The following is a 119,975-nucleotide window of genomic DNA, read 5'->3' as shown; positions in this document are numbered from 1 at the left end:
ATCTGTGGTTGTGACCCACTGGTTAAGAACCTTCTGGCATTTCAACAAATACTACCTGGTTAAAGGGGAAATAGTGCAAACTGTTTTTACTGACGTACTGGCTATGTGCCTATCACCCCAAACCCAGAGGGTGAGGGATGATAGGCCCATAGACTGTACCGAGGGAAAACTAGTTGCGCTATTTCCCAGATATAAGCCATGTAGCACTGAACTTGTAATGTAGATAGGCAAAAGTAAATGAGAAATGACCAATAACGTGTCATGATTTGCTCATGAATATTTATGAGGTGTTATACACTGTACAGACAAATGATCAATCAAAATCATGCTGAACAATCTATGAAAATTCAGGGATTATATTGTAATCCGAACTTGTTAAACACTCAAATCAACATTAGGTTATACGGAGATAATTATTTTGTATCGGGGAAATTTCTTTTCACCCCAGTGTATTCCATTATTATGTTTATATTGTGATTTTTTTTGTAAATGTTATGTTACCTAATAATGCAAATTTATGCCAACTCAAATTTAACCAAATTTGCATGAATTGTATAAATTTGAATGTTATAACATGATATTAATTGGCATATTTGAATAATGTAATATGCTTCCAACAATGATTATTGTATGATTATTGAATATTATCATTATTATCATTATCATTATTATCATTATCATCATTATTATTATTTATATTATTATTTTATTATTATCATCATTATTAGTGTTATTATTATCATTTTTATTATTATTATTTTTTATTTTTATTATTAGTAATAGTAGTATTAGTATTTGTATTATCAGTATTATTAGTATAAGTTGTAGTATTATTATTATTATTATTATTATTATTATTATTATTATTATTATTATTATTATTATTATTATCCATGACAATCAGAGGTCTACCCGCATATATGGGATATGCCAAAAAGGTGAATTCAGAGAGTGCAGGTTTAGAATTATGGAAATTCCTTCATAGAAACATAACTGATTTTTGTAGCTGTAGTTGTATGTATGCTCTCATGAACACTATATCAACTGTTTGGAGCACACAAAATCTAACTACATATAATAGCTGCCTGGTGCACAAAAGTGTTAACTGCTAGTGTTAACCAAAGGCAGTTAATCATTTGTACTCCAAGCAGCTATTGTAGTTAGGCTTTGTGTGCTCCAAGTAGTTGATATGTATTTAAATTATTCTAAGCAATAGAACTAGATAGCATTTCTATGAAACTTTGTTACTTTTTCTTCCAAATCTGATCGCTGCCAATACTATAATAGCAAATACAGTAGGTAAAATTCAAAATGGTACATATGCTTTTACGTATGTTTGTGGGGGTGTATTTGTGTGTGTTAAGATGCCCAAACGAGGTGGGGTGTGTGCGTGTCTGTAAGCATGCCCAAATGAGAACATTTATATATTTGATTTACAACGTTCGAACGTTGGACACACACCAAACCATGGAAATTGACAGCTCCCTCATAGGTGCCAGAGGTCACAAATAATGTAAAAATGCTGAAATGTATTGCTTGGCTCATTTTTACGGGTATATGTGAAGTGGATGTCAAAAATATGGTGATAGACTTCAGGAATTTGTGTCCACACTTAATACCACACTACAGAAGTGGTATAGACAATGTGAGGCTGTCAAACATCCCCCGCTGTCATGATGGTTTAGATTTTTAGGTCTTTTTGACCCCCCCCTAAAAAAAAAAGAAGAAAGTCAATAGGCTTCTTCCCCTTGACTTCCGTCTGGAAAAATCCACTGCAGGATCAAATTGATGTTCTCCTTTGATGGCATTTAGTTGTAGGGGTTAGGGTGTGGGGTGTGCCTGGGGTGGTATGTGGGTGTGTGTACATAGTATGTGAGCTCAAGAAAGAAAAAGGAACTCACTTTGCTTCTTCCCCTTGACTTCCCTCTGGAAAATTCCACTGCAGGATCAAATTGATGTTCTTCTTTGATGGCATTTAGTTGTAGGGGTTAAGGTGTGGGGTGTGTATGGGGGTGTATGTGGGTGTGTGTACATAGTATGTGAGCTCAAGTACCTACCTCGTTATTTTTTGTACATCTTGTTTCAGGTGCTTGTATGTATTTTTTGTGCGTATGGGAGGTGTGTTGTGGTGGTACATGTATGTAAACTCTTCAAAAAAAAGTTTGGAAACGGCTGTATATCAGAATTTTTAAATCTATCTCCATATTGTATAATATCAGTGAAAACATTGTTCTTTCTTGTCAACAATGACACCTCATTTGTGGCAATAACTTATTCCATGGTTGAGTAACTGTCTTTGAAAGACAAGGAGGTCTCAGACAAAATGTGCCAAATCTGCCATTGTCTGCGCCATAAACATGAGTAAGGAACATCACACTCTTTCATTAACACAATTGCCACGTACCTAAAATCGGTATTGCAAACCACTTTAGCACTTTCCATTCAAAATGATATACTGCAAACAACTTTTCATTCATTCTTTTATGCATGCATTAACCCACTCATTCATTCATTCATTCATTCATTCAATGCAATGCGATGAGCGCATACAATGGTCAGTTTGGCACATTTTCTTTGAGACCTCTCCATCTTTCAAAGAAAGTTACTCAGCCGTGGAATAAGTTATCGTCACAAATGAGGTGTCATTGTTGACAGGAAAGAACAATGGTTTCACTGATATGAAACAATGTGGAGATAGATTTCAAATATTTCTGATATACAGCCATTTTTGGAAGTTTTCAAACTTTTTTGGAGGAGTTTAGTTTGTATGTACACTTTTTTACAATTCATGGAGTGCAGGGCAATGTACCTTTTCTTACCAACAAATAGATATTTCAAGATGTAGATGTTAAATTATGCATTTTGAAAAAAAATTATATTCTATAGTTCAGTTGTAATTAATATATTTTTATTTTATAATCTTAAATTCTGTTTTTCTGTTAAATGTGATAATAACCTTTAATGAAATTATTAGAAATCTATATTATGCAACTGTTTCTGTAAATAATATGCTATGAAACTTTATAATTTTATAATTTGTATATTATATTTCAAATTTATTCAAATAGCAAAAAAAAATTTAACAAATATATCCTTAACTGCATAAAGTTGATAGGTTGGGAACAGGGGCGATATACACAAGACGTGTACTAAGACGTGAAAAGGGGACTGAATGTGGTGGCATCATAAGGGAAAAAATTAGCTGTCCATTGATATGCAAAATACAGTATGAACATGTCACAAATAATCTGAGATGCTTGAAAAACTTTCAAAACTTTTTTGAGGAATTTATAACAAAGAGATAACACAAATAAGGGAAATAAATGCACTTTGTAGTGTGCAAAGCAGTGAGGTCAGTATGATCATTATTATTTGCAGTGCTGGAGCCTTTTTGTTGCAATATTTGCTGCTCAGGGTAGGTGCTGTGCATAAGTCAGTTCACATACCATAAACGAGTAGTTTGGTTCACCTCAAGTCGGGTAGTGATGTAGGTGCATTTTGCTTGTCACATCAAATCGTCCATGTAAAGTTAATCATGCAGAGCCTTTACGTACAAAGGCGGTTTGTTGGTACACTTGTGAGGCAACCACAAAAAGCATTTGATGTCACTACGGATATTGAGGTGAGCTAAACTATTGTAAAATGTTATCTTATGTGACAATAATGTTGCCCCGCATCACATATGTCTATACAATTATGCCTCACTGTCAAAATATGACAACAAAATGCAAATGCAACTTTTTGTAACCCCTTTTTCACTCAGGAATATTGTTATTATCAGTTCTTAATTAACCAATCAGTATTCCTTGTAATAATGGTCTATTAGTTGAAATACATACACCCCCTATGGAAGACATGACCTTAATCTTGCACACAGGGAGTGTGAATTTCAAACGGGGTTACCAGAATGGGTGACTCCATTCGAAATCTACACCCCCTGTGTAGGAGATTAAGGTTATTACTGCATCGAGGAAGGCGTAAGGACTATAGTCCTTACGCCTTCCTCGATGCAGTAATTTTTTGAAATAATGATGACGAGTATATAAAAGCACACATATTCATAAAGGAAATGATGCAAGGAATCCAATTAGCATAAGAGGTTTCTTCAAAAATCAGCAGCGTTTAAGAAAAGCCCTGAAGAAGGCATAAAGACTAGAGTATGGTGTACTCTATAGCCAATGTAGCCATGAAAACAAGCGATTTTTGAATGATAGGTGCTTTAGTTTGGAACTGCCATTAGCACATTCCTGATTCCATGTCGCTTCTAAAATTGAGTGCCCAGCACAAAACAATCTCTGCTACTACTATCAATTTCGTAAGTTTAGAGAGGTTAGTTAGTTACGAAAGGAGAAAAGTTGAAATTTAATAATGTTGTTTTATGTGTACTGGCACATTCCAATAAATTGAAAACATTTTAGTTTTACTTTTAAAGAGTGTATCAATTGTGTGTTCTTTATACTTGTGTATTTCAATAAACTGTTCTGTAAAGGGCATTGTCCAATCCCCCCCCCCCCCACACACACACACATTTGGGGCTTATGTTATCGCCCAGTTGTTCGATTTCACAACCATTCATACCTATCACCTGTTTTAATGAATTGCCCATGGAGGCTTCCTGGTGGACAGAATTTTATTTAAATGAGGATGAGTGACATAGTATTCGATAGGGTCTATACCAGCGTTAACGTCAAACTAGTGATAAACAGATTGCTAATTGGCTGAAATGAGCATTATGTACCAGTAACAGCAGATCAAAGGATATCTGCTGCCTGCTAGGGGCCCAGGGCCAGGGGTCTCCATATCTAATCGGCTGCACCAAGGGGGGGGGGGTCACTTAAATGTTGCACTTACTTAAAAGGAAACCACAGGCTTTTTGTGCATGTACGTTTTGGCACTATCAGTGATTGTAGAGAGTTGAATATGATAAGACGAAGGCTTAAAAGTAACAATTTAGTCAATGTTTTCCCATACAGACACTTGTAACTTCCCAGCACACACAAAACGTTTTAAACGGCTTATATTTTGGGTTTAAGATTTTGTAAAAATATTTTAATAACATTAAATGTTGGGTTATATAAAGGTCATGAAAACGTTTTTAAAACATTTTGTATGACTATAACAACACTTTTAAAATGTCAAAATGTTATTGTAAAATATGTTTTTGCCAAATATTTTGTCAACACTGAAATAACATTATGTAAGAATACTTTGCAAGTTTTCAAAAAATGTTTTTGAATGTTATGAAAACATTTTATACCCTTTATATAACCCGACATTTAAACGTTTTCTAGCAATCTTTTTTAGTCTTTTGCGAAAAATGTCGAAAATGATTTGTCTTTGCTATGTAAACACAACCGAATAAAGCTTCATATTTATCAACACTGCTGTTTTCCAATATTTGTCAAATAAAAAACACCTTTTACCAATTTTACTGACTTTTTCTTCACCTAAAAACATCCGAAAGCCATTCCTAAAAAAAACATTGGATATTTTCACTCCCTTGTGTGCGGGATCACAGTCATATCCCTTTAATTGAACGTGTTTGTTATAAATTTGACCAAAGATCACCTCTGTTTCACTTCTCTTATGAGTAGTCAATATTTGCATAATATTTGCTATCAAAAGTCATCATAGATTGTAAATATGATTCCATGCTATTCATAACTATGCATTGTGGCGCAAGAAGTGTTTAATTAGAGAAAACAATCCATTTACTTTATTTTACCAAACAATATAGGTGTAGGTTGATGTGATTCATATTTTAATCTTTAATATTTTGCATGAATGTTTTAATAACTGACATGTAAATTGGTTGAAATATTTATCCTTTTTTTTCACAAAAGTAAGCAAACAGAAAAACTAGTATTTTATAGAATTACTGCACTTAGTTTATTAACCTGTTAGTAGGCCTGTAGTTAACGCCCCAATTATAAAATAACACATAAGCCCAGTGCTAGGGCAACATGGCGGAAGCCAGTTCCCTGGCATCAACGATAGACAGACATTTTCTAGAGTGTGTGATCTGTTCAGAGCCTTTCAATGATCCAAGAATTTTGCCATGTCAGCATTCTTTTTGTTGTGAGTGTTTGGAAAATTGGGCCAAATCCTGCAGTGATGATAATAGTATTGTGAGTTGTCCTCTCTGCAAAGAGATCTACCAGATTCCAGAAGAGAAAGGAATAAAAGGTTTTCCTGTTCATTTTCTTGTGACTAATTTGCAAGACACTGTAGATAAAGTAAAACAGGTATGTTGTGTACTTTACTCATTGTAGGAATGTTATAAGCAGGTACGGATAAAGGGTTTTAAAAGGGGGTGGGGTTCATTCAAGACCTTTATAGAGGTGCTTTGCCCTGTTGGTCAACCCATATTTTTTACCATGGTGTCCATTCTAGGGAACCAGAGGGTCATCAAAGTTGGCAAAGAAGGGGTTGAAAATTTAGCTTGACGTTGAAAAGCACATTTTCCGTTGTCATTTTGATTCTCAATGATTAACTCATTTTGGGCTTTATTCTTCTTCAGATCTTCATTTTACTAGGGATAAGGAGCAGTGTGGGGCCTTTTAACATCTCCTTATATCAGCCCTTATTTCATTTTCGCTTTTGTTTGGGGCCCCTGCCCCCTTGGGCCACTGGACTTAGTCCACCATGTCCATCCGCTTGCTTTGTGGAAAACTTTTGCAAAAAAAAGGTGATTAAAACTATATATATTGTGTTTGGCAAATTTCTACTTTCTGCTGAATAAACGAAAATGATACTTGTTATTTTGTGAAAATGGAGAGGATTTTGAGGCCCAAAAGGTTGTGATTTTGATGCAAAAAGGGTGTGTTTATACAAAAACGCAGAGCTAGGTACGAGAGCTAGGTACATAACATAGAGAGAGGTGTAGTTTTTACACAATTTTACACAATAATAGTAACAGCGATTGGTAAAGTATTATTTTTCTAGGAATTATTGAGAGAAAAAGATTGATACTGGAGCCTGGTAATCGGTTTCATCACAAATTATTCATTTGGGACACAGAACAGGAGCTGGAACCTCGTCCCTACACAAGAATTGTAAAGATAGAGTTTTTAACATCGAAGCATAACAGGCCAAACACACAAAACCACTTCTTTAAGGGATCTGGAATGAGTTTTTCGACTGTATTTTTTGTGGGACATAAGAGTACATCAGACATATCGAATTGCATTCTGAATACGAAGAATGTCTTTCTGATATCAAATAATTTTCATTTTTTGAAATTCACGATACAATACCAATTTTATGACAAATTATTAAAATTTGATATTTTCACATTTTTGATATATAACAGTCCTCGAAGTAAATTTTATAAATCTAATGATATATTCTTAAAGTGTCTGTAGCTGGGAGGAAAAGCCGACGATTAATTGAAAATTTTGACCTTTTCAATTTTCAATTGATTGTCGGCTTTTCATCCTACCTACATACACTTTAAGTATAAATCGTCAGATTTATCAAAAATATCAATTTTAATCATTTGCCATAAAATGTGTATTACATTGCGAATTACAAAAAATCAAAATTATTTGATATCAGAAGGACATTCTTTGTATTCAGAATGCAATTTGATATGTCTGATGTGCTCTAATGTCCCACAATAAATACTGTCCAAACGTTCATACCCCTTCCCTTAAAAGATTCATTAAACACCATAATAACTGTATTCCCCCTTTTCTTCTTCTCCCTCATTAGTGTGATGATCATTGTTGCAATTGCCATCCTCATCAACATCCTTTTTCACCTCCTCACGCAACTTATTTTCTTTATGTTTATTCTACAGAAAAAATCTAGCGCTGACTACTGTGAAAATCATGAGGGTAAGAAACAGGAGTACTTCTGTGAGAATTGTGGTTGCGCTGTCTGCTCAGATTGTTGTATTTTGGATCCAAGTCATACCGGTCATTCATTCATCCGGTTGAAGGAAGCATCAAAGCGATTGAGTAGTTCCTTGGAAAAAATCACCAGAAGAGTAAGAAATATAGAAGATAAATATACGACTGCAATCCAACAAACCCAGCAGGTAAAGCAGAATCTTGATCAAGATACAGATGCAAAGATACAGGCCATAGATGAAGCAAGGAATGAACATGTGCAGAAAGTTGACAATCTAGTTAGAGCTTACAAAGAAGATGCCTACAGTAAGAAAGAGCAAAATGTGAGAACAATTGAACAGATTGAGGAAAAACTCCAGATTGATCTAGCCAGCCTACGAAGTTCAAATGAACTAGCAAGCAATGTGATCGAATCTGGCTCTGATTCCGATATCATCTCCCTCTATCCATCATTGTCATCATCACTACAACAACTTACTCAAGCACAACCCACTCCAGTAGATAGCAAACTTGGTGAGATAAAACTAGAGCCCCCTCAACCTTCCACGGATTTGCCCTCTTTGGAGCAGTTATTATGCGATAAATTGCATATCACTGTTGCACCTACCCGACATACTCAAGTCAGCCATCAAATCAGCTGGTCAGCGAAACCATCAGCAGCAAAACCCTTACCATCGGCAACAGCAAAACATTTGTCATCATCAGCAACAGCAAAATCCCCACTGCCAGGTTTTACAGCAAAATCACTACCATCATCAGCAATTAAACCTTTGCCAGCCTTTACAGCAAATGCTCAAGTTAATGCAGCAACAGCATCGAGACAAAATCCGAGTTTCAGCTTATTCCCAAAATCTGTGCCAAGTACACCTGCGCCAAGTTTACAGTTTAGCAATCGACCCAGCACTTACAAAAAGTGGAAAGAATGTGGACAAATCAAAACAGCCCCACAAGCCAGACATCCATTCGGCATTGCCATTCATCCTAATGGGGATATTGTTTTGACCAGTAGTGATGCACCTGTAACAGTGTTCTCTAGGAATGGTAATTTCAAACGTGTCATCAAAGGCTCTCCTTCTGATATTGATGACATTGCCATTACTCCCAGCAACCAATACATCATACCTGGCAAGTATGGTAAGAATGAATTGCACATCTATAACAGTCAAGATGTCCTAGTCAGTACTACTCGCACATATGATATCAACAATAAGTCATCCAGTCCTAGATCAGTTGCTGTAGATTCAACAGGTAGAATTATAGGAGGATTAGGTTCATATGGTGACAAGACTGTGTCCATTCATCAGCCTGATGGCACTCTGATATCCAAGTTTGAAACAACATCATCTCCACGCAAGCTAACCTGTGCACCAGATGATAAACTTATCATATCATTTGTTGACCATACCCTGCAAGTAATGGATCAATCAGGTCACAATGCTAGCATCATTCAGCCCCCTCCTGGTATTCAATCATGGGAGCCTGTGTATGTATGCTGCAGTAAACAAGGGGAACTGTTTGTTGGCAACTATGGTAATCCTGAGGCTGTGTATAGATATGTGTGCACAGACGGAGAATCCAAGTATCTAGACTGTATCACTACAATGGAATACAATCCATATGGTATTGCATTGTCTGCAGATGAACAGGAATTGTTTGTGGTTGATTGGCTGTCAAATATTGTCAAAATATTTCAATGAAAGTAAATCAATTGCAATATTGACAGTTTAAGTACAATGTGACTGTGTAATCTGAAACTCAAATACAAGAAAGTGTTTTAATACATTTAACTCTGAGTTTCCCGTCACCCACCTACATTACATTTAACTCTGAGTTTCCCGTCACTCACCTACATTTGAAATTCAAACACGTGTTTGAATTCATTATTGCAATTTTCAACAATTAAAATAAAGGAAATAAAAAGGTATGTTTTGCGTTAATAAATCCCCATGAATTCAAGTTTTCTTCAAGGATTCTGTAATCCTTCTATTATTCAATACGTAAGCTTGTCCCTAAAGACAGCGTTTAATTCCACATTTTGCTTGAAAATGAAACTTCGGATAATAATGAATAATGAAAACATTACCTCGTTTGTTTTCTGAACATATGTGATGGGTAACTCAGTATCAATTGTGAAGGGCCTAATGATAATTAAAACATTATGGTACACTGTAAAAATGGATAGCGCTCTTCAACATGTGTAGAGACAGCATGGCTCAGTGGTTAGAATCCCGGGGGGTTCTCAACTTTGGTTTTGGTAGGGATGTGCCGCTGAGATTTTGGAAGTGGACCCATAAATATACCAATTTTTCAAGAAATTTGGACCCATTGATATACCAAAAGTCAAAATTTTCGGCCGAATTTAACCAAAATTGTCTTAGTTTTCCCAAAATTTTGGGAAAATTTTGAAAATTTTGGCTATATTAAGGAAAAATTGGGCTGTTTTCCGAAAAAATTGAGAAAATTTTGAAAAAAGGACCCATTCATATACCAAAATAGGCTTTGAAAAAGGGGTCATTGATATACCAGAAGGCCGAAAATGCTACCCATGTTTGCGGCACGTCCCCGTATGGTCATTTGTACTGAGTACCCCCTCCCCCCGGGGTTAGAATTCTCGCTTCTTCTGGTGCGTGAAGTCCTGGGTTTGACTAATTCCTGGTAGTGAAACCTACAGTGATCCCATGCAGTGAAAATGTAAAAAACAATAAAAGTAAAGGATAAGTTATTAGAATTGTCAGGTATTTCCGAAATGAAAAATGGCAAGAAATAAGGAAAACACTGCAGTATTGACGAGGTTGAAGCCCCATTCAAATACTATTTTGATGATTTTTATGATTGTCAAAATGAGTAAATCGTACACTGCTCCATAGACAATACGTTGTAATTTCGTTCTGGTGCACCAGAACGAAATTCAAATTTCGCGATATATTTGCTAAACGAATTAATCTGCAAGAAATATTGTGTACATAAATATTATGTAGCCAGAGTATTCCAGTGATATAAAAATCTCAACTTTTTTTGAGAAAAGTGGGGGGATGAGGCTGTGGATCACGAAATGCCCTTTTAATTGGCAATATCTGTAAATTAAATTCAGACTCTCCCCATGTGGTATTTAGAATTGAGTAAATGAACCGTGAGAGAATTCCAACTTTCGGAGAGGACATTAAGACGTCAGTCCCGTGTACAGAAGAGTCATACATGTACATGTATACTAGCAGTCAGTCCCGAAAAGAGTAGGGTGTTAACCTCTGAGTATCCCATCCTGTCCTGATGTTTTAATGAACCCCAAATGGAAAAACATAACACAAACATCTCTATAAACATGCATAGAGAGTGTTAATCATTTGCCATGCCTCCTATACTTTCATGTGTTAAAGGCCTCTTCAGTGATTTGCTCAATCGGAAAACCGAAAAAATAATCAAAATTCAGTTTGTTGAACCTTTATTAGTAGCATAGATATGCTAACATAGCCTGCTAGTGCTTAAGCTGAAAGCCATGTATTTAAGACAAAATAGGAAATTTTATATGAAAATGTAATTTCTCTACTTAGGTAGAAGAATTACTACATGTATTTGAATGGGGATCTAACTTTGTCAATATGCCTAACTGATATTTTGCATTTCAAAAGTACCTAATGACAATTATAATGACTACACTTTCGCTGAGATCACTAAATTTTAGTAAATAAACAAGTGTTTAAAAAGTGTTATCATCAATTTTTGCAGTGTATATTCAAAATAATACATACTATAGATGTTACACTTTATTGGAGGTCATGTTCCAAAGGTTTATTTACAGTTATTGATAATGATAGTGTGATAATGATAACATTTTGACATTGTTGAGGCAAAAAAAAATAGTATGTCTCAAAGCTGCGTTTATTCTGTGGTGCGAATTTTCTGTTCTTGTCAAAAATCAGTGGCGTAGCGACCGGGCGTAGCGACTGGGGGGACACTTGCCCTGGGCGCCACCTTAGGGAGCGCCGAATTGACCGATTCAGCGTCCCTCTAAGCGATGAAAGTCATTTGAAGATCAATTTAAGACTGAAATTCAACTTCATTATAATAAATATTAATTAGTGGTATTTTATACACATTTTCGCGCGCTCGCAATTGTTTCAAGAATGGGGGGGGGGGGGTATGTATCCGTGGTCCAGAGAGCCACAACCCTAGCTACGCCAGTGACAAAAATACCCACAAATATCGGTAAAATATGTTATAAAGCATGCTGGTAGAATTAAAACATTTCATTTTGAATATAAGAATGTGAGTGTCGAAAGGCATCTTATAATACATTGATACGAGATTATTTGATCAAATTCTAAAAATATTCAAGTAACTTTACCTAATGCAATAAAACTCTTACTTGAAAAAGACATTTATTTTTAAATAACATTAACTCAAACTCCTGATATATCAAGTGTTGACCTTGTGTAATGGGTAAGTCCTAAGAATGCTGAGCAGATGCTACATTTCGATGTGTATTTGGGTTCCACAGTATACCATGTGCTTGTATTCACAGATCACAATCCCCTCACTTGTATACAACATCAAGGTTCTTACGATTAGAATTTGCAATCTAATAACCACTTTATGACATGGGTCTATACCAAACATAATAAAGACCCGGTAGGCAAATATTATTACCATTCAGCAGACAGCCTCCAAATTACTAATGGCTTCTAAAAGCGGTAAACGTTATATCATTTCATTTCATTTTATTTTTTTTGCCCAAACCAAATCCGTGTATGCTAAATTTGAATTTGTAATATTGGTCTAACCAAACATAAAAAAGACACGGTAGGCAAATATCTATAATAAATTACTGAGTTTGGCGACTTGGTAAGGCTAAAAACTTCTACGTTTTACATTATTTCGGAAAACGGATTTTTGCGTTGCGTAGAGTAAAGTTGTCCGCACCCCAATAAAACGTCCAATTTTGTTTTTGTTTACGTTAAGGGTGTCAAATTATGTTAATTAGTTTCAAAGGCACTAGCAGAGCACCTCCATGCTAAAACTTTTCATGCCAACACAATACACTAATGTTGACATAGCCTGAAATGGGCCTTCTCTACTGCCATTAGTGTGAAGATAATATGCCTGTAGTCTCAACTATTACAAGTACCTATGGCATGACACAGTAGAAACTCAACTATTGTTTATTCAACTAATTTGTCAACATTGTCATTGAATTACCTATTATACCTTAAGCAATCACACATCAATAATGTCAACATTTACTGAGGTCAAGATTGCCAACATGAACATCTCATACATAGGGGCTATTGGTGTATCCAGGGTATTGTAGTTATAAATTGTGCTAATTATAATATGATCCAATTGCCTATTTGCATGCCTTATCAAACCACTGAATTTTATTTACCATGGATAGGCCTACTCTGCTTTGTGGTAATGCTATGTTATCAGCACTGTATGATCATAACTTTATATGAAACAAGAGTGTAAGGAAATGTGAATAAAATTGTTTCATCTGCACAGTGGTGTAGCCAGGACTTTTTCAGAGAGAGAGAGAGAGAGAGAGAGAGAGAGAGAGGAGGGACATGGCAAGTATCATGGGGGGATTGTCACAAATGGGCTAAAAAGTAAAAGGTTCAACAAATTTATCCAAAATGACCTAACAAATAAAACGTACAACAAATACATACAAATCTTAAATATCAGGTCAGCCAGCATACCAAAGTGAATAAAATTGTGTTGATCTGTAGCCAGGACTTTCGCAGGGGGATGAGGGGGGGGCAGCAAGGTACATTTCAAGATGGGGGACAAACTTGGACGAAAATGGTGAAAAATGGGCTAAATACAACAAATTTGTCCAAAATGGGCTACAAATTACTGTATAAACAAATGCATAAAAATCTTAAATATCAGGGCGGCCAGCATTCCACAGGGTCAAGACTTCTCGCGGTGGATATGATATGGTGGCAAGAAGACTTACTTCGATCATGATCTAATTGCAATTTCAAGCCATTGATTTATATGGAAAAGATACTATTATATTTCTAAATGATAAGTAACAGATTTCATAAAAAATTAGCAGTCTTTGAGAAAAGCGCAAGATTTGATTAATATTTTACTGCCTCGAGTAAGGCATAAAGACTATAGCCATGACTGAACACTGGTAGCCATAAGAAAACTAGCCATTTTTGATCGAACGCTGCGATTGCTACTATGATATCGAGGGTTCAGAACCAGAAAGCCGTAACTCACCATGACCAACTCTCACAAAATAAGCATAAAGTTGGCTCCTTGCTTTGGTCATCAAAATTCAATATTTCCTCTACAATGTCTTTTGTCTTCTATTGAATTTTGTCATGATTGATGGACTGTATCTTCTATAGCGCCCTGAAGACTTTATGCTCATTTTGTGGGAACAGGTGATTGTGAGTTAAGGCTTTCTGGCTCTGAACACCCGATATGTGCTTTAGCTTTGAACTGCCATTAGCACATGCCTGATTCCCTGTCATTTCTAAAGTTGAGTGTCCAGCACAAAGCAATCTCTGCTACAACTATTAATTTTGTAAGTTTAGAGACATTAATTACGGAGTGAGAGAAGTTGAAATTTAATAATGTTGTTTTATGTGTACTGGCACATTCCAATAAATTGAAAACATTTTAGTTTTACTTTTAAAGAGTGTATCAATTGTGTGTTCTTTACACTTGTGTATTTCAATAAACTGTCTCTGAAGGGGCGTGGTCAAAATTTGGCCCCCATACATATGTGGGGCTTATGTTATCGCCCAGATGGATGGTTGGTCGATTTCACAACCATTCATACCCATCACCTGTTTTAATATAATTATCATGTAAATTCCCCATTGGAGGCCTCATGGTGGAAAATTTTATTTAAATGAGGATGAGCGCCCTATAATGGTCTATATACCAGCGTTAACACATAGATGAACTCCTGGATGGGGCAGCTTTAATTAGCATGAGGCCGCATTGATATGTAAATAGCGTATTGTTATTTAAATTTGTGCCCAGACGTATTGAGGGCGACAGTCATGTTATCCAGACGGAGAATGGCTGCATATGCCGGGCATGTCAATTTGCTTTTCTATACCTTTCTGTATAGGTAATAAGCTTGTATATTTCGTGTACCAGTTGGTTATAACAAAAAATTAGTATCATATTAAATATATTAAATGTATAAACTTTGAAAGTTACATGAATTTGAAGAGCAGAGCTTCGAAATCTAGCTAAGTCAGGTGATGTGAAATTCTGCTGCGTGACCCCTCTGCGTGGTAGAATTATATTCATAAAACATTGAATTTAACAGATATCATGGGCAGCCAACCACGATTTATCAGCATTTAAAATATATGTTAATTAACAAAGATAAATAATAAAGAGTACAAATGGCAATTAACTAGTAAACAAGCCTGAAATCTTAAAATGTTGCCACGTGTTTTCCCGAACACATGATATGTCACCATGTGACCACTATTCAGATTTACCGTAAATATTTGGAGTATGCTTGCACATCATGCACATACACTGTGCATTTCTTTACCTCCGTATAAAATCAATAATTCATGCTGGGAGCCAAGTAACATTGTCTGCTCAGTGCAGATTGGTATTTTATTTTACTGGAGAGCATAATAGAAATACATAAGACGAATCATGGCGCCATGATGGAAGGTCAGGTCGGGTATCAAAGGTTATTATAACTTAAATACTACTTGTATTCCCCACCTTGCCTCTGTAGTCCTAATTTTGACTTTGCTATTGCAAAATGTCATTTCATATCAAATTAGTAGATTTTTTTTGAAAAAACATATCACTGGTGCCTGATGGGAATACCCGTCCGCCATTTCATTAAACTGGATCGTTTTCGCCTGGTTTGTGCCCAGATGTATTGGGGGCGCGCTATACTATCATTGAACAGGCAAAGTTCGCAAAACTAACAACGTTGTTGTTTGCCAAACTCAATTCACATGATCCAAGGGGTCGAACATGAATTATTCATAACGAGCTATAACGGATCGATAACTGGCCTCACTTTCTAGCTAGTAAACCAGCTGAATTTTTCATAGATTTTGCGTTGCTAATAGAACAACCGTGAATTTAGTGTCACCCCCTTGGTTAACATCAAAGTGAAAACAGTCACCCTGATTGACAATCATGACAACAAGATGATTAACAAGATGGTTGACCCATAATATACCAATATGTATGCAGAAATGAGCATCATTATATCAGTAACAGCAGATCAAAGGATGCTGCCTGCCAGGGGCCCGGGCCAGGGGTCTCCATATCTAATCAGCTGCACCAAGAATATTGTAATTTTTTTTGGGAGGTGCACTTAAATGTTGCACTTAAAGCCATATTATAACATTTGCTGAGGAAGACGCCCTCACTGAATTTTTAAAAATTTCTTTTTTTACACGATTAAATTGTACTTTATTAAACCAATGTTAAAAAAAATCAAGACTCTAGTTGCTGTCGTTTTGTCAAAATCCGAGATCTTGAATAAAACGCCGGAACCGGCGCTTTATTATTATGATGGAATTATTAGTCGAACGCATACACGATGTTCATAACACACAGTACGCATACGGCGTGTGGGACGGTGATATACACAACAAAGGGTCGTACCACAACATGACCGAAGGAGTGGTACGTATTGGCGACATGTGCGCTGGTAAATTCCAATTTTCTTTTCTTTGCCGTAGTTGTTCGGCTCAAAAATAAAAGGGGATATATCTGACAGTAAAAGCTAACATTTTATGGCAAAGAAATGCTAATCTATTTTGAAAATGTTATAATATGGCTTTAATTAAAAGGAAACCATGTGCTTTTTGTGCATGTACGTTTTGGCACTATCAGTGATTGTACAGAGTTGAATATGATAAGACAACCTAATAAGGGTCAAAGGTCACAATTTAGTCAATGTTTTCCCATACAGACTCTTATAGCTTCCCAGCACACACAACACTTTTTAATCGACTTGTATTTTAGGTTTTAGCTCTCGTAAAAACATTAAATAACATTAAATGCCGGTTATAAAAAAAGTCATTAAAACGTTTTTACATTTTGTATGACTATAACAACATTTTTGAAATGTTGTCAAAATGTTATTGAAATATTTTGTCAACAATGAAATAACATTATGTAAGAATTCTTTGCAGTAAGTTTTCAAAAAATGGTGTTTTTTTTTAAACATTTAAACGTTTTCTGGCAATCTTTTTTTAATCTTTTGCTAAAAATGTAGAAAATGATTTGTATTTGCTGTGTACACACAACTGAATAAAGCTTCATATTTATCAATACTGCTGTTTTCCAATATTCTTCATATGAAAAACACATAAGGCCATGTCTTCATTTTTTGAAAATAAAATACAAATTGTGAAATGAAATTTTATTTTAAACATTTTCACCATCAGAAATCCAATATGTGCGGGGACATGAGACAAATTTATTTTATTTTTGCCTTAAAATTTGACTTACTCTTCACCTAAAAACATCCTTCACCTACTCCCCATTCCAGATAAATACAGCACTAATTTTTTGGGATTAAAAAAATATGATCAAGTTCTGCAAAATAAAACATAGCTAAATCCTAATCCTTTAGTTAGTCCTAACTGGCAATAAAAGTAAAATTTTAATATTTGGCCAATTTCTTGAAAAAAGAGCCAAAAACATGCATTTTTGTCATGTTTTCTGACAATCGAGTCACAAAAATCAAAGACTTGGAACAAGTCTAAGCATTCAAAATCTTGAGTAGATGCCGCAATTTTGCTATAATTCCCACTTTTTGTGTTACTATAATCAAATAATGGGTTATAAAAATGAAACATGTCTTTTCCAAAAACTAGCATGCATAAACTGAAATTAGTCTTAGTACAAGTCTTTGAGCTTGATTGTCACAGCATACGAAAAACACCCTAAACACGTATGTCAAATATTAAAATTTTACTTTTATTGCCAAATATTAAAATTTTACTTTTATTGCCAGTTGCTATTAAAGGATTAGGATTTAGCTATGTTTCATTTGGCAAAACAGGATAATATTTTTTATCCCAAAAAATTAGTGCTGTATGTATTTTTCTGGAATAAGGAATAAAGCCATTCCTATATGTGTACGGGATCACGGTCATATTTGAACGTGTTTGTCATATATAAATATGACCAAAGATCACTCCTGTTTCACATGTTTCACTTCTCTTATGGCCAGACAATATTTGCTTATTTGTTATCAAAAGTCATCATAGATTGCAAATATGATTCCATGCTATTAATACTCATAATTATGCATTGTGGCGCAAGAAGTGTTTTAATTAGAGAAAACAATCCAACAATGTTTATTTTACCAAACAATATGGCTAAAGGTTTAATTGATTCCTATTTTTCAATCTTTATAACATTTGCATGAATGTTTTTATAATTGAAATATAGATTTAATAACTCGATAGTGTTTTTTTCACAAAGGTGAACATGAAAAGAAAAACTTATAATGTTTTATAGAATTACTGCACTTAGTTTATTAACCTGTTAGTAGGCCTGTAGTTAACGCCCTAATTATAAGATAACACATAAGCCAAGTGCTGGGGCAACATGGCGGAAGCCAGTTCCCTGGCATCAACGATAGACAGACATTTTCTAGAGTGTGTGATCTGTTCAGAGCCTTTCAATGATCCAAGAATTTTGCCATGTCAGCATTCTTTTTGTTGTGAGTGTTTGGAAAATTGGGCCAAATCCTGCAGTGATGATAATAGCATTGTGAGTTGTCCGCTCTGCAAAGAGATCTACCAGATTCCAGAAGAGGAAGGAATAAAGGGTTTTCCTGTTCATTTTCTTGTGACTAATTTGCAAGACACTGTAGATAAAGTAAAACAGGTATGTTGTGCACTTTACTCATTGTTGGAATGTTGTAAACGGTGCGGATCCAGGGTTTGAGAACCAGGGAATTAGAGAGTCCTAAAATTGTGCAAATAAGGGGTTGAAAATCACAATTTACTCTCTCTCTCTCTCTCTTTTTGTTAATAATAATAATAATACAGATTTAGAGAGCGCTTTTTAAATGAAGAAACAAAGCGCTATGGAAAAGGAAAAATGCAAGAGGGAGGAAACACTAGGTGAATAGGTGTGTTTTCAGGTTCTTTATTAATGTTTGGACATTGGGAGAGTCACGAATGTTTGAAGGCAAGCCATTCCATAGAACAGGGGCAATTATGGAAAGTGTTCTGTCACCAGCCAACTTGTGAGATCTCTTTATTTATTATTTATCGTTCCTCTTTATTTTCGGGTGCCTCATGGCCCGAGGGCCCCTGGGCACTCCCTTGGATCCATCCCTGGTTATAAAGGCCTGTACAATGTATTATGTCCAAAGCAGTATAATAACAATAAATAATTTTAAACGTTTTCTGTAAATCGTTTTGTGTTTGCTTATGATCTTGCATTTCCTTTACAGAATGAACTTCATGTTTTGTTTAAAAAGGGATACATTAAAAATATTTGTTGTGATTTGTGATTAAAAAAGGGGTGTTTTTATGCACACAAGAACACAAAAAGGGGGTGTTTTCAATTCCTTCATGTGTGTCCGGTAGTTTGTAGAGTGAGAAGACCGAGTGCTATGTACATAAAGTAAAGAGAGGTTTAGTCCCGGGGGGGCACTCCAACTTTGGAGGTGACGCGTATGTAGGGCTGTTAAGACCCCTTTTTCAGCATCGCTGTCACCCAAAGACCCCATATTTTTTACAAACTACAAACACATGCTCTGTCACCCGAAGACCCCCTATTTTTTCATTTGATCTGTCACCCAAAGACCCTTACAAGTTCAATTTGAACAACAACTTTCATTTATCACTGATTTTGTTACTTATTTAAAAAAAACATAGAAATTTAAAGCCATTTAGAACTAGAAATGAGATTTTTGAGGTTTTTGTGGCGCTTTTTCGGCTCTCACCCAAAGATTCCATTTAAAAAAAGGTCATGTTCTCACCCAATGACCCCATATTTTTTACATTTTGCTCTCACCGAATGCCCCTTAGTGCGAAAGTGCCAGCCCTACACCCATATCCATTTCAAATTGGAGTGCCCCCGGGGGTTTAGTAAATTGGAAAACCATTATTTTAGTAGAAAGTAATAAGAGAAAAAGATTTATGTTGGAGATAAACAGTTTCATCATATATTATTCATTTGGGACACAAAACAGGCTGAAACCTCTACACAAGAATTGTCCCAATAGTTTTTATCATTGAAACATACCAGGCCAAAGACTCAAAACAAAACTACTTTTTTTTTAAATACGATAATATGCAAATGCTTAGTAACTGTTGTAAGTGCCAATTTTTGGTTTTTACCACTAACTTAAAAACTGTCCTAGCGCCCTCTTTTCGATTTTGATGTTTTGATAGTAACGTAGGCTATTCAATTTATCGATAATCAATCAGTTTTTTGTATCGATTGATCAGCCACTCGGCAACCTGGGACAGCTTATCAAGTTTTAACCTTACATCAACATCCTTTTGCACCTTCTTTCGCAATTCATTTTCTTTTATGTTTATTCTACAGAAGAAATCTGACGCTGACTATTGTGAAATTCATGAGGGTAAGAAACGTGAGTACTTTTGTGAGAATTGTGGCTGTGCTGCCTGCTCAGATTGCTGTGCTCTTGATCCCAGTCATAGAGGTCATTCATTCATCAGGTTAAAGGAAGCGTCAAAGCGATTGAGCAGTTCCTTGGAAAAAATCACCAGAAGAGTTAGAAATATAGAAGATAAATATACGACTGCAATCCAACAAACCCAGCAAGTAAAGCAGAATCTTGACCAAGATACAGATGCAAAGATACAGGCCATAGATGAAGCAAGGAATGAACATGTGCAGAAAGTTGACAATATAGTTAGAGCTTACAAGCATGATGCCTACAGTAAGAAAGAGCAAAATGTGAGAGCAATTGAACAGATTGAGGAAAAGCTCCAGGTTGATCTCGCCAGCCTAAGAAGTTCGAATGAAGTAGCAAGCAATGTGATCGAGTCTGGCTCTGATTCTGATATCATCTCCCTCTATCCATCATTGTCATCATCACTACAACAACTTACTCAAGTACAACCCACTCCAGTAGATAGCAAACTCGGTGAGATCAAACTAGAGTCCCCTCAACCTTCCACGGATTTGCCTTCTTTGGATCAGTTGTTATGCGATAAATTGCATATCACTGTTGCACCTACATGTAACCGCCAACATCAAGTAAGCCATCAAACCAGTAACTGGTCAGCGAAACCATCAGCAGCAGCAAAACCCTTACCATCAGCAACAGCAAAACATTTACCATCATCAGCAGCAGCAAAATCCGCACAGCCAGGTTTTACAGCAAAATCCAAACAATCATCAGCTATGAAACCCTTGTCAGCAAAGGCTCAAGTTAATGCAGCAACAGCATCGAGACAAAATCCGAGTTTCAACTTATACCCGAAATATGTGCCAAGTACACCTGCGTCAAGTATACAGTTTAGCAATCGGCCAAGCACTTGTAAAAAGTGGAAAGAATGTGGACAAATCAAAACAACCCCACAAGCCAAGTATCCAATGGGCATTGCCATTCATCCTAATAGGGACATTGTTTTGACCAGTGACTATGCACCTGTGGCAGTGTTCTCTAGGAATGGTAATTTCAAACGTGTCATCAAAGGCTCTCCTTCTAATATCGTTGACATTGCCATTACTCCCAGCAACCAATACATCATACCTGGCAAGTATGGTAACAATGAATTCCACATCTATAACAGTCAAGGTGTCCTAGTCAATACTATTCCCACATATGATATCAACAATAAGCCATCCAGCCCTAGATCAGTTGCCGTAGATTCAACAGGTAGAATCATAGTAGGATTAGGTAACGGTAAGCACAAGACTGTGTCCATTCATCAGCCTGATGGCACTCTGATATCCAAGTATGAAACAACATTATCTCCAGACAAGCTAACCTGTACACCAGATGATAAACTTATCATATCATTTGATGATGATACCCTGCAAGTAATGGATCAATCAGGTCACAATGCTAGCATCATTCAGCCCCCACCTGGTATTCAATCATGGCGGCCTGTGTATGTATGCTGCAGCAAACAAGGGGAACTGTTTGTTGGCAACATGGGTTATACTGATACAGGTGTGTATAGATATGTGTGCACAGACGGAGAATACAAGTATGTAGACTGCATCACTACAATGGAAAACATTCCAAGGGGTATTGCACTGTCTGCAGATGAACAGGAATTGTTTGTGATTGATGCCTGGTCAAGTGTTGTCAAAATATTTAGATGAAAATAAATCATTTACAATATTGACAGTTTAAGTACAATGTGACTGTGTAATCTGAAACTCAAACACAAGAAAGTGTAATAATAATAATAATAATAATAATAATAATAATAATAATAATAATAATAATAATAATAATAATAATAATAATAATAAAATTAATAATTGTAGTAGTAATAAATACGGAAGCAACAACAATACCAACAACAATAGTAGTAATACATTTAACTCTGAGTTTCCCGTCACCCACCTACATTACATTTAACTCTGAGTTTCCCGTCACCCACCTACATTACATTTAACTCTGAGTTTCCCGTCACCCACCTACATTTGAAATTCAAACACGTGTTTGAATTCATTAGTGCAATTTTAAACAATTAAAATAAAGGAAATAAAAAGGTATGTTTTGCGTTAATAAATCCCCATGAATTCAAGTTTTCTTCAAGGATTCTGTAATCCTTCTATTATTCAATACGTAAGCTTGTCCCTAAAGACAGCGTTTAATTCCACATTTTGCTTGAAAATGAAACTTCGGATAATAATGAATAGTGAAAACGTTACCTCGTTTGTTTTCTGAACATATGTGACGGGTAACTCAGTATCAATTGTGAAGGGCCTAATGATAATTAAAACATTATGGTACACTGTAAAAATGGATAGCGCTCTTCAACATGTGTAGAGACAGCATTGCTCAGTGGTTAGAATTCTCGCTTCTTCTGGTGCGTAAAGTCCTGGGTTTGACTAATTCCTGGTAGTGAAACCTACAGTGATCCCAGTGAAAATGTAAAAAACAATAAAAGTAAAGGATAATTTATTAGCATTGTCAGGTATTTCCGAAATGAAAAATGGCAATAAATAAGGAAAACACTGCAGTATTGACGAGGTTGAAGCCCCATTCAAATACTATTTTGATGATTTTTATGATTGTCCAAATGAGTAAATCGCTGAATAGGCCCTTTAATGGGATATGGAAATTCATATGGAAACAAAAATATGAATTTAATTGGCAATATCTGTAAATTAAATTCAGACTCTCCCCATGTGGTATTTAGAATTGAGTAAATGAACCGTGAGAGAATTCCAACCTTCGGAGAGGACATTAAGACGTCAGTCCCGTGTACAGAAGAGTCATACATGTACATGTATACTAGCAGTCAGTCCCGAAAAGAGTAGGGTGTGACCTCTGAGTATCCCATCCTGTCCTGATGTTTTAATGAACCCCAAATGGAAACACATAACACAAACATCTCTATAAACATGCATAGAGAGTGTTAATCATTTGCCATGCCTCCTATACTTTCATGTGTTAAAGGCCTCTTCAGTGATTTGCTCAATCGGAAAACCGAAAAATAATCAAAATTCAGTTTGTTGAACCTTTATTAGTAGCATAGATATGCTAACATAGCCTGCTAGTGCTTAAGCTGAAAGCCATGTATTTAAGACAAAATAGGAAATTTTATATGAAAATGTAATTTCTCTGCTTAGGTAGAAGAATTACTACATGTATTTGAATGGGGATCTAACTTTGTCAATATGCCTAACTGATATTTTGCATTTCAAAAATACCTAATGACAATTATAATGACTACACTTTCGCTGAGATCACTAAATTTTAGTAAATAAACAAGTGTTTAAAAAGTGTTATCATCAATTTTTGCAGTGTATATTCAAAATAATACATATTATAGATGTTACACTTTATTGGAGGTCATATTCCAAAGGTTTATTTACAGTTATAGATAATGATAGTGTGATAATGATAACATTTTGACATTGTTGAGGCCAAAAAAAATACAAGGTGTCCCAAAACAAAGAGGCCCCACATTGCGCCCTCTTTTTCTCCTATTTCTGAAACGTTGATCAAATATATTTTGGTATGTTTTAATAAACCAAAACAATTCTTTCAATCGACTCACAATTTTTGAAGATATGCCCTCTTTAAGAAATGTACCCGTTTTTCACTCTGTCCACGGATGAGGTTTGGCTGCATCAAAGATTTAAACGAAACACACGGTTAATGACATGGATAGATAATAGCATTAGTCTTGGGAAAGCATTCACTATAAGCGAGGATCACCAGCTAGCTTCAAACATCTTCGCAACCCCATATTACTGCTGCATTTGCAAGTATCCGGCGCAAAAGGCCTTAAGGATGGTACGCAACGCAATTAATGCAATGAGAACTAGGGCTGAAACCTGTATTCGTCACGGAGGCAACCAGGTAGAGGGCAGAGCAGCACAGTAAACTCACTTCAAAAGAACCAAAGACAAACTAAACAGCCCTTTTCAGGGCTACCTTTTATTCCAAAAAGAGAAATGACTTATGTTGTCAATAAAAAGAAAGCAAGAAACGAGAAAAACATAAGTAATTGCAAGTATAGCAAAAGAAGTCCCATCCCACATCAATTTCGCCCAAATTAATGACACTTAACAAAATCCATAACCCATAAGCCCACCAGTAAAGCCCATTCCCTTAAATAAAGTTGTTATTTTATAAAGTTATCATCGAGGAATGTTTTATATTCATGCATGGTATATGCACTTTCCAATCTTTGAAGTAGCCAAACCTCCTCCGTGGACAGAGTGAAAAACGGACACATTTCTTTAAAAGGACATATCTTCAAAAGTTATGAGCCGATAGAAATAATTGTTTTGGTTTATTAAAGCTAACGATTGAAGGTTATTTCAGAAATAGGAGAAAAAGAGGGCGCAATGTGGGGCCTCTTTTTTTTGGGACACCCTGTAGTATGTCTCAAAGCTGCGTTTATTCTGTGGTGCGCATTTTCTGTTCTTGACAAAAATCAGTGGCGTAGCGACCGGGCGTAGCGCTTGGGGGGACACGTGCCCTGGGCGCCACCTTAGGGAGCGCCGAATTGACCGATTCAGCGTCCCTCTAAGCGATGAAAGTCATTTGAAGATCAATTTAAGACTGAAATTCAACTTCATTATAATAAATATTAATTAGTGGTATTTTGTACAAATTTTCGCGCGCTCGCAATTGTTTCAAGAATGGAGGGGGGGTGTTATGTATCCGTGGTCCAGAGAGCCACAACCCTAGCTACGCCAGTGACAAAAATACCCACAAATATCGGTAAAATATGCTATAAAGTATGCTGGTAGAATTAAAACATTTCATTTTGAATATAAGAATGTGAGTGTCGAAAGTTCTGAGCTTTTACTCGGCGGAAAAAATAGAGGGGGAAACCATTCTGGAAAATATTAATAGGCATATTATAATACATTGATACGAGATTATTTGATCAAATTCTAAAAATATTCAAGTAACTTTACCTGATGCATAAAACTCTTACTTGAAAAAGACATTTATGTTTAAATAACATTAACTCAAACTCCTGATATATCAAGTGTTGACCTTGTGCATGTTGTGTAATGGGTAAGTCCTAAGAATGCTGAGCAGATGCTACATTTCGATGTGTTTTTGGGTTCCACAGTATACCCTGTGCTTGTATTCACAGATCACAATCCCCTCACTTGTATACAACATCAAGGTTCTTACGATTAGAATTTGCAATCTAATAACCACTTTATGACATGGGTCTATACCAAACATAATAAAGACATGGTATGCAAATATTATTACAATTCCGCAGACAGCCTCCAAATTACTAATGGCTTCTAAAAGCGGCAAACGTTATATCATTTCATTTCATTTTGCCCAAACCAAAACCGTGTATGCTAAATTTGAATTTGTAATATGGGTCTAAGTCTAACCAAACATAACATAACATAACATAACATAACATAACATAAAAAGGCACGGTAGGCAAATATAATTACAATTCAGCAGACAGCCTCCAATACTATATTGGGTACACGTTTGGCACTTCAAAGTGTTAAACCTGAGTTGACAGATTATTCAACGTGTTCTTAAAAGAACACGTTTGTCACTAACAGAATTGAGTTAACAGCAAGCCAACCTCATAATTCTGTTTTATATTGAACATTTAAAAACAACAAAAGGAATGTAGACAAAGGCAACATAAGCTGAGTCACGGATGTTGAATAAATGAAACTGCATATTAGCGACTAGCGCAATTGTTAGACAGGTTTGTACGCATATCTTTACAAAAGCACTTCGAAAAATGGTCGTTAAACGTGTGAAACCTCGGTAGCTATTAAGAGAATGTTTTACAAAAATAGCAGTATATTGTAGATTTTAAACATTGACTGGTTTTAGACCAAAACCGGGACAGGAATATTATGCTTTTATAACCTCTTTGATAAAGCCATTACCAATCAACTACATGTAGGCCCCGAACCACCAATTGCACCAATATTGCTTACTGGAGGCAACCTACAGGCTGTCTAAAAAAAGCGCCCTCTCTGTCAATTAGAAAATATCGTTGTGACATAATGCTTACATCAAAGTCAAGGGCGTAGTCTTAGCTCTTAAATGTTCTGTTCAATTTGCTTGTTTTATCTCGAGATATGTTTAGTTAAAGACGAAAGGGTAAAATCACAATTGTGCCACTTTTACTAGGGAAGAATGACAGTGATAGCATCAAGTTTATCAAGAGTTCCTTCGTGAAATCAAAAGAATGCATCTATTACACAATACAAACTTTTTGACTGTTTTATCATGATGCAGGAATGATGACTCCCTTTTTCCACTTAAAAGAGATTAAAAGATAAATAAATATTTCACATTCTGCTGTAAAAATTAAATATATGTGCATGTCAATGATTTTATCATGGTAAATGCTGTTCTCTTAGTTAAGACATGTTAAAAGACAAACAAATATTGTGCACTTCGTGTTATAGGTTAATGAACGCGTATTACTTGTTGGGAGAGATATTAGACAAAATATTACACGCGTGCTGATGTTGATGCGTCTAATGCATGCGGCCCGAAAGGAGGAGTGCATTAGACGCATCAACATCAGCAATCATTGATTTACATGTACAGCTCTCTTCCCCAGTAAAAGTGGCACAATTGTGATTTTACCCTTTCGTTGTTAAATAAACATATCTCAAAATTGGAACAAGCATATTGAACAGAACAAACGGCATTTGAGAGCTAAGACTGGGCCCGTGACGTTGATGTAAGCATTATGTCACAACGGTATTCTCTAATTGCCATAGAGGGCGCTTTTCACTTGCACAATTTTTTTTGAGACAGGCTGTAGATATGATTATTTTTAAAGTTAAGAAAAATGTTAATAATTGCATAAATTACGTAAATTGCTGACGCCCAGAAAAGACTTGGGTATAAATGTTGTAATAGCGCCAATTGCTTATTATAGCCTGTACGTTAAAGCCCTTAAAACCCTTGTCATGCGCATATACTCCAAGCTATTTGTGCAATTAATAAATGTAGCAAAATCCAAAATATCCCTGTACATTTGTATGGTAATATCTATCAAAACAACTAATCCTGCGCCTTTCGGCGTCAGTAAACTTACGCCCCTCCCTATTTATTTATTTATTTATTTATTTATTTATTTATTTATTTATTTATTTATTTATTTATTTATTTATTTATTTATTTATTTATTTATTTATTTATTTATTTATTTATTTATTTATTTATTTATTTATTTATTTATTTAACCTGGGGTGACCAATCAATGTACTGGCACTGTTCTCTCTTGGTTCCCAGGTGGCACAAAGGCCATACATATAATACACAATAAAAACGGCATATAAAACATTATATCATACGATTGCACACATTATAACAAATTACATCAAGAGTAATACAATAAAAAACATCATTTAAGAAGACATAGGTCATATGATTGCACATTACATCAAAGAATCATGGAAATATACATTATAACAAAAGAGAAAATGGATTTTTTTAATGACAAAACACAATGGATTAAGGTATCTGGGGCCAAAACTGGAGCAACGTCAGGTCTAACCCAGCATATCCAAGAACTAACCTGGCACCCCCCACACCCCGATACAGGCTAAAATTGTATTGAAATCAGTCTTTCTAAATGCCACTTGTCATTCTAAATATGTATACCTTTATATACTTAGCAAACAATTTAGCAATTATGAGGCCCAAAAGCTTCCATAATTCTAGGGTTAAGATATCCTTAAACACTATACATCTTCCATTCCGCATGAAAACATTTATCTTTTCTTCCCCACCACACACCATCACATCACAGATTTATTTAGCCAACATGAGCTCTACATAGATGTAAAGTCGGAGGTTGCTGTAACAATAATCATTTTCTAATCCCTGTGAAAACATTTTTCTGTCACTGGTATTTCGTATGTGTCTATCGGCATATCCTACCTAACCTGCACCATCACATGTAGCCAATCACTGAGCTACAAATGTAAAGTAATGCTATAACTGTAACAATAATCACTTCTACTTTCTGTGAAAATATTTTTTCTGTCACTGATTTTAAGGTATGTCCATTTCCATCACATTACACTCTCATAGAGCCAATCACCAAGCTACAAAATAATGTAAAATAGGCAGCCGGCAGGAATTATTATTGTGATCAATATTATGACTGTATGATTAAGCCAGAAATTAAAGCAAATTAAACTACAACTACAACACACAAAGGAGTAATGGTGATTACAGGAATCAACACCAAGTGCTTGTGATAGCTGGTTTTGTTTGTAATTAGGAATTATTTTCCCAATCTTCTAGAGTTTTACTCGTGTTGATATTCGAGCCACAGCAAAAGTACGAGTAGATGTGTTGAAAGTTTGTTTCTATTATTAACTGGTGATTAAATTCATGCCTTTGAAAATGGATATGTGCGGAATGGTATGACCAAGCGTCTTTTATAAACATCGATAAGCAGTACACTGTTCCTTTGTTCTGATCAGATTTGCTGACAATATATTCATAAAGTGGTGCCGCCATTTATTGGGAACTGCACCAGCAACGTGTAAATGTTGACTCTGCACACGATCAAGTATAAATGAGTGAAGGACTTCATGCATAAGTGCCTACATGAGAAAGTGGTACCCAATCAGATGTAACCAAAGGTGTGTTTGGGTGGTCACAAGCACACAAAACAGACCCAAACCTCCAGTGCACAGTTTGATGCCACCCACCTGCTTTTAGGCACTTCATTTAGATACACTAAAGTGCCCAATATCATTGAACCATAGATCTTAAGTGAATGAAAGTGCCAATTTTCATTGTTCTGAGTGAATTTCCTAATTCAAAAGCCTTCATGTGTTATAAGCAAAACATCCAGTAGGGTATTAATACACCTACTTTAATATCGAGTTACATAATTTTGCAGACTAGACTTTGATTTGTCCACCTTCATGACTATTGCTAGGCGTCAAATTCTGAGATGTCAGTTTTCTGTTAAAATAGGGTATGAAGTTTTGTGTGTTATGAAGTTGAAATTTGCTGCACAAGACTAGTACAGAAATCAGGTGCACCATTTGCTGATTGAATGGAATGGAGGCTTATTCTTTACACCAGGATTACTGTAACCGTGTGTGCTAACTTCAATGCCTAAAGGTAATTGATACCTAAAGGTGAATTGAAACGTACAGATTCTGCATTTCATATCCCCTTGGAAAAAGCATATTGGCATTATTAGTTTATGAACAAAGAATCTGCATTCAAACTTTAACTGTTTGCTGATATTAACTGTTTGCTGATGTTAAGTCCAAATCTCCTGCGTGAGACTGGCTTTTCTTGATGCTTCAAGAAAAAATTTATAATAGGGATGATTGCAGTGTAGTAATACTGATCAAATACTTACAAGAAAACATTTATTTATTTTAACTAATCTTGTAACAATGTGTAGTAGCTAGGAATATCAATATCACATTTTAAACATGGCAGTTTCAAGGATTTTGCATCTGATTCCAAAGTTGCTTGTTATCATCGCTGTCATATCAATAAATAATGATCCGGTATGGAATGGACTGATGGCATCAGCTCAGTTGCTGGTAAAACCACTATGGGAAGTCTCTACCAATGTGACATACCCATGCTTTGTCAATGTCAGTGAAGATGTGACACGCTTCAGGGGTAGTCCTGATCACTCATGTGGTTTTCGAGTAACAGCATCTCAAGGAACTCAAATCCGACTGAAGATATATGAAACAGTGAATGACTCTCTTGATCAGTCATTTCTGTACATTGAACGCATTGGAGACCTTGATAATTGTCCAAATAAGTATATAGTTTACAATGATCTATCTACGTGGTGCAATTCCGTTATAAGTCAAAGTAATATCACGATAATAGTGCAAGGTGATGTCAGTCTATCCATCAATGACAGGCCAGCAGAAGGTATAGTGTGTCAATGTCCAGAAAATGACCAAAATACCACATATATCAATGTAGAGCAAAGTTCTCTCTGTAGAAATGTACAGGGATACAGGGATAAGATAATGTGTGGGTCATATGATGGCAATAAATGTAGAATTAGGTTTCAGACTGTGATACAATACTGGGGTCTAGAGAAGTAATTTATCGATGTGTTGATCATGACGTATCTCGGAGTCATAGCAATTTAATTTTATATCCAATAGATCCAATTAATCTATATCTATCATTTAATAATATAGTAGAAATTAAGGACAGAAGTTTTCAACATTTACAGGGTATTCAGTCACTCAATCTAGCTTATAATCAGATAACCAAATTGAATGCAGGATTATTTCAAGCCTTGAGCAAGCTAACAAACCTGAGACTCTCTGGCAATATGTTGAGCACTTTGCCAGAGGGTATATTTCAGACTTTGACCAATTTGGACACTTTGGTGCTTTCTTCCAATCAGATAACCAAACTGAATGCAGGATTATTTCAAGGTTTAAAGAAGCTAACAGACCTGGGGCTCTCTCGCAATTTCTTGATTACTTTACCAGAGGTAATATTTCAGGATTTGACCAGTGTGTACAGTATAGACCTTAGTTCTAATCAGTTAACCAAATTGAATGCAGGGTTGTTTCAAGGTTTTAGTAAGCTAACAGATCTGTACCTCTTTGACAATATGTTAAATACTTTACCAGAAGGAATATTTCAGGATTTGACCAGTGTGTACAGTATATACCTTAATTCCAATCAGTTAACCAAATTGAATGCAAGGTTGTTTCAAGGTTTGAGTAACCTAACAGACCTGGGGCTCTCTGGCAATTTCTTGAATACATTACCAGAGAGAATATTTCAGGATTTGACCAATGTGTATACAGTATATACCTTAATTCCAATCAGTTAACCAAATTCAATGCAGGATTATTTCAAGGTTTGAGTAACCTAACAGACCTGGGAATCTCTCGCAATTTCTTGAGTACTTTACCAGAGGGAATATTTCTAAATATGACCAATATGTACAGTATAGACCATAGTTCTAATCAGTTAACCAAATTGAATGCAGGGTTGTTTCAAGGTTTTAGTAAGCTAACAGATCTGTACCTCTTTGACAATTATGTTAAATACTTTACCAGAAGGAATATTTCAGGATTTGACCAGTGTGTACAGTATAGACCTTAATTCCAATCAGTTAACCAAATTGAATGCAGGGTTGTTTCAAGGTTTTAGTAAGCTAACAGATCTGTACCTCTTTGACAATATGTTAAATACTTTACCAGAAGGAATATTTCAGGATTTGACCAGTGTGTACAGTATATACCTTAATTCCAATCAGTTAACCAAATTGAATGCAAGGTTGTTTCAAGGTTTGAGTAACCTAACAGACCTGGGGCTCTCTGGCAATTTCTTGAATACATTACCAGAGGGAATATTTCAGGATTTGACCAATGTGTATACAGTATATACCTTAATTCCAATCAGTTAACCAAATTCAATGCAGGATTATTTCAAGGTTTGAGTAACCTAACAGACCTGGGAATCTCTCGCAATTTCTTGAGTACTTTACCAGAGGGAATATTTCTAAATATGACCAATATGTACAGTATAGACCATAGTTCTAATCAGTTAACCAAATTGAATGCAGGGTTGTTTCAAGGTTTTAGTAAGCTAACAGATCTGTACCTCTTTGACAATTATGTTAAATACTTTACCAGAAGGAATATTTCAGGATTTGACCAGTGTGTACAGTATATACCTTAATTCCAATCAGTTAACCAAATTGAATGCAGGGTTGTTTCAAGGTTTTAGTAAGCTAACAGATCTGTACCTCTTTGACAATATGTTAAATACTTTACCAGAAGGAATATTTCAGGATTTGACCAATATGTACAGTATAGACCTTAATTCCAATCAGTTAACCAAATTGAATGCAAGGTTGTTTCAAGGTTTGAGTAAGTTAACATACCTGGACCTCGATTATAATGTGTTAAGTATTTTACCAGAGAGGATATTTCAGGATTTGACCAATTTGTACTGGTTGAACCTTGCGTCTAATCGGATAAACAAATTAAATGTAGGATTTCAAAATTTGAGTAAGCTGAAATGGTTGTTCCTTGATAGAAATAATAAACCTGGACCTCGCTTATAATGTGATTTACCAGCGAGGATATTTCAGGATTTGACCAATTTGTACAGGTTGAACCTTAAGTCCAATCGGATAAACAAATTAAATGTAGGATTGTTTCAAGATTTGAGTAAGCTGAAATGGTTGTTCCTTGATAGAAATATGTTGAGTACTTTATCAGAGGGGATATTTCTGGATTTGACCAATCTGTACACTTTGAGCCTTGGTTCCAATATGTTAAGTACTTTACCAGAGGGAACATTTCAGGATTTGACCAATTTGACCACTTTGTACCTCAGTTTCAATAAGATAACCAGATTGAATGCTGGATTATTTCATGGTTTGAGTAAGCTGGAATATTTGTACGTGCATGGTAATATGTTGAGTAATTTACCAGAGTTGACATTTCAGGATTTAACCAATTTGAACACTTTGAACCTTAACAACAATCAGTTAACCAAATTGAATGATGGACTGTTTCTTGATTCAAGATTACACAAGCTGTACCTCAGTGATAATATGCTGAGTACTTTAACAAAGGACATATTTCAGAATTTGACCAATTTGTACCTTTTAGACCTCAGTCATAACTTGATTGTTCAATTGGATTTGCGTATAATAGTAGGTTTAACTAGGCTCACCGATCTTTACCTGTTTAATACTATGATGAAAGAATTGTATGTTCCAGAACGTGTGTATGAGACTTTGGGAAATTTGAATGGGTTTTCTATTTATGTCAATCAGCTCCCTGGTGGAAACAGTACTCTGGTTTGGAACATGTTTGATCGATTGAACAATTTTAGAGATCTTGAGTTTGGAATTGGTGATGTAATAAATTTACTGCCAAATATTTTGAAACATGTTACTCACGATCTGAATTCCCTTGCCCTTACCCATATGAACAAGTTGGTCAGGTTAAAATCAGGCATGATTTTGTTGACTTGGAACATCTTAATATTTCAAAGAACAGTTTGATAGAATTGACCAATGGTGTCTTTGATGGCCTACTCAAGTTATCTAAGCTTGATGCAGGTCAAAACCAGTTGAAAACATTGGATAAGGATGTATTTCAAGGTTTAGTGGATTTAAAATGGTTGTATCTCCAAAATAATCATTTGACACATTTAGACACTGGTGTTTTCCATCATGCTGTAAAGCTTGTTCTAATTGATGTATCTAATAACAAATTGAAAACCTTGAGTGAGGATGTATTCCAAGGTGTAGTGAGTTTATCAAGGGTTAGCCTTGGAAATAATCAATTCAGACAATTAGACACCGACATCTTCCATCAGGCTGTCAAACTTATCTTGGTTAGTTTGACTAGTAATAGCATTAAAACAATATCAGGTAATAAGTTTCTTTCTCACCCTTTTGATTTAGAACTGTTCAACAATCCACTGACATTGATATCTCATAATAGTTTTTCATCCCTAGCAAGATATTCAAAAGTGACTGTCAGTCAACATGAGATTTGCGAGTGTTATGTTCCTAGTAATGTTACCTGTACAGCAAAAGATAAAAGATCCCCATACCTCACATGTGATCGGTTGCTTTCTGACAAGGCCTTAGTAGTTGTCATGTGGCTTATTGGTTTGAATGCTTTGGGTGGAAATATCTTTGTTCTGGTTTGGAGGAATAAAGGGACTCCAATAAGTAAAGTAAATACCATGTTATTGATCAATCTTGCCATATCTGACTTTATGATGGGTGTCTATATGTTAATCATTGCATCTGCTGATATCTACTTTGGGGACCATTTTCCAATGCAATCTGAATCCTGGAGATATAGCATTACTTGCAGATTGGCTGGGGCTTTGTCAATAATCTTTAGTGAAGCATCCGTGTTCTTTGTGACACTTATCAGCATAGACCGATTCATATGCATCAGATTTCCGTATTCAACTAGAAAGATAACAGGACACTCTGTAAGAATATTGGTAATTCTGATCTGGATTGTTTCATGTGCTTTAGGCACTGTGCCGTCTGTCTTATCTGGAAAAAATGTAAAATTTTATGATAACTCACATGTGTGTATTGGCCTTCCGCTTGCCTTGACTAAGAGATACACCACTGAATACCAGTCTGTATTTAAAGTCAATTCCATAATTGCTGGTATTCATCAAGAAATAGCAACATCAACGTTTGATTCTCTTGTTGATGGTCTGTACTTTTCTACAGCACTTTTCCTGGGCTTGAACTGCGTATGTTACTTGGTTATTCTTGGATGTTATATTGAGATAGTCAGAGCTGTTAGACAATCACCTAAAGGTGCAGGACCCTCTAGTGATAAGAAGGAACAGATTCGACTCACCATGAAGGTTTCAGCCATAGTAGGCACAGATTTCTGCTGTTGGTTTCCGATCATCCTTCTTGGGATCTTGGTGCAAACAAGGGTGATTACTTTGCCCCCTTCTGTTTACGCTTGGTCTGTGACTTTCATCCTGCCTATCAATTCTGCTATTAACCCATATATATACACCATAGTTGAGCTTATTTCTAAATATAGAAAGAATCGGCAGAGAACAATTGCCATCAATCTACAGCCATCTTCTTCTCATAACCAACCAGGTGATGTTCAATCAAATTTTAGAACCAGAATTGTTACTCTCAGTGCAGCAGAGGACCAAAATGTGATTACTGCACCTGTGTAGAACAAATTGAAGGGATGATTGGAAAACAAAGAAGTGCATAAAGTATAGATTATGGAGAGAGAGGGAAATGATAAAGGAGAGAAAATTCAGGAGCCATTAAATTTCCAAAGCTATAGAAAGATGCTCTTCATCAGTCACATCATGTGTAGAAAGAAATCATTGAATGGAGGAGAGGAAGACAAGAGGAGTAATAGAAGATATGTAGTACGGAGAGAAAGGGAAATGAAGTATGTAAAGGAGTAAGACATGGAAACGAAAGGGAAAAAAGAAGGAACTGTACATGTAGTCCGTTTGGGTTCTTTAAGGCAGTGACATCAGTACTGTGTTGCCGCACAGTGTCATCGCCCCGATATCTTCATGGCAGAAATCGCCATTGTAGGTTGAATCCACCGCCACGCATGGCCATTTTGTATCGACCTGTTTAATAGTTTTGAGTCACATAATGGGCCGAAGGACATCTGACTAAGGCTACTGACAATAGGCCCGATTAGGCTGGTGACTGACCTCGCTAGTGTGTGAGTCGAGCATGGTACGCCATAGGTCATATGCTTTTAGACTACCTCCACGATTGGCCTATACAGTGCGCTATATAATTCGGCACATATAAATCAGAATTATTATTGTCAGTTTTTGACTCAAGACGCAAGCTTCTTTGACAAGACGCAAGCTAACGACTATCATATCTGTTCAATATATATATTCAAGTGCAAGGAACCATATCTGGTTTCTTTATACAAAATCATTTACGGAAGATATTCATCATTTTCTACCCCGGTATCCAAAGATTTCCGTCTCATATCAAACTCGTGCATAGGACATTCACGTGTATCGATCCCGGGTATTGATTTTAGTATCTCTGCAGAGAAAGTAATTATTAGCCAGGCGATGTCGGTGTGTGCCGTCACTTTGAATGCGTATAGATGCATCCCTTTTCATGTAAACACGCCAGTTCTTTGTACGCAATTTAATACTGCACCCACTGGCGCCACACTGATGTCATTGCCTCAACATGCTCAAGGAAGCCAAATCGACTAAAGTTTAATTTGTCAAAGGTGTACAAAAATGCCATTCCTCTCTCATTCCTCTCTGTATTTTATGTCATATTTAGCAAGACTTTCTAGGAAATGTACCCTCTATTCTGTATTGTATTCATTCATATGTCTAAAATCAACCCATGAATAAAACAAAACATGTGTGTATCTTGTATTACTGTCAGGCAAAGAAAGGAAAGATAGAAGGAGAGATAGAAAATCTGATTGTATAATATGCACAATTTTATCTATCCCGATAGTATGTTGAGAAATGTAGAAAAAAAATTGAGTCAAAAAGTCATGGTTTGCCTTATTTGGTAAATATCTTAAAAAAATAAGGCCAATATAAAACAAATGGGGGAATGTCCATAGAATGGAGCCCCTAGATTAAAAAAAATACATAAAGACTAATTTAATTTCAACATGTAAAGGTTTTATGTAAATGATTTTCTACAAAACAGTTTTTTTACTTATATGTATTTGTATATGAAATATTGACAGTTGTTGTAATGAGTTTTTTAGGATTGGTTTTGGTTTCGGTCAGGTGGTTTCCTATTATCTTGCCTAAGCTCTTGATTGACATCATTATCGATAGCTTTGTCTGTACCTTTTGTAAGAAACTTAAAACTTGTAGCAAGCAGGTTTTTTTTTATTTCAATTTGTTACATAAACGTGTGAACGAATAATTGTTTGGTTTAAAGTTATCTGATCTAAGGATTCAAAAGAAAATTTTTAATTTCGCAGTGCAATATTCACGGGCAAAGAAAATCCAATAAACCTAGGTTTATTTCCCTGTGAAAAAGTATAGACCATCGAAATATTTGCTCTCGAGATTACAAAAGCATAGACACTAGAGTGATCTGTATATATCTATTTATATGCATTAAAGGATTTGCTCTATAGTTTTATAGTTAAAAATACCAAAGAGCATGAATCTGGTTGTATATCTATACTAATATTTAAATTCGACTTTTCCATAATCCATTTGATTACATTTTCCCATAGGATAAAGGTAATCGGGTACTCACAAAATAAATGGCTCGTTATCTTTCCAAAAGGTGTATAAATTTGAACTTTTTTCCTCATTCTCTTTAAAAATGAGTTCACTCTCAAAATTCTACGTGTCAAACGAAATATGAACCATCTTAATTTTGTATCAAGCTTACACTTGAATAGTATAAGGACACCCATAGTGGGTAGGAGAACATGAAAACTAATATGAGATACTGTATTAGGATCACATATTAAGTATCATGTGAGAGTATACTCTTGTACTCCAGAAGACAGGATCACATATTAAATATTTGACACCATAGAATATAAAAACTAGTAATTTGATAAGTTAAAATAAGATTTTTCACGGAATAAATCTAAATAATATGATTATGCAGTTTATTCCGTTAAATATTTACCCCATAATTTCCCTCATTCTTCAGGCCCTGCCCTCTATCGGGTGCTAATTTAAAGTTTAAGCTTGATTGCTATTGTTTCTTTGTAAGCCTGCGGCGCAACCTTGAACAATATTGTCTCTTTGTAAGCCTGCGGCGCAACCTTGAACAATATTGTCCTTGAGAGTCCTTTGAGAGTCAATTCAAAATCACTATGCCTGATGATGCGTCATGGATATGACGTGATACTTGCACTGTAGCCAGCAAAACATAAGTCCAGTTGAACAGATTTATGATTTAGTCCAACTATACTTCAGTTTTGAGCTGCCATCAGCACATCCCCGATTTCCTGTCACCTTTAAAGTTGAACGGCCAGTACAAAACAATCTCCGCTACAACTACCAAATTTGTAAGCTTAGAGGTTAGTTAGTCAGTTAGTTGAAAGAGTGAGAAAAGTTGAAATTGAATAAATTTTGTTATTATGTGTACTGGCACATTCCAATAAATTGAAAACATTTTAGTTTTACTTTTAAAGAGTGTATCAATTGTGTGTTCTTTACACTTGTGTATTTCAATAAACTGTTCTATAGAGTGTTCCTTTTGTAATGCTTATGGCCTATAAACAAGGCAAAAATCACTAACCCATGTTTGACAACTTTTGCCATATTGTACATGTTGTATGTAACCAATAAATTGCAAACACGACAAAATGTTCTCTACTAGTTTTCAAGACTAAGTTAATTTCCTAATTGTTATGTGCAGTGAGTATAGCATATACAACCGTGAACGTTGAAATGACAAACAATCACGCTGATTGGCTGATCAACAATCTAGTTGCTCTATGGTCACCATCACATACCAGAGTAAACAACTGAAGCACGGAGAAAGCAAGAGTCTTTTTTTTAAAATATTATTATTAGTGTGCCACTGATTTACAGATAATCAGGGGCAGGGAGTGGTTATATCTATCTAGAAGTCTCGAACAAATTCGCAAACTGTACAAAAAGTACACACCTTCATAGTCGTCCTGCCGAAAATGTATTGAAACTTGAAACCATATTTGTATCATTGGTACTTGTTGTAAAATTCTCTCCAGTGCAGTAGATAGTTACAACAACAAAAAGCCTTTCAGCGAATTTTTTCAAAACATCAATAACAGTGGCGTAGCGTCACAGGAGCACGTGGGGGCATGCAATCGATCTGAAATTTTAAAATTGTCGCAAAATGGCTTATTCCCCCATCTGATCCGGTGTCCCCAATCATGGTCGGTGTCCCCCATGTGATGACCCACGCTACGCCACTGATCAATAATTATGGTAATATTTAATAACAATATTATTATGATGGTAGTGTTTTATAATTATAATAAACGATAGAACACACTTTACAGAAATAAAAAATATAAAGAAATATATACAAATTCAAATATACGCAAGTAGATTATCATAATATGTATGCGCTGGGATCTACATGCTCGTCTGTCAGGACACAGTTCTTTAACCTCAATATGTTTGTACATTCACGGAATGACCTTTGAATGAGTTAGGTACAAAACCTCATACTCCACAACATTGAGGTCAAGTTTTGAGCTATGATTGTTAAATGGGATTATTTCATGAACGATGCCATGGGAAGTGAGACCATTAAATTGATGGTTTTTGATATCCTAACAATATTATTATGTTCTCCTTGGCTATTCTCATATTTACAAATGTCTATCAGTGCTTTACAAAATAAACCCATAGGTATAACAAGTTTTATGAGTAGTCCGTTTTACAATCCTGTACAAAAATAATCATAATTTCTATTGTCTTATTAAACTGCTATCTCTGAATTCCTGCTACATGTTCAGAGGTACAGTTTTTCTTGACCTGAATGAGGCCTTTGACACGGTTAATCATGTAAAATAGGTACGTAATCATTTTAGATTCAATATCCAGATACTAAAATGGTGCACTTCTGTTTTTGAGTTTCGGTATGTTTATTCAAACACTCTCCTAAGGTCGATTGCTCGGTAACTTAAATAATTATTTATGGTGGTTGCTTTTCAGTGGTTGACTTCATTGGGGGTTCGTTGTATCAACATCTTCATCGGCTAAACAGTCTGTTTGACACATTCCTTCCTCGCCTCGGTTAATAGAATACGTCACATATTGATTTAAGTAGATCACACAGCCATAATCATTTTACAAACAACAGATGCTGTTTTTCTGAGCCAAAAATGTAAGCCATCTTGGTCCAGTTATTCTCATGCAAGATCTGAAAAATATTAAGCAGTATAATCATAATGTATACATTATGTCTTTTGTGGTTTATTATGCTACGCTCACCCGTCTGTTCCAATAATGTTCTCACATACATAATATGTCCTATCCCTAATAATTTGATATACAAGACAGATATACAAATTAGATGTACGCTGTCTGTTTACCATCTCCAGCATTGGCATTTATGTCATTAGTGTGTCGACAGAGCTTCCTGCTTGCAATGGCTAGTAGTAGCACTTCCGATCTGGTGTAAATTGCCCAAATTTTGAAATCGGTCACAACGCATTATGCAATCGGAAGTGTTAGTAGCAGATCGATGAATCGTACGCAAAATTTGCCCACCCTCCACACCCAAAATAATATACGATTTAAGGGATGGGGTATGAACGTTTGGACAGTATTTATTGTGGGACATTAGAGCACGTCAGACATATCGAATTGCATTCTTAATACGAAGAATGTCCTTCTTATATCAAATAATTTTGATTTTTTGAAATTCGCAATGTAATACACATTTTATGGCAAATATGAAAGGTCAAAATATCGTCGGCTTTTCCTCCCAGCTACATACACTTTAAGAATATATCATTAGATTTATAAAATTTACTTCGAAGACTGTTATATATCAAAAATGTGAAAAATATCAAATTTTAATAATTTGTCATAAAATTTGTATTATATCGTGAATTTCAAAATATGAAAATTATTTGATATCAGAAAGACATTCTTGGTATTCAGAATGTAATTCGATATGTCTGATGTGCTCTCATGTCCCACAAAAAATACTGTCGAAACGCTCATTCATTTCCTTTAAATGTTTATGAATAAACTGTGTTAATATTATAATAGCTTTAGGGTGATACAGTTAATGTTTAAAATCAGGCAATAATAGTGCTAAATGTGGAGCCAACGGCCACACCTGCTTAGTAATATGAGGCCTAAACGTGTACTTACATGCAGGTCTATCTATTGAGGTGTCAGAGGTTGGTTCCGGAGATGGAGGCTGTGGATAAAAGAATTTTATTTGTTTATCGATGCACGGCAGTACTTTTAAGTTATAAAGAACGTCGGCCTTTTCCCTTTATTTAGGCCTAATAGTACATAAAATAGATCCTACGGTGTGTTGCAGAAGTGAAGTGCGTAGTGTCTTAATTACTAACGTTGGGCTAGACTATGCCATAGTCGAATTTTATTAAAAATATGTTATTATTAGTCATGATGAACCCATTTCGTTGAACTCAAAATTATACTGATGTTTATTAAAATTAAAGTATTCAATAGTAAAATGGTCATAGAGAGTTAAAAATATCAGATGATTAGTGACAATAAAAGTAATTGAATGCAACATTATCTTGCATAATTATAATGGCTCACATTAATACTGAATAATTCTGATTTTGGAATCTACCAGTTTATTGAGCGAACCCCGAAAATCCCACTTGGGAAGCTAACAAACAAAGGGAGTGCGGTGACTGAAAAGATCAGATACAGATGTGAAAATCTATCAGTTGCACACAAATCAATATAAATCAGAGTTTTATGCTTAAATGTAATAGCCAGAGTATGCAAAATGGGCAAGTGGACTACGGAGATGTCTAACGTTGGGCGCACCCTACGTTAAGATAAGGGTTATGGCTGCGTTAACTTGGCACTCGACCACAGGCGTTCTGCCAGAACCAACGATTGAGCGTGGTCACTATTACTCTGAACAATAGAACGCGGTTAAACTGCTTCTGCTAGTGCGTGATGGTTAGTTTTGAAGTCATAGCTTTAGCGACTGATAGGGTTAAGGTTCATTTGTTCGTTAGAGATAGGATTAACGTCACTACGGTCAGAAGTAGGGTAAAAGTGTGCCCCTCAAACTTACAATGTAGACGGCCTGCACTGCTGATAATTCAAAATCGGGATCATTCTGACAGATGACAGCTCGAACCTGAGAGAGAAAACAAATTAATCTTGCTTGTTACGGATTACATAACATCGTTGAATATATACCCCATAAGATATTTAAACTTAATGTTCTGTTACCATGGTTACTATATCTTATAACACTTACCTCAATATTGGCCATGCCGTGACAAATAAACATGAATATGCCCTGAAAAAATGCAACAAAAGAGTCTTTATAAGAATATGTTGGAGGAACGTTTGTGGATCCTTTTGAAGTTCCTAGAACTTTGTGCCGAACATTCAACGTTAAACGAATTAAAAGGTTTAAACTTTCGCATAAAGTTTGCATTGAATTTTTCCAACACCTATAAAACCATGTCGCAATTTTTGAACGTTGTGATAACGCTCTGTGAGCTTATGTTTTAGGCCTATTATACTAGTGCGGAAATGACACCGCTTTTGTTAAGTCATCGGATCGCCTTTATAGAACCCATACCATTCCTCTTGTGTGTCAGCTTTATTTGTCTCAATATTTAAGTGCCAACACCGCTAGGTAATGTTCCTCTCTGACCCGTGACAAATAGACCATTACCCGAAATTAATGGGCGTGTTGTTCAGGTCTGCTGAGATGTTTCATGTTTGCTTATATACATACAGCTAGCAAAATTACAATTTTTACAACAAAATATAATAGTCCAATAAGCAATATACTTACTAAGCATGCATTAAAGAATACAAACGCATAATATACATCAACCGGTCCTCCGTATATACCATAGCATCCCAATAGCCATGTGATGGCAAACATTAATGTCAGAAACGCTGTACCGCGAACACCAGATCTAAAGGGGAAAATAGTAGGAATTTGTTTTTTAAACATTTCCCTGTTTCATTATGGGCTCTGTAGCCTACTTTTGCATGGTATTTTTTGTGGGACCTGAGAGCACATCAGACACACCAAATTGCAATTTCTGAATACGGAGAATGTCCTTCCAAAATACTGTGCAAAGGCGGGTCGCTTAACTCATTATGTTCATCGCAAAACTTCTGTGCAGTTTTAATAATTACCGTATTGTTTTCCGATAGAGAGTAAAAGACAGTTTACTTCGCCTGTTTGATATGGCCTTGTCTTTTCATTTTATCCCCAAAAGACTTCCTAACATTTGCCACAAAATATTCATAGTTGGTTTATTTCATTATACATTGTAGTTAAATATTCCAGTTTTCAGGAGTAATATATTGTTTTCGTTTTTTAATTTCCTTCTGTAGTAGTAATGTTTATTTTATTTCATATCGCAGCCCTAAGGCTGAATTATATGGAAACTTACAATTTTAAAACACATCAAAAATATATGATATTATATACAACAATCAAAATTACAATATTGCACTTGTCACATTTCAAAACACAGTTTATCACACAGTAGTAAATAAGTCATGCAAATAAAAATTATAAAAGGGGCAAAATTTCATAAAAGTCAACACAATGGCATATAAAAACAATGATGGGGGCTGAATGAATTAAGTTAGCAGGACAGTCCTGGGCAGGTAATATGAAAAACCGCTAATTATTCAATAAACTAATAAAAAATGGGATGGGGCTACCCTGGAAGCGCGAAGTTCTGGCAAAAAGCTGGGACAATTTGTCAGCATTGCGTAGGTTGCGACCATGGGCTCTGCCCCTGACAAGGGGAAGTAAATCATTTGTTCTGGAATTATTGGAGAGCCCTTCGGCAAACCTCAGACAATGATCCACCCTCCTGTCACAGAGAGAGTCCAGATCACAATCACTCAGTGCTTCAGAATAAGATGTGAAATTCCTGCCCAGGACTATCCTGAGCTATCCTGCAAGCTCTTCTCTGCAGCTGTTCAAGTGATTTAGATTGGCCAGCAGTTAAAGATGAGTGCCATGCTATGTCACAATACTCTAAAAGAGGTCTGATGTACCCTCTGTATACCGTAATAAGCTCCTGATGGTTAAAACCAAACTTTTGTTAACATGCGCAGCATGTACAGCCTGCGGTTGGCTTTTTTGTAATTTCAAGGGTGTTTTTGTCCCATTTAAGATTGTTCTGAATCCATATGACAAGGATTTGTGTATCATTAACATAATCAAGAGGGGTGTTATTTATCTCCAAGGCAGTTGGAAGAGGCACATCTCTTTTAAAACACACATGGAGAGCCTGACACTTGCTGGGATTCAAACACAGTTTATTGTCACTGGTCCATTGCGAAAAATCATCTAAAACCTCTTGGAGCTTGCCAGACGTGAGTGCGATTCTCAGCAAGTGTCAGGTCATCGACATATTTCCAAAATCTACACATTCAGAATTACCTAAATCCAGTGGTCTTGTCCTGTAGGCGAACTTTCTCAGTAAGTCCTTTGACAATGAACGACATTAATATTAAGTTTATCTACAACGAAGAAAAAATACACAAGGCGTTACTTCTTATTTCGAATTGTGAATGTCAAAATGGGTTCAGTTCCTCCAGGAATTCAGGATTTAGTCATGTCTTTGCTTATATTAGTGTAAAATTTTCGTAAAATATTGAGATGTGACAGCGTTTTGTTGAGCCCTCTAAATAGCTACTGATATACAGTCAAGAATTGCACGTCCTACTCTTTTCGAAATCGACTACGAGAGTGGTGTACTCATGTATTGCATGATTTCTAAATTTTGATGCATACTGCAAAAATATGTTTCGTTAAATAGCTTATTCAACAAGTTTTAGGTTTGGTTAGATTTACGTTATGTGTGTTTATTGGGAAAACGTATCGCTGTATGCGTTACTGCTTCTAGGGCCTGCCCATAGCTCACACAAGTCAAGTTAGCACCGGGGGTTAGCAACAACTTCTAAAGATGAATGTCAATAATGTTACTAGTGCGTGGCACTTATAGCTTACATGTGGTGGTACCATGGGAGCATTTGCTTTTCCACCCACCCCTCCTATAGTGAAAATAAGAAATCGGGAAAATGTTCACTTTTTAGGTAAAAAATAATACCCACACCCCCCATAAAACCCGGTGCTGCCACTGTAACTTACACACATAGCAATTGAGCAGGGTCCTGCGAATGACCACAACAGACCATCGCTGTTTGTCAACCAGCACCTATAATATGTATAAACACAAAAACTGGTAAAACATCAAGGCGCTGTTGCGGAGCGCAATTTTAATATAAATAGAGCGACCGCAAGTTGTTATTTGCCGAAGAATAGTTACTTTAAGTATAAAACATATTACTTTCACGATTTCGTCAAGTTTGATCTGTTATCATGAATTTTACAAGTAAAAGATGTCGAAATATCTTATAATAGTGCATAAGTGTAGAAGCATAGTAAGAGGACAAAGCGTCACTAATGAGAATAGTGTGGCTCCGAAAAGAGCCGTGTGTTATTCAATGAAAAGTGAGCTGCTCTTTCTGTTCATTATATGGTGGTTATACGTTTTTGCGAATGTATTTGAAGCTGTAACCCTCGTCCTTTAATGTGACATACTAAGACGGTTGTATTTACACCCAAATGACTTTAAGCTAATCGTAGATCCATCCTTATGTTCATTTACGCTCCTCCTTTCGCAGTTCGTGTTACAAAATTTGACTCAGTTTGACGAAGGTTAAAACATAACGGGGTGCTCAGGTGGCCGATTCATCTATACTTACAAACCATATTCATGTTCGTAGTAGGGATCGTCAGACAATGCTAAACCAAGTGTCGCGGCAACACTAGCAACAGGAACTCCTAGAGATAATTAAAAACATAGATTGTATCGAAACTTGTCACGATGATGTGTTTTTTAAGAATGAGGATCTGTTCTTTTCTTGTTTGTCTGTATGTTCTTTTTCTTTCTTTCTTTCTTTCTCTCTTTAGCTCCTCCATGTTCCGTCTTATTTTGTAATTTTTGTTTAATCAAAATTATGTCTCTGTTTCTGTCTTTCTCTTTTTCTCTGCCTTCTATGTCACTCCATATCTCCGCATACGGTCTCTCAGGTCTCCTATCTTTGCCTCTGTCTGTTCCTCTTGCTCTCTTCTCTACCTCTTTTGAAAATAAGTGTTTGAGGGTAGTAGAGTGTGTGTGGGTCTGTTGGGTGTGGGTGTGAGGGTGGGGATGTGCATGGGGTGGGTTTGTCTTAGAGGTGTGGGTATGGGGGTAGGTTGGAGAGTGTGGGAAAGTCAATACTAAATACATATACATACCCCATGCCAATAGAGTATACCATCCCATTTTATGTCGGTATAAGGCAAACCCGATGGCAGCATCATTCTTATGTAAACCATACCAAATATCACGAATAAGTTGTATCATTTCAATAGACACCCAATAGATGTAGGCAAGGTAGAACAGGTGCATGCACGCACCACATATTAAACACGAAAGCTGTTGAGGTAATGTAAATAAAATATGAAGATGGTATGTCGATTATTTAAAAAAAAAAGCTAGTTAAAACATGAAATTAGAGTGTTTGGAAACACGTAATTGCTGGGTATATATTTTGTTAGGGGTAAGTATCTAAGGACCTCCTCTGTTTGTTCGACGCTCCACCTGTCCGACACGTCAAACCATAACCCTACCGCCAAAACCCTAACCTTATAATAATTAATCCGGGCTTCTGTTGTTGATTAGCTGTCGAACAAGCATGATGTCGAACAAGGGGAAGAAATGGTATCTAAGTCTAGTACTAAACATTCGAGTTTAACAAATACGATTTGCTTAGGTCGTACAAGTAACGCATTGCATATTGTTTTCTACTTATCATATTATGACTCTGTATAGAGCCGTTCATATTATATATACATAGTCCAGATAGAATTTCACTTCTCTTCTAGTGAGAAAATTTCTAAATTCTAACTGTATGAAAAAGACTATATACTGTCTGCAGAAATTGGTGACTTTGAAAAGAGCCGTTCGACGAATGTCTTGGACTAATTATACCACATGTAGTTTCAGTTACCTTATTTAGTCGAGCAAAGTCAGAGACAACGAACGCCAGTGTCGCAAAGAGTGCTGCAATGCATTGATGAAGATGGATGGTATGACGTAATGTTCTAAGGCGACTGCAGGAAAAATTTATATTCATTGAGGTTACATAATGGAAATTAAGATGAACATGTCGTACTTTTCCCTTCCATACTTTATCATGCTTATTTGTGATCCCTCGCAAGCAGTGGTGCACCATACTGTAGGGTACGAGCACCTGGCTAGTTACCAGAAGGTCCCGGGTTTAATTCACGGATATAGTGAAATTAAATTGTCTGTTTATGGTCACCATTACTTTAAGTCATATGTTTGGATACTAAAATACTATACGTATATTTTTAGAGATAATGTTTTGAATGCCGCAATTGCTTCTTGTGTACAAATGGTATAAATTTGGCCTAAAACACTCACTCTGTTGTAATGAAGTTGTATAGTAGCATGAGAAGAAACCAAGCTGAAAGAAGACCAAAAACACGTATAATCCATGCAGACTTCACCAGGTCCCAGTTACGTGCCTGTATAAGACAAGGAGAATCAAATGTTATTAATAGTAACAGACTTAAAAATTGTTTAAACCTTTTGGAAAAAATATATTCGATTGGACATTTTATGACTTTTTAAGCATCTTTCACCCGCCGTAACTGTCAGTTCTAAGTTATCGTGTTCTCATATGTAAAACTAATGGTCTTGGTTTCATTCTCGGTATATAGGAAATCAGCAGCATCATAAATCCTGTAGTAGTACATTATACAATTAGAGAATAAACGATAGGAATTTATATTTTGCCTATCCTCTACCGTGTGATAGACGACAGGCAGGTCCAATATTTTGAGTAGTGGATGCCGGCGCAGCCGGTATCCACTACGATAAAAATATTGGACCTGCCTGTCGTCTATCATAGGTAGAGGATAGGCAAAATAAAAATTCCTATCGTTTATTCTCATTCTTAGTCAGTTAAATATTATTTTAATAACTGTAAACAACTTTTTAAAGCAAAAACTAAGCCCCCACCGTCATAAAAACTCCCTCATTATAAAATGAACGAAACTTGTTTACAACTTCACGTATTCTGGTGCGCGTACTGCTAGCGCGTTCGCGTATTCCGCACTAGTCTACGCATCCAGCGCGATACATACGCGCACCTCTACACGTGCGTTACGCATTATCAAGACGCATGATGACGTGGGGTCATCTACGGCCTGATAGACGGCACCCGAAATCATGCGATTGTCCAATCAGAAATGTGTCTACGAACTAGACCACTCCCACTGACTAAGAATGTATAATATTAGTATCCATGCTGCTATAATATTAGTGTAATGTCTAAATGACCAATAAATAGCACATAATATTCTTACTGGAGCAACAATAGGTTCCATGACAATAACGAAGTGTGTCAGATGATAGCACTGACAGATTGTATGTGTGTTATTAGTTTTCACCGTCTCACAGCCTTCATTATCCCATGCACCGTTAGTGGTCTTTCTATGAAATAAAAAAGAAATAATTGAATCAAAAATTTAAAAGTGGCGTGTGTGGGGTAGGGGTGTGTGGGGGTGTGTTTATGACATGAACTTTAGTTCTGGTTGCGTTATTATATCTATAATACTGTCTGAGGACTCAATTCTGCTCAGCAATTCTGTACGCATGCTAGGATCGCAAACAGTCCCGTTTCTCCTTCCGGTGACAACACTCTTAAACCTTGGTATTCTCGTAATTTTTACCTATAACACCCACAACCAGTCCGATAATTTCATAAGCCAGAAGATTTTTCCTCACGATCTTTTGATGGATAGTATCAAAGGCTTTCTTAAAGACAATGAATGTGATTACTCGCAGTAGGTCAAGTGGTTTTCACTAAACACGGTGGCACTCTGCATCATCCTGTCCTGTATTGTAGTTCCCAGGTCGAATGCTTCCAGTCCAGTGTCCTGCTTGAACACTTCTACATATGTAATGGATTGTCTAGCAGGATTTCTTGCTCCATGCTTGTGTGTCTAAATTGATCAGTTTACTAGACAAGTGGGCAGTAAGTTATTTCCTTAATTCCTTCATACTGTTTGTCTAAGATTGTTCAACATACACAAAAATTCTAATTATATACTTACGGTACATCAAAATTCCAGTATCCACACGATGGTTTCTTAATGAATGATGAGTTCAATGTCTAACAAAGTGAGAAACAAGAAAGAAAAGCTAAACACGAGAGGACGTCACGGTAAATGATCTTTAAGTGTCTGTGACCTTGAATATTGGAGTGTATCAAAATGCTCTTATGGGATATACCTCAACTTGTTTCCTTATTTAGGAAAGCTGTTTCGGTGTTTAACAAGTAGCCTATAATGGGAATCAAACCCACATCTTTCAGAAGCAAAATCTAACACATAGCTGACACCTAATAGCCGACACCACACACCCAAGTCAAACACCAAATACTGGTAAGCTACACCAGCTTTTGCCGTGGAGTTAGTCTTTTAGATATTCTAACTTTCACTGTTTTCTTATTACTTTGTGAAAATGTGAATTGAGAGGTTACAGTTTCTTACGCCTTGTTACATGTACTTACGCCCGTCTCAGGAGAGTGATGAATATTCATACGGGCGTATGCGCCAAGACGTAATATATAGACCGTAACCGTAAATATGTTTAGACCATACATACCACCACATGTTTGAATTCAATGATAATTGGTTCAACTAAGGTCTGTTCCAGCCGTGGATAAACATCACACGATAAAACGTGGCTATTAAACCATGGTGTTTGATCCTTAACCTTGTTGAATCTAAAAGAGAAACATGTAATATCAAGAGCTATCTTAAGAACCGCTGAACCAATACTAGGCTTGTTTGTACTCATTTTAATGCATTTTTCATGCAGAATCCAAATATGGTCATGCAATTTATGATTCTGAAATTTGTTAATTTTTAAAACAAAATTTGAAATTTGTCGTCTGCAGTCGACACCCGATTTTTATAATTTGCACAGAAAATTTGACAGCAAAATTATACGCAATTTGTCAAATGAAGAGCTTATTTCTACAACCACATGTATCTCATTTTCTTGTGTGATAAAATCACAGTTACTTTGACAAATTTGATATTAGCAACAATGAGTTATACCATCAACAAGCCATTATTTACCACAACAAGGCTGCATAACAATATGCAGACTATTGTTATCATTTGGGAAACAAAGGCTTCACACAGTATTGTTACTGTGCATCCATCCATTGTTTGCTTTGTAATGGTGTATCCAACTGAAATTACTATATCTATAGCATAACAACCCATTGCAATATCGCACTAGGTAAATCAGAAACATGGGTTTGTGGACTTAACATGGTGTGGAAATAAGCTCTTCAAATTCTGGTCATAGTCAACGTAGTATACACTTACCCAGTCGTAGTTGTTGGTGCCATGTCCTGTAAGGTTGTGAAAACAGTAAAGACTAATATTCCTTCGTCTCTGTCACCTGTGATTGAGAACGAAATTTAGGAATAAAAACTATCATGTTAACAGTGGTCGGATTTTGAGGTGCATGTCCTGGTCTCAGGAAAAACTAAATCCCAAAAGTAAGCAAACTTTATGAAAGGATAACAATGTTTTTGACTCTTTATACCATTTTGACCCGGATGTGGCAGTGACGTTTTGAGTGTGCGTTTTCTTGTTATAATTCGAGACCGAATTAAAAACTAGTTTGCGTATGACATCCTGTCAACCAGACCGAAAATGCAGTACTGCGCAGGTCAGCAATCAATCACGCCGCGCCTTTGCTCTAACGTCAAACTAGTCTTTTTAATTCGGTCTTAGATTATACCCATTACGTTACTTCTTACTTGAACAATGTTCTCATTTTCACTTCACAAATTGAGTGCTCTCTGGTTGGTGTTTCCTATGCGACAATATGGCTGAGAGTTCAATTGGTGCTTGTTCATTATGTATTGATGCCAATGGTCTATTTAATGCGCCGAACAAGCCTGGCAAGCATAAGTCAGAGAATTTAGCCTCCCCAACCAAAAAAGGAAGGGGGTAGTAAATTGTTTTTGGAAACAATAAAATTTTATAAAACAATAAAATGATAGATAGGCCTACGCCCTATACGTTTATTACCTTCGACGTGATCAAGAAAATTTTCAGGTAGTTGTATCGAATCTTCAATCGTAAGCCAACTTTCATTGGCAATACGCCAGCGTCTCTCCGTCTTCTTTGGTAAAATAAACTTCTGGTGAAAGCTGGAACTGCTTACTTTGTCAATTGTTAAAACTGAAATGAAATGAATCATTAATTTTGCTTTCTTGGTTATTAATCAAGTCTAGTATATTTTACATAGAAGTAATACAGACTTTTTCGCAAAATTCCAAGACTGGTCTGTTAGAGGTATGCATAAACGGCACGGGCTAAATATTAATTGGGGTGTGTCGGGAGATGGTGTAAAATAATTGTTTGATAGAAAATGTGCTTTCCATTAGTTTACATTATGGCGCTCATAATGTAGTAAATTAGCCTAAAATGGCGGATTTAAGGAGACTGAATGTGAATTATTTTGTGGGGGTAAAATTTCTGAATTTGAGCAAAATTATTCTGATTTTATCAAATTAACTTACTGTACACAAAGAAACAGTCTGAGTTCATTGGACAACCAGGAATCCGCACAGTTGCTTTTGTACCGTAAGCTTAACATTTGACTCCCAGGGTCCATTCAAACTTTCTGAGTACGTACAGCTTTTTACCCTTTTTTAAAGCTCCTCCCCTGTTCAAAAACTTGGTACATTGTAAGTGTATTTCAGCTTTGATGAATGCCAGTTGCAGACGAAGTTTAAGATATATCACCTCAATCCCCTATGAATTTGATAATAACAGAGCCACGTTGCACAAAGTCCGTAATTGTGTTCCCACAAAGCTCAAATTCAGCCTTCCTAAATCCGCCATTTTAGGCAAATTCGCTACATTATGAGCACCAAAATGTAAACATATCGAACGCACATTTTCTATCAAACAATTATTTTACCCCATTTCCCGACACACCCCAATTAATATAGTCTGTACGGTCTATCTGGACTCCGTCCAGACCAGTCTTGGAACTTTGCGAAAAATATTCCATATTAAATGTCAAGTCTGTACATGTATCACTAATCAAACGATCTTATTTTCAAGAAATGTGATTTAAAAGTTATGGCTTAATAGGTCGACGCCTTCCAACAAATAATTTTAAGTATGGTCTAATGGTGACACTTTTAAGCTTGAAAAATGTCTTGCTCAAAAGAAAAACAAAGTAACTAAACATTCCCATTATAGTTAGGGGAAAAAGTTCAATTTGGTGACCACTCTCTGGCTAGTAAGGTTTGACGATTGATTCGACTTCTATGGACCATTTAGAAAAAAATAGCCACCATGTCCCTCGCGAAAATCCCGGCATTTTTTCGCTAGAGGCCAAAATCCAAAATGGCCGCCGCCACCATTTTGAAAATTTAAGTTTTGAACCAGAGCACCTATAATCATGCACAAAGACACTTTTTCGGATATGTCGAGTACAAGGATTCCGATTCTGACATTAGTTTGACATTACGGCATCATTTTCACCCAGAAATCCAAGATGGTGGCCGGCACCATCTTGAAAAATTTAGTTTTGAACAAGAGGACCTAAAATCGTGTACAAAGACACTTTTTTGGATAAGTCGACCACAAGGATTTCAAATTTGACATTACTTTGACATTACGAACTCATATTTACCCAGAAATCCAAGATGGTGGCCGCCGGCGCCATCTTGAAAAAAATAAGTTTTGAACCAGATTACCTAAAATCGTGTACAAAGACACTTTTTCCGGTAAGTCGACCCCAAGAAATCCGAATCTGACATTAATTTGACGTTAGAACATAATTTTTGCCCAGAAATCCAAGATGGCCCTATTTGGTAGAGCGTAAATGTGATTTTTGAATGAGAGCAGAAGCATAAATGTGTCATTTCCGCCTTATCTGGGGTTCATGTCTCTTATATGGGGTTTAAACTGCCTTATCTTGGGTTTACATCCCTTATCTAGGGATAAGGCGCCTTATCTGTGGTTTAGATGGCCTTATCCTGGGTTTACGTTCCTTACCTGTGGCTAAGATGCCTTAACCTTAGCATATCGCAGTCTAAACCCAGATAAGGCATCTAAACCCCAAATAATGCGCCGTAACCCCAGATAAGCGACGTAGACTCCAGATAAAGCAGTCTAAACCCCACATAAGGTGCCTTAACTCTAGATAAGGGTTGTTAACCCCAGATAAGGGTCGTAAACCTCAGATAAGGCATCTAAACCCAAGATAAGGCGCCTTAACCCCAGATAAGAGACGTAAACTCAGATATGGCAGTCTAAACCAGTCTAAGGCGCCGTCTGGGGTTTACTTCTCTTATCTTAGGTTTATGTTCCTTATTTAGGGTTAAGGCGCCTTATTTGGGGTTGGGACTGGTTTATCTGAGGTGTACGTCCCTTATCTGGGGTTACGGCGCCTTATCGGGGGTTTAGACTACCATATCTGAGTTTACGTCTCTTATCTGGGGTTAAGGCGCCTTATCTTGGGTTTAGATGTCTTATCTGAGGTTTACGACCCTTATCTGGGGTTAACGACCCTTATCTAGAGTTAAGATGCTTATCTTAGGTTTATGTTCCTCATTTAGGGTTAAAGCGCCTTATTTGGGGTTTGGACTGCTTTATCGGCGGTCTACGTCCCTTATCTGGGGTTACGGCGCATTATCTGGGGTTTAGATGCCTTATCTGGGTTTAGACTGCGATATGCTAAGGTTAAGGCATCTTAGCCACAGGTAAGGAACGTAAACCCAGGATAAGGTCTTCTAAACCACAGGTAAGGCGCCTTATCCCTAGATAAGGGATGTAAACCCAAGATAAGGCAGTTTAAACCCCATATATGGGACATGAACCCCAGATAAGGCGGAAATGACACACTTATGCTTCTGCTCTCATTCAAAAATCACATTTACGCTCTACCAAATAGGGGCCATCTTGGATTTCTGGGCAAAAAATTATGTTATAACGTCAAATTAATGTCAGATTCGGATTTCTTGGGGTCGACTTACCGGAAAAAGTGTCTTTGTACACAATTTTAGGTAATCTGGTTCAAAACTTTTTTTTTTTTTTTTTTCGCCGGCGGCCACCATCTTAGATTTCTGGGTAAATATGAGTTCGTAATGTCAAAGTAATGTCAAATTTGAAATCCTTGTGGTCCACTTATCCAAAAAAGTGTCTTTGTACATGATTTTAGGTCCTCTTGTTCAAAACTAAATTTTTCAAGATGGTGCCGGCCACCATCTTGGATTTCTGGGTGAAAATGATGCAGTAATGTCAAAGTAATGTCAGAATCGGAATCATTGTACTCGACATATCCGAAAAAGTGGCTTTGTGCATGATTATAGGTGCTCTGGTTCAAAACTTAAATTTTCAAAATGGTGGCGGCGGCCATTTTGGATTTTGGCCTCTAGCGAAAAATGCCGGTATGTTCGCGAGGGACATGGTGGCTATTTTTTTCTAAATGGTCCATAGAAGTCGAATCAATCGTCAAACCTTACTAGCCAGAGAGTGGTCACCAAATTGAACTTTTTCCCCTAACTATTACAAGAGTAGAAAAAGAAAAAAAAGCGGGTAAGGCGGTCCCGCCGGGAATCAAAATCCCCTTCCTTGCTGGAAATTTGACATAAATTGTGGGCTTTAGGCACACAGACGGGCCCTATTCCCTCGAAAAATGGTAAAATGATAGTTCTACTTTTTGATTCTCGGTAGGACCTCCTTACCCAAACCCATTTCATTTTAATAAAATAGATTCAGGTCAGCCTCCCATTCATCACCTTCCACCGCAACACTCTTAGAAAAAAGGTTCGATTTAGAACCTTTTTGTCTATATTTGGAACCCTCTCCCAGAATGTTTCTAGGAAGAACTAATTTCCTGACAAATGGTTCTAATATGCTTATTTTTGGCTTTGTAGAGATCCATTTTTATGGGTTTGAGAACATGTATAAATTCTGTAGAGAACCCTTTAACATTTTAAAGATTCTGTTAATAAAAATGGTTCTTTGTAGAACCAACAAAGCTAATAGAACTGTTTTGTTTCCCTTTAGTACCATTTTCAGGATTTTTTTTCCATAACCATTTTTGGGAGAGGGTTTCGTATACAGGACAAAATATGATGTAAGTCGAACCCTTTTTCTATTCTCACCTATATTTTCTGATTCTGCCAATAGTTTAGCATCCCTGGAGTGAATTCGCTGAGAGATGTTCATACCGTAATAATCTAGATTTCGCATGATGGATGTTGTTCCAGCTTTCCTTTGCTAGAATGGAACGATAACATAAATGATGGATAGGATAAACAAAGATTGGGCTATTCCAGTTGAAATCCACAATACCCCTGTGGAAGATTTTGGAAATATCTTCCACAGAGAGAGTATGGTTTTCAAATGTAATTGGTTAGAATTAATCATTTTGAAACCCATACTCCCCCTGTATTATGACATTACATAATCTTCTACAACTGGTATAAGTATTTCAAATGGAAGTTACCCAATTATATATTGTATTTAAAACTTGTACTCCCTCTGTGGAAGACTTTAGCGAAATATGCAACAGGGATAGTGTGGAATTTAAATGGAACAGCCCATTTATTCAAATAAATTGTGCAGAAAAATAAGCCCAATCGACATTGTAACTTTGTGAGAGCAGCTTTGACACACTTTGACATATCGATATCGGAGAAATTTCTGTAATTACTATTCATTTATTTATTATTGTCATAATGTTATCATTAACAATATGTTAAATAATTAACAATTTTTATTCTAGTAAAACATTTTAAATAAATATTTTCCCACAAAAACCAATTTTCCCGATACGTCAGCGGGTAAAGTGTCCCAAAACTGTCCAACAATGCATTGCAAATTTCAATGTCGATTTGGCTTATTGGAAAATTTTATATTCTGGTATTTGTATTTTATTTTAGTAGATTTTCTTTTTCCATTTTAAGATCTATGTGTTCGTTACGAATTATTTCTTCTTAAGGAAATAAAATATACCACGTTGAACTACAATATTATACAAAATGTTACATACCTGATGTACCGTATACCACGAGTCACTTCTGTTGGTATCAAGGAGTCTGCTAGCAATTTTAAGGTAATCCTAGAAAGAGATTTCGTTATTTCCTCATCAGTTTGTTAAATAAAAAAATAAAAAAATAAGCTAAAAGAGAACCAAAGACTCTAAGTAGTCGTGGTCAATCGCCGATTTAACCAATGGCAATACAGCCGCGTCCACGCAGTACAGTGAAGTAGATACAGCCGGTTTGATATACACATATCTTAGGATATTGTTATGCGAATTTCGCCCTTATACTTACATCTAAGAACGCTTGACTAACAGTTTCGTTGAGTCTATCAGGTTTCGGGACATCGGTGAGTTTCTTTAAATTTAATGTAGCGCTATTCAGTTCATCGGAAGAAAGATAATTATCAGGTTCCGCTAGTGCTTGCATACGAAGAGTGGCGCTTCGTATGGCTACGCTGTTGAAGTCTGGTTCGTCTGTTATCTGAGAAAATAATGTACAATTTAGCCGCTTAAATGAAAAATCCGATATTTTCTGCAAAAAAATATTTTGCATCAACTGCCCCACGAAATAATCAACAAGAATTTAGTGGCGTACCCAGCAGTGAGGCCGGAGCCCCCGTCCCCGATTGGAACCCTTCCCTCAATTACCCATTTGGCCCCTGGCCTCGATTGCGAAATTCTAGTAACATCACTTCAAGCATTTACTTCTAATGGCTATCCGCACCGTCTACAGCTTGCTTTCGTATGACTGACGTGAGAATAAAAGTACGCATGGCGGCTACTTTTATCCAACTATTAAATGACGGATTTAGTCTCTATTAGATTGTGTAGATGGGTTGACCTCTTCGTCTTCTTTCGTATGCTGCTAACGAGGGAGATTCAGATCTCAAGTTTGCTGTTGAGCAGCCAGTCTCTTGTGGAAACATCAACTTCAGTGAGTCCCTTAGCTCCATTTGGGGGTCGATGAAGGTGACAAGCTTTGATGATGTGGTCTGCCGTCTGCTCTTCCATCCCACACTCACAAAGTGGGCTTTGGGTGCGGCCCCATCTATGCATACTGGCCCTGAAGCGACCTACTCCTGTTCGCAGGCGGTTGAGTTTCACCCATGCATGGCGTGGCAAATCCGAGCCAGGGCTGGATTTCGACGTGTCCGGGATATAGCTCTTCAGGGGCGAAGATGACAACTGCCATCTCTCAATGTTTATCAACAAAGGCAAGGGACTGGTATATCGATATGCTCGAGTGAACACCATGCAACCACTACACTGTTCAATAGCCTTATTGTGATGTGGCGGGAGTTTTAAAAACACGAGATCTGAACAAAATATGATGCATACTTCCATGCAAAAAACAATGGAAATTGTGATGATGCGTGCGCATACTGTCATGCATTGACGTCAGAAGTCAACTTATCTATACGTTTACCATTTGAGCTCAGTTACGGACGAAATCAAAACTTGACCAGCGGTTGAACTGCGTTCCATTGTTTAGAACATTAGACACCGGCTCCAACCGGACGGAACCTCCCAGAACAACCGCCGATCGAGTTTTGATTTCATCCTTTACTCCAGAAATGCCCACATCTAAATGTTCTGGTTTAGCTAATCACTGATTGTCCGTTATATGGATGTTAATAGCCATATCAACATGAACAATCTAGGACTCATTTGTTCATTTAGAAATCAACAGCTGTATGAAGAAATTGTAACGACCATTATTTATAAATGCTTACCAATGTGAATAATTCTGTCATAGTTCTGGCACAATCAGCTTCATGTATAATTTGGCAGCTTGGTTTACCAGTGTCGGGGTCCGAATCCTCAGTATTACCATCAGTTATTACTATAATTGAAGACCGAATTAAAAAGACTAGTTTGCGTATGTTCAACCAGACCAAAAATGCTGTACTGAGCAGGTCAGCAACCAATCAAGCCACATCTTTGCCCTGACGTCAGACGCAAACTAGTCTTTTTAATTCGGTCTTCAATTATATTTGCACATTTCATAAAGTAACAAAAATTAATATCGTCCTTTATTACTATTTCGATATTTCACAAAGGAACAAAATGAATACGATCTCTTCATTAAACTTTGCATAATGTGATAAGTTTTTTAATAATAATAAGGTAGGAAACAGACAAGCACAGGTATTTCTACACTCTTAGAACAAATGGTTGTTAAGTAGAATATAAAAAAAATCGTCAGCTGTCCTATCTGTAGAACCTGAAATGGTTCTACAGGTTCTAAGAAGAAGGATTTGGAAAGATCAGAAAGAATCATTTTGAGTTATTTCAATTTTCAAGAACCCTTTCCTCTTGAGGATTCTACATACAATGCAGCCAAGAATCCATTTTTGAAGACTACCGGATTAAAAACTAAAATGCTCTCTTTAACGAGTATGAATATAACCCCAGTTGTTAATTATTGGCTTTGCAGTGTAACAAAATTCTAATGTCCATTGTAGGAAAATTTAGAGGGAATGGCACCTTGACCAACCATTGTCTACAAGAGAGAGCCTTTAACAGTAAGTATTATTGATCTCTTCTGAACGTCTGAAGGGCACAACCCGGGTCATAATATGCAATTCCATTTAAAATCCACACCCTCTTAGGAATATTCAACCTGAATCTTCCACAGAGGTAGGGTGAGTGCCAAATAGAGTTGCCAAATGCGCTAATTTCATTCAAAATTCATTCTGTACCTAAGATATTTCTAACATCTTCCACAGGGGTCGTGTGGATTTTAAATGGAATAGCACAATTCCACAGGGAGGAGTAGTGTGAATTTCATATGGAATAGCCCAATTATTGCATCGTCGAAGTTAATAACTGCCTCAATAGATAATTACACCTGTGCAAAAAATAATACAAATTATTCCATTAGAGAATGAATTTAGAGAAAACCTCGGCCTTCTGATAATTACAAACACTCGCTGAGCAGCAAGACCTTCCCTCTAAGCTTTTAATCCGATAAGCTGATTATCTATTTGTTTTCATAAATTGGAAGGCATTCTTTGATGTATTACTTAGCTCAATCATCTGAAATTACTGGAGCGTGAGCCACCCAGGCTGGTGGCTCAGCATAGTATTTTATTAACAGAAGATTTTCTCCAAATTCGTTTCCTAATGTCCGAATCCATGAAATGATATTAAAGGTCCCGAGCATTCATACCATCAGGATCAGGTACGTCTCCTTTCACAACTGAAGCAGTTTCTGGATCATCCTCGTCAAACGCGTGGTACCAAATGGCTGTGTCATCAAAGGCAGCCCCTAAGTAATCTGCATTCCTATCGTTACGTTTTCCCAGGTGTAACGTCGTGAAGAAATCAACTCGAGTGCTGCTTCGAAGAACACCTTCTCGGTCAGATGCTGCACTCAAACAAAAAAAGTCATAAATTCAGAGAGAAAGAGTAACATAAGCAGCTGCAACCTTCAACCGAATGAACACGGTTCAACACAGATATCTTAGCCATAATGACTTTTATGTATTTGAATCCGAGTCTATATTTGGTATTATACAACAAATATGTGTGTGTGTATATAGTTTTTCATCTGATACTATGTCAATATAGGAAAGCATAGCAATAATTGGTCTGTCAAAGAGATTATTTTGCTTTGTTCTACAGATAACTTCGAATACGAACGATATGGAATAAACTGGCCTGAATCACAATGGAGTTACTAATGAATTTATTAATCTACCTTGTACAGCGCCATCAATAAAAACAGCCAATCCAGAGGTTGAACTCCATGTCATAGCAAAGTTACGCCAACTTTGTTCGAGATCAATTGGAAATAGTACCCTCCACTCCTTAGTTCCATCAATGACATACGCCTCTATTGCAGAGCCGTTGTATGTTGCGACAAAACCTCGACCTAATTCGTGTTGTGCCCCTGAACTGTTAAATAAAATCCCAGTTTCTTTAGTGTTGTCGTAAACGTTATCAAAGCTTAAAGTTGGACAGCTTTGGCAGCTGCCACAGTCTCGATGTTAAACTAATATCAGGGAAAAATTGATGTATATATAATTCATGACTTCAAATCTTTAATGATAATATGGAATGATCTTCCATCTAACATTCGTAGTAACTATAATACAATGAGTCTCTCCATGCTTAAGAATGGTACATTGTGCACCTCAACCAAGTAAATTTAATTCATCAGCATAAGTTCATAATGTACTCATAATTATTTCATATTCAACTATGTGTATTTTTCCTCATGTACTACTATAAATATTATTTAAGTTGTATTTTAATTTGTAAATGTACGGCTCTTGCAGGGCCCCCAGGAAGATCAGTGTTTTCATTGATGGGATTACCCTGCTTAAAGAAAGTATAAATAAATATTATTGCAAGCCGCGTTCAAATATGGTTTAGTTTGAAGTTTTGTCTATTGATAGACGAAATGAGTGCATTGGAACTCTTCTTGCTGTGTCTTATTAACTAAACGCTCTATTATAATAATTATAATTAAAAGAATTTAAGACAGTAAACTATTTCGCATATTTAACTCTCTCCATACGACTGCAGACGACAAGTTTAAATTTTTTCTGTAAAAATTCAAACATTGCAGAATTTTCCATTTTCTTTACCATATTTGGAATCGCCATGAAAAAAGCAAATGCATTAAAATGAATACAAACAGGCCTATTTTTTGTTTCAGTGGCTTTTGAGATAGCTCTTGATATTTTGGTTTGTTGAAGCCTATGGCCAGCAAGCAGAGTATTAAATTACCATATTGAAGGACTTGTACCTTAAAATGTATCCTAATCCTGCAGGATTAGTACTTTGGTCGGTAAAGTGGTCAATGTTTCCCATTCTTAGCCACATTGATATAGTCACACCAGCCGGGTTGCACCTTGCTGGATCACTCACACATTTACCAGCAAAGGAACCTACAGTAATAACAACAAGCATCGGTGTAGTGTTTAGACTGTTCGGATCAATAACACATTATCAGCAAAAGGAACCTACATTAACCCTAGAACTACTGAGCCATATTTTGTAACACGGACTACGAATGGAGGGCGGTGTTGCACCCCGGGCCCCCAGCCCTAATTTTCAATTATAAACGACACATACCGTTATATTTGGTACCAATGTATAGCTATGGGTCTGTTCAGTGATACCAAAATAAGTACAGACATGCCCCATATAGTGTCGCTATGACGTCATAATGTGATGGCGCCCATGCACATTTGGGAAATTCTGTCTATGTACAAAACTATAGGCAAAATTGGTTTTCGGCTAAAAATTGTACAAAAATGCGAATTATTTCCTCAATATAAAAGAAAATTACTATTTCAACCGAACTTAAGCGTAAAAAGTCAGTAGCTCTTGGAATAATTTCACAGAAGGGAAATTAAAATCATTGATTTTACTGTAGAAGCCAATGGTGGGCCTCCCCCCTCTATATGGCCATCTTTGTTGACCGGTCCTACCACCGGGTAAGGGTCGATCTACAATTATCTTTTTTGTGACGAATAAAAAATCTTGGGTGGGTTGGTTGATAAAAAAATTTAAAAAAACATCAGCGTAGTGCTTATACCATTAGGGTCACTAGCACATCACTATCAAAAGAACCTACAGTAATAAAATCATCAGCGTAGTGTTACACACCATTGGTTGATTACCATATTAAACGTGAAGACCATAATATTGTACTGAACTCCATAATCCACATGTAATGAATGATAACAGTGAATGTATGATGAGCAATTTCGACTGATCGTAACTTATCGTAGGTGACAACAAAGATAGGGCAGTGTGGAGTTGGACTCGAATCAAGTACACCATTAATGTAATTTCTACCAATGTATTGATTGGATCTCTTTGTTTTGATGTGGAAATTAATGATGGGATGGGCGTAATAATATATTTGCAAGTTGCAAAAACATTTCTGACGGAAAAGTAGCACGAGTACGTTGATAAGTCGCCAACTTTGAACTCCATTTGGAGATTAAGATGGCAAACACATCGAACGGTTTGGTGTGTGGTCGTAGCACACGCCTCTCATCACTGCGGTCCAGGTTCGATTCCTCGAGGTGAGTATGGTTGATGACCAATGACCGCCCTCGCAGTTTTTTCTCAGGTACTCTTGTTTACCTTCTACATTCTAAATTCTTAAGGACTTGACTAAAAAACCCCTTGTTGGGCCCGGCCCAGGGGATTGTGGTAACAAGGGACCATAGTAGTTGAATGATGTGCAATATTTCTGTGAGGGAAACAAATTTTAATTTTACCGGCTGAAAGTGGCTACCGAGACACATGCGCGCAAAACTGGGCTTTTTTGGCGTTCAATTAAGGTCGGTTTGGTATTAATTGTTTCTTTGTTTAATTCCAGTGAGGTCTGAGTGCCACTGAAAAGGTTGACGCCTACCCTAAAGCTATACAAGTTACCTAGATTCAAGTAGCCAAGACCTGATTCAGTTGATGTGTCAGCAGCCCCGTTTTCTTGATGTGTTCGATCGATGGTACTTTCAGTATTTACGCCTTCTACTGGCCCATTAGGATCCGTCACGTCGTAGTATTCATCAGCAGCATTATAACTTGATGCTGTAAGTTAAGGATACATAATTGTCTTGGTTTTATATCAATATTCTTAAAGACTATTATTTAAGACAGAGATACAAAGACTAGTTTGCATATGACGTCCTGACAACCAGACCAAAAATGCTGCACTGCGCAGGTCAACAACCAATCAGGCCGCACATTTGCCCTGACGTCATACGCAAACTTGTCTCTTTAATTCGGTCTTCAATTAACGCTGGTCATCGGATTTCGGAACTGACTGCGGGTCATCTGTCATGTGGTATTCTACAATAACGGTTAAAATAAAACAATTTGGAATTTTAAACATCAAAGGTTAAAAACATGTTATCGTCGACTCACCTTCGGTCCCAGTAAGACTGTCCATAGTAGGTAGCTCCTCGTTTTCATCAGGTATATACAAGGCAACATCATCAAAGCATGCCTTCACAAAACCACCAGTATCACCTCCAGAGCCTCCGAGTCGAAGGCCTGTGTAATCTTCCTTGGGCCTTAATGTTGCAATTCGCTTCAGCTTTATTTCAGACAGAAAAGAGTAATATACAAAATAGTAAGTTGATATGGTCACGAAATGGAAGTCGTATTCATTTATTTACCTGTTACCCCTTCCATTGTATTTATACATCTATGAGGGCACTACAATATTGAACTTGTTCTGGTCCACGGGAAAGGATCTGTTGACAATGCAATCCTTTATTCTAAAGTGTTGTTAACTCCTGAGTTGAATAACCTAGAGCTATATCTACACATACGATCAAGATCCCTAGCACTGCAGAGTCCGTGATCCGGCGACTGCAATGCTTCGCACACTGTTTGCAAAGCCTCTCCAGTAATATAATATGTACGTGCTCTGAGCATGATGTAAATGGTTTGTGTTTGTTCTGGAACTTATTGATGCATTATCTTTATCGTTTTTAATTTTAACGGTTTCAAAATATGCTTAGACTTGCACGAAAGTAAGGAAGAAGGGGAGTTATTCTTACCAGAATTCCGACGGATTCGCCATCAATACTTAGTTGTAAACCAGTGCGGCTAGACCATACAATAGCAAAATATATCCAGCTACCGTATTTGATTTTATCGGTTGCCGATCCTTGCCACATCGTATCATCGTCAGCCACTGTCACTTCAAGTCCTTGTGAGGTTTGAGTTACAACTAGGCCAATTTCATCTGAGGGAAAACAATTTCGCGTTTCAAAACAAATGTGTGTTGATGCCCTATATTCGTCTATGTACACTTCTAGAATCTTTGGCAATATTTTTATTGCATCTAATAGCTTCTTACATATCTAATAAGGTAAACACGTACCTTCTTTTTCAGCTCCAAGACTGGCGACATAACCAAACTCAACATCTTGCGGCAAACTATACAACATCATCCACATAGCGAGTGCAAAACCATTTGGGCATAACTCGGGATTACTTGGGCATTGTCCCGTGTAGTTACCTAGTACAACGTACCCATCTATGCCGTCTGTACAGATAGCCTTACCACGTAAATTACGGCTGGTTGTGATATGCGTTCCAGTTGGGCTAGGGTAATGTAGTTGTCGTAGCATGGTGGGATACTCAAACATCCAACAAAAGGTGGCATCAGCATAGCATTGGAGTTCTGGGTCTATTTGTGTGAAATGAAAATTCAAATTGTTTTAACTTCGATTATTTCACCACACCGGCAATGATATGACTACGTCACATTGACCCTCTCTCATGCGTTGCCGACCCATTATATAATGTTGCTTAATGCTCTGCGCGCTAGCCATAGCCTTCAACATAAAAAATCCAAGTTTTGAGATACTTTCTCAAAATATTAAGAGCTATCTAAAGAACCACTGAACCAATAGTAGGCTTGTTTGTACTCATTTTCTTGCATTTTTCATGCTGATTCCAAATATGGTAATGCAAAATTCTGAAATTTTTGAAATTTTTGAAATTTTTTTAATTTGTCGTCTGCAGTTGACACCCGCGTAGAGAGAGTTAAAGTTTGATTCCAATCCCAACTTCTCGAAAATAATTTGAATCGTTTTTAATTCCCCCTTAAACAAAATAACAAACAATATGCACCTGCTTTATAGTGCTTTTACCAACAAGGAGTAGCTTATTTTCACCAATGAACCCCCAGGCAATGAACTCAAAACTCATTTCCTATTAGTGGCAAGATAATATCTTCATACTAACCAGATAGTCCCAGTAGCCTGCTAGCTCTTCTGTCTGTTGTAGGACTCTCCCATATTGCCAAGCTATGAATACTGAAACCACCATAACCCGATTCCTCGTAATTATGTCTTCCAATGATCACGTCGGTGGCGGCGTCTTGCCAAGGACCATTGGACGAAAACGCTTCAAAGTTTCTGATTGTATGTGTAGGTTTGACGCCGTTGATCCAGGCTTGGATTGATGACGAAGAATTATCGGAAGAATCCCAGCTAACGCCGATGTTAGCCCATTCATTATTTGGTATATACTGACAATAACATAATGTATAAATTTAGTGTAAACGTAGGTCGAAGGGTTCTTTTTAAACGTATTTCTTATATTTAATATAAAACTTCTGCTTTACTTATTTAAAAATAAAATAAAAGAAATCAAATTTATCGGCAAAATTTAGTTTAGGTTATCTAATCAAGTAAACAAAAGAATACACCGGGGTCACGAAATGATGGGCGTTGAGCTTTAAAGATCTTGAATCTGGAGGCCCCAGTTATGAATAATTATGAGGCAGGAGGAAGGGACGACATCAGATTCGATTGTAATATTCGGGAGACTGAAGGAAGGGACGACATCAGATTCGATTGCAATATTCGGGAGATTGGAGCATGGAACAACATCAGATTCGAGTGTAATATTTGGGAGGTTGCGATTTCTTACGCCAACGTTTACTGATACTAATTTTCTATTGTTTAACCTGACGTACACGTAGAATTAGGCATTGGGGTAAGAAATCACAACCACGCAATTTCTAGAATTGTTTCTTACGTCAAGTGAGGTACTCATTGTCCATTGCGCATAGGTGGTAATGACTTTTACGTATATAGATAAGCTTTCTAGGTAAACAGACAGTCCGGTAGCGTAGTACGGAGACGATTCTGCTCCAGATCTGTGATCAAAATAGATTATAATTCAAAATGCAGATGAGTTCAGGCTTTCAAATCTTTATTTTTTCAATGACTTTTTGCTTAATCCTTCAACGGTTCTTGGTGACTTAGAAAAAGCCGTCAGCGTTAACGATGCTTTAAACGGATAAATACGCAACATGACATAATTTACCTTGGAAAACGCTTTAATTCCACGTGGTGACATTAATATACATGTTTTAACAAGGCACCAAAATTACCCAAGACAAACTACAAAAGCCTACTGAAACGACTAAAAGGTTGGATGGGTTACTATCTCATAAGCCAGACATCTCACATAAATGAAAAGGACCCACAGGACCCTTCCACGCGCCTCGCCGAGGATTATACAAGCAAGGCGTTTGGTCTAATAAGTGGGTATTTAGTACGTTGCCAATATATGAAATTGGCGACTACATGGCGTTTCAACAAGATAGACCAATACTTACGAAAACAGATACTCTCGTTGTGAGAAAACTTGGTGTGAGATCTTCAACCAGAAGGAAACGGACAATCCGTCTACGCATAGATCAGTTTCAGTAATACATTCACCGCCAAAGTTACCTACAAGAAGTAAAGCAAATTCGTGCTTGGAATTATTAAGTAATTGCTAATAAAAGAAACTTGATCACCGCAATAGACGTTTTATCTTATTGTGACCATACAACTTTCATAATATTTGAAGCCAAGTTTGTGTATTGGTATATTGCCGATACAGTATTTCCTACCGACGACTCAAAGATACATGATTTTTTTTAAATACTTAAAAATAAAATTACAAAATATGACCTTCATGCATTTGTCAAGCAATTCTCATCAATGCGATATGATAATTTCTTTTAATCATCAGAGTGCTCTTCTCTGTTATTGTACGATCTGCCGACGGGTCGTGTTGTATGGAATCGACAGATTACATTGTACGGTATCAACGGGTTGCACTAAAAGGTACGATCAGGCCCTATAACCTACAACTACAACCTACCTAAATTTATGTAAGCGTTAGGATGCGTGAGGCGAACAACTGGCGGATTTTCTGTAGCTATCTCTCCTCGAGGTCCAATATAATTTCCATCGTCAAACGTTTCTTTGTCAGTCATCATTTTAAATGAACTGCTCACAAGGAGTTTGTAATTCCAGTAGTAGGCACATGCGTCATAGATTGAGTTTCCTAATAAAAATAAAGAAGAACAATTTAAAAATCTTTATATTGTCATTCATGATGCTTTATTATTGCTTGGACCATGTGACTTGCTTTGACTTTTAATACTGCAGCCCAGTGTAGCCCAGCCCTTCCACCTCTTCTGAGTTATCCTCCTCCACTGCAATCTCTATTCGGTCAGGTGTTCAACATCCTGCAGCGGCATCCCTATGGCATGTTGTACTGCCTATGACTCATGACTATGGGATGTTTAATCCATGTTAATCCCAGCACTGGGATTGTTGCTATGAGTGAATACATGCAGCACGAACATACATACATATATACATACATACAACGGCATTTACAGCCTGTCTCAAAAAATTGTGCAAGTGAAAAGCGCCCTCTTTGGCAATTAGTAAATACCGTTGTGACATGATGCTTACATCAAAGTCAAGGGCACAGTCTTAGCTCTCGAATACCGTTTGTTCTGTTCAATTTGCTCTTTTTAATCTCGAGATATGTTTAGTTAACAATGAAAGGGTAAAATCACAATTGTGCCACTTTTACTAGGGAATAGGGCTGTACATGTAAATCAATGATCCGTCTAATGATCCGTCTAATGCACTCCCCCTTCGGGGCTCGTGCAGCGCGCGTGCATTATTTTATCTAATTTCATTAATTTGTCAAATTTCATGAACTTGTCAAAGTTCATTAACCTATAAGTGTGCAATATTTGTTTGTCTTTTTATATGTCTTGAATGACAAAGAGAACAGTATTTACCATGGTAAAATCATTGACATGCACATGTATTTAATTTTACAGCAGAATGTGAAATATTTATTTATCGTTTAATTTGTCGTAAGTGGAAAAAGAGAATCATTATACCTTTATCATGATAAACCATTAAAAACAATTTTTTATTGTTGTGTAATTGATGCATTCTTTTGATTTCACGAAGGAACTCTTGATAAACTTGATGCTATCGTTGATTTACATGTACAACCCTCTTCCCTAGTAAAAGTGGCACAATTGTGATTTTATCCTTTTGTTGTTAAGTAAGCATATCTCGAGATTAAAACAAGCAAATTTAACAGACTAAACGGTATTTGAGAGCTACGACTATGCCCTTGACGTTGATGTAAGCATTATGTCACAATGGTATTTTCTAATTGCCACAGAGGGCGCTTTTCACTTGCACTTTTTTTTTTGAGACAGGCTGTATATAGCGCAATTTCAAAGAAATGATCATTGCACTTTACAGAAAACTTACCCTACAACTAAATACTACAAGAAAACAAAAATATGCAAAAGAAACAACACAAAATCAGCAATGGTTGAAAAGATGGGTTTTCAGGCGTTTGAAAGTAGTAACTGTGGGAGATGACCTAATGGATGAAGGAAGATTGTTCCAGATACTGGGTCCAAAGACACTGAACGATCCATCGCCTATCAGTCTGTTTGTCTTAGGAATGATAAGGCGCGTAAGATCTTGATTTGAACGAAGGCCTTCCCTAGTTGGAACACGGATGGTCAGACAATCAGAGAGGTAGGGTGGTGCCAGATCGTTCAATGTCTTGTAAATGTAGAGTAGCACTTTGAAGCAAATTCTCTTGTCTATTGGAAGCCAGTGTAACGAATTTAAAAGAGGTGAAGATGAGTGACGGCGTGGAACTTGGAAGATAATGCGGGCAGCACGGTTTTGTAGTCTTTGTAAGCGAGCAACGTCTTTGCTTCTACATCCAGACAGAAGGGCGTTGGCATAATCAATCTTGGATAACACTAGTGCCCGCATGGCATTACTGGATGCATCTTCGGTGACAAACCTACGAATTCTGGACAAGTTCCACAAGAGAAAGTTAACTGTTTTACAAATAGATGTTATATGGTTAGACATGTTCATCGTAGCATCAAAAACAACTCCCAGATTCCTGATGGTAGCAGATGGAATTACTTCAGCATCACCGATCTTTATATTGATGTTGGAGAGACTGGGCATATTGTGTGGAGGGGCAGCAATGAAAAACTCGGTTTTGGAGTCATTTAACTTGAGCATATTACAAAGCATCCAATGTCGAACTTCCTCGACACACATGGATAGCTTGAAGATGGCACATGCTGAATCACCAGGAACACCCATACAACAGCTAATGGATAAACGCTTTTTTGTCGATGAGCCATTAGCTTCCTCTTGTTGTAAAATGACTATGTGTAATCTAATAATCGTAGAATGATTAGCTCGGTCATTTCAATTCTTTTACCATTCCTACACAAAACATCCCTGCTGAAGAACTTTAACGTGACACAATTTTGTCAATACCTACCATAGATTTTGAAAACCTCTCTAGCTTCCCATGGCTCAACAAATCGCTCTCTTAGTGCTAACTCTTCGAAATAAACATCGCTGTAACCGCCCATGAAGTCATTCCTCCTTCCAATGATAATCCTGGTATCGGAGTCAGTGCTTCGAATCTTCCTCACACCTGCCCAATCGGCGCCTTCCAGATTACCGTTTATGTAGAAGTTTAGACCTTTATCTTTATGCCACGAGATGGAAATATGAGCCCAATCTAAAAACAACAAATAGCAAACCGTACATATGTAAGCCTTTAGGGAGAGCGAGTTGGCGCAGCGGTTATTCCCTCACCTTACACCACTAAGTTCTCGGGTTCAAGCCCCGGCCGGCCGTGCACACGGACTGTACGTGCATTTGGTTTATTCCGATCATGCTCGCTCTCGCATGTTTTCTCCGGAATCTCCGGTTTCCTCATGCTTTCAAAATTGGTGATTAGTTGTTTAGTTATCAAAACTTCTTTCTTTAATTGGTGGATGTTACGATTTAAGTGCGGTTAGGTTTGCGCCGGGTTCGGCTGCAACCGCGGCCTAGTTGATGCAAGATTCTAGACATTGCAGTTGCAGCGAAATTACAGCGCTTTGAATCCTCTGGAAAATGCGCTGTGTGAATTTTATTTATTTATATTATTGCAACTCCAACATATCGTACGTTTTTAAGTACGTTAATACGGTGTTAAATATTGCTAGTCTCGGTTCCAAACTAGATTGTGCTCATTCGTCACGAAGGAGAACAAGGCGCCTGGAACAAAGACTATAAGCTTCTATAATATCTGAACTAGGTCAAAAGAGGGCATAGTGATTGAAAAATAATGGTTATCGCAGGCTACCGAGTCTCTGTCTAATTTAAACAGCACACTTTTGATTTTGACTAAAACCAAGGTTAACATGCTGCTTAAACTTAATTGTATTTCTGTGCTCCCCAAATATTATGGTTGACCAAAAACATATATTTTGGTAGATTAAGGATCACTCCATCCATATATCATGACTTTACTTTCACAATGAGACTTTTCGTCCTGAAAATTGGGCGCGTTGCATGAACTTCGACATGAGGTAAAATCAGTATATTCCACTTTGGAATCAAAAAGGTGAAATTGCAATGGCATTTTTATACGCATGGATATCGCGTATAAATTTATTCAATTTATAACACATCGCTGCATGATTTGTTACAAACAAAAAGGATCATGATAATAATTAGACTTTCCTTCGTATGTTCGTTATCCTTGACCGTCTTTAACATATTGTTTAATGGACAAATATTATACATTTTCAAAGATGTATCTACGTTGATTTCGCACGTGGAAAATCTTCAAAACTGGCTAAATACGTGACCTCGCTTCGATACAGGAGAGTGGTTTTGAATAGATCAACATACGTCCGATACCTACGTTTGGAAATCGCAATCTCTCTATTATGTGATATTAAACGTATGACAAAGGTTCTGCTTTTATTGCCATATATTTAGGTAAGTATAAACTACGCAAACAAAGTTTCTTTATGGTTAGGAAATTTAACCACTATTAAAATCTAGCGACCAATTTTGTACATTTTGCTAAATAATCGCATGCGGAAGATTATCCTGCGCATTTTGAAACCGCAATCTCTACCCTACGACACTCCTGAGAAAAGATATGAATGTTTATGTAACACGAGGTCGAAAAATGAAAATTGCAAAGAAGCCTATTCAATGGTTTTAGAGCTGATTCACTGATCCAAGACGGTGTCATTATTCCCGCCTTTTCAATTTTTAATTTAAAGCTTTTTAATTGATGCATGTTATATAATCCTTTGCATATTGTGCAGATGAATGATCAAAGACAAAGGTGAGTGGGTACTAAGACATTTACGTTTTGAGAGATGGGTTTGGAAAATGGATTCAAAACAGGTCATGATTACAGCTGCATTCTTGGAAGCAGAAGGAATTGAGACACTTGAGTGGCCCTCCAGAAGCCCTGATCTTAACCCCTTGGAGAACCTTTGGGATCAGCACAAGAGACGATTCAACAAGAAGATAAAGGCAGATGCAACTCTGGTGGGATTGCGTCGCATCGTTATCAACGAGTGGAATGGGGTTGAGCAAGGTAACATTCGACGCCTTATTAGGAGCATGAAACGCCACGTGGCTGCTGTAAGGGAAGCCAACGGTGGACACATAAAGTATTGAAAGACTGGTAAAGAAAGAGATTAATCTCAAGTGAAGTTGGAAGCGGCAGTATGATGCCTGAAATGTGCTCACAAATTAAAAAAAAATGTTATCTGCATGTTTGTTGTTTTTTGTGGTCTTTTATGCTGAAAAATTGAATAGGCCTTTTTGCAATTTTCATTTTTCGACCTCGTGTTCCTTAAACATTCATATCTTTTCTAAGAAGTGTCGTAGAATAGTGATCGAGGTGTCAAAATGCGTAGGACAATCACCCGCATGCGATTATTTAGAAAACGTAAAAAATTTGTCGCTAGATTTTAATAGTGAGTAAATTTCCTAACCATAAAGAAACTTTTTTTGCGTAGTGTATTAGTTTATAAATTGTACTCTTTCTTACCCAGTGGTGCTGCAACCTCCGATTGCCATTTGTTATCACCGTCAGCAACAATTGCGCCTAGTTTACGCTCGCGTTGGTAAAGTGCGAATCCTCGCGTCGATTGCGCTCCTGAGCTAAATACAAAATGGTATTCCTCATCTGCGGGTCTTACGAGTTTACATATTATTGTCACCGTGGCTCCATTTGTACATAATTGTGGATTGCTAAGACAGTAATTCTCTTCAACACCTGACAACAGATTGAAAAAACAACAACAATAAATAAATAAAATTTCCTTAAATAATACGTTTAAAAACACTCGCACTCATCATCATCATCATCATTATCATTGGTCGGCTGCGAAGGAGTCTGTCACAAGCTTCCTCCTGTGCTGTATTTCTGATCTCAGCTGGGAAAAAAGTAATAGCCCTGTTGATTAAGTTTGCGATGTACGGGTGGCACAGGCCCATTCCATGTCAACTCCAGGGATGTGCACCGCAGCACCTCTTCAATTTTTTTCTTTTTCTGTGTGGTGGTAGATATTGATGAGAAAGTAAAATCCCGAAAATTTGAGCTTCATACTCCATTTCGTTTTCCCGTGGCATCAATTTGAAATTTAGAGGGTCAGCGTAAAAAAATGTCGCAACGCGAAAGACGATGTTTGGAGGTCCATAAATGTATAAAGGGAACCATTTACAACTTTGAAAAGTATGTATCCTGGGGTACTTATTTGTGTAGAATTCAAATCTGGCATCAGAAAACTTGTAACTCCTTTACTTTAAAAGATATAGGGCCCTCAAAATGCAACTTCGTCCATCCAGGACCAACTTTGGGGGTCAAAACTCCAAAAGTAAAAATAATTTTACTGTCCATTGGGGGTTTTTTTGCTAGTCAGAGCCCTTTGGTAGGACATTACTCTTAGGCCAATATTGAGCCTATTAGAATATTTTTAGCTGAGATATTACCCATGGCAAAAAATGTAATTGTACATTTTTGTACAGTTTTGACCCCCTGAAAACCAATGTCAGGCATTTTGATCCACCATCAATAGGTATGTTGAAATATGGACTTGGACAACATTTCTGATGCCAGATATTGAATTTGGGACTCGATGGCCCAACACATCAGTAAAGTTTTGCATTCTCCATAGAGTTGTACATAAGTTGTCATTATACATGCGAAATCAAAATTTTTACGCTGTACAACCCCTGGAGAATTCAAATTGATGTCACGGGAAAACGAAATCAGAAAGTATGAATCTTCAAATTTTGGTTTTCAGGGGGTCAAAATGTACAAAAAATGTACAATTGGGGTTTTGCATGGGTAATATCTCAGCTAAAAGTATTCTAATAGGCTCAATATTAAATAAGAGTAATGTCCTACCAAATGGCTCTGACTGGCAAAAAAATGTACAGTAAAATTATTTTTACTTTTGGAGTTTTGACCCCCCAAAGTTGGTCCTGAATGGACGAAGTTGCATTTTGAGGGCCCTATATCTTTTAAAGTAAAGGACTTACAAGTTTTCTGATGCCAGATTTGAATTCTACTCAAGTAAGTACCCCAGAATACATACTTTTCAAAGTTGTAAATGGAATTTTACTTTCTTATCAATATCTACCACCACACAGAAAAAGAAAAAAAATTGAAGAGGTGCTGCGGTGCACATCCCTGGAGTTGACATGGAATGGGTCCACAGTAATGTCTGTCTTCCTTGCTTCCTGTTGCCTGGTTATATAGAGAATATAGATATTGATAGCTTATCCGCAGAATGTTCCCGAGCCATTTCACCTGGCGTTGTTGAAAGAGGTGTGAGAGTGGCTGCTGATTGGTCATCTGGTACACAGTCACATTGGATACTCTAACATGGTGACTGATCCCGGGTATTATTCTGTAGCAGATGGTGGCATAGCGGTTAATGTAGTCCTCCAGTTTCTGTGACAGAAAACCATGTTTCACAGCCATACACCAATGTTCAGAGGCAAACTGTTCGGAAGATACTGATCTTGAGTTCCGAATGTAGGACTATAATGGAGCACTATTATGGTTTCTTATGAAGAAAGAATTTAAAGCAATTGAAAAGGAAGAAAAAGGGAAGAAATAGGAAAAGTGCTGATACCCGTCATTACTTGCAGATAGCAGTCTCATATCTTGATAAGACGTACTTACCCAGATGCAACCAATGTCCAGATGATCCATCAATAAATAGCGCATTACCCTTGCCATCCATACCAGGAACAACCTGGAGAGGCTGATCATCTGGTATGGACATATTCTTAGTGGATGCTATGGATGGATGGTATTTCAGCAACACCTGCTGGTCTCGACGTAAGAAGGCATCTGATGTCCAGTAACGATAGGCTTCACGCAAATTTGAATACTCGCTGTCTGATTATAAAAACAAATGGACAGGTGTTTTGGGTAAAAATCGGTAGTTGTCAATTTGCAATCAATTTTATTAACAACATATTCTTATAGGAAAACAATAATTGTTCTATTTGGCGCTATCACTAGCGGTACTTGCAATCGTTCAACACAGAGTCTCCTGTCGGTTAATTCTACTCAGCGACAACGTATTAAAGGCATCCGGCTTTTTTTTTTGCATCCAAGGATAACCAGTGTTAACGATATTTAATTTACTGAGTATTCAAGGAATGACCAACAGATGACAGTATTGTTGTTACCTAAGAAAGTTACCACAAAGTTTTTTCCAGGAGTTGCTTAGTGATGGTTAACTTAGTTTAAAGTTGTTTAATTTGGTACTTTGTATTCAACATAAACATAATTATTGAGAAATAATTTTTCGAAACTTATCAATTAAAAAAACCTAAAGTTGATTATAGAGCGTTACGTACAGGCATGTGGCAAAGCCTCAGCACACCTACCTGTCATCCCGATAATGTGATGAAATTCAAATGGATACAAATACCTCGGCCATGCCACAAAATCTGATATGGTGAGAGGTGCCATAGCAAGGCTACCGTACCTATCATTGGTACCCAGAGTAACCTTCCATGGATTGTTATTAGAACTTTGTCCAGAAGCTGTACTGCTACTGCGTCTTGTGATGATTTCACCATTAATGTAACCATTGGATCCAAGATCAGCTCGCCAAGTCAGTACAAAATGTGCCCATTCGTTATATGGTATCTCAGCATTTATTACTTTCAGTTGTGCGATGTTTGTGCCATCGTTAACTAATAAAACAAATTATGAGAAAGTTTTGATTGAATTATTCAAACATGTATACCCTATATGTGACCGTCCATATCAAACCGCTCGTAAAGTCGGCAAATTGTATTTCGAGTTACAGTGCAAAATAAGCATTATAAAGGTTGTATTCATATGCACCTAATAATTGTCCTACACGTGTCTCATTTTAGTGTCAGTCAACGACAATCTTTAATCCTATTGTTGAAGAGGAAAATAAGCTTATACTTATGTATAGAGTTAAGTAAATTGCTCTAGTCTTTGTTTGCTTTGGCTAAATTCTGTTCAAGTGGTGGGTTAACCAACAATCAACAATGAGAGGACATTCCTGAACCTCGTTGACTTGGGGATGATTTGAAGTGACCGCCAATTATGACTATTTGATATGTAATACCAGCGATGTGGAAAAAGAGAAATAATGAAGCACCAAAATAATGTACTCTTTTGCTGAAGGAGCAAAGTTTAACATGCCTTAACTCCGCTTCTGGATATCGTTTGAAGTCAAATGATATATCATTGTAAAGCTTATGGTATATATTTTCTAAACACGGAAGAAAACAAACTTGACCAGGGGCCGACTTTACGAGCGTTTCGACGTGGATGGTCTATTATGGAACTAGTATATTGCTACCGATAGGGTCAACTTATACTCATAGGACATTGTAGTTCATTGCCTTTTGCATTAATGTTTTTCAGAAAGTTATGAGAATATTTTATAATTACTACATCTGTTTAGTTTTATATTCATGAGGAACTTAGATACACGTTTGTCCTTTCATATCTTTTCATGTTAGTCACTCATTCACTCGTTTTAACTATTAATTCGTTATCACCTATTATGCCTTCTATTCAAGTCCTTGTATTCAATATCAGCAGCAAGCGTAGATCGCGAGGCGAGTATAATTAAGGCTTCGCTACTCGGTATATATAAACTAAAACCACCCAAAATAATGCAGTCTTCATGAACCCAATCGTGTTATAACAGATTCAACCAATCGTGGGACGTTTTTCCAACAAATCTAGGCTGCCGGTCAATCATCTAGCTGTACCTCATCTTTAGTGTGATATACATGATCGCTCGGTAGCCTGGATTTGTTTGACAAACATTTCACAGTGGGTTAAATCTGCTATTATTTATCAACTTACTTTCCTTCTTCTACAACTATAAAAATGACTAAACCTTATTAGCCACAAACTCTTGAATATTGAAATACAAGACCCCAATCGACATGTTCCAAGATCGTCATCTACAAAGACCACACTGTAATAACATGGTAATTATTTACGAGAATGAAGATATGAGTTTATGTCTGGCTTGAATTTTGAACTTCAATTTTCATACTCTATTTGCATTCTCGATGTAACTTTTGTGCTCTTTAAAAAATACTATAAAAAAACAAACTTACCTTTAAACGTCAGTACTTTTGATGCCGTTAGAGATATTGACACGCTGACTTTATTACTATCGTACGCTCTGCCTGAATTATATAATGTGGAAGGAGTAACGGCACGTGCTGTTTTGTCTAAATACATCCAGAAAGACAACGTAAATCCATTACTTCGCTCATTAACTGCTTCTTTTATCTGCAACGGACTGCTTCCGGTGTATGCCGCTGTGGGGTCAATCCAAGAGCGCGTTCCAGTTAGTTGGTAGTATTCGCCTTTGTCTAGGCGGCCAATAACCGTTTCTACTGTGCTGTGTTTTAGGATATTAAGTGGGCTTAATGGAGAGACCGGATTGTACATTTGTGCTACTTGGTAATATGGATGATGGATTAAATCGGAATCTGAATTAAAACAAAATTTTGCATTTACAAATATTATTAATATTAATATTATTGCAATATCGTTAGCTAATATGACGATCAAATTATTTCTGTTTCTTTTACGCAGTCCATTTTAACATTAATTGTGGTTAGTGGGCTTTAGCAGGTTTCTGTAGTGAACGGCTCTTTTCAGAGCCATCAGTAGGCAAGGGGCGGTCTACATGTCTCATTCTTAGGTACTTTGTCCTGAAGAAGTCAGAGCTACCTCTGACATAAGCTTGACAGTTCTAAACTTGTCCGACGACGAACCCGCTAAAACCCCACTAATTGTTATGAATTCCCGTCGTAAAAGCCTATCCCACAATTAATTGTGGTCTTTGTAGGGATATTTCTTTAATTGTAATTTATGCACTTTCAAGTTTTTCATAGATATTGAAAGCAGGAGGAAAACGGGAGATCCTGGAGAAAACCTGCGAGAGCGAGCATGAATCGGAATAAACTAAGTGCACACACAGTCCTTGTGTAGTGCCTGGGCTTGAACCCGGGACTCAGTGGCGTAAGGCGAGGGAACAACTACTGCGCAAACGCGCTCCCCCAAAGATTCCATACCAACGTACTGAAGGGTCTATTGTTCTCCATTGCACCTGCCCCTCAATTCAGATGCAGTAATATAGAGAGCGGATAATGTATTTTGATATTGCCTCCACCGGGATTTGAACCGGGAACCTCTTACACCAGGATCAAATACATTAACCGCTGGGCTACACTGTTCTCTGCTGATTCTTCCATTGATCAAATCATGAGATTCTTTCGTGTATTTTACTTTTTCATTCAAGTACTACAATACAGTAAATTTCACACAGAATAAGATATAAAAAGTTTTTGTCAAAATTCAATTCCTTAAGCCAAAATCCAAAACATTGTCAGGAGCATAACCTAGCGTTTGACATACTTACCCAATTCTTCAAGCTCAATATTTCGTAAAGTTGAATAGTCGAAAGTTGGATACAGTTCTGGAACAGAGAACATAGTTATTCGCATTTGCTGATTATTGTATTACGAAATACCGTGTCAAGTGCTGTATAGCTGTAAAGTTCAACACACGTAACTACAACATGCTCATCTATCAGGACACAGTTCTTTAACCCCGATACATTTGTACATGCATTGAATGACCTTTGAAAATTTGGGTACAAAAACTCATATTCTGAAACTTGTGGTCAAATTTTGCACTATGGTTGTTTAATTGAGGTTATTGGAGTATGCCATTGGAATGAGGCTATCTAAGCAGCCTAGAGTGTTTTACTTACAGTAAAATTTAGAGTTTTCATAACACTATCATTTCGGCTGAAAATGATCATCATATGATCAGAAACCTCCTTTACAGTTGTTACTAATATTATGTAATGATTTTTAGCAAAGAATAACAAAATGAAAATTTGATCGAAAAGTGTGTGGTGTTCCTATAAATGAGTATACATGTATCTCTGAAGTTCTCGGTGGAGTTGTATTACCATTTTCACAGTGAACACCATCGAATCCAAACGGACAATTGCAAATATAATGATAAGGTCTATCGATACACGTTGCTCCGGATGCACACGGATTCGAATCACATTCGTTAATATCTGATAAGGAGAAAAAACATCAAAACGTCACAAAACGATCAATGAAAGTGAATTTGTGTGCGGAAAAGAAGAAGGCTTTACGCTTTTTATCTGTATATCTCTTTCCTCTGCTGTCTCCCTCTCTTTTTCTCATCCATTTGCTTTGTTTTATCGAAGTAGCCTGTCTACCAGACCATCTTAAAGCCGGTCATAGGCTTCAACATATAAAGTTCAAGTTTTGAGATATTTTCACAAAATATCAAGAGCTATCTTAAGAACCACTGAACCAATACTACACTTGTTTGTACTCATTTTAATGCATTATTCATGCTAATTCCAAATATGGTCATGACAATTTACAATTCTAAAATTTTTGAATTTCAAAAATGAAACTTGACACCCGCGTGAAGAGAGTTACTTAAACAGAAACCCCTAGTCTTTTGACAAAAACAAGAATTAATTCTCTCTTACCCGCAATTGTTACATTAGGATCGACGGTGGTGGTTGGTAAGGTAGTGGTTATCTTTGTTGTAGTGGGCTCAGTGGTTGTGATGGTTGTGGTTGGCTGTGTTGTGGTCATTGTTGTAGTTGGTTGTGTTGTGGTCATTATTGTAGTTGGTTGTGTTGTGGTCATTGTTGTAGTTGGTTGTGTTGTGGTCACTGTTGTAGTTGGTTGTGTTGTGGTCATTGTTGTAGTTGGTTGTGTTGTGGTTATTGTTGTAGTTGGCTGTGCTGTGGTCGGTAGAGTTGTCGGGACCGTGGTGGTCGGTTGCGTTGTTGTCGGAATAGTCGTTGTAGGCGCCACTGTCGTCGGTAAGGCTGTTGTTGGCTGTGTTGGAATTGGAGTTTCCGCTGAAACAGAATTTGTGAATACATTAATATAGAATTTACCATAATTGCGTAATTGAATGAGCCGATATAATATATACAAAACACACTCAGAAACAATGTGAAATATTATGACAAATGATGGATAAAACTCGTGTCGATGACATTTCCTCCCGATGACATTGGACAACTTCGTCCGCATGGTAACTATACGTATTTACAATAGTCAGAACCTGATGTCATCAGAATAGGCGTTGTAAGCACAGTTGTCATCGGTAAAGATGTTGTTGGCCCTGTTGTAGTTGGAGCTTCCGGTGTTGTTGTTAAAGGTTCGGCTGTATTAGAGTTGGTGAAAAAGTAGGATAAATAATTTGCCATAAATATGCGGACACATACACACAAAACACACTTTTTGATGAATAAAACTTGTGTCGATGATATTAATGACAGTAACTCTTTAATAACTCTTTAATAACATTTACATTATATTAATATAGATTGTACCATAATTGTGCAATTGAAATAATGAGCCGACATACAAAACACACATGGAAACAATGAGAAGTAATATAACATGATGGATAAAACTCGTGTCGATGGCATTAATGCTTATGTGGTAGGTCTATATAATCCTTCAACGACTTTCCTCACGGTGACATAATTTCTTCCCGGCCAATAATTAGAACCTGATGTCGTCAGAATAGACGTTATAGGCACAGTAGAGTTTGTGAAAAAGTAAGTTAAATAATTTGCCATAAATTGCGTTATTGATATAATGAGCGGACACCCACAAAACACATTTTAAAATAACTAGAAATAATGTGAAATGATGGATAAAACTTGTGTCGATGACATTAATTACAGATTAAAATACATTTAATAACTCTATAATAACAAAAGTAGAATCAATTTATCTCTTACCCACAAATCGTCACCCTACTATATAATTGCCTAAGATATTTTTGTAATTTTGAGAACAAAATGTGGTTCAAACATGCATCAGTTACGTAATCACCCTAATTATTTCGGATTGTTCCATTTAATTTGTATCATTATCATTTGTTCTTGTGCAAATAAATATGTTTAAATGCATGTTTGAACCATATTTTGTTCCCAAAAAAAAATGACGTAGGCAATTATCGTAGTAGGCTGACGAAATGCTGTTGTCAAATTAAGACCAACGAACACAGTGGTTTTCATCTCTGTTGTGGGGTTGCTGGTTCAGTGTTGTAGTTGGGCGTGTTGTGGTCATTGTTGTAATTGGCTGCGCTGTTGTCGGTCGAGTTGTCGGGACCCGGGTCGGGACCGTGATGGTCGGTTGCGTTGTTATCAGAATATACGTACACTCTAAATTACAAGGATTTAAAAATAAATCCTTAAGACTGTAGTTAGGGACCAATCAATTTTAGATTTAAAATTAATCTTATAGATTTGAATTTTAAATCTTAAAGATTTATTTTAAATCGTAAAGATTTAATTTTAAATCTAACACTTGATTGGTCCCTAATCACAGTCCCTTGGGATTTATTTTAAATCCTTGAAATTTAGAGTGTAGTAGTAAGGCTGTTGTCATGGTTGTTGACTGTGTTGTAAATGGAGCTTCGGCTGTAATTGAATTTATGGAAAATATTGATATAGAATTTACACCAATAGCCACAATGAGCCGCGCCATATACGCAAGAAAATGTGCAATTTATGAAATATAATATGACACTATCGATCAAACTTCAAAACTTGTGTCAATGACATAGTATACATGATATATAAGCGCAGTTTGTCCAATGCTTCAACGATTTTCCTTTTAAAGACATTGGACAACTTCGAATTGGTTACCTTGTTTTTAGACTAGTCAGAACTTGATGTCGTCAGAATTGACGCTGTAGGCACGGTTGTCGTCGGTTGTTGACTGTGTTGTAAATGGAGCTTCCGGAGTTGTTGTTGAAGGTTCAGCTGTAATAGAGTTCATGAAAATGTAGTTTAAAAACTTTGCCATTAATTGCGTTATTTATATAATGAGTGGACACATACAAAACACATTTTAGAATAACTAGAAATAATGTGAAATGATGGATAAAAATGATAAAAACTCGTGTCGATGACATAATTGGCAGTTTGATACTCTCGTTTTTTAGCGATAACCAATCAGAGCAAGTGTCAGAACAATGCCAGGAGTAGATTAATTGTGTTATGATGAGCTTATGAGCACGGCTGAAGTTGCCCGAGCTGTGGTCGAGAACGATTTGTCGCCGCTTGTTCCAAGCACGGTTGGCCTATTTAAAAGAAGTCCCCGGCAAACACAACATTATGCCTTAGGCCTATATGTTAAGGAAAATATTATCAAGCACGAATCACATGATTTAATTTTAAACAAGCTCATATTGACCATAAAACGAATAAAAACAGCCATGTCTTAACACGCGATATTCAAAATTCCCGGAAGCCGAAATTGTTTGGTGCAATGACGTCCCAGTAATACAATGAAGGCTGGCGACAGTTCAGCACAAATAATCATGACATCATTGCCCTAGACAATTTCGGCGCGGGAATTTTGAATATCACGTGTTGAGAGACGGCTGTTTTTATTCGATTTTGTATGGTCAATATGAGTTTGTTTTTAATAAAACCATATGATTCGTGCTTGATAGTTATTTTTCGAACATATACGGCATAATGTCGTGATTGCCAGAGACTTCCTTTAAGACATTCAGTATAGACCGCATGCTGTAAGAGAATGTAAAATAAAAAGCTGGTTAATCAAAAATCTCTCAAAAGGACAACAAATTGAATAAAATGTATGGTGAAGAAATAAAGAGTACATTTTGCCCAAATAATCTTGCATGTGACTCTGTTCCTGTAAAGTGTGCTGAGGCTTGTGGATCAACGTCTAGGCGTTGTGCCTGTGCATCGCGCACTATAAATCACTACTCTTTTGACTGTTGACGTTGGCCAGTTGAATTATAAACGTAGAAGCTTTTTGCAAAAGTTTTGAAATACAATTGTTCTTTTATTCCCCCCCCCCCACACCACACACACTTTTTAGCATTCAGGTAGCCCCATTTGAAATTCACACTCCATTTGCGGGAGATTAAAGCCATGTCTTCCACCATATGGGGGTGTGGATTTCAACTGGAATAGCTTAATAATACGAACGCACGAAGCATTTTGTTACATACAATACAATGCGTTTTACCTCACTTGCCTCTCTCTACCCAGGGGTGAAATGGGAAGCTGTTATGAATATTTTCCAAAGGTATGAGCATACATTGGGCGTTGTATGACAGCTGACATATAATAATGATAGCGGAATAAATGTGTAAACGATTTGATATACGAGAAAGGCGCTGTATAAATTTATGCCAACATTTATCAGTTATGGTGAACTTGTGTCATTATAAGAACCCGCCTTGATCGTAGTCTTTTTGGTTTGGAGAGCATATATGGTTGACATCCATCCAAACATATATTCTTTTACACAGTAACCACACTGAAACTTTTCGAATCGAACAAAATTCCATGCAATTATTAATTTCTCTTTCTCGGTCATTCCAATCCAAGTACGTTTAAAGGTAACAAACTTATCCAAAGGTTCAATTAATTGCGCTCAATGGTTTTTTTAATGTGTTTACTTTGAAGCGCAAAGCACTAGTAATGGGCCTTTTTTAATAAATAAATACTTACCGGAATGTATTTTGTTCTCAATCGCCGCTATTCCAGTTTTAGGCTCTACTGACTACAGAGATGTAGAAATTTACATAATTTCGCTTGTCTAAACCCCGTGATTCTTGACCATATGAATGACGGTAGTGATCGTACTATCGTGCTTCATTTTTGTGCCATAATATGTTGTCACTTTAAGAATTCTTCTGGAAACCTTTTCTTTCTTCCTGAAACATATTATATTGAACGGAATTAATCGGGAAACCTCTGTCAGACAGAATTCTTTGGCAAACCTCTTGTTCCAGACAGAATCCCTCGGTAAACTTGCAGAATTCCTTAGCAAACCTATTATAACCGACAGAGTTCCTCGGCAAACCTCTTTTAATATAGTCTGTATACCTTCCTCGAGTCAGTAATTTAGATATTGTTTTTATTGTGTTTCGAAATATAATGATGAACAGTATAAAAGTATACATTTTCAGAAAGGAAATGATAAAAGGAACACCACTAGCATAATAGATTCCTGCAGTACTGACTCGAGGAATGTGTATGTACTATAAAAAGAATTCCTCGGCAAATCTCTTGTACTAGATATAATTTCTCGGCAAACCTCTTGTACAGAACTCTTCGGCAAACCTCTTTTACTAGATAGAATTCCTCGGCAAACTTCTTGAACCAGACAGAATTCCTCGGCAGACCTCTTATACTATAGACAGAATTCCTCAGCAAATTTCTTGTACTAAACAGAATTTCTCGACAGATCTCTTTTACTACACAGAATTCCTCGGCAAATCTCTTGTACTAGACAGAATTTCTCAACAGACCTCTTTTACTAGACAGAATTCATCGGCAAATATTTTATACTAGATATAATTCCTCGGCCAACCTCTTGTACCAGACAAAATTCCACTGTAAACTTGCAGAAGTCCTCGGCAAACCTCTCATACTAGACAGAATTCCTCAACAGACTTCCTTTACTAGACAGAATTCCTCAGCAAATCCCTTACTTCTTGAATTCCTCGGTAAACTTGCAGCATTGCAAACCTCTTATCTTATACTCGACAGAGTTCCTCGGCAAACCTCTTATACTATAGACAAAATTCCTAGACAGACCTCTTTTACCAGACAAAATTCAAGGCAAATCTCTTGTACTAAACAGAATTTCTCGATAGACCTCTTTTACTAGACAGAATTCCTCGGCAAATCTCTTGAACTAGACAGAATTCCTCGGCAAATGTACTGGACAGAATTCCTCGGCAAATCTCTTGAACTAGACAGAATTCCTCGGCAAATGTACTGGACAGAATTCCTCGGCAAATGTACTGGACAGAATTCCTCGGCAAACCTCTTTTACTAGACAGAATTCCTCGGCAAATCTCTTGAACTAGACAGAATTCCTCGGCAAATGTACTGGACAGAATTCCTCGGCAAACCTTTTGTACTGGACAGAATTCCTCGGCAAATCTCTTGAACTAGACAGAATTCCTCGGCAAATTTACTGGACAGAATTCCTCGGCAAACCTCTTGTACTAGACAGAATTCCTCGGCAAACCTCTTGTACTAGACAGAATTCCTCGCGAAACATCTTGGTATCAGATCCATCTCAGCACAAGCCTTCATTTGGTCTGCGTGGCCCAATTTCCTCTGAAGCATTGGCTACCGTAGTCGTTATGTATTTTCGTCAATGGTCACACGCAAGAGTTATATATTTGTCTTATTGCTATGGCAACTTTTGATCAAATCATAAATTTGTAATCATAAATACATCAATATCAAATTACATTATAAACACAATATATCATTCTTTTAAGGTGCCGCTTATCCTTAACAGCATTGACAACTTCTTGCAAAAATAAAAATTAATCTATAATAATGTTCATCTAAGAGAAAATTAATTTCATTTTCACCCCGAAATTCAAATAAATGAATACATTCATATTTTTATAGATATAGTGGTTCTTTCATTTTTAATGGTTTGACACAGACTCAGCAAATGTTTTTAAAACGTTATAAAGTAAATAGCATGTCTTGGTTTCGGTCAAAACTTTTGATAACATTTCAATGTCGGGATTTGACAACATTTTGCAGTCTTTTTTCATATCAAAAAAATGTTTTAATGACTTTAATATAAACCCGACTTTTAATGTTATTAAAATCGTTTTACCAAAACCAAAACGTGTTTATAACACGTTTATAACGTTTTAAAAATACGTTTGTGTTTAATGGGAATTGGTGTAAAGTGTATTATTTAATATATAATATATAGAGCGGCTACACCAAGAAGCATGTAGCCCCCCCCCCCCTACTTTTGTTCGCACTGATAATGTAAATTCGGCAAAACATCCTATTAAAAATAAACTTCACAAAACTGAATTGTCGGTCAGCGTTTCCTTAAATGCTGCGTCGATTGTTTCTTTTACGCAAAAACAATAGGTTCTAAAAGTCGATATCATTTAAGTGTTCGACGGTTTTGATGTTGAATACTAAACAAGAAAATAAAAGGCATCAATATACAGGCCACCTGTTATTTACCCACATTCATTAAAGGTGTGTCAACAGATCGACAGCCTCGTTCCTCATTCCTCATCACTATTTCTGGTATCAGAGAAAAGCTCATCATGCTCATCGGTAATAATGAAACTGAGATATATATTTTATATTTTCGTTTAGGATAATGATAATGGATAATTTTAATAAAACATTTGAGAACAAAATCTTTTTTTTTCTTTTTACATTTTAATCGTTGGCAAATTTTCTCTGTACAGCTTTCAAGGACAACATATTTTATTACAAAATACAAATGAAAAAGACTTAATTCTTTAGGACCCTTTCTCTTTCTCTGATTCTCATTTCTCTTTCCGTCCCTCTCTGTTTGTCTTATATGTCTGTCTGTCTGTCTCTCTCTCTCTCTCTCTCTCTCTCTCTCTCCCTCCCCCTCTCTCCCTCCCCCTCTCTCCCTCACTCTCCCCTCCTCCCACCCCTCATTATCTCCCATTCCACTCTCCTCTCTCGATCTCTCTCTCTCTCCTCATACTCTCTAGAAATCTTTCTACATGTTCTAGTATAATAAATTTAATCAGCGACAGCTGATTTAAAAGAAAAAGTCTCTGCTGAATTCAACTACATGTATTGTTCAATAGTTCATTTCCAAACTTGACTCCAGTGTCAAAATGTATGAAAAGTATCAAATGGTGAAAAAATAATAAATTATACGAATCTTTACATTAAATAACAAAACACACGAATGAAATGGAACCAACCATTTTGGTCTAAAAATAGATGGATGTGACAAATACAGACATGGATATAAAGATATGATATAAAAGTTATGTTTTTGTTTGTCTTGTTTTTGTCCTAAAGAATACTATTTCTGTGAACTCATTTTTGTTGGAACTGACTGTGAGATACCTGTACACTCGGTATGGCTCACTGTACACGGAACTAACGGCTTAACGTCCCCTCCGAAGGACGGTCTACTCTCATGCTCCATTTAGTCAATTCAATATCAATCATGGGGAGAGCGGAAGTATGATTTTAATCTACAGATGTTAACAATCAAATTCAGATTTTTGTTCACTTTTTAAGTCAATAACCACCGCCGGGAATTGAACCTGGGACCTCGTGCACCAGAAGCGGGTATTCTAACCACTAGACCATGCTAGGCGACGCTCTCAATATTACAACATCAGAACTTGGCTGTAAGGTTAGCATACTGACGAACCAGCGATAACTGTAAACCGTTCCTCTTTATATCGCATTGAATGTAGATGGCGACAGTATCTAATTTATTGCACTGCAAAGCCAGTTTTTTGTCATTGTCGCTACATACGCTCAGCGATTCACGTAAGGAACTTCACGGTTTTACATAAGCACGGTTTATAGTAAACTTGTATTCGCCAGTATGTAGAAATTACATCGATACCACAATATGACGTAATCAAACTTGATTTTCTTCTTCATAATATTCTTCATCATATTCCCCATCATAGTTCTCATCATAATTCTCATCATAATTCTCATCATACTCCCCATACTCATCATCATACCCATCATAATCTTCACCATATTCCCCGTATTCCCCTTCCTCATCATATTCCCCATAATCCTCTTCATATCCTTGGTTCTCTTCGCCTTCTAACCCTTCTGGACTACCTCTCTTTCCCAACCTAGCACTCCCGTCTCCGGACTTCCTACTGGTTGGCGTCAGGGGAAGCTCATACTCTTCAGGATCTTCTATCTCTCCAGGAAGGCTCAGTCTGCTTTGAGTACTCGATCGACTACTTTGTACGCTTGCTTTCCTACCAGAAGATAACCTTTGGGATGGTTTTTCAAGTGATGATGCAAATGCTGTTTTAGCCGCTAGAGTCTGACTAATACTAGGTACTGCCGGTTTTGGTCGCCCCATCTGGATCTGTGTAGCTTGTCTTTTTAATGCAGCCCACTGTTCTCTTTGCCGTCGTGTGGCTTCTAACTTAGCCAATATAGACTGTTCTTCTGTTGGTACTGCATTGGATTGTTGGTTGTTCGCAGTGCGTGTGCGTTCGTCAGCGGAATTTCGCCCTTGACTGGCACCGTCTCCCTTGGTGCGTTTTCCGCTTAGTTGTCCGCTGCCCTCTGATTCGTATATGATATCCTTTGTGGTCACTGCTGAATCTACCGTCTGAAAAGAGTGTAAAATACGCACATGCATTAATATATTTTACAACTTGTATAATATATTTTACAATTTGAAACTTTAACGAAAAAGGCCATGATACTGCTCTATTGCAAAAAGTTTTATTTAAAAGATAATTAAACGCGATGTGCCCACTTACCCATTGAAAAACCCAACGTTGGTATTTACAAAATGTTTACCGAAGTTGAAGGATGACAATTGTGATTACGATACTACCTTCCATTTACACTAGTGGAAATTTAAAATGAGAATTCTTTTAAAAGCGACGAGAATTGGACAAAACTATGAGAATTGAAAATTTTCTCATTTCTATGAAACTTTAAACCCCATGAGAACTACCTGCCGATTGGCCAAAAAGAAGCTTTCATTATCGATTGGACCAATCAGCAACATTGTTAGAATAATTTCACCACGCAAAAAAAAATTGGGGTGAATTATTTGCAAAGCTCCATTCTGATTGGTGATTAATATGATTAAAGTGAGAATATCACGTAATTGACCAATCAGAGGCAATGTTAGATCGGCAGGTAGTGCTCTGGGGGACCCTGTGGGACTGATCGTGCCATGCTATACTAATTATCGTGTTAGATTTTTTTCGTTTAAAAGAATGTGACAGGTTGTTCACGCGTTAATTAGTATTTCTCATTCACTTGGATGACAAAGCATGCCCACAGGGTTGAAAGTTTCATATAAATGAGCAAATTTTCAATTCTCATAGTTTTATCCAATTCTCGTCGCTTTTGAAAGAAAGAATTCTCGTTATAAATTTCTACTACTAGTAGTGTTAAAACCTCTTCAATGACTAAATTAATCACTTATAGTCTTACACGCATAACGTATTATTTTAATTACAGCTTTTACAGTAAAAAAAACACAATTAAAAAAAAAAATTACTGACCATTCTAGTTGCCGGCCTTGATCCTTCTAAATCGTCATCTTCATAGTCTTCATCTTCTTCTGATATATCTTCGAAAAGCTGAAAATGGATTATTAATATTAAGATTAAGTTATCTTTATTATATAAGTCTACATTGTAATATATAGTGTAGCCTCAGTGGTGTGGCCAGAAAAAAATGGTACAGGCCCTGTGAGAAGTCTTTCCCTCCTCTTGTCTCTCCCCTTTGATATGCTGGCCGCCCTGATAGAATTTTAGGCCTTTTTGTACTTTTGTAATTTCCCCCCCCCCCCCTCCTTGAAAGTAACTTTTCCCACCCTTTAAGTCCTGGCTACGCCACTGGGTAGCCTATATTATGAAGGCATATCTATAGTGACATAATACGTACATTATTACAACACGATTACCCTTTCATAATCATGATAATAGGGAAGGTAAAATGTCGCTGTTAAAGACCCGGAGGATTGTTGAAAACATACATTAGCATCCGAATTGTATGAGTATATGGGTGGCGTGTGTGGGTGTGGACAAATAGGGGGTGTGTGGGGGTGTTCATCTTACCCAGTCTTCATCGTCAGATGACTCTACGGGTTGTGGTGGATTCTTCTTCAATTCCCACGCAACTGTTATCTGTTCAGATAAAACATAAGTGGTAATAAAAATCAAGATGCGTGCTTTTTTTCACTCAAATTGCAAAAATATTAAAATTTTACTTTTATTGCGAGTTAGTACTATTAAACAGGATAGGATTTAGCTATGTTGTATTTTTCTGGAATCAGGAGTATAACTTTTCATTTACCTCTTTGTTCATGTATCTTTCAAAATACCAAATAACTGCACCCTGTAAGAAAGAAGAATGCATAAATGTAAAATATAACTGCAGTAATTGACATCTGCTGTTAATGTCTATAATTATTAGCATTTTACATAAAAAACAAACAATGACATTTTAGTACAACCAATCGTTTTGGTCTTACTCTTTTTAGGGACGCACCATTAGATTCTCAGGGGGGGGCATGGGAGTTTGGGTCAGGCAGAATTTTTTTTTCGCCGCCGAAGGCGGCGGAATTTTTTTTTTTTTTTTGCCTCCGAGAGCACCAAATTTTTTTTTCGCCGGTGGGGACATATTTTTTTACTTATCAGTGAGGCAAAATTTTTTTTTTTTCGTCTCACTAGTGGGCAAAGTTGTTTTTTTTCGTCTCACTAGTGGGCGAAGTTTTTTTTTCTTCAAAAAACTCCCATGCCCCCTCCCCTGGAAATCTAATGGTGCGCCCCTTATTATAATAATTAACTTATGAAGTTGAGTCCTAGCGTGCCGTCCGTAGGACAGGACACTCTCATGGAGTGGTGTCAAATGTTACAGGGAGGTCAGAATTCTGTTTTAAATGGGCTAGTACATTTAAAATCCACACTACCCCTGTGGAAGATTTAATTTAAGTCTTCCACGGAGGGAGTAATAGTTTTGAATAGAATAGACAATTCGGTAGCTTCCATTTGAAATACTCACTCCAGTTGTGGAAAATATAGGCAAAGCCATAATACAGGGGGAGTGTGGGTTTCAAAATGATTAACCATGACCAATTACATTTTCAAAACATACTCCCCCTTTGGAAGATATTTCCAAAATCTTCCACAGGGGGAGTGATTTCAACTAGCCCAATAGATCGTTACTCACCTGAATTGCAAGTAACCCGGAAAATCCATACCCAAGCATGATATTGCTAAGGCAGATGGTACTCAAATACATTACTACGAATACATCGCCGACAATGAATAAAAAACAAATGGTTGTTCCCCTGCAGAAAAATACATAATAAAACATTATTATGCCTATTCATTTTGGAGGCGGTCTTCCTTAGTTATCAAAATGATTCCATTTTCTTACTAAATAAATGCACTTTTAACACCTTTGTGTGTTAATTATTAACGTTAACATTTTCGTATTTTTCATGCGTTTAGGTGTTAATAAATTAACACTCCCTATCAGGGTTGGTGATTTTGTTGATTTAAAAAAAATCGATTAATTTTATTTAAATCGGATTAAAAAAATTAATTAATTCGATTTTTTTTAATATCCCATGATAAAGTCAAAAGAGACCAGTGGAATGCTAGACATAATACACAATCCTATCATGTATTTACAAAAAAAACCCCATGTTTTACATGTGAAAATTTTACAGACAAGATTGGGTATATATAATCATGGGAAAACCCTATTGAATTCCACACCTTGAAGTTGAATTTTTAACAATAGATAAAATGACATCATAGGGGTATTTTAATTGTGGCCAAAAGTTGTAGAAGCATTAGGAATGAAGTAAAACAGTCAATTCAAGAAAGAAATTATATCTTAAATTGATCAAATATGGTAAACAAGAAATGTCTTTGTTGATTGCTCTATAGATGAGGTGACCTATGATGTCACATGTTTACATTCAGACCGCCCTCTGTTGTTTCAAAGCAGGCAAAATAACACAGAAGTGTCTATGACAGACCAGATAAATCTCTTTAAAACTCAACTTTCAAAAACCTTAGACGTTTTGTGTGATATTATGTATATAGCTTGATGCATTTATAAACAAGATTGATACCATTTTTTGTATTATTTGCTTTGAAACCAAAGTTAATGAATAAAAATCAACTTCTTCCATGTAAACTATAGTGTTTTTTGCCTGACAGATTTGATCACAGACCAACAGAGGGCGTATCAAATGTAAACACATGTCACCTCATCTATACTGTTTTACAGTGAACTCGTTAATGACAGGATAATGTAGCTAAGCTTAAAGTATCAGTCTTGGTAATTTAAACTGGAATTCAGTGGAAGAACACACTGTTCATAAAACTGCACAATTGATGTGCGTTTACAAATCATATTAATACAGTTTGTATTTATTAAGTGAACTCACCTTAGCCTAAATAGTTCTTCCTTTTCTCTTTCAAATAATGTCATCTTACTAGCCATAATAACCGCACGTAATGAGGCGAGTAATAATAAGACAGAAAGCTGCAATATATATCAGAAATGAGACGAGAAATTAATGCTAAAAAGGTTAATCACTATCATGCTAAAAATCTTGGCGGACTCGGATAGAGCAATTAAAAAAACTATAGATCTTGTTGCAAATTTTGTTGTTTATTCAGCAATGCCCAAAACATATTATTGTGGGGTTTTAGATTAGTTTCTTTAGTGCACGGGGACGTGGGGTGTGTGGGACCCAGCAACACAAAAACGTTTTTAAAACATTTTAAACATGATATATTTTGGGTTCTGGTGTAGATAAAAACGTTTTAAGAACATTAAATGTCGGGTTATATAAAGGTCATAAAAACGTTTTAAAACGTTTCGTATGAAAACACACTGCAACAATATTTTTTAAATGTTTACAAAATGTTATTGCAAAATATTTTTGCAAACATTTTTGCCAAATATTTTGTCAACACTTTTAGTATTATGTTAAAAAATTTTCAGTAAGTTATCATCAGTAATGTTTTTGAATGTTATGAAAACGTTTTATACCCTTTAGTCTATTATGCCCTTTAAATGACCCGACATTTCTGGTAACCTTTTCTAACCTTTTGCGAATGAAGTCGAAACGTTATGTGTTTGCTGGGGATGTGTTTTTGCATGTTTGCTTGAAAGACCAAGCTCCTTTATCATGTTTATATGAAATCATAGTAATACACCTTTTAGGCTAAATATACAGCTTTATGCCTATACAGCTAGTGTAGGTAAACCTTTTTATTATTTCGTTTTATTACTTTGTTTTAAATAAATTATTCAATATGAGCAAAAAGCAACGTGTGCTACCATTATTTCGTCTACCCTCTGTTAAAAAATCGACTAAAAATTAATTGATATCAATCGATTATCTACAGAATGAATGCCCAATCGTCATAATCGATATCTTGGCATTACTGACAACGTCTGCAAGTTAACATTACCCTTGCCTGCCGCGCGTGCGACACCGAGACCAGACATCGGGCAAAATATGTTGCCAAGAAATTAGACGAGATATTTAAGAAAATAATATAAATATAAATAATTTTCATGGCCGTATTGAAATGTTAAGGTGAGCCCCCCTCCCCCACACAATATATTATATAGTGTTGATTTTAATGAATCGTGAGATAAGATATGTCTTTCACGAATTTTAAACGACTGTATATAATGCTAGATAATTTACAAAAGTACTAGTTTTATAAGACTAAAAGTAATTTAAATATTTGTCAAAAAACATCAACAATTAAAATGTCTATGCCAATTCTGATCAACATGATCAGTTATTGACCCGATAATAAATCTTATAACTATTATAGTTATAAGGTTACGAATATTTCTTGCGTTGCGGTAGTATAAAGACATCGATATCCGTACATGCAGGGTTAAAAACACATCTATATTTCATACTGGACATATATTGCAATTTCTTTTCATGAAAATCAATTTTTTTCTCTCGCACAACTTACTTGCATTATTATGATAACAACTTCACGTACCTGGTGGAAAGTAGTTGGTAAAACTAATGAAGTACGGGACAAATTAAAAAATTAAATATTGGTATCCATGCATTTCGAAAACTTATTGTTTGAGAAGTAGATGTCCGGGGTATATGATCATTGCTTTTATGTTAAATAATGTTATTTCATGCCCGGGGATTTTATGTTACTAAATATATTTTTGTTGGTTAGCATATAAATGTGTTTTATACTGTTCAGATGTTATTGATATAACTTGATGCAATGGACGCTCATCATACTAGGGTTATAAGTTAATATTGGTAAAGAAATTATTAGAATAATTTTGTTGAAGTTCAACAAGTTTGAACATAGAAAACGATTAATAAAAAAAAAAAAAATAATGTACATGTACATTGTACAACATCAGTAACGTACCGGCTCTGCTGTTTAAATACTTCACAGTACAGACAAGACGTGCGTTAAAAAAATAAATAGCAAATAAATAAATAAATAAATAAATAAATAAATAAATAAATAAATAAATAAATAAATAAATAAATAAATAAATAAATAAATAAATAAATAAGCAAATAAATAAATAAATTTATAAATTAATTAATTAAAAATGATCAAAAAACATGTAAAAAATAGATAAATGAAAAAATAAATAAATATAAAAAAATGAAATTAAAAAATATAAAAATAGCTAAATGATAAAAAATAAAAATAAATACATAAATAAATAAAAAATAAGTGAAAAATAATTTTAAAAAAAATTAATTAATTATCAATTATGGAGGAACATTTGCAAATTATGAATTTGTCAGTATACCTACTTTTTGCAATTTTACTAGTGCTTATATGAATTCTGCGATGTCTTGACCCTATATTTGGCAACTCAATTTTAGTATTATATTGTATTTTGATGTATTTTATAGTGGGTTTTTTAATGTGTTTATAATTATGTACTGTGTAGTTTTAGTTCTTTTATTTTGGTGTGTGTATAAGGGACCCTCATCCAGTGGGCCTGCGTGCTGCTGTTGGGGGTTGCCCTTTTGCACCACACACCGCATTTTGATATTTTTATATGTAATGAAGGTAATAAAGTAAACTAATTAACAAAAAATAGTTAATAAATAATAAATTGATTATTAATTATTAATTTATTAATTAATTAATTTATTTATTTATTTATTTATTTATTTATTTATTTATTTATTTATTTATTTATTTTAATTTTATTTATTTATTTATTTATTTATTTATTTATTTATTTATTTAGTTAGTTAGTTAGTTAGTTAGTTAGTTAGTTAGTTAGTTAGTTAGTTAGTTAGTTAGTTAGTTTAAAAAAATAAACACATGACCAAATGGATGAAATAAAGAATGAAAATAAAGTCTTGATATATTTGACTGCAACAGAAATGTACTTACCAAAGTGAAGACATACATCGGATATTGAAAGCAAGACATAATGATTACATTGTCCGGATTCAGCCAGCACCTAATAAATAAGATATATATTAATAATTATTCTTATGGTTCAGGAATTCAGAACATTTTAAAAACAAATTAAGAATATAAAGTTGCCATAGTTTTATATATGTGATACGGTGAAAGAACCCAATATTAAAATTGTGTACGAATAATGAAAATACCTGTTGTATCTCAGCAAATGTTACAAATTTAAATATTTTTTTCAACTACAGAAGAAAAGGTTATTGAAAATATGTTTTCATTGGTGGTGTGTAGCAGGACTGCATACTGCAACCGCTTAATTAGGGACGCGCCATTAGACTTCAAGGGTGGGGTTAGGAAGTTTTGAAAACAAAAACAAAACTTGCCCCACTACATGAGCAAAAAAACACTTTCCCCACCAACACTAAAAAAAACTGTCCCCACCTGAACACAAACTGTGTATAAATGCATGAAATTTTAAAAATAAATTGCCGCCTGAAAACCCCATTAAAAATATATATATAAAGACGAAATTATTTGAATTTAAATTAAGTATTTGTTTAATATAATTTAGATAAATTAAACTTACCGAGGGCCTTCTCCGTAACTTTTATAACCTAGTGCAGAAGGAATTCCAACAAATATAACTGGCAGCCCTGTAGTAAATGAATGAAAATAAATACAAAATAATCAGGGTCTAATTTTATACGGCCTATTGTACAGCCACTTTCATCTAATCACTATTCCTTGTTATGTTATATACTTCTACTTTATAGATATCACACAGTGTAACCATCTTGAGAGTAATACTTGCGATAATACGTCGGATCTCATTGATTGAAATACCGTAAAAACTCGATAGTTAGCATATGTGGTTAATATTGAGCGCTTTTGAAAACATGAAATTGTACCAAAGTCCGGCGCTTTACCAACTGAGCTAAAGGGGTTGAGACATAAATTTGCAGGTTTATTTGTTCGCATAACTATGTGTATCGATGATTTACTCAAAATCCTTTACACTTTTGTGGATGGGGCTCTTCATGTTTGCATGTTTTAAAAGCGCTCGATAGTAAGCACATATGCTAACTATCGAGTTTTTACGGTATTGCACCTCGTATCATAATAATAAATTGAATAGTCTCGCCCCCTTGTCAATGGTCATACTCACCCCATCCAATGACATAACACACCCATGTAGACACTTCTTTGTTAGTGAACTCTGTGAGTCGAGTGAATAGAATAATGCTGACCACAAAAAGCCACGTAAAAACTGCCATAGTAAAAAGATGCATGCCCATTCCAATTCCCATACACGCCCACTGTCAAAATAACATCAACATAATATTGTAATTATATATTTATAAATTATTATTAAGCAGCCATTTAATTTATTATTCTTTACCCGTATAAATATAGTTTGCTTCGAATTTGACAGCAGCGCTGTCATCAATGACTATCGCCGAAAGGTAAATTCTCCTTCGAAATTGTGTTTCCTTGTATTTAATTATGATGCTAATTCTACACTTTAGGTATTAAACAGAATTGTTATGCTAATGTATATTTTCCCACATTTTGGGTATCCAACACAATTGTAATGGTAATGTACGTTTTCGACACTATGAGTATCCGGCACAATTGTAATGCTAATGTATATTTTCCATAGTTTTGGTATCCAGCACAATTGTAATGCTAATGTACGTTTTCCACACTTTGGGTATCCAACATTAACACAATTGTGCTAATGTACTTTTTTCACGCTTTGGGTATCGAATACAATTGCAATACTGTTGTACATTTAACACACTTTGGGAATCCAACACAATTGTAATGCTAATGTACCATTTCCACACTTTGGGTATCCAACACAATTGCAATGCTAATGCACGTTTTCCACACTTCGGGTATCCAACGCACTTATAATGCTAATGTACGTTTACCACACTTTGGGTATCCAACACAATTGTAATGCTAATAAACGTTTTCCACATTTGGGTATCCAACACAATTTTAATGCTAATGCACGTTTTCCACACTTTGGGTATCCAACATAATTGTAATGATAATGTACCTTTTACACACTTTGGGTATCCAACAAAATTGTAATGCTAATTTACGTTTTCCGCACTTCGGGGATCCAACACAATCTAAAATGATAATGTACCTTTTCCACGATTTGGGTATCCAACACAACTGTAATGCTAATGTTTGCCACACTTTGGATATCCAGCAACTATAGGCCTGCAGTGTTGCTATGATCTATGTAAATAAATTTACTTTTGAAAATCAGAAACATGTATTCTTATTGTAGGCCTATCCATGAAAAGTGATACACACACACCCCCACACACCACATATCCAGCCCCACCCACGACATAACCACCCCAAGACACCCTCCCTGAGACACACATGCACACCCCACCCACCCCAAACACATCCTAAATCTAGTTGTATGTCGCTTACCTCGTTAATTTCTGCAAAATGACTACCAGCTAATATGAAGCCGACTATAATGAAACTAATGCTGAAATTTATTTGAGCTAGACGACGTTTTTTGTTCATTGTACTGCAAGAAATATAATAAAAGTAAAATACATGTTTAATTATATTAAAAAATTATCATTGGAGCATATGAATTTATATGATTGTGGTCTGTTAATACCAGGATCTGACACACATGGAACAGTACTTTAAGGGCTCTGTAACCCACCTTTGCAGCTCTGTAACCCACCTTTGCACAGTATTTTTCGTGGTGCCTGAGAGCACATCACACTTACCAAATTTTTTACCATTAAATTCATGTATATCTTCAATACGAAAGGTCGAAATTTTCACATGATGGTCAGCTTTTCATCCAAGCTATACACTTTAAGTACATAGCATTAGATTTATAAAATCTACCTAGTTTATTTCGAGGACTGTTAGATGTCAATAATGTAAATTTTTGATAATTTGCCATAAAATTTGTATAATATCTCGAATTTCAAAAAATCAACAAAGTTATTTGATATCAGAAGGTCATTCCTCGTATTCAGAATGCAACTTGGTGTGTCTCATGTGCTCTCAGGTCCCATAAAAAATATGCAAATGTTGGTGACTGAGCTCATTCACACAATGACCTTGGAATATGTTGGGCAAAAAAACTCATACCCCGCATATTGAGGTCATTTGATTGCGCTATGATTATTGAATGGAGTATATTGAACTGTGTCGCTGAAATGAAACCATTTTGGCTCATAATTAAAGTCATAATAGTTCATAACTTACTCTAGATAGGAAAGAACCCATATAAGTCCAAACAAAGGCAAAGCTGCCAGTGCTCCTGCTATTCCAATGAAATATGTTAAGTATAAGAAGTGCCAGCTGTATAACTGAAACAAAAATAAGACAAATTTTAATTTACATTTCATGCAGCAGTGAAAATTAATGATGGTATTATATGCAAATATTGTAAGTAATGTAGGGCTATTTAGTAAACAGTGGAGAATGTGGTTTGCACGAATGTCGTACGCATTGCGGCTTACGCCCTGAAAGTCCTTTGAAAGTGGGTAGCGGCGGAGTGATTTCCAAAAGGATAATGCAGGCGCAATGCCTTTGAGGACAACTATGAGGTACTGCTACATAATTGACAGATACTTTTATTTTAACCGGATCTCAACATAACATTTAGACGTACGTCAACTTTTCGGTCACAAGTTTGACCTTCATCAGGAGACTTGCAACCCAGTTTAGTAATCAGTGACCTTTTGGACGCTTGACCCTAGTATTTGGTTGTATACTCTTGGCAACTTGCATCGGCCACCGTCTCGGTTGAGCGATGGTTGGTTGACTCTGAGGTTGGGTGAATTTTGTGCTGGGAGCATAGCGGTTAAAACTAATTAATTGTGAAATCTACCAACTTAGATTAACTTTCATTTGTGACACAATCTGGTCCATGGGGGCCAAGGCGGCAAATTTGAAACTGAGATAAAGGTAAAAATATGGAGTAAAAAACAATAAAATACATAAGAAAATAGACGTCAAAAAACGTCATAACTTTAGAACCAAGTATGCTAGACCTTTGGTGTTTTCAGTAAATGATAGCCTATTGTATGTGTAATGTAATAATTACCTCCTTTGGCCCCCATGGACCAGATCGTGTCACATTTTAGCAATTGACAGATAGTACTCTCAGATCTAGATGGAGTAATTAAAATATCCTGACTTACACTAGCTTCAAATTCCAAGACAAGTAGTCCATACTTCATTTTACTGGTTTCATTGCACATACAAACGGAGCCGAATTTATCGACCCGACCATTACTTGGTACCCATCTCTCACAGCCAACATCATTCCACATGCCACCATTAGAAAGGCTGAAAATAAAAATGAAATCAAGACTCAAATTTAGCACTTACAAGGATTATCAACGATCTATCGAACCAGAACACCATGAAATTCACCCAAATCTAGATTTTGCATTTTTAAACACGGGCTCGGCTGGCTAAAGCCAGAGATTTCCGTGTTCTACTTTTGAAATTCCCGTCACTTTCTGTGTTTTTCCGTTTTCTTTTAGCTTTCCGTGTTTCGTCCGTTTAACCATGTTTTGTCCGTTTTACAAGAAGTTTAATCAAGATATATTACAAACTTAGCCGCATTTGTTACACGTTTATTTTAGTGAAAACAGACACACATTTTTTGATTTTTTTCTTTATATTTTTTATTCATTTTTTTTTCAATGTTTTCAATTTTATTTTTCCAACTGCACGAAATCCTCTTTTCCGTTTTCTATCTCCGATTCTGTTAAATTCGTCCGTTTTCCGTAACACGGAAAACTTACGGCTCTAACTGAAGCGGACAAAATGGCACAGTTTAAATCAATTTGATAAAGACAAGATTGGACATAAAATTGAAGGTACGGTAGAATAAAAGTACGGTTTTTTTTTTTTTTTTTGGGGGGGTTATCGTACAAGTAAGGCGTCAACCATCTCTCTTAAACATGACAAATCGAGAAAATTATACAAACCTTAGATCTTCATCCCAATAAACACACACTGGTTCCATATGCGATTTGGCCTGTTATGTAAAAACACAATCGAAACAGACAAAAATATTAAACCGAGTTTGAAAAAAAAAAACAAGCATAGCGCGTCAAATGTTAATTAAAAAGATTAAATTTTAACCAAAAATTAACACTTTTGACATTGCGAGAATACCAGTAATTTATAAAACAGGGTGGTGTTTTTATTTGTCTTTTCACAATAAAAAGAAACCACTCGGCCAGCGGCAAGCTTTAAGAGATAGTCATCATCAGCAAGCGACTACAAGTTTTTTTTTCAACTATTGCGATCCTGGGCAAGTGTTGCTATTTGTAGATAAGTCCTACAACTAAAGGATTAGGATTGACTTGAGTTTTCTGTGTTATGTGGCAACAATAGGATAACATTGTTTAAATAAAGTTTATTAAACTTGCAAGAAATACTTTAATAATTACAAGTAATAATAATTGTAATATTCATTACCATGGAGATTTTAGTATGCAGATATAGATGATTTCAAGAATAGGCATATTTATGAATAATTATGTTAAAGATGCGCATTTAAGTACGCTCACAGGGTACCGGTATATAATGGAAGATATTGGTGCTTTTAGCGTTTTTGTTTTAATGTTGCCAAGTTGATTATATACATTACCTTTCTATTATGTGTAATGTTGAAGTCAACAGGTGCCATTGTTCCACTCATGTCAGGTATCTTTATCACAGCCACTGTTATCACATTATCTGATAAAAGTTTTATCTTCAATGGGCTGTGCAGTGGAAGCAATAAACAAAAGAGAAGAAAATACCATGTTAGACATACACATGTTTTGTAGTTACATAGCAACAATGAAGTACTTCACCATGTGAGAAACGCAGGTGCATTTTTTAATTTGGTTGATTAAAAGGTGAGTAATTTGTTATCGTATAGTATTACTGTTTTGGAATTGAACATCATCAGCATACAGGTGGTACATCATGCCATGCTGACCGATAATATGACATTATATTGTAGTGTATTAAGTAAATGACAGGGCGTAAGGGCAGAACCCTGCGGGACGCCGTACTTAAGATGGACAATATCAGAGCAAGATAATATGACCTATTGTAGGAGTGTAGTAAGCAAATGACAGGGGTCCAAGGACAGAACCCCGAGGGACTCCGTACTCAAGATGGGCAATATCAGAGCAAGATCATTTGACATCAACTAAACTTGTTCTGTGAATAAGCTATGACCTAAACCAGTTATGAGTCGAAGTCGAGTCAGAGACTCCAACGTTGTTAGCCAATCGCTGCAAATGAATGCGGTGGTCCATTAAATGCAGCAGTTATGTCCAACATTATCGTACAATACCAGAAAAATTGCTTTACCATCATCCATGGCTATACTTTGCTATCATTCATCGGACCAATAAACTGATTGTTATGCTTTAGACAAATTGTTAGAGCTGGATGTACAAGTGTTATGTTAAAATTAGCAATAGTGTAAGATTATCATTGAACTTTTTTTACGAATAAGGATATGAGGGCTCCTGTGTTATACCTTCTTGCGTGAACGGTATCTGCGACTGAGTCTCTGATTCTGGTCATTCCCATTAATTCGCTGATGCCAAGAAACTGTGCCCCTACGATGGCTACATGGTCGGAATCTAAAGGTAAAACAGAATCAATGTATACTCACTTTAACATAATTATTTTGAAGAAACATTAGTGGGAAGTTGGAATAAGAAAATACTCAACATGTGGGTCCTTACAACACTCTACATATTTAGTCGGAAACCCAACGTGTATAAGCATATATATTACCACCACTATTGTGTCAAATTCCAGCACTTTACGAAATATTGTAATCAACAGAGGTTGGAATCCGCGTTCTATAAGCTGCATATCATATTTGCGACTGCTATACCTTGTTTAGGACTTTCAAAAGAAGAACCTGCATGTGCAACCATGACTGTTTCAAAATAGCCTGCCAAAGTCATGTAGGTAACTCCGAGGTCGTGCATTGAATTAGTTTGAATGAGGAATACTACGGGAACTAGCGCCTTTTGTTAGAAGTCACACGTGAGTAAAGTGGATAACCCTTATTTTCACAATTATTTTGTAATTAGATGAGCTCACAGCATGTTAGAACAAATCCTAATGGTCTTTATACAGGTGTTTCACAAGTTGGTCTACTTACTTTCGAATTCAAGTTCCGCAAAATATTCAGGAGAAATGGAAATAGATTCGCCACCATAGAACTCAAACAGCCACTCATGACTGCTGATATTTTCCCACTTGTCCTTTATAAGCCAGTAATCTGTAACACAAAAAAAATATCAAAAGCAAGATTAAAATCTTACATAGCAGAAAAAATTAGCTATGTTTCATAAATGAAATAAAAGCCTTCACCTCAATATGGTAAATGGAGAATACCCTTTTGGTGACAGTGTATCAATTTTTCTGACTCTTCCAGGTAAGGTTAGTCCTTCGGGACAGAATGCAGATAATTAAAGGTTTCGAATTGTTTCTCATCTGAAACAGTTAATGATCCTGTCTTTACTATATAGTTCAAATTTATCTGTGTTGATAAACATCATACGTTAGTACATGTATTTCAAACTTTATATCTCAACATAAGGTTGGACGTACCTCAAATTTTGGTCATTACTTTGAGACAGGCAACCTAAGTTAGGAATCAGTGATCTTTTGGACACTTGACCCCAAAACTCTGTCGTACACTCTTGGTAACTTGTACCGGTCCCGTCACGGTTGAGTGATGGTTGGTTGCCTTAATGTCCACCACACCTTACTTTGTACATGTTGTATGTATAGATCGACTTGGTGTCCATCAGAGTCAACCAACCATCACTTAACTGTGACGGGGACGATGAAAGTTACCAAAAAAAGTGTGCGACAGAGTTTCGGGGTCAAGTGTCCTAAAGATCACCGATTCCTAACTTATTAGGATGCCAGTCTCCGGATGAATATCAAAGTATTGATTTGTGCTTGAAAATTTGGATCATTATTTTTTATAATTTACTAACATTGTCGAAAATACCCTTCAATTTTAGGGAATCTAATTCCTTATTTTACTTACCTATATTTCTAACGTTGGATTTCAAATCAACTTGGATATCCAGAAGATTAGCTAGTGTGAGTGACGCGATATCGACGGTCTCAATCAAACTTGTGATTGCCGGATAAATCTGTAAAATCAAATATTTGGACGTTAGTAACATTATCCCCAAATCTTATTTCCCATAGTCTGTGCTATATATTTCATGCGTGAGACAGTGGCTCTGGTACTTATAGAACTTCTCATTTTAAGTGAACTTTTTTGTTTCATAGTTGATCAATCCTGTAATATACACACAAACCCATCTGGAACAATTGATCATTTAAAAATATTTAATTCAATTGATTAAATTAAGAAATATTTAATTCAATTCAAATTAAATTAAACATATTTAATTCAAATTGGTGGATATAAGATGATAGCAAATCATACCTTACCGCTATCTTTGAATACATTATCCAAGCTTTGGTTCCGGATGTTTGTTTGTTGGGGTTGTGGTGTTTGTGTGTGTGTTTCCGGGGTGTGTTTGTTTCCATAGAATATCAGGTTCATATTTACATGTGAGTAATTTTTATATTAGTCGATATTTGGTCCTTGAGCACTACCTGCCTATCTAACATTGCCTCTGATTGGTCAATTACATGATAGCAGAATGGAGCTTTGCAAATAATTCACCCCAATTTTTTTGCATACTGAAATTATTCTAACAATGTTGCTGATCGGTCCAATTGATTCTTTTAGCCCAATCAACAGGTAGTTCTGCAGGTAGAGCTCCAGGTAGCAAATTTAACTAAACTGACATAGTCTCCATAAAAGCTTCCACGGAATATATGCATAAATGGCAAAGACACCATGGAAACTTTTCCCGAAATAGCAAAGTCGCCACGAGAGTGATCACGACTACCTCAGTTCTGATGGGGTTAAGCTTGAATAATTATAAGGTGAAATCCATTCAATAGAAATATTGTGAGCTGTTATTAATTGATATAGTAATCCTAATACGACACTTACCTTTCGTATTTCCCGCCAAATATCGTGGTATTGACTGTCTATAATGCTGTCACATACTTCTATGATATACTGGTGAAAAAAAAGAGTTTAAACAAGGATTTTAAAAATCTATGCCAACGTCGCCAGAAAATGTCAGGTTTTACTCGTGGTTTAGAAAACTCAGAACCTCAGTTTTACAGTTTTTACCAGTTTAATATAATTTAAAAAGCCGAAGTACCACTAACGTCATAACCAAAATTGACCCACATTAAGAATGATAATATATGTTGACCTGTCTGGTCTATGTTGTGTGTGTTAAATAAAGTAGGCAAAGTATAGGTCTTGAATGAATAATTCGTGATAGTTCTGACGAGTTGTCACAAGACAATTCTCGAAAGAAAATATATTGATATCAATCCGCGATGTTATAAGGCCCGCCGATTTAATACGAGCTGATGAAACTGTATAGACTAATAATACTACACCATTCGCAGAAGTAATGGCAAGAAAGTTCCGTTTTCTACAATTTCTACGCAAAATTTAACCACTAGGCAACTTCATTGTGGTTAGCCTTTATAAAGATAGATATTGTAATTTTATTTATATCAATTAATGCAAACTAATAGATGTCTATCAGAACTCTCCAGATGGATTCTATAGCCAAAGTCGTCAGCCAGTTTTGGCATAAGCAAGGCGAATGTTGTTAATCTATTGAAAACGGCTTATTCACGCACAATTTTTTGATGAAGATGTAAGTTTTAAAAGTCAAAACTCCGAATGATCCTTACAATATTTTTATGTTATTATGTTATTAAATGAAAGAGCACACTTATATTGTCCATATACTAGATTTATTGTAACGTATAATGGCCAATTATCTTTCAATTGCAAATCTTGTACAAAAAGTTACTACTTTCACCGGTTTTGTCATACGGTTGTAAATTCAATGAACAATAACTTTGCTTAGAGAGTACTTAGAACTTGATATGAATATGAGTTTTGATACATACATAAGCCTTTGCCATTCCTAGACATGCTACAACTCTTTAAAAGGCTCATTTGTTTGAATATCCTTCTTACCATTAAAGTTTGAACCAATTCCGAATAGCTACCAAGATCGACCGAATCATAACGAAGAAATATATACACAGCCAAATCATCGATATATGTAGCCGTACAGAGAACTTCTCGAGCCGTGATATTTACAGTTTCGTCAAATACGTCTAAAATGACAGAGAGTATTAGGATTGCGTCTTCGGCAGTGGTATATGTTGGTCGTGTCGATGGGTCTGATATGTATAGATCATTGAAGTATATAAGCTCCATGTCCTGAAAGATAGAACAATTAATTATTAAAAGTGTTGAATCCTTTATCATGTACTGCACGTAAATATCGTGTCTTAGCAATAGTCTGCCAATTAGAAAAATGTAGATATTTATATAGCGCTTTATGCCGTAAACAGCCTCAAAGCGCTTTACATTTATTCCGCCGTCATTAGAATATGTCGGAACCACGAGTGCAGCCTACAAATAGCGCAGGGTTCATCAGTTCAACGACTGTGACTACCCTAACAGCTTCCCATTGCACCTGGGTGGGGTGAGGCAAGCAAGGCAAAGCGCCTTGCCCAAGAGCGCAACACGGTGGTGGGACGGGGACTCGAACCCATACACATCGTGCAAGCTCTCTGATTATGAGTCCAATGCCGTAACCACTGGGCCACCGTGTGCTCTTTAGACATGTCTTCATCACAAGACTTCCGCAAAAAGACACAGAGTTACATCTCTAATCAAGACATCATTTAATATAAGACAAAAAGTAACATGCAAGAGTCATCAAGACACGTCTAATGCATACGAGTCAGTGCCTACGTCTTAGTTCGATACTCTTTGTCACGACTCGGATGTATCTACGATTAGCTTAGGCCGTTTGGGCGTAAACATGGTAAACGCGTGCGTTTTTTATGACATATAAAAAATCTTAGGGGATGGTTGGTACAATGATATGAGCGCAATTGCATCAGACGGAATGCTATAGACTCACGTCAGACCCAAAACTACCTTTCTGTATTATTATTACCACGCTAATCCCACTTTAAAGTATTGATCGATCAATAGCGCCCTATTATTTTGAAGCAAAGTATGAATTATACAAATGCTTCAGAAAAGTTCAATTGGATCGATTCCGGTTCGGTGATTATTTTTGCTCCTCATACGGTATTTTTCTTACATTTCCATTTTAAGATGATATTACAAGGGAAAGTGAAAGAAACTTCACTGGCTATTTTGGTCCTTTAACATAGAGTTCTATGGCGGACATAAAGTCATAAATATGACTTTATGTCAAATTTGATCTGTTGACCTACAAACACATTTCGGTGTAATTTGGGACATGTGCAAAAATTACAAATATGACACAAAAAAATTAGGTTTGAAAAAATTAACTAATTTGATAACAAGATGGCGATGGTACATTATGGCTTTAAGGTAAGGGATTAAACCATTGCGTCTGACTCAAAGTCTTCCATATCAGAAGGAGAACCGTGCCTTACCTCCATAGGAACATTTCCATAGTCTTCTGCAATGGCGCGAAGTGTTTCATTAAAAGTATCCGACGTCGTCTGCATTATCTCTCCAAGTATGATGTCACCATTTGACATGGCGGGAGTTGTGAAGTTGGTGGCATTGCTGACAATGCAAAGAGTCCCTGGAATAAAATGATATATAAAATATGACGGTGGTGAGCAAAGGAAATAAGACATGCAGCACATTTAGTTTGGGCATAACATTACACCTCATAAATATTCATGAGCAAATCATGCTACTGCAAACGACACGACCTATTTCACCGTGCGATAGTTTTCCCAAATATCTACATGTTAATCTCACCTCCATAACCAAAGTTTGGTGTAATAAAACAAATACTACATAGTTTATATCGAAAAAATATTGCAACTTATTTTCCTCGGTACAGGTACCTATCACCCCTTACCCTCCCGTTCGGGGTGATAGGCACGTACCGCACGTGGCCACTACCTCGGGAAAAATAGTTTGCCATATTTTTCAATAAAAACCAATAGCACTGTGCAAATGTTCAGGTATGATAGAAAGAGCCATCGATACTTATATGGGCACCGATAGCGCTATAGGATCAAATTCGACGTGATGCCTAGAGGAGCATGGATTTGCTATAAATATACAATTCAATTAGAATCAACTCTATTTTCCAAACCACAAACGTTCAACTTTAAGGTCTAGAATGTTGAATCAAAACCAAAATGTGTCAAATAGTGATAGATTTAAGTTAATATTATTTTGTTGTGATTATATTTTGACTTTTAACTTAGGATACTTTCAGTGTTAACCCTAACCGAACTGAATCTCACTATGAAAAGCACTGTACATGCATGGATATCACGTGACGCGATGACGCAATCAGCCTAAGTCATATATACTAAGGGAATCGCTGGCCGGGCCAGCGAAACCGCCGTGGGAACAGGCATGTAATCTTGTGCGTGGCATGCGAGGGTCGGAGGTTCGAATCCCGGGAGTGCCTTGGGACTTCTTTGTTCATCTTCTCTCCTTTTTCGTTTGTTCTTTAATTTCCGATAGCAAAAAATTCATGGGTACGGTTAGGGTTAATGTATTTCGAAACTTGATATTATTACATGTACTATTAACACCTATACAAGTCCAGAAGCTTTCTAAAACTTACCTAGAATAAGAAGCTGTCCAAGAATCTGAACACAGCAACTGTGTGCCATCTGAAGAAAATAATACATACATCAAAATCAATGTGATGGAAATGAGACACAATAAGAAAAGTTTTGGCACCTAATGTCATCATTCAATTGGCTATTCCATCTAAAATCAGCACACCCCTTTGGAAGATGTTTGAAAATATCTGTGATATTTGAATTCTTCTACACACTCGCTATGAAATGATCAATGCAATTTTTGCCAAAGCTCACTACCATTCGCAAGATGCTATCAACTACCATATCGCAACAGTTTAAAATACATGTTAACCTTAACATACTCTGAATAATGTACTTCAATTTGTAACTGCTGTTTTCTTCCGTTGGGAATTTTTCATCTACAAAAATACCAATATGATAATTTCATAGACTTGGCATTCACTTTTAAGCTAATCCTAGAGCCTATACAAATTTCAAATATTTTTACGCTTTGTCTCAAATTGTCTTATATTACACGTATTATCGAGCTGATCACATTAAGGTTGTACTACACCCCTGATAAATGTTGTGACTAATTTTGCTTTTTTCTCAAAAGTTTAACAAAAGTAATGTATATTATAGGGCAATGAATCCAGTTATACTACACTGGAATTTCAGTGATTCAAGACAAGCGGTTCATTATATATATTAAGAAGTGAGGTACATTCTAGGGGTACCTTTTTTTCTTATCATAAATAACGTATCGTTTCTGAAATTCCAGTGTAGTAACTGGATTCCTTGCCCCTAAAATATACATAACTTTTGTTACCAGTGTGTCATTATTTTTTTGAGAAAAATGCAAATATAGTCACAAATTTATCAAGGAGTGTAGTACCACCTTTTACGGGGATAACTTTTAGATGCCAGGAGGGTAGGGCCAGGGGTAAAAAAAAAAGGTTATTGCCATTTTAACCAAAACACATGTGCATGTATAATATAGATTTCAAGTTTAATGATTTAATGTCAACCATAATTATTGGTTCATGGTAACAAGGTATTCTTATTTATAATCTTCACCGGACATGCATCGAATGCATATTGACCCCGGGAGTTGACAATACCAAAACATTTAGGGACGTCCAATAATCACTTTCTTTTTTCATTTTTGTACTCAGAGAAAATGTGATGCGATCAAGCAAAATCAGCCGGAACTTGGAAATATTGAATTTAAGATATAGCCACACAACGAAAACATTTCCTCCTGTTTTGGAAACTCTTTAATTGCTAATATCTATGGAACTGGTTGTTCAATTTTAGTGAGGATTTCTGCAAAATCCAGGTTTGGAAACGCTTTTTACTATCCTATAAGAAAGTGACATTTTTTATATTGCCAAGTTCCGACTGATTTTGCTTGATCGCATCACATTTTCTCTGAGTACAAAACATGCAGCTCAGTCCCAACAAACACAAAATGTTTTTTAAACGTTATATTTTGGGTTTTAGTTTTGGTAAAAACGTGTTCATGACATGAAATGTCGGGTTATATAAAGATCATAAAAACGTTTTTTAAAACGTTTTGTATGAAAACACAATACAACAACATTTTAAAAATGTAATCAAAAGTAAAATATTTTTTGCAAACGTTTTTTGCCAAATGTTTCGTTAGCACTTAAATAACATTATGTTAGAATATTATTGGGGTAAATTAACAAAAAAAAATGTTTTTGAAGTTATAAAAATGTTTTATACCCTTTAGGTTTATATACCCTTTGTATAATCCGACATTAAACGTATTCTGACAACTTTGTTTAACCTTTTGCAAACGATGTCGAAAACGTTTTGTCTTTGCCGAGGTGTTAACGGGGGTATTAATAGATTTGTGAAATACAATATTTGGACATCGGGGACATCGACTGCCACTTGACTTTGAAGAAAGCCTACGTATTTGTGATGATGCCTTTATTCTAATGCGGCCCATACACGATCAAAGTATTGGTCATTATTGGGGACCCTAGATGCAGGAGTGGATACAAAATCTACCATTGCGTGTGTTCAATTGTATATTTTGTATCCACTCTTGTATCTAGTGTCTTTGATATTGATCAATAACATTGAACGTGTATGGGCCGCCTAAAACTCCTCACATGATTCGGCAGGCGTGCTTCCTGGTCGTGCTTATCTGTATTGACCATGTATAGACATTATTGACAAATGACCGTGACTCCGTCCATTAGGACTCTATAAATCAATTCCAATGACAGTTTATCCTAATTGCTACACTTGTCGTATAAATATCGGATCAATTTCTTGATCTGTCAAGTTTGGGTGGATCAATGTCAAACCCAGTATGTCAAAGTAAAATTGCACTTATACTACACCCCTTGATAATTTTGTGACTATTTTTGCATAATTTTTCTCAAAGAATAATAACACACTGGTAACAAAAGTTATGTATATTATAGGGGCAAGGAATACAGTTAATACACTGGAATTTCAGTGACTCAAGACAAGCGGTACGTTATTTATGCTAGAATCTGAGAATGTATACCTATCTCATTTCTTAACATAATGAACCACTTGTCTTGAATCACTGAAATTTCAGTGAAGTATTTGGATAAAATACATAACTTTTGTTTAGTGTGTAGGTTTTTTTTGAGAAAAATGCCAAAATAGTCACAAAATTAATATCAGTGGGTGAAGTAGGCTACCGCCTTAATATGATACCAGACAGCAGAGAATCCGCTGTGCCGCAAATGTGTAATTAAAAAAAAAATGCGAGCTAGCAAAATATAGTATGGGCACGCATGTATGGTATTACTATTATGTAGGCATACGCCATAAAATTAAAATATAATTGGATATGGACTTGTTTTTTGTTTTAGACCCGGTTCTAGGTGGAAAAATTGATCATATTTATCAACTAATGGGTTAACATTAAATAAATAAATAAATAAATAAATAAATAAATAAATAAATAAATAAATAAATAAATAAATAAATAAATAACAGTAGGAAGAGAGGAAAACATAAGTTTGAGAAAGTTACTGATATTAAGAACTTCCATCAGCAGTAAGGTGATATCTCTAAAGTTTTTCACTTAACAACTTCCAAATTCCACAAATGAAGCGGATCTAATACATTATACTAAAAGCTAATAATTCTAACCATTTTTGTCACGATTTTTTCCAAGTAATTCTTGTAGCAATTTTAACCAGACAAATACAAGCAATAATTAATAACTATCATTAATAAATTCTTACCTTGAAAATTTAGGATGCCACAGACTCCACAGTTGCGCTACTTGATATTATACCTGCAAAACATATCTCCTGATTTCGAAATACACCTTAACTAGCTACATTTTCGTAACTCTTCGACGGTGTTACCGACAAACGAGGATGAAAGAGTATAACTTGCCAAGATTAGAGTTTACCACTTTAGTTATTTTAGACAAACTGAATCCGGCTCGAGGAGTAAGACCCTATCCATATCGCCATATTGTTTTCCTATACTTTACTTTTATTACATTGCTTTGTGCGTCACTTCTCTATAGACTTACAGAAGTAAGAATTCAATTATTCGCATTGATTTATTGGTGTGTGGTTGCTACAACGTAAAGCTATTCTTTATGGATAAAGTTAGATCTTCACGTAACGGTCACAAAAACTTTTATTGATTATGATAAATATGAATATGATTATTTATAATTAGTCCTTTGAACAAGGTATGCGTCTGATAATAATCATAATAGCACAGGCTCTGTGCTGCATGGACTCGAGGCATAGCGCCACGGTTTTTGCAAACGGGGCTATAATCAAGGAAATTTATGTTGGCACACTTTGGCATACTAAATGTAAATTGCCACCCCCACTCCCACAGTTCAATGTTGATGAAAACACTTTTCCCATTGGTCTCTCCAGTCTCCCCAACATTAGTTGAGGGGGAATGGGGGAGGAAAGTGGAAAGGGGAAAGGGGGAGGTTTGACCTTCTCATCAAACATTGTTAATTTCACTGAACTCTCAGAGCGGCAATGAAGAATTCCAACATATTGTCAGAGTGTGGCAGCTATTTATTTCCTTGATTGTCTGAGGCGAATGCAAAATATGCCATCTAACTTTCGTTTTTGTCTCATAAACTCAACAACTGAATGTTGTATTCATGAGCTTCATATTACACACGATGTGAGATAGGGCGGCAGAACATAAGCTGTAACGCACTCAAGTTGAAAGTTGTGTAGATATAGGATTTTTGGTAAATAATGCAAGATCGAAGCCCAAATTATTCTGAAAAGTTTTTTACAAGTTTTTACACCTGTAGTTTTTGAACAATAGACTGATTGATAAAATTTGCATATTTTTTATGCTAATTTTCGGGCAAGATATATTATTATAGTTTGTAACTGAAAATTAGAAGCAAATTTTACCTTTCTGATTCTTTAATTTAGTATCTGATATTTACGAAATTTGACTGAAAAAAAAAACATTTTTAGGAAAATCATATCAGGAGATATGATCAGTATCATCTCAGTACACCTGCACCACTCAAAAGCCCTCCCCCGATCCTCCACTGATGTAAACCATAATAGGTGTTTTATATTGTATTATCATCATTAAAGGAGGATTTCGTGATCCTAGCATCCTCTTTTTATGACATTTTTCAGTAGATATCCAAGAAAAAAAGGTTATTCCCAAAATGTCAGTTGATTCCGATTTTGCATTTGCGAGTTATGCATGATTATGTGTATTGTACTGCTTCATAGGCCACTGTTGTAAATTCGTTCTGGTGTACCAGAACGAAATTCAAATTTGGCGATATTTTTGCTAAACGAATTAATCTGCAAGAAATATATGGTACATAAACATTATGTAGTCAGAGGTTTCCAGTGATACAAAAATCTCAACTTTTTTTGAAAAAAGTGGGGGGATGAGGCTGTGGATCACGAAATGCCCTTTTAAGGGAAATCTCCTCTGCATCATTGGAGGAAGGACAAGCAGCAGAATTTGAATAATTATGAAAGACATCATATTGCCTTCATAACCTATTTCACCTGTGTTAATGTCGCTTGTATACTGCTTGTATATTTAATGATAACAATATATGAACATGAACTTTACCGTTTGCATTCATAATGATTATCATAAATTTAGACAGATAGATAGATAGATTTATTATTATCAACAATATATGAAAACGTGAACTTTACCGTTTACATTCATTATGATTATCATAAATTCAGACAGATAGATAGATAGATTTATTATTATCTGTTCACTTGTTACATGATACAAGAATAATACATAAGAATAATACCGTAAAACCCCGTCTACGAGCATATAGAGTGTTTTTGATGAAAGCTATAAATGAATACCAAACAGCCTTGAATATACCAATACAATAGATTGGTCTTGCAATAGTACTTGTTTGTATATGCTTGTATCGGTAATTTATTTGCTCAAACTCCATAATCATACATTTGTCGATGGATGGCGCCTGGATTAATTTAGCATTCATCAAAAGCACTCCATATGCTTTTAGACGAGGTTTTACGGTATATTATAAAGATATAAAGAATAATGCATAATAAACTATAAACATGCATAATACAACGATGTGTGAAGGAATTACAGTTGAGGCCCAGAGGCCTGTAGCTCTGTAATCACAAAATGACCCAGACTCAAGAAGATTAATCGAAGGACATTGACCCTAGAAGACGCAGAACATAATTCTGCCTGTTTACAACCAAGGTGGTGTGTGCTAATGAGAAAGTGGTGCCCATCTGATGCACCTGTCAGTGAAGGTAGTGCACCAAATTGTGGTACCAAAAAAGTCTACCACAATGAAGTTATTAACATAGCAAATGACAGTCCAATGGCAGGACATTTTGGGAGTTAAGAAAACTCATGAAAGAATTTTAAGACATTTCTGGTGGCCTTCACTAAGGAAAGATGTGTCGGAATACTGCAGGTCATGCCACACATGTCAGATGGTGGACACACCGAATCGGAAAAATTCCTACTGCACCAGTGAAACCAATTCCGGCCTTTGATTAACCATTTAGTAGGGTTATTATAGACTGTGTATAGGGCCCCTACCGAAAACCTACCTGTTATTGTTTGCTGCCAGGGAGGTCACCTCCAGAGGTGTTCAGAAAACGCTAGAGGATTTAATCCATTTCAATTGGTTTTGGACGTACAGTGCATGGCCCCTTGAAGTTATTAAAAGAGAAGTGGCTTGATGAGAGACCAGAAATAAATCTTTTGAATTATGTGTCAAATTTTAAGCATATGCTAAACCGAGCAACCGAAATTGCTAAAGAAACTTAAAGCAGGGCCAAGCCAAGATGAAGCAATGGTATAAAAAGTCCAAAACTAGAGAATACAAACCAGGAGAAAAAATCTTGCTTTTCCAATAATTCCAGGGCATCCTTTGCAGGCTAGATATTTTGGCCTATATGTAGTTGAGTCAAAAGTGGGTGAATTAGATTGAGACAGTTGATATTAATTTACTAAGTCTCAAAGTGAAAGTACAGCATATTGTGTGTTTAGCAGAAAGCTTGCTCATGAAATCTCCGACAGAGGAGCTTACGCAGTGGCGTACCGTGGCCGCTCCTACCCGGGGGGGGGGGGGGGCTGAAGGAAATTCAAGGTTTTTAAGCGCTAGCGCCCTAAAAGCAACACATTTGGATGTATAGTACCATTTTTTCAAAACATTTTATCATGAGTTTTTCAAATTTTTACCGCCCTTTTTTCTAACTGATTCTTTTTGCCGCCCCTTCTTCTTCCGCCGCCCCTACATTTTGGCCGCCCCCTACTTTTACCCCGGGGGGCTGGCGCCCCCAAAGCTCCCCCAAAAAATACGCGCATGTTACGGTCAACATAGAAGACCATTTGGAAAGCACGAGGCTTATATAGCTATACCAGCTTTGATATTGAAAACATAGTGTGATGTGCCCTGAGTAGTTTAATTTGATGATTTATCTTTGTTTACAAAGTTACATGAGTGATGACATTTTAGGGGAATTCCCCTCTCAAATTGAGCAAAACAAGTTGAATCATATCTAATTTGGAATATCTGGAAACCCCCCTTCAGATTGTAAAGAGATGACATCATATATGGGATTCCCCTCAGGAAGTGATGTAATGGGATTTCCCCTCAGGAAGTGATGTCATGTGAAAGGTTTATGTTATAATTAAGACTTTGGAATTTCCCAGATTGAGCATAATGTGAAGGTAGTAAATGGCCCATAATAGAATGGGGTTTTTCCCATGCTTGATATATAAGAAATGTAAACACAATTATTGTCACAGTTGATAGTGTTGATCTGGGCTATGCTTACAGTCCAATTCCTTGAAAGAAAGGAAATTACAAACCAGAAATATTTTATGTAGTCAAAGTACTACTATTTACCAGTGTTGTCGGAGAAGATCTAGAATACGTCAAAGAACGTTATTCTTCCAAGAAAGGAAATATATTCTTCTGTCGACTTGCTGAAGTCTGGTATTTTGATCAACGCAACTGTCAAAATAAGTGGGGACAACTGCATCGCAGTCCTGCTTCCTGAAGATATTGTGTGAAAGGTGGAAATAGCACCAAGTTTGGAGAAAGCAGCGCAAGGAGTTAAATTCGGAGAACTGCGCAAGGAGTTTAGCATAGGAGAACGGCGCAAGGAGTTTAGCATAGGAGGACGGCGCAAGGAGTTTAGTATAGGAGAATTGCGCAAGGAGTTGTAAACGTGTTTGGAGAACACCATTTTCGTGTAAGGATTTTATACGCAAGGAGTTATCAATGCAAGTGTACAAAGGACTTCGCTGATTGTCGCAGGACAAGTGAATAGGGATATATTACATCAGTCGTCCAGAACATTACAAGAACTTTATGATCACCAAGAAGAAGAATGCTGGTTAAGTACAAAATAGATAAAGAGTGATTATATTTGATTAATGTATATGTGCATTTGTAGTCATTATATTGTACCAAACGAAACTTGCTTTCAATTAAAGACTTAGATTTTGTTAGCTTAAACGAACAGTGTATCTGTGTTGTGCATTCGTGTGAGTTCGGGTAAAAGGTGATTTTGGCCTTGAGTCAAGTACGACTCGTAACAATAGTCTTCAGGACTTGGACTGAGACTGTGGTATACCAGGGGTTTCCCTTGGGTAGACAGGATCTTGGACATTGCCGGATCTTGGATCAAGAACTGAAGCTAACTGAGACTAAGGAATCTCACTGATCAGAAAGTCAACCAATCAAGGTCTCCAGGCTTAAACCATATAGCAAAAGAAATATTTATACCAATATGAAAGTTAATTCTTGTATGATTTTATATTGTATTTTGATTGATTGCCATACTGCACTAATTAATAAATAATCATAAGCGGTTCTATATAATAATCAGTGTGTTTGCGTGTTAGTGTTGAGTGAACTTGGTACGGGTGGTTTGGCCTGGGTCATTTTAGTGACCATAACAATCACGACATGCCCTTTTAAAAATAATTGTTTGTACAACACTATAGAATTGTCAAAATTGTATTTATAAATTAGACTTTAATGATTATTTACTGTAGTAATACTAGAATCCACAATAACATAAATACATTGAGTGTTGATCATCATATAAATTTAGTTGACGACGTGTTCTATCTGCAAGATCAAATGATATGAATAGCTATATATTTCTGTAGAAACTCAAATTGTATGAAGATGAATCAATTATTTAACAGAAAAGATATTTTGGTTCAACGACAGCTTTGCAGATTTATTGTAATACTAGTATCATTATTGCAAATTCACTTTCAGCTATTATCTTTAAATTCACTTGTAAAATATTTCTTTGGGATTTCTTTTTTCTTGCGTAAAATCAGGCGGTGATGGAAGCGATATCGCCAATTTTGAGGTCGCCATTGGATTAACACATAATCATGAAATCTTGACAAACAATTCTAAATTCTAAACAATTCTAAATCTTGACAAACAATTTTCAATTTGTTATGTGGTGTCAAAGCAAAATTATCTTACTCTAAAACCGTTAGGGTACGACAGTGTACCACATTGCAAGTATGTTAATTTTCCATTTGTAATTTCTAGCCGTGTATTTTGAATGGGGCTGTCAGCCCTGTATCTTCGCCAGCCTCGTACGTCACGTGTTGCGCTTCCTACGCCGCCTGTAAAATAATGTGATACGTATAGCGCCATCTATTCTGTGCTTCTCTCGTCCCTGGAAAGGTTCGTTGGAGACAAAAATATCATGTTCAGTTCATATCAATCAACAATGTATTTAAAGGGAGGTGACCTGATACAGTATAGTCAACATACATGTATGATCAATGTTCATGCACTGCATACATCCGTCATACACACAGTAGCATGTAGTGCAATCCGAAAGAGTAACTAGTTCTGAGAAGAGCCTACCAAACACCAATTGATCATGTCATTTTTCACAGCCGATATAAGCACAGCTCTCATCGCAGTGTCAGTGTTTCTTGTGATATTGTATTTCTTCAGGAAACCTACTAACCTCCCACCAGGACCGTGGGGTTTACCAATTTTAGGTTGCTTACCTAGCCTAGCCTACCGTGTGTATCTTCAGTTTACGGGCTGTAAGGATCCATTTCGATTACTTGACAACATCGCAAACGAATATGGCAATGTATTTAGTATGCATATCGCTACAAAACTGATCGTGGTGGTTAACGATTACTAGTCGAAAGAGAGGCGTTTCGTAACCCTCTCCTTAACGGTAGACCAAAGATACACATTGTACCAGAATCTGAAGCAGGTAATTTGTACAACAATGTTCATTGATTCAAATATTATTTTATTTTTATGCAAGCTCATATGTGACCCGGCAGCACAAACGAGCCGTAAATTCCCTAAATTGTATTCTGAGTTATGGTGTAAAATGTGTACGAAGGTCGTATTCATCGGTCACTAAAGCTGGCGGCGACATCTGTCTTATTTTGATAGTCACAACACCAATCAATAATCCTATTATTGAAGTGGATAATAAGCTTCTACCTTAGATGGCTATAGAACTTTTAATAACTCTGGTCTTTGTTTGCTTTTGCTAAATCCTTTTCAAGTGGTGGGTTATTTGTATAAGTATGCATAACCAACAATTAACAATGAGAAAACCTTCTTAAACCTCGTTGACTTGGGGATGATTTGAAATGACCGCCAATTATGACTGTTTGATATTTATTGCCAGCAATGTGGAAAAGAGACACACATAGAAACGAAAAAAGCTATAATTTTGTTGAAGGAGCAAAGTTTAACTAACCATAACTCCGCTTCTGGATATCGTTTGAAGTCAAATGATATACCATTTTAAGTTTATGGTGTTTATTTTTTAAACACGAAATAAAACAAAATTGACCGGGGGAGGAATTTACGGCTCATTCGCCGTGGACGGTCACATATGGCCAATGCGCCGTCAACTAATTTACAATAAGGGGCTGTGCGATGATGTGTATCCCCGGGGTTGTGAATTCTCAAAATGGTCTGCCCCCCCCTTTGTCCGTGCCAAAAATCGTACCCCCCTTTGACGTGCTAAATAATCTTTGCCCCCCCTATACACATGCAAGATTTTGGGAAACCCGATTTAAAACTAATGCGAGCGCAGCGAGCAGGAAATAGGGCATATTTGAATGTGTTCCTAACGTTTTCCTACACCTTTTAGGGTGTAATATAGAAAAAATGGTGCCCAAAATATCTTTGCCAAAAATCTCTTGCCCGACCAAAATCGCTTGGCCTCCCCTTTCGACCTGCTAAAAATGCTTGCCCCTCCCTTTTTGGCCTGCCAAAATATCTTCCCCCCTATAATTCACCATCCGGGTACACATCATTATTGCACCACCGCTAAGCATTGACCTAGGCTCTACTGGAGCAGGGTTATACAACTATCCGAGCTCAAATTGTCACTGAAATAACACATCACTTACAAAGACGATAATGTCATGAGGATGGTATCAATTTGATGGCAAACTATTTGAAACTGGCACCATATTTGTGTATCCCATACTGCATTGCGGTGACCTCGAACACGCTGTGGTCAACCACCTGTGTCGCAATTAGCCTTTTCGCAGCATGGCGTACAGAGGGCAGTATTCAATATGGGTAAAACCCGCCAAAGTCAAAAGACTTTACCCACTTCGTGCAGCGCCATCCTATTGTGTCCGCCATACCTCTAAAGGTAGGCATATCACCTCAAAAATAAGCGCAGCAGAAACACGTTATTTAATGTTTCTAAATGAATAAGCTTTATTAAAGCAACAAAAATCAAAAAACCGAATTGAATTCGGTCAATGCATTGTGATGTAATGTCAATTTAAAGATGCACATATATGGAATGAAAATCTGCCACAAATGGCTGTAATGACAAAATTGGCATATTTCGAGATTTTGAAGGGTTATTTGGACGCTTGCTTGAAAAAGCAGCGTTAATTTAAGTATCACAGGTTAGATGCCTATCTTTGCTGACTTCGTTAAAGAAAACAAAATTAAAAAATCTATCATTGAATAATTATTATAAATTAACCATATTTACTATTTTAGCAATTTCGGCCAATCTGCAGACAAATTAAAGCTGAAAAAATGACTAAATTCAGCTAATTAATATGCAAAATTGATGCCAACAGAAAACCGTACATGATATCAGGGTGCGGTTTTTTTTATCACACATGATACAGAGTTACACAAAAAGTAACACATATACACAAACAGTAATTAATGATGCAAATTAGCTAATTACAGCTAATTATGTATTCATGGTATTAGTATGTAAATTAGGCATGAATAATTTTGGTGTTTTTTTTTCAATATTTAATGAAAGTCTATCCATTCACCATAAATTTGTCAAGTATGAACCTTTTATGATGTTGAATAAAGAAACTGCAGTTAATTACTTAAAAATAAAACAAAAAAATACAAAGTTTGACATGTTGACGGTGTCTGGAATAGAATTTTCATTTTTACTGTAACCATGGTATGTGTCACCATTACGCAAAGCCAAATCCGAAAAGTAGAAATAAAAATTCATTTGCAATGAGACTTTAAATTAACATTTTGTTATCTGGATTAACATGGGAGGACAAAATAATGGTAAAAGGAACCACCATTCCACTGTACCGCTTATAGAAAAATAGTATGGCCTTGGACACATACAATGACTTAGAGCTATTGTGGTTTGGAAAACTACTCCCTGTGAAATATCATTAATAATGTTATGTTTCAACTAGTTTTCCGCAAGTGCTTCATTCGTTGTCGAATTTACATACTAAGAAAGTATTTCAGCTAAATGGTGGTAGGTAAGATTATTTCAATAGGCCTATATTTACTGATTTATGAGCGATCGTCACAAATTTCATAAAACAGGCAGTAACTCTTAAACAAAGCAATATTTATTTTTTACTGACCCGATGGTAGCCTCAGAAAGGCTTCACACACCCTATATTAAAAATTCAAACAATTGGGATTTAGAACATAATGAGGAAATTCATTTTTCGACATGGATGTTTTCTATATAAAATTGGCCAACTTTGAAGCGCGGGCTTTTCAATTCCCTGTTATGCTTGTATGCACAGTGTGGCAGAATTGGGCTATTTCATTTAAAATCCACACTCCCCCTGTGGAATATTTTGGAAATATCATCCACAGGGGGAGTATGAGTTTTGAATAGAATAGGCAATTGGGTAGCCTCCATTTGAAATACTCACTCCAGTTGTGGAAGGTATAGGTAAAGTCATAATACAGTGGGAGTATGGGTTTCAAAATGATTAACCCTGACCAATTACATTTGAAAAACATACTCCCCCGTGGAAGATATTTCCAAAATCTTCCACAGGGGTAGTGTGGATTTTAAATGGAATAGCCCATTATGTGCAGCCACTGTGACATCCCTACTAAAAGGCTAATAGGATTTAGAATAGCGCTACTGGGTCCATGCCAAAACAGACTGAGTGTACACCCACCCTCTAGGATTTTGCTCTCCTTTGGCTCAGGGGTACCTTTCATGGACCCTTAGAAATTGGGTCAATCAAAGATCTGTATTGAATATCTTTGTTCAATAAACAAGCTGAGAAAATAGTATAATAGTAGTTGAGGGATGAAATAGGCTAGTCGCTTTCGCAGCCGGTTTTTGTTGGTCCTACCACTCGTAATTTCAAACA

General features: G+C 36.3%; 2 protein-coding genes across 2 annotated transcripts; both read right to left on the bottom strand.

Moving 5' to 3' along the window:
- Positions 1-38,560: 38,560 nt before the first annotated feature.
- LOC140172729 (uncharacterized) lies at positions 38,561-79,166 on the bottom strand. Its single transcript, XM_072195862.1, has 39 exons — positions 78,571-79,166; positions 78,007-78,120; positions 77,449-77,505; positions 76,133-76,513; positions 74,402-74,713; positions 73,686-73,904; positions 71,541-71,768; positions 68,967-69,212; positions 66,486-66,671; positions 65,953-66,067; positions 65,367-65,487; positions 64,569-64,854; positions 63,700-64,008; positions 63,374-63,561; positions 62,733-62,904; positions 62,241-62,396; positions 60,595-60,736; positions 59,542-59,738; positions 59,011-59,208; positions 57,572-57,681; positions 56,131-56,319; positions 55,845-55,913; positions 54,955-55,069; positions 50,855-51,007; positions 50,141-50,216; positions 49,407-49,527; positions 48,854-48,912; positions 48,104-48,230; positions 47,157-47,260; positions 46,720-46,822; positions 45,965-46,145; positions 45,430-45,508; positions 44,813-44,879; positions 44,102-44,181; positions 42,482-42,608; positions 41,933-41,974; positions 41,744-41,809; positions 40,831-40,879; positions 38,561-39,868 (listed from the first exon to the last, which is right to left on the bottom strand). Exons 1-39 carry the CDS (start codon positions 79,127-79,129, stop codon positions 39,858-39,860), a joined length of 6,114 nt encoding a protein of 2,037 aa, XP_072051963.1. The 5' UTR covers positions 79,130-79,166; the 3' UTR covers positions 38,561-39,857.
- A 7,116-nt stretch (positions 79,167-86,282) lies between these two features.
- On the bottom strand, positions 86,283-106,931 carry LOC140172728 (uncharacterized). The gene is made up of 21 exons (XM_072195860.1): positions 106,850-106,931; positions 105,687-105,841; positions 104,218-104,466; positions 103,159-103,227; positions 102,169-102,277; positions 101,269-101,388; positions 100,630-100,735; positions 99,742-99,856; positions 99,074-99,123; positions 98,276-98,423; positions 97,335-97,438; positions 96,531-96,633; positions 95,239-95,389; positions 94,660-94,726; positions 94,047-94,116; positions 91,064-91,161; positions 89,830-89,950; positions 88,954-88,995; positions 88,716-88,784; positions 88,158-88,235; positions 86,283-87,244 (listed from the first exon to the last, which is right to left on the bottom strand). The coding sequence occupies exons 1-21, from the start codon at positions 106,914-106,916 to the stop codon at positions 86,522-86,524; spliced, it is 2,814 nt and encodes a 937-aa protein (XP_072051961.1). The 5' UTR covers positions 106,917-106,931; the 3' UTR covers positions 86,283-86,521.
- Between the last annotated feature and the right edge of the window lie 13,044 nt (positions 106,932-119,975).

This window comes from Amphiura filiformis, chromosome 16, assembly GCF_039555335.1.
Source record: "Amphiura filiformis chromosome 16, Afil_fr2py, whole genome shotgun sequence".
NCBI classification, from domain to species: domain Eukaryota; kingdom Metazoa; phylum Echinodermata; class Ophiuroidea; order Amphilepidida; family Amphiuridae; genus Amphiura; species Amphiura filiformis.
The sequence above is the reverse complement of the archived record's forward strand: the minus strand, read 5'-3'. Positions and strand labels throughout refer to the sequence as shown.

Coding starts and splice junctions, on each gene's coding strand:
- LOC140172729 (XM_072195862.1), bottom strand. CDS start 79,129: ATGCGGACGAAGTTGTCCAATGTCATCGGGAGGAAATGTCATCGACAC. Junction 63,562..63,699: donor TCTTGGAGCTGAAAAAGAAG/GTACGTGTTTAC, acceptor GTTTTCCCTCAG/ATGAAATTGGCCTAGTTGTA. Junction 55,070..55,844: donor CGTGGTATACGGTACATCAG/GTATGTAACATT, acceptor GTTCCATTCTAG/CAAAGGAAAGCTGGAACAAC.
- LOC140172728 (XM_072195860.1), bottom strand. CDS start 106,916: ATGTATTATTTTCTTCAGATGGCACACAGTTGCTGTGTTCAGATTCTT. Junction 102,278..103,158: donor TTTGGCGGGAAATACGAAAG/GTAAGTGTCGTA, acceptor TTGATTTTACAG/ATTTATCCGGCAATCACAAG. Junction 96,634..97,334: donor TGGGTTCTTTCCTATCTAGA/GTAAGTTATGAA, acceptor TATTTCTTGCAG/TACAATGAACAAAAAACGTC.